The following is a 144,179-nucleotide window of genomic DNA, read 5'->3' on the forward strand; positions in this document are numbered from 1 at the left end:
AAAGCAACACTCGCACGTCGTGTATTTTCACGTTCGTTGGCTCAATGAGAGCTTCAAATTCGCGGTCTGCCGGCCACCTGGACCGACTTCTCACGGTTTCCGAATTGGCATTCTGCTACCATGTGGGGCCGTCGAAGGTTAATTCCCGCCCGCCAGTACCTGTCTGCTTGCTTGCGTCTGTTCAGCAAGTGGTGTGGCCCGCCTTTGGACCTTTGGTCTTCAAGCAGCATCAAATGGGGGTTTAGAATAAAGAAAGGTCGAGAAGCGGGAGTGAAGCAGTGTAAAAGATGGGAAAAACGACGGTTTATCGCCGTCAGGGTCTGTCGTATGAAGCGGACCACGTGCACCCGAGCATTGTATATTCAGGGTTTTTAATACATTGTTTGTATGGGGAGTTTGCCGGAACCGCGGCGATCTGTCGTAAGAAGTGGGTCACCGTACATCCAGGGGACGTATCAGCGGGGTTCACTGTACAAATATCTGTGTTCCAGTGTGGATAGAGCTTCTGAATTATAGCTACAAAAAAAAAAAAAATTGGCGCAGCTTGCACTGGTGGTACAAGGCAGGAGAAACAGCATAGCTTGTGGCCCCCCTCGCTTCGTCGGAGTCCCAGCTGTTGCACCTCACGTATTTCTGAGCTTGCTGCTGAAAGTTCTCTGTCACTGCAGGGTCGGATTGTTTTGCTTGCAAACTTTCACATCTCTCCCAACGTGGACCGCTTTAGCACATGCTAGAACCAGAGGCAACCGGCTCCGCGAACTTGGCGCCTGTGCTTCTCACTTGAGGAGAGAATGCACGTGAACTGGTGAGGAGAAGAGCATGCGAGAGATCACACCACGAATGCTGGGCAGAGCGTTCTCGGAGGTCGAGCAGTGCCGACGCGTGTGATGTGATAGTTAGGCGAGGCTTGGCTCTGCCTACTTGACTGGGCGGAGGTTGTGCTGGGTGGCGCGCACCAGTTTTTTTTTTTTTCTTGGCATTTCTTTTTGTGAACGCCAACAAACAAAGCTCAAGCTTAAACAACTCTGCTGTTAAAAAAAGAAAAACTCAAGCAGTGAAGACTTAACACATCTCACTGTTGACATATGACATTGAATATATGAAAATTGTACGAAAAAATTGAATGAGAGATTGCGATAAGATGGTAGAGCAGTGGAACAAAAATTTGGCTTACATTACCTTGGGGAAATTTTACACGAGTAGAATTCCACTTCGGCTAACATACACCAGAGTCAAAAAACGAAAATAAGAAAATTGGATAACAAACTGAAAATGTAACGTTTGCGCGCAGGCTATCTTTCCTTTTGTGTTCTTTTCTTGCTGGCGATGTATAACACCCCTGATAAGTATTTCTGGCTACATGCTCTGTGCAGACGGACTCGATGGACGCCCTGCTGGACAGCTGTGTGCTGTCAGCGCTGCGGTCCAAGCTGCCCCTGCCCCTACTAGCCAGCAGCTTGTACAGCGGCCATGTTCTCCCCCGTTGTCCACCCGGCCGGCGTCTCGACATCCGCCGCACCTCCTACAAGAAGCTGTCCACCTACCTGTCACACCTGCAGGCCGTGAGTCGCCTCGCCGTCTGTTCCCCTCTTCACAGTGTCGCGGCACCTGACGCTACAAACGGAAATTTCAACCTCCTGTTTGTGAAAAAGTGAAGGGAGCTCACACTAATGCGTTAGACTTGAAAGTAGCACAGCTGTACACAGCGTTTGCGGCCGTCATGACGGTTCGAGTCCATGATTGCAGCCGATTGGCTTCTCCTTCGCTGCCGCAACAACAATTACTCCATCATTGTTGCTATAAGTGTGAGCTTCCTCCATATTTTTGAAGTGATAATTATTAGACGTCACCTTGGAGGGGCGTACGCTACGATGCGTCTCTCCCGTTCCGCACAGGTGTTGCCACGATTACAACGAACGCTGGAGGTTTTTTTTCTTTATCTTTTTTTCTTTTGGTCAGTCTTGGCCAATTGCCCTAAGTGGGTATGCTTGGCTTGCAAACGTGCACAAGGGACTCTGGGCGGTAGCCACGAGACACGCGCACACAATTGCTAAATAGTTTTGCTGTTAAAATGTGTGGTGAAAGGTTGTCTGAGTTCCTTCGGTGAGAAAGTATTGGGTGTGCTAACAGTTGAAACTAAACTTGCGAGAACTTTTCAATTGGCATGTGAAATGTTTTGCTCGTCCAGTCAGCAGGTATTGTCTTCTGTGGTTGCGTAATTCTTATATTTTGCTTTTCTGCGTTTTGCCATGTCTTGCTATACAGTAATGCATTTCTGTGTGAAACCGGACGCTAGCTTTTGGCTGTCGATTTGAATATTTGTTGTATTGTTTCCCAGATGTGTTCAATAAGGTAACTAAAAATAAAGGTAAATAAATAAGAAAAATCTTTCCAGGCATAAAAGTTTACGGAGTACTGACACTACAGTTCAGTTTCTAAAAACTGATTTTATTTGGTTTGTGAAAAGGCCAAGGCACTTTTTTACACTTACAAGAGTCAAACAAAGATTGGAGACAAAAACTGATGTTGTTGCTGTGGTCCCAAGGTAGTGTGCTTTCAAATGGGCCTGCTGCAATGTGGATGGCATAGTGACGTAGAATGTTTCAAGAGATGAAGAAGTGAGAAAACTTTTCAAGAGAGATGTACATTCGGGTGGTGACGTTGGTCCAGCAATGCAGCTTGGGAAATAATATGCAGGCAGTTCTAAAGAGTTAAGGCCACGCTTGCAGGACACTGCACTCCAGTTTAATGTGGTAAACTGCGTCAGGGTAGAAGGTATGTTCCCGAGTGTTTGAAGCCGTAAAAATAACAATTTGTCATCCATGTAAAACCCTTTTCAGAGTGCACGTTCAGTGCCTATAAAATCTCTTCTCCTAGCATTGCATAGTTGCGTTATTCAAAAGAGCAGAACGGCCTGCGGCTAGTGTGGCTGCATTGCCATTCTATCAGCGGTGCTAAAAGCACCGCGATTGGGGAGAAAACGACATTGATTTCTTTGCTTTGAGCTACAGTGCAGCGCTAAGGAACATCCGGGGCTTTTGGCACCAGACCGCAGAGCATGAATGGGAGGGGAAATGCCCATTGCGGTGGGTGCGGGCAAGTGAACAGATAATGTCACAACGAAAAGTAGTGTGAACTACGATGTTTCGCGGCTGCGACGGCAAGGAAGGTAATAGCGGCACGTAGCAGGTGAGTTGGTAGTGGCCACAATTCACTCTGTGACTGCGCAACGATATGCCGATCGCGGCATCTACGCAATTTCTTCTCCCACAGCAGTTGCCACCGGCTGAACGTGCGCCAAGTGTTTGTGACATTATCCGGCCACCCTGCGATGCGCAGTTTCGCCTCCCGTCTCGTTCCAACTCCGTGCACCAGACAACGCCGGGAAACTCTCTGGCAGTGCGATTCACTTCGCAGTTTTGTGTTTCCGGGGCACTCCTTTGATTTGTCTCTTAGGGGAAAGTCATTCGGAGGTTTAAATAAGGGTTGCTGTTTGTGCGGAAAATACGGGGTAGGCACAAATGCGTGTGTCCCCATCACTGTTGCCTCCACCTCCCTCTTCGTAGGAAGGCGTGCTGACCCTGAAGGAGCTGAGCCCCGGCGTCCAGAGCATCGCGACGGTGCGCAGGGAGCACCCGCGGCTGCGGAGCGTCGCCCCCATGGAGCTGCCGCCGCCACCCGAGCCGACGGAAGACTCCGCAGCCCGATACCAGTTCCCAACCATCCGGGAGCTGCGGACCGTCACTGCGGCCGTGCTCCCAATCTTCCCGGGCCGCAAGTGAGAGGGAACTCCACTCTAACTTACCCCACAATGTTGTCACACAGCATGGTGAAAGCTCAGTTCAGCCAAGCGAGTTTGCTAAACATGGGAGTCCCTGTTGAAGTGTAGCACTGTTTCCATTTCCTAAAATGTGTGCGGGGGGGGGGGATTGATTGATGAATGATTTTATTCGAAAGAGGAGGACTGGATGTTGCTGGTGCGGGAAGAGGGGTGATAGGGAAGAAGGTAGGCACTTACTATATCACGCTCGCCAGGCCGCTGGCAATGCGCAACTGTGCTAATGTAACTAAGTGTTGAGGGTGTTCAAGTATGTCCCTATCAGGGGTGAGACAGCTGCGCATATTGCGCCTTTCTGATACAGTTCCATTTTCCTGCGCCAAGCTGCTCCAAAAGCACGAAAATGGCGAAAATTGCGCCAAACTGCTCCAGAAGAGCCTCAACGGCACGGATTTTGATGCTCATGTCAGTTTGAGCGGGGACAAAAGCCTCCCACATCTCGGTCACCGCTTTTATCGTCAGTCAATCGCAAACACAGAAATGGCACAAATAGAAAGACTGAAACGAAGCAAGCGATAGCGTCTAAAACTTGATTCGCTTTCCGTCCGGGTTCGCGGAAACGGCCTTCTCGATTAGGCATCGCTGTGGCAACAAACATGGCCGCCGCCTGATCTGGCTGCTACCAACGCGCTCAGTGCGTATCGCCGATATTTTCCCTGGTTTATTTTACGCTATCAGCTGAGTTCCAGTCTATTCATTCTATCTGTTGTGGCTCTGAACAGTGACGTTAACGTTAGGATATGGTTTGAGATTGGTGCCAGATTACGGGAAGTTGGGCGGCTAGAAAAAAAGTTCATTGAAATGTGGGGCCTACGACTTCGGCGTGGTTTGTCCTTGAGTGCGAAACGCGGTGTGCGCGTCTATAATCGGGTTCGTGAAGTGAATTTTTTGGCTTGTTGTGCTGTTGTAAAATGTTGAGGTGTTGCTGTGCTTCGAAGCGCGATCGCGAGCTTCGGGGATGGAACGGTTGACACGAAAGTTGCGGGCTGTGCTGCGGCGCTGCGATGTTCAGGCAGCGCCCAATAGCTGCAAGACTACACGGTTGCCATAGAACGCGACTATAACACTTGATGTATGCAAAGTGAAATTTAATGCGAAAATCTAGGTGGCTAAACATTAACGCTACTCAAATGACCATAGGGTGAACATGCGCCCCGGGGACTGAAACGGGTAGGCTGGTTGGGCTATGCGACCGTTAGCTCTAAGCTGCTCAACTGTTGCCGTGACTACAGTCGTTCGTACAACACAGCCTGGGATTACAAAAATAATAATTTTAGCATTAAAACAGAAAAAAAAAAAAAACGCCACAATTGCGGAGCCCTTAAATCTAATAAGAGTTTTAGCAGTCCGTCTGTTCCGTCGTGTACGTAGTTACCGTGCTCACCGGGACTCGTCTGGGCATTTGGGCATTCGTAGCCGTAGGGGGATTAGTTGCCCGCGTCTCCTCGCCCTTTCGCGCGTGCAGGCGCAGACCGGTCCGGTAAACCCGGTAACAAAGTAACTAACATAACAGACGGACTGCTAAAACTCTCTAATGTTAAAGGCAGTTTTGTTGTCAGTGTTGCGTGCAGGTGCAACACAATATCACCAGTTAGGAAAAAGGTAGTGCAGTTAGTACTTTGTGATACTTTTAAAAACTCTTTCAGGTAAGGCTGTTTGAGCGTTCTGTGTATTCAAAACTGATTGAAATGTGCACTTGACCCTGCAAATTGCTGAAATAATGATTTTTTAAGCTCACAAGACGATGTATTAAATGTCCCTAACTGCTCCAAATCAAGATTCTTCTGCTCCAAAATCGAAATTTTGCTGCTCCGAAAACTGCTCCCAAATCTGTTTGGGCTGCCTCACCCCTGCCCTATGAACAGCTTCAATGTCAGGATGTTGAAAAACACTACGCCTGTGTCGATGCCGATGAAAACCGGAGCATTCGCAGCCGTGGCAACCACTTTTCTGATGGCGGCGAAAAGCAAAACCGCCCCTGTGTATGAGATTTCGGTGCACGTTAAAGATCCCCAGGTGGTCAAAATTAATCCAAAGCTCTCCCCTACAGCGCGCCTCGTCGCATTTGTTGCGTCGGAGCATTAAACCCCACAATCAATCAATCAAAAGCAGAGCAGTGCAAATAAGATGTTGCATATTGGCTTAACATTTGTTGTCACTTTTTTGTCATCCTTTTTACCCCCTTTTGCGCATATTCATGCACATGAGCTGTTATGGCAGGGCTGCGCACGTTCGCTTCAGTCGCTTGGCTGGTCACGCAGAAATCTGCATCTGCTGCCCAGTCAGTTCCAAAGTGCTTTGTATCTACCGCAGGTTGATACGTGTAAATTGTTTGGCTGCATGCTCCGTTCTTACTTCAGCAGACGAAACTTTCTTCGAAGATTGTTGGGTTAGAAGTGGGTAACTTCAGCACAACAAAAGGCTCTGCTTCTGAAGGGTTGCCTTATAGGGAACGTGAGATTTGGTACCCAGAACTTTTTTCCCTGGTTTGAGTCGGTCCTGATGCATGGTGAAATTGCTCGGGCATTATTCTTTGCGTCTGGCATGTTTGCTCAGACTGGGCGCCTTGTCAAGGTCTATGGTCTATGCATTTTGGAAAGGAAAAGGAACACATGCTTTGTGAGGGGAGGTGGCTGCAACGGTTCGCACTCTGTGGAAGAAAAAGGGAGGGCAGAGCTTGTCTCCGATTTCGTTTTTTGTGGAGTGTGAGAGGTGGGGGGTTTAGTACCGTATTTTTGCGCGTATAACCCGCCCCTGCATATAATCTGCACCCCCATTTTCAGCCCACGGGAAAAGAAAAAAAAATCCTCGTGTATTGCCGGCACATTTGATACAGGAAAGGCTGCACCAAAGCTACTGCTCAAGCCATGCATCACATACTGTGTGGACAGAAAAAGCGTATATTTAGCAAGTAGAACACACTGACTGCAAGGTGAAAGTCACAATTCACCCAGTGTCACTGCTCTCGCTAGAGCTATCACTTCAGCCGCAGTCCTCACTGTTGTTTTTGATCCTTGTCCTTGTATGTTTTGCGCAGTCGCTGCCATGGAAGGCTTAGTCAGTGTTACTGAGTAGGAGCTTCACGGCACAATGCGCATCGCCGTGAAGCTGCACTAAATAAAAAATCCCGCGTACGTACTATCCGCACCCCTACTTTGCCAGTGAAATATTCGCATCTTTAGTGTGGGTTATACGTGCGAAAATAGGGTATTCTTATTAGCAACATTTGCACAAGATGTTTGAATGTGGATCAACTATAGATATATGTCATTCACACGCAATAAACACTGGATCCTTTTAAACTCCAACCATGATTTCTGGCAGCTTCACGGAGAAACTTTCATTCTTGTCATGTTACATTAAAGGAGCACGGCTGAAACTGTCTTCCTTCACAATAAGTGTGACTGTAGTTCATAAAGCCACAAGGATGTTGTCAGGCTTGTTCCACACACTGTTTTTTTATGTATTTCTCTTTTTTTCTGCAGTGGAAGTTTTGTAACATCCGTGCAACCCTGCACTTCGAAATCTCTGAAGGCGGATAACGTCTAAAAAGTCAACTCTTTGATCATAAGGTCAAATAAATTCAGTCTTGTGCAACTGTGAATCATCATCATCATTGTCGTCGTCATCATCATTGTCATCACCAGCCTATCTACGCGCACTGCAGGGCAAAGGCCTCTCCCATTATTCTCCAATTACCCCGGTCATGTGCCAACTGTGACCAATTTATCCCTGCAAACTTCTTGATCTCATCTGCCCATCTAAATTTCTGCCGCCCCCTGCAACGCTTGCCTTCTCTAGGGATCCACTCTGTTACCGTTAATGACCAACAGTTATCTTGCCTTTGCATTACATGCCCTGCCCACATCCATTTCTTTTTCTTAATTTCTACTAGTATGTCCTTAACACGTGTTTGTTCCCTGACCCACTCCGCTCTCTTCTTGTCCCTTAACTCTTTTGCTACCGCCGGAATATTGACTAATTTTAGGGGTCCAAGAAAACATTTTTTTTCCTGCTAAAAAATTGGTTAGGCACTAATTGCATGAGCACAAAATGCAGATTATTTAACGGCATTTCCAATAATGCCAGTTTTTTAAAGGTTTTTATATATCATAGTTGTAAAAAAAAATCAAAACCAAAATTTTTGTCAAGTTGAAAAAAACGATAAAAAAGGAGTTGTGTATATCAAACCACCGGTAGTAGAAAAAAATTAGAATTTACATTTTGTAGGAAAACATTTCAAAAACACGCCCTAGAAAAAATGTCGACTTGCGCGGAACAGTTTGTCAGATAAAAAAAAAAATGTTAGCATGCACAGTGCTCGTGTCATGCGGTGAAGCCCAACCTCCAATTCAAAATGTGCAATTTCGGGTGGTTTCTTGGAATAAACCTGGCGGTTTGTCATTATCAGAGGCACCAATTTGCCCCCACATTACGTAAAAACATCTTGTCAATGGCTGACTTTGCATTTACAGCGAGCACAATATTTGGGACAAGCACGCGATGCGGAAAAAAACATGCATGAAGTTGAAAACGGAACGCCGTGGCTGATGCTTGTTGTCGTTCACGGTCAGTTATCTTTCGAAACATAAAGCGAGCTTTATTATCATCTTCTTACTCGCAATTGTAGCCTTGCTCGCAAAAATGAGGTACGATGAACTAGAATCGTGCCCTGTGATCTTTGGCCGAGTAGCAGTTGCGCGCTGAAAAAGATCAGCACAACGAGCCTCCTCTATTGCAGCGCCACCTAACATTTTTCAAATGAAACAGTACAAAAACTTATCGGAGACTCCGTCCGAATAGACAGTTCAACTAAGCAGCAACATTAGACACCCGGATATACCCTCGCATGGAAACGAAACTGGAAGGCGAACAGCTGGCAGTGTAAGGCCTGTTTTGAAGCGCTGTCCTCGGCAGAACAGATATCTGGCGACTGGGTGTGACCTTTTGACTTGCATCTGAAGTTCTTATCGCAGAAATCGGGTTAGGGTGGGGGGAAATCAGGAGCGCCGTGCTTTGTTCGAGGATCAGTCGCGGACGCTTCAGGCGCCATGGCAGGTAGCCTTGAAGTTGGGTAACTGCGTAGTAGTGCTAAATATGAATTTCGCGATGCAGTAACGAAACCGAAACTGTTGTAAACTGTTTGCGAATGGTCCTGGGGTAAGTAGAACTACCACAGTACTTAGAATAACGTGCGCAAAGGCAATAAAACTGCCTAAAATCATAAAGTAGCTTTGCAACCAGGCAGTGCTTGACATTTTCAGCCGATTTCTGGGATTATTACTGTCAGAGAGCGAACCTGACGATTGAAAATCGTTTGCTAGTTCCCCATTCACGCCCTGATAGCAAAAAACAAGCGCTGGTGCAGAGTAATTGCGAGTTGCACGCATTCTTCGTTGGTAGCCGTGACGCGCGATGACCACGCCCCTTTTCCACACCCAGGTGATTCAAAAGCGTGTCAAAAATCACGTTTTCATTGCAAAAATGAAAACAAAACTGATTTTGAAAGGCCATTTTCTGATCTTACTCCAAACAGCTTTACTTGTTCGAGAAATGCTTGGAACGCTATGAAAAGGCACTTCCAAAAGTATCGATCAAATTGATCGATTTTGATAGGCGCGGTAGCGAAAGAGTTAATGTTACACCTATCATTTTCCGCTCCATTGCCCTCTGAATCGTCCTCATTTAAGTTGAACCCTCCTAGTGAGCATCCAAGTTTCTACCCCGTAGGTGAGTCCCGGTAAGATGCAGCTGTCATTCACTTTCTTCTTCAGGGACAATGGTAGGCTGCTATTCATTATCTGAGAATGCCTTGCCATATGCACCCCACCCCATTCTGATCCTTCTAATTATCTCTGCCTCATGGTTGTGATCTGGGGTCACAACTTGGCCTAAGTAGATATATTCGCTTACCACTTCCACTGCCTCGCCAGCTATCTCAAACCGCTGTGCTGTCCCTAGGTTATTGATCATTACTTTCGTTTTCTGCACATTAATTTTCAGGCCCACGGTTCTACTCTGTTCGTTCAGTGCGGAAAGCATGCTTTGCAATTCGTCCCCCGAGTTACTTAGCAAGGCAACGTCATCAGCAAATCTGAGGTTACTGAGGTATTCTGCATTAACCCTTACTCCCACCTGTTCCCAATCCAACGTTCTGAATACTTCTTGTAAACATGCTGTGAATAACATTGGAGAGATTGTGTCTCCTTGTCTGACACCCTTCCTTATAGGTATTTTACTGATCTCCTTATGGAGGATGATGGTAGCTGTGGACCCATTGTATATATCCTCTAGTATTCTTACATAATGCTCATCTACCCCCTGGTTCCGTAATGCCTGAATGACTGCTCGGGTTTCGACAGAGTCAAATGCTTTCTCATAATCTATGAAGGCTATATATAGGGGTTCAGTATACTCAGTGCACTTCTCTATCACCTGATTGATCGTGTGAATATGGTCCATTGTTGAATAACCTTTACGGAACCCTGCTTGTTCTTTGGGTTGACTGAAATCTAAGGTTGCAGAAATTCTGTTAGCGATTACCTTGGTAAGTACCTTGTAGACGACTGACAGTAAGCTGATCGGCCTGTAATTTTTCAAGTCCTTCATGTCACCTTTCTTATGGATTAGGATGATGTTTGCGTTCTTCCAAGTTTCTGGTACACTTGCGGTCATTAGGCATTGCGTATACAGGTTTGCCAGTTTTAGATGCAGAGCATCTGATTCACTCGCCTTGTCCCTCCGGCGTCGTCGTTGTCGTCGTCGGCGTTGTCCACCCCTCCCCCATTCTCCTCGCCGCGCCAGCTGCGCTCTCCGCCGCTCACCCCCTCTCCTCTCCGATAGTGAACACTCTCTCGCGAGGGGCATTGGATTGAATTGGATTGACTTGGCTTGGATTGGATTGGATTAAAGTGGATTGTATTGGATTGTGTTGCGTCATAGCCGCGGCACGTTGCGTCATAGCCGCGGCAGACGCGCTGGGGCCGGCGCATGTGCAGTACTCTCTCTTCCGCGGTTTCCTCTCCTTCGGGCGCGCTGCGCATATAACCGGTGTGCCGTTCTCCGGCGAAGCAACATCCACGCTTGGCTCGAACACCTAGAGTCCAAGCCGCTTTACAAGTACGCCAACGTCGTCATCGACTGGGACCGGCTTACGCAGTCCCCTCAACGTTATGCGCGCTGTAAAACACGGTCCCTTCGCCGCTCCGCCTATGCGTCGCATCTACACAGGGGTTCCCGCGAGGGGAGGTGGGAGTTTTTTCAAGTACAATTTCTCCGTCATCCTTCAAGAGGTCTGTTGTTACCTGATCCTCACCAGGTGCTTTGCCCCCTTTCATTTCTTGGGTGTCTTTTTGTTTGTGATTGTTGTGTCCAGCCCTTGGTTACTTTGAGTAAAGGGTTTTGCAGCTGGATTGGGCCATTTAATTCGCATTTATCAGTGCGCAAGCAGGCATGCACAAATTTTATATTTGAGGTTTGATGGAGCAGCATAACAAGTATAGTTAGCATAACAGACACTGTTTAGGAAATGAATTTATCCCTGTTTCAGAAAATGTGTTTTGGTGTCGGTTGCTGTTTCATGCTGCATCCATTTTGCTACTCTAAGGCAAGCTGCTCTAAAAATTTCGCGATACATAAGGCAAAAAATGAATTTCGTTCATTGATTGAATGATTGATTCATTCATTGAATAATGAATGATTGAACAAATGAACGAATGAATGAATGAATGAATGAATGAGTAAATGGATGAATGAATGAATGAATACTGAATCCAGAATGAATACTGAATGAATGAATGAATAGATTACTGCTTTGTTTCTCCATAGCACTCTTTTTGGCTGACACGAAATTCTGTTTTGCTGCTCCAAAATGATTTGGGCCAATCACGTCTCTGCTTTATTACTGTTTCCCGGCAGCAAAGGTCGAGCCTTGGGCTTGGACGAGGTACGAGCCGCGATCCGGGGCTACGTCAAGGAAAACGAACTCCAGGACCCTGAGGACAAGAGGCGAGTGCATTTATGAGCATGGGGGGAAAGCGTACGTGCAAAGCGGCCACTGAGTATTGGTTGAGCAGAGGGTGTCGTCGGTTGCAAGCACTCACCTCCTAGTCACTAATGTTGGGGGTTTAGGGGGAGGCCGATTGATTGTTTTCTGTGTACATTTTGGAAAGAAATGGTGACTGGCAGCGAGGATAGGACGGCCTGGCTATTGCGAACCAGATGGTCACAAGTGCAGTCGCTGCGCAAGCTCCATTATGAAGGTCCTCTGTGCATTGCTGCCCATTCGTGCTCAATTTTAAGCCACTCGAACATTTTTTTTTTTTCAAACTACCACAGCAATTCTACGAATTGCCCCTGCATTTTTGGGTTGGAAAGAGACGTCCAAAGGAACGGTGTAGCTTCTTTCTAAGGGCTTTGTGAACACCTTCACCTCAGGCTCTATTGAGTGTCCTAACAGTGGCTTGCTTTGCGTTTCTTGGGGCTGGACAAATAGCTGCAATGTTTTAACAATCAACTGAGAGAACTCCTGATTATTTTATTTTTGGCCAGCAAGTTGAAGTTCTAAGGAGTGCTTTACTGGGAAGCTATACCTGCCTTTTCGGGTCTATGAGAGGTCCTAGTTTGGCTGACTCTATAAATTTGAAGGGGAGATGTAAGGAGGTCAACCGGAACCTGTTTGGCTACGTGACACTAGTGCAGGGAAACGAAGGTAACTGGAAAACTAGACGCAAAAACAAGGGTCGAGGCGTGCACTTACCGTGCAACGCAGAATATAGGTCGAGCCGGACGGTAGGTCTTACCTTGTACAGTTGAAAAATGCAAAAAAAATATTTCGGTACACATCATTTTGAGGCTATAACTTGTTTCATCTCAGATTACCTGTTAGGGCTGTCTGAAATTGAAATGTCGTCAGACGACTGCTTCTCACTGGCTGTTGCCCACACAGCAAGTCGTCCTTGTTGCAGTCCAGGGAATTGATTTATGCAGCACTTCTTAGCATGTTTGCTGTGCCTTGCTTTCTTGTGGTCCCGTTTTACTCGCGACGTGACCCATCAGTGGGCCATTCGGCATATCTCCCAGGTGCGGCGTGACCCACCTGCGGGTCACGTGCCTATGCCTGTTCCATTTGCTCCAAAAGAGGTGGTGCTGGTACCTTTCTTGCGGGCGTTTGGCGCATTTATTTGAAAGATCCAAAGCTGTAAGATACAATGCTACAAAGAGCTGTATGAGATACAAAGATGCAAAGCTGAAAGATGGAAGGTACAAACACAACAGAGAAATAGGGCACCATTCCGCTTCTTGAGACCAGTGGCGCCACCCCATGTTCAATACAATAAATATATATATGTTTCAGCCTTAAACTGCGGGCTCATCAAAGCGGAACATAAGAGGAAAGGTAAACAAATGAAACTTTTCGTCGTTGCATGGCACCCAGTTACAGTCGGCGCGCACACAGGATAGTACTAAAGAGTTGTCCAATGGCTGTCAAGGACAGAGGCTTGAATTGATGCTATTTGCATGTAACTAGAGCCACCAAATACAGTCGAACCCCGCAATAACGAAACCGCCGGGGAAAGCAAGAAAGTTCGCTTTTGCAGGGATTTCGTTGCCGCGAGAATGAAACATAAACGAGCGGAAAATTGGCCGAAAACCAAAAATTTATTTCCTATAGTCGGTTATATTACTTCGTGAGCCTTACCTTCCAAACGCATCCAAAACATTCCGTGGGTTCACCTGTGCACGTTTTCCGCCCTAGCCCTCGGCACCAAGTACGTCCGATCATGCAAGTGGAGCCCAGCTTCTTGTGTTTACGAACTTTGCCAGACAGAGCGGCACCTCGTTGCACCAATACTGTTTACAAAACTTAGTGAGCACCGCTTTCTAGACGTCCAGATAGGTCACAGCTGTCACTGTTTTGTTTTGCGCACGTGCGCCATTGAAAACTGGTGGGATCCTTGCTTTTCAAAATAGTTGAGCTAGTTGCAGGCGTTTCCAAACTCGTCGGCGCTATTCTCCCTTGGGCCACTGACTTGGGCAATGATGGCTGCCTTATCTCGTAGCGATAAAAACCTCCACTTTTGGGCTGGCGAAGGCATCTTACTGAGAGCAAATATGCCAATCGCCACACACAAACAACAAACGCACGCGCTCTGTTCAGCGGTAGTGGGCTAGCGTAGCCCAAGCCAAAGCCGCGACTTGAGTCACCATGTGTCGCCCCCTGGTGGTGCCGCTGCTAGGCTGCCTCCACGGCCGCCGGCTGCGCGGTCTTTTGTAAACAAATATGGCGGCTGCCATGCAAACGTGCTGTAGCTGAAGCTTACGCAATTTGAGTGCAAAAATATGCACTTGAGCACTTTTTGGATACAGTTACCCTCCAACGGGTAGGTAAAATGCCGACCAAACTTGCACCGAATTTCGTTAACGCGGGATCAGTTTCCAAAAACGTTTCGTTGCTGCGAGATATAAAATACATGGGCGTCTATGGACGTTCGCCGGGGATGCGAAAATATTTCGTTGCCGCGGGAATTTCGTACCAGCGGGATTTCGTTATCGCGGGTTTTGACTGTATGCTATCTAGTGGTGCTATACTCGGTTACAACTCAAGAACGGCACCACCTCATGTAGTGTATCACTCCGCCAAAGCGCCGGACCCGTGACGTCAGTGCGCGCGCGTTTCGAAAGGAGTTTGCAATGAGTGCGTGATATCGTCTGCCTTGTCTCACGCAGTTCGTTTGTCGTCACTGGAGTAGTTTATAAGCATATTAAGTTCAAAAAATCACGGGAACGGCTCACGCTATGTTCGAAATATTCCCAGTAACGCCCTACTTGCGCCACGCGGAGAAACATCTGGCTACGGTGATAAGGCATAGCAGCAACTTCCGGTGCCGTTCTTAAGTTGTCACCGAGTATACATGCCACTACGCACTATCTCTCCTGTCAGCCTTTGGCAAATTTCTTACAACCTGGCACTGTACAACTGCTTCTGGCTGCGAGATTTATTAAAGTGGAGCTTTCTGTGCCTCACTGACGGCGACTGTCCCGTCACCAAAGCGCACTGTAGGAAAGCCACCTTCACGCAATGGGTTTCACAAAACGATGATTATGATAGGCGAAGCCATACGTGCCAACTCTCCTGATTTGCGCGGGAGACTCCCAATTTTTTACCTGTCCTCCCGATTCTACGAGAACGGTTATATAAATCTTCCGAAAAGGTGGCCCAACCGCCCCGCAAAAAAACACGTCAAGCAGGTCCACCACATTGTAATTGCAATCATGAGGCAGGCGAAGTCAGCGGAGGTCGTATCCAAGCCATATGAGTTGTGAGGGCGTGAAGGCCTTTCTTTATACAGCTCCATTGAAAACATTGCGTTGTCAAAGCCGAAGAAGAAGAAGCATGTGTAGTTTTTCTTAAGGTCTTATGCTACAGAATTTCTCTGTTTTGTGTGTTTCCAGAAAGGCGAGTACTTTGGATTTTGTACCACTTGTGCAAGCGACATGAGCACAAGTCTTTCTTTCTGTCTTTCTTAAGAGAAAGAAAGCACTGGCAGCATCACGATTGGTCCGAGAGTCCCGTGTCCTTTAAAAAGTTCAGCAGTGCACGGAACATGTTCTCACTACTGGAAGGCGAACAGTCCACGAACAACAGGTTCAAAGGTGTGCACAAATGCAGTCTCGTGTTTCCCGTACGACACTGTAAACTCGGTTCGAGTCACGGATGTTGCAGACATTCTGGATGGAACGTTCGCTTCGTGTGCGAGCCACCGCAACAGTTAGGGTCGCCGCCGGCAAAGGGTTGGCTTGGAGTGCACCTGGAAAGTTGTAGTGACAGGCAGAAACAGCCCCCGTTGTGCTGGCCGTAAATGCGGAAAGCGAGCACGTTCAAACCGGCCATGATTAAATAAACTGTAAGAGTATTTCACTACTGAGATACAAATACAAGTGTATTTCAATACTGAAATACAGATACTCACTTGCATCTCTAGAATAACTGACCATATGTAGGGGAAATCCTCAATGTGGAGTAAGTTTCTGCGGAGGAAAATTTGACGTCCAGCTCAACGCAGCCACGGCTACAAAAGAAAGCTGCACAGCTTTCTCAGAAACTTTGCAGTTGAAGAAAAATTCGTCTTGGTATCGCAATACTACCCAGCCCTAGTGTTTTCGAACATCGAAATTACTCGAAAATTTTTTTGAAATGTTTGTCTAATTCGATTCGAAGCCTAATGGAATTTTGCGTCATTTACATTATTATTCGAAAATTTCAAATATTTGCACACCCCCAAAAATGACCACATCAAGAAAAATTTAACTGCATCCGAGGTGCTTCTTTCAGTGATCTGTTACAGTATGCTTAATTAATTTTTTGCTATTAATTATAGTTAATGAACGAACCTTTCACAGTTTGGTGTGCATGGACCCCCGGCTGAGCGACGCTGCGGCCTGCTCGTCTGACCGGCTGAGCTGGGAGGAGCTCTTCAAGCGGGTCATGTCCCGGATGCAGCCCGCGCACGAGGTGACGGCCGTGGGCGGCGCGCCGGTCGTCCACCGCGGTGCCCTGCCACCCATCTCGTTCACGGTGGCCCAGAGGACGGGCAACAAGAAGGTGACACTCATCGAGGGCCTCGAGGCGTACGGCATCGACCCCTCGCGCCTCGCCCATGAGGTGACTGCTTCTCTCTCTCCCCCTCCATCTCTCTCTCTCTCTCTCTCTCTCTCTCTCTCTCTCTCTCTCTCTCTCTCTCTCTCTCTCTCTCTCTCTCTCTCTCTCTCTCTCTCTCTCTCTCTCTCTCTCTCTCTCTCTCTCTCCCTCCCTCTCTCTCTCTCCCCCCCTCTCTCTCTCTCTCTCTCTCTCTCTCTCTCTCTCTCCCTCCCTCTCTCTCTCTCTCTCCCTCCCTCTCTCTCTCTCTCCCTCCCTCTCTCTCTCTCTCACACACACTCACGCACACACCCACCCACCGTCCCACCCTCCATTGAATTCACTGAGGAAAACTTGGAAGTGTGAATTCTTTTTTTCGTTGTGACACTAACTTGAGCGCCTGCAATGCGAAACTGGACGCAGTCGAGCTGTGTCCAGTGGGGACTTTCAGGGATTCCTCCCTCGCTGTAGAAATATATGTGAGAAATGAAACCTGGATTGCCTCTCAAGGAGTCCGTGGTTAGTCTGGGACTTGTAATCAAAGAGCGTCAGTGCTGCAAAGTTCATTCAGTGGCATTGCAAGTGCACTGCTGATGGCTGCACCAGTAAGCAGCTTTTTGACGAACCTATCGGGGTTACGACCGACTACACTTCCCAAAAGTGCTTCCCTGTTTCCTTCGTAATCTGTGAGTTTGGGCTGGTCGCATCATTGCACTTGTTCGCTTGACTGTTGAAGCAGTCTGCACAGCCTGAAGCTTGCACAAGCAGCATTGTAGGATAAAATGTGCCAATTCGCAAACAGAACAACTGGTGGATTTGTAATGCGACATATGCAAGGGGTTCACAGGAAGCGAAGTGCTTGAGGCACTTTTGGGAACTGTGGGTCTACCATTAAAGTCTCGCTGTTTCTAGTCATGACACACATCTTGCACGTGTCAGAACTGGGCGTTTCTGAAGTACTGCGACAAGATTCGCACAGGTCCTTGAAAACCTTGAAAACCCTTGAATTTAGAAGTGTAAATTTCAAGGCCTGGAAAGTCCTGGAATTTTTAAAGGGTCCTTGAAAACCCTTGATTTTTCTGGAGATAACCAATGGCCCTGTCTTTTCACAAAAATTTAAGGTGTTCGTCGTGAATTTTAGGCGTTACAAATGTAAAGAAACATTGTAACAATCAAGTTTCAGTGTATTGCGTGAAATTACGAGTTGTGGATTCTCATTATTACGAGGCAACATTGGGAGCAGCACTCCTCAATAGAATTCATGTCACAATACAATCTCGTGAAAGCCGGCTTCTGTTCTCTATCTTGCATGTTCCATCTAGTCTGTGGACGGCCTTTCATTGCATGTTTGCTGTGCCTCATACGCTCCATCTGCGTTTGCTTTTACGTGCAAATGGTAGACGTGTACATATAGTGCATCCTGCGTTGCAGCAACACTTGCTGAGTTAATTTCAGCTGATACTCTTGCTGACAAAGCAGGAGATGCAGGCAACATTAACTAAGTTTTGAAATCAAGCAGCCTCCGCAAAACACCAAGAAAAAAGAAAAACCTCTAAATATAAACTATGAAAAAAAAAAAAAAAGATGGGGGAGCATTCATGAACCCATAGCACCTATCTAAATGTGCATTAATATTCTTAGGTATTAGGCAATATCAAAATTTTGCATTTTGTTGAAAAAGTTATAAAATAATCCCAGATAAAACACAAGATGGGGACCTTGAAAATGTGTTTTCTGGTCCTTGAAAGTCCTTGAAAACCCTTGAATTTTTGCTGTTGAAGCCCGTAGGAACCCTGTGCGGATATATCTGGGTATTTGTTCACTTTGTGTGGAGTTACGTCTCAAGAAATTAGGACATTCGATATATGCTTTTGCTCGAGGGATTTGTGGTTATTTCACTTTTGTGTAGCTTTTTGAACCGAGAAGAACTTTCATTATGCGAGGGCCATGGTGTTGCTGTCGTTGGACCTGATTAGAAGCTATTACTGCAGGCTACCTTATTTAGGGAGTTTTCCAGCCGGTGTTAGCGTATCTAGCCTGAAAGTCTCCAGCATGGCGTCAGGTTGAATGGCCTGCACTGCACTCTGTCGCAGGTTCAAGTGGGCGTGGCTGCCAGCGTGTCGGTCAGCCCCTTGGCCAATGGGAAGCAGCAGCTGCTTGTCCAAGGAAACCAGGTACTGTGACGGGATTGGTGGATTGCAAACTGTTGGTGATTCGTTTACCTTGAAGAAGGGGGAGCTGAAAAAGTTGTTGGAAGGCCCAGGGATAGCATGCTAGCATCACATGTCACCCTGCTTGAGAGAACATGTAGCGGGGACTCGAATTGGGGATGAAATATGCTTTGCGAATGTTTAGCGTTTGATTTGACGTTCGCAACGTTTTCTTTTATATTGCAGGGTGCGCACAGGTCCTTGAAAACCTTGAATACCCTTGAATTCCAGAAGTCTGTTTTCAAGGCCCTTGAAAACCTTGAATTTTTTACAAGTCCTTGAAAAGTCTTGAATTTCTTGAATTCTAGATTTAATTTAGTAATTGTCATCAAGAAAACGGACTTTGTTGCTGAACTTTTGTTCTTGTTTAATCATTCTGAACCGCAGTCAAGAAAACACCGGTTTTTATACCTCTGTAGCCGATTCTGTTAGGCAGCTGGCAACACTGAAGACAACGAGCCGTTTCCATCCCCATCGCTATCGCATCGCTACCTCGCCATCACTCGCTGAGTCATACGGCCGCGTCCGTGCGCTAGTATTCGTCTAATCGTGATTTCAGCGCTTTTTGAACGTGGCTTCTTCGGTTCAGTGAAAGTGATGTGTTGATATGTGAGACAATGCCCGGGAAAAGCAAGTTTCAGACTACGTGGCTCCACCATGACGACTACAAGCAGTGGATTGCACCGGACACAACAAGTCCGCATCGGGCTAAGTGCAAGCTTTGCTGCAAAACCTTTGATGTGACTGCCATGGGTGAATCGGCTTTGAAAAGCCACATGAAAAGTGCCAAGCATATTGCTGCAGTGAATATAACGCAAGGTCGCGTGTTGGACAGCCATCTCACTGCTGTCGCGAGAGAGACAGGGCAGTCCGCTACCACGGCTCCGTTGCCATCACCAAGCCTAAACGACGCTTGCAAAACGCACGAGCTTGTTACTGACGCTGAAATTATTTGGACTCTGAAAGTCGTCACATCCCACATGTCGTACCGGATGTCATCGCAAGCAGGGGAGTTATTTCAGCGCATGTTCCCGGACAGTGAAGTGGCAAAGGCGTTTTCGTGTGGTGAAAAGAAATGCGCCTATGTGACATGTCATGGTCTGAGGCCTTTCTTTCTCTCAGCTTTGCAGCGAGAGATAGAACAGTGTGAAGTTTTTGTGGTACTTTTCGATGAGTCGGCAAATGACTGTCTCCAAAGCAAGCAAATGGATGTGCACGTGAGGTGTTGGGACTCCGCTCAGAAAGTGATGACGAGGTATTATACCTCCGTTTTTCTGGGGCATTCTACAGCTGATGACATCCAGGAGAAGTTGCTGAGTGCCCTTGAGCCATTGCCCCTTGCAAAAGTTCTTCAGATATCTATGGATGGTCCAAATGTTAATCTGAAGTTCTTTAGGCACATCCAAGTGCACTTGCAACAAAATTACCAGGTTCAATGTGTGGACTTAGGCACTTGCGGGCTTCACACAGTGCACAACGCTTACAGGGCAGGAGTTTCAGCAACTAAATGGGGACTTGATTGCCTGTTGTCTAGTCTGAATGCACTTTTTGAAGATGCCCCAGCACGGAGAGAGGACTTTTCTGCAGTCACCGGCCAGCACACTTTTCCTCTCAAGTTTGTCGCCCACCGGTGGTTAGAGAATGTCCCTGTAATTGAGCGAGCGTTGTTGGTGTGGTCTGACATCAACAAGTACATTGAGGCTGCTAGAAAAAAAGCTGTCAACCTGCCTAAATGTGCCTCGTTTAACAACTTGTTGGAGTTCAGCTGTGATGCTTTGCTCCCAGCAAAGTTGAATTTTGCATTGTGTGTGGCAAATGCACTGAAGCCTTTTTTGGTAGAGTACCAGACAGACAAAGCAATGGCCTTTTTCCTCGCAAGGGATTTAGAGACTGTTCTAAGGAAGCTGTTCACAAAGTTTCTGAAATGTTCAGTCCTGTCTGCCAAAGGAATCGTGGGCCTGCTGAAGGTCGACCTTGAGAATGCTGAGAACCATATTCCACTAGAAAAGGTGGATATAGGCTACAAGGCAGAGCAAATCATCAAGAATTCTCATGCAAGCGCAAAGGATGTGTTTCAGTTCCGGATGGAATGTAAACAGTTCTTGATCTATGCCACAAAGAAGGTTCTAGAGAGAAGCCCCCTGAAGTTTGCATTTGTTAGGGGCCTTTCTTCACTGGACCCAAGACAGATGTGTACAAAGCCAGACGAATGCCTTCCTCTTTTCAGAAAAGTGTTGGATACCCTCATCACTGTGGGTAGAATGGCTGACCACGTTCGAGACACAGTGTTGGCTGAGTACACGGAGCTCCTGCATGAGCAAAAACATAAACTTAGACAATTTGACAAGGGCACTGATAGGCTGGATGAATTCTATCCTGACCTCTTGAAGTTCAATTCAACCTACTCGGAGTTGTGGAGCATTGTGAAACTTCTGCTTGTCCTCAGTCACGGCCAAGCAACAGTTGAACGTGGATTCAGTGTGAACCGGCAGGTGTGCGTAGAGAACTTGAAGGAGCTTTCATACGTGTCGCAACGGGTTGTGTGTGATGCGGTTGAGAAGGCAGGTGGTGTCCTACAAATTCCAATCACTAAGGAACTGAGGATTGCTGTGTCGGCAGCTAGGCAGAGGTACGGAGCATACCTGGAAGCCCAGAAAAAGCAGGACCTTGATGCTTCAAAGCAGAGGAAAAAGCACTGCATAGAGGAAGAGCTTGACGCAATGAAAAGAAAGAAACAAAAGCTGGAAGCCACAATTGATGACCTCGTGGCTTCTGCAGATGCCTATGCGGAAAAAGCAGAGGCAGAAAATGATGTGACACACATTGTCAAGTCAAATAGCCTCAGGAAGACGGCAAAGGACAAGACAGCTGAGCTTCACTCGATCAAGGTCCAAATTCAGCAAAAGCGACTGGAGCTCCCCTGAAGAGGGTGGCTAGGAGGAGCTGCTTAATTTTTTTTTGCTTTGTGCAGTTAATGCTATTTGGGGCAATAGAACAATTTTCTATTGTGTGTGACATGAACAAATCTGCATTGTGATATATGATAAACCTATTCTTATTTTTTCTGTTCAGTGCAAGCAAATTTGCATTGTTAGATTTTTTTCTTTGTGCAATAAATATGTCGGGCCTTTTGAAAGCCTTGTCTGCAGATCTTTGATGTAAAAAAATCAAAATAACCTCGCGCAGAGGGCCTTGAAAAATCCTCCCACAGGGGCTTGAAAGTCCTTGAAAACCCTTGAATTTTTCTCTTCGAAACCTGTACGAACCCTGTATTGTTACGTTGTGGCAGGACAATTATGAGGCGATCATGGTGGATGGTAAAGTGATTGGTTTACAGGGAGATGTGATTGACGTATTTACAATATGGGCATGGCGGCCACGACAGAGCCGGCGAAGGCTGGACGTCAGCCACTCCCTCTTCGTCGTTAATAGTCAGCCATAGCGCCATGGGGAATTGTTCACATATATCCCCTGACAATATGATTTGATGTGCGGTTTGAAAACTACAATAAAATCTCGATGATACAAATCTCGTGGGACCGCGAAAAATATTCGTATCATCCGAAATTCGTATGAACCAACACAGACCAATAAATTGAGCCCTAAGAAAAGTTTTCGTTTATTTCTTTTCTTACTTTCACGTGGAGAAATCTGTGACGTTGTTCTGCTTTTTTTTAACCTCCATGTCACCGAGCGGTCCTTTCTGAACCTTTGTCTCCTCTCTTGCGGTGCCCAAGCTCACTACACGCTGTATGGAGCGTTTTTGCACCTGATTCGTGCACGTCGGCGTTGCGCGTGCGATATTTTCATGCCCGCATCAGCGATTCTGCGACCGCGGCCACCTGTGAATGATGCGCGACGCGCGTGGCAGTGGGAGGAGCCTGACGACTTGTGCCAATGGGGAGGCGTGCGCCTCATGGCGGCAGTTTCGAAGCGCGCAAGACAGCCAGCTGGCTCTGCCGGAGATGCTTAGGTTTAGCACGCTGGCAGATATTTCATGAGCGCTTTCACTAGTGGCGTGGATCATGTTTTAGAGCACCATTTTCGTCCACATTATTAGCTCATTTACTGCACAGGAAACTTTGTGTGTGCTTTGAGCGGCATTTTAAAGAGCGGTTAGAAGCAGCCGCTTGAGTGCCCGCACCACTTCGCGACCGAAGTCGCCGCCATTGTTGCTGCGGCCGGCCACGCCCCGCACAGCGTGTAGGTGGTTTCGCAGCAGCGTCAGCGCGCCTGTGGAGTGTGCGGCGCGTTCCCGCAAGCAGAAAAGAGTAGCCCGGCCGTTCCCGAAGAAAGGGTGCCAAAGAGGGGAGAGAGAGCCCGTACATCACCGTCGCTTGCTCGCTTGGCAGTCGGGCGCCTCGCCGGCTCGTTCGTATCATCCGCCAGGCCGCGCAGGTCTGTTTGTAAGAGCCGAAATTTTTCACATTGCAAACAATGCAATTTTGCTGGGACTTATCAGAAATTCGTATCATCCCGAAATTCGTGTCACCTGGAATCGTATCATCGAGATTTTACTGCATCGCTTGGGCTTTCAAGCACCTTCGATATACAGACTGTTCTGGAGTGAGAATGCGCTGATCGATGCAACGTGCCCAGAATGCTGTTGCGTGGTTGCAGCTCTGCACTTTGTGTTTATTGGTATTCACTAACAGCAAAGTAAATTCTGTAGAATCACATCTAGCTCAGGGTGCGAGTCACTTTCTTGGGTTGCTGCAAGGGCTGCTGCTTGCCTAGGATTCCCGTAGCCTGACGTGTGTGTCTTGCAGGTGGCATTCTTGGAGCGGCTACTGACGGGGTCGTCGTATGGCGTGCCGCGCAAGTACCTCAAGGGCCTTGAACACGCCGCAGTAAAGAAGAAAGGTGGTGGGCGAAAGTAGGCCTTTCCCGTTGTTCTTCAGTCGCCCTGCGTTGCGGCACCTTTAACCCAGGAGAAAAGAAGTTGGAAGGATGGGACCGCTCAACTGCTGGAGTGGGTGATGTGGACTGACTTTGATGACCGATGCAAGGACAGGTGGCATCACTGGGACTTATGCACTGTGACCCCCATGACGGGGGGCAAGGCGATAAAGTTTGCATGTGTGCATTTTGACTCCACTGCCTGTGTGTTTGCTGGTTTCTTTCGAAGAAGGCTGCCACCTTGTTTGTGTGGCCCAGTCATGATGGTGATGGTCGGCTCACGCTGACTCTCTCAAGTTGGAGCTTTTGTAAGAGAGGGGGTAGAGAGTCTGATGAAGAGCTGCAAAAAAAATGTTGGAGTAATGCCTCTTATGGAGGCATTGGTTGCAACACAGAATGTGAACACTGGTGCGTGAATTGCCCAAGGGTGATTCTTGTGTCGCAAGTTTAACGCTTAAGTCCTGGATAACTTGTGGCCAATCCCCTCATCTCGCCCGCAGTAAGGAAGGACAATGTTTAACGCTAAAGACATAGGGTGCTCCGGCAGAAAATCAAATTAGTGCAGCCTGGATGCAGGAAATTGGAGAGTTCAAAGAGCTGTTAGTGTGCACACTACCAGTGCAATAGGAACCAACCCCTGCAGTGAATCCAGATCCACTTTGTTCAAGGTGAGTGTACCATTAAAATGGACAACTTTGAATTTTCAAAACAAATTGGAGGCAAGATGGCGGGAAAAGGTTGGGGGGGGGGTTATCATGTCCAACCATTTGGATGGTGAGGGAGATTAGATCTAAAAAATGTTCCAGCTGAAATATATTCAGGATAACCTATTCAGTGCAATGCTTACATGACAGTCTGTGCAATGTAAACTTATCTGGTTTCTTTCCCTTGTGGCCAGTTGTGCTCAAACTTCCATCCAGTGCCAATACACTTATGTTGGCTACTATATCATAGATGTTGCCTTTGGACGACATGAACATATCTGTTCAGGAGTCCCCGTGTACAGGTGTTCTTCCTTCTTGAGTGTGAAAAAGACCTTCTTGACCGTTGAAATCAGGCAGACTCATGTCCATGGTGTGCCGTGAAAATTCACCAGGAATAATTTCTGGACTACCTGGGTAGAAAGAATGACTTGAACGAACTTGGCCATGGTGACTGCAGTGTGGCTGCATTATCCTCTCTTAAAATGAATTAACCTAAAACTCGCCCACATGACACTCCTTCTGGTATTAACAAGCAGTATTCTGCACTCAAATATAGTGTGGTTTTCCCCCTTGATTGCAAATACACTGGGGGTCTTAATTTGCCGTCTCGGACCTACTGCGAGTCCGCAGGTAGTCCAAAGGTTCTTTGTGCCTTAGGTATATCCGGGTTGCCTCTTGGGTAGTGAGTGGGTGAAAGTCTGTTATTAAAGGGCAACTGCACTCAAATTTCACCTCGACCAAAGTTATTTTTAATATGTAGTAAGTAGCATCAAATCAGCTGGGACATGAGTAGTAGCCCCGTGAAATGCCTCGTTAATCAGTCGGAAGCGTTTGCAAAAGCTCCGCCGCAGACCGCGCTGCACCTGCCGGCAGATCGCGTAAACGGCCATGACGCGCCTGTGACACTCCAGCCGGCCGAGGCTTCTTCCTCTGGCCAGCCACGCAGCTGGAGGACCGGTCGGGCTCTGCTGCGCACGCTTCACCCATTTGCTGCCCCGTGCGCGTGTAGAGCTTGCGCACGGGCTTGCTCCCGAGCTGCTGGCCGTCCGGCTGCTCGCTGGACGGCTGCAACATCACTCACTTCAATGGGCGCGCTCTCCTCGATCTCGGTTTCAAAATCGCCGATTTTTGCTGATCGCTTGCGCGCGTATTTCGGTTGTCGTATTTTGCATCTTGCTTTCTTTTTCAGCAGACTATATGGCAACAGTGTTTTCCAGAAGTCGAAATTTTGAGTGCAGTTGGCCTTTAACACAAGGAGGGCCCAGGGACTGGAAGGGGGAGATGAGGGGGAAAAGAGGAAGGGAGAGGGCGTCAGGAGGCGATGTTCGCTTGAAGATCCTGGAGAGGAATAATCAGTTCCTGAACGCAGAGATAGGGGTTCCAGGCACCGCGGCTAGACGACCTCTGCGAGGCCACTATCGAGAGCTAAGCGCCCAAGGGCAACAAGGAAATTGGGGTCACTGAGTGTCGCAGGGGATATCTCGTTTGGATTGGGTAGGGCATTCAGTAGAACAGGGCGAAAGGATTGGCAAGCAGAGCAGCGCCAAATAAAATGTGTCAGATGTGCTAGTGTAGCTGTATGACAATGTGGGCAGTAGGGCGGAGGGTCCCCAGTCGGATGACTCCATTCGCGTGTGATGTTGGGGTCAATATATGAAGCGTTCGCACGAACTTCGTCAACAGAGTTTTGGCATAGCGGCTAGCGTATATACCGGTGGCGGATACCGGGACCCCATTGCGCATGCGCTGTTACGAATCGGCCAGCAACACGTGTTTTTCCGCATCAGCGACCACGTGGGAATCAACCATGTGCGCCCACGTGTCGGTGAATCGTACTTCGAGTCTCGCCATGCCGGGTCAATCACCTCGCTTTGCAACGTGCTTCCGGCAGCTGCCAGCGCCACACCCTTCAGGCACCTGCCTTGACCTACCCGGCTTAGACGTTTCGCTATCAGCGCGATCAGAGTTGATAGCGCGACCCCGGCACCTTTCAAGGACACTCTCCCCCCTCTCTCGGACGCCACAAGGGGCGAAGATGACTCGCGATCTTGGAAAGACTGTGCGTGTGTGTGTCTATGATTTCGTGGCGTGTTACTCTTGGGGGCGTTTTTTGGGTATAAAAGAAGCAGCACAAACGCTGATATTCATTCCTGTCTGAGCAGCGAATCCATGCGGTCGCTCTGCTCCTGTCCTGTATTGTAACCTCGCCCGTCAGGGCATTGTATGTTTTTTTAGCTTCGGCTCACCTCTCGCTATGAAGTAAACAGTTACGTTCGCCTATCAGCTCTGGACCCCTTCCCGGCTTCAGTCGTCCGCTCGGTCGCAACAACTGGTTGGCAGCGGTCGGATGACAACTTCATGACACCTGGAGCCAGCGGTGCGAGACCCAACACCACGGACGTCAAGGCGGCTTCGGACTTCGCAGAATTCACGGCGGTCAAGGGTGAGTGCGGGACTTTTCTTCACTGAGTTTTACCAGGCTTCTGAGGATAGCTGGTAGGGCGTGTGTTTTTGTCGCGTGGGTTATTCGCACAAAACAATTTTGGGAGCAGTGGGAAAGCAGTACTCTAGACCGGCCATGAATTTGAAAGCGTTGAAAAAACCGCAGTTGTTGGAGCTTGCAAAAGAGTTGCGCTTGGATGTTACAGACGCGCTGAGAAAGCCAGAGCTGATAGAGGCTATACTCGCTGTTGGGGCTGACGATGACGAGCTGTCCGAGTGCATTGAGCTGATCAATGACAGGGAGACCGCTAAACGTCAGGCTGCAGAGGCTGAGCGCCAGCGTGAGGAACGCGAGGAAAAAAAGCGCGAACAGGAACGCGAGGAAAGAAAGCGTGAACAGGAACGCGAGGAGAAAAAGCGAGAACAGGAGCTCGAGAGGCAGAAACAGGAACAACAGGAGGAAAAGAGACGAGAGCATGAGAGACTCCTGCTCGAGCAGGAGGAAAGAAAGCGACAGCATGAGCTGGAAATGAAGCGTCTGGACGTCGAGGCGTCTCGACCAAGACGTCAGAGTGGCAGCAGCGTGCAGTCTGCGGCGACTGAGCGACCTACGTTGCGAATGTGTGACCTAATGCGACCCTACAAGGTAGGAGAAGACATCGGTCTTTTTTTGGTCAACTTCGAGCGTACGTGTGAGAGGGCCCAGTTTAGCCGAGACTCATGGCCGCAAAAGCTGCTTACGCTTTTGCCAGGTGAGGCATCCGACGTGATGGCCCGCTTGCCAAAGGAGGAGGCGGAGGACTACCAGAAAGTCAAGGCAAGCCTCCTACGTAAGTACAGGCTGTCAGCAGAGGCGTTTCGCCAGAAGTTCCGTGAAGCCGAGAAAGCTAGAGGCGAGTCGTACTCGGAGTTCGCCTACAAGCTTAAGGCAAATATGGAAGAGTGGCTCAAAGAGGCAGAAGCTTTCGGAGAGCACGACAAAGTAGTTGAGTGCTTCGGTCTTGAGCAGTTTTACCGCCGACTACCGGAGAACCTCAGACTCTGGGTGCAAGATAGGCCAGGGGTAAAAACTGTGGATCAGGCAGCTCAGCTAGCCGACGAGTTTGTCGCACGTCGAGGTGCGCAGGGGCCGAATTAAGACGGCCAAAAAGAGTTCAGGCCGAGGCCTGATAAGTCAGGGCCGAAAGGCAGAGCTCCCCGGGAAGACGGAGGAGCAAGGGAAGTCGTTCTCGTGGATAGAGAAACTGGCCACGATAACGAAGAGAGAGCAGCAGACGCTGATGAGCAGCGCAGAAAGAGAGCTTTCGAAGCGCGCAGACAGGCTGCGTGTTACAACTGCGGCGAGACGGGACATTTCGCTGCCAGTTGTAAGAAAGGAAAACTAGTCTTTCACGTACTACATCAGAGTGAGGACAGCAGGCAGTTTTTAGAGCCGTACGTACGGGAGCTAGTCGTCAATGGTAAACCGTGCCGAGTTCTTCGTGACTCCGCGGCGACGGTAGACATGGTCCACCCTTCGTACGTTGAACCGGATCAGTTAACAGGGCAGTGTGTTTGGGTGAAGCCAGCCGTAGGTGCACGAAACGTGCGTCTGCCGATTGCTAAGGTCAGCATCGGAGGTCCGTTTGGTGAACTTGTGACGCAGGCAGCAGTATCCCCACAACTACTTCCGGAGTACAAGTACCTATTCTCAAACAGGTCGGATCAGCTGTTAAGGGAAAAGGGGTACAATTTTGAGAAACTGCCGACGACAGAACCAGCTGGGCTCGCTGCGAAGAGCTCGAGTAACGTTAGGGTCGCCACCTCTGTGAGGAATGGCGAAACTCAGACAGAAAGCGATGATTGGGCATTTCCAGAGGCTCGCGATGGAGGGCAGCGTAAGTACACTGTGTGTAAAGCCCCTACGCTGAGCGGAGATGTTTCTTCGCCATGTTCAAAGTGCGCTGGATCACGGGAGGCCTTGAAAACGGCTGTCGACCCAAATGCGCGCAGTTCGCGGGCAACTGAGCCGTCTTTTGAGACAGGGCAGCCTAGTTGTAGTGTAGTTCCAGCAGTGAGAAAGGAGAACGGAAACACGCTTCGGTCTTCGCGTGCCGAGGTTGTTGCTGAAAGCGCGAGTGGCGACGAGGTAGTGACTGTAGGGAACTACAAGGTGTCTAAAGAGCTCGTCGTGCCAGTTTCACTCCCAGCTGATGCTCCCGTGGATAGGCCATCATCGGTTGAACTAGTTAAGGTTCCGGTGTCGCCTGTGGCTGCACCGAAGTCTGGAACCGACCAGCCTAGAGGAGTGAACGTAAACGCGTTCCGAGGTTCGTTTGCCAAACGCGTTCGTAAAAAGGCGAGCAACGAGGAGGTAGCAAAAACTTCAGCGCGTAATTGTGACGCGTGTTTCAGTGCGAGCAAAGCTGTGAGCTCGCATCGCGTCGAGGGAACGCCGCCTAGAAGCAGTGCACGCCTAACGTATGAACGGGGGAAACTCCCGCTCGCTCGACCTTTGTCGAACAAAACGACCGGTGTCATTTCACGCGGTCGCAGCAGCGTTGAGAGAACGACTGCAACTAAAGTGCGGTACAGAAAGGGAAAGGCTCAAGGCATTGACGAGAGCTCAAATCGCAGCTCTCGGCGCGAGAAGTGGCCTGTTGACGCCTGACTTTCTCAAATTTCTTTGTTTTTCCTGAAGCAGGTTTCGCCTTTTCGATTAAGTTTTTTTTTTGTGTGGGACATTTCCAATCGCGCGAAATGTCACCTTTCAGGTTTGTGCACTTGTCTCAAGTACTGCTGGGCTAAAATGTAACTAGTGTAGTTAGTTATTAGCGTATTTTTTTCGCATCTAAAAGCCTGGTAGATCTTCAGTGTGGATTTGTCTTCGCGCTTGCCGGCGATGCGGTTGTGCCTTGCTGTGTTGTTCTGTTGCTTTCCTGACCAAGCCAGAGACGTTCTTGGGGAGCCACTTCTCGTCCAGTGATCGGCCCTGTGAAGCTCCAGCAAGGTGTCGTACAGCCCAGGCCTGGAGTCGAGCGTCTGATGAGCACTTCCCTGCGAAAGCATCCCTCCGGACAACGGTTGAAGACCCTTATCCATCGGGATCTCGGACCCCCGGCGGAGAAGCTGTTACGAATCGGCCAGCAACACGTGTTTTTCCGCATCAGCGACCACGTGGGAATCAACCATGTGCGCCCACGTGTCGGTGAATCGTACTTCGTGTCTCGCCATGCCGGGTCAATCACCTCGCTTTGCAACGTGCTTCCGGCAGCTGCCAGCGCCACACCCTTCAGGCACCTGCCTTGACCTACCCGGCTTAGACGTTTCGCTGTCAGCGCGATCAGAGTTGATAGCGCGACCCCGGCACCTTTCAAGGACACTCTCCCCCCTCTCTCGGACGCCACAAGGGGCGAAGATGACTCGCGATCTTGGAAAGACTGTGCGTGTGTGTGTCTATGATTTCGTGGCGTGTTACTCTTGGGGGCGTTTTTTGGGTATAAAAGAAGCAGCACAAACGCTGATATTCATTCCTGTCTGAGCAGCGAATCCATGCGGTCGCTCTGCTCCTGTCCTGTATTGTAACCTCGCCCGTCAGGGCATTGTATGTTTTTTTAGCTTCGGCTCACCTAGCGCTATGAAGTAAACAGTTACGTTACCCTACTGCTCTGGACTTCTTCACGGCTGCAACACCGGCTGGCCGCTCGCATCATACACGCTACCCATCGTATGTTGGAGGCCACGGAGAAAGGATCGGGTGCCCCCGCCCGGTCGCAACAGCGCGCACAAGCACGGCGGTGGGCTCCGGAATGAATGCGCGCATGCCCAGTCGGGTCCCGGTATCCGCCGCCGGTAGCGTAGCGTACGCTATAGCCGCTATGCCAAAAATTTCTATTGACGAAGTCAAGCAGGACGAATTAGTGAGGGGGCGTTATGGAGGGAACGTAAAGGAGTGGCATCCGCAAGGCAGTTGTGGCTAGCCTGTCGAGCGCGATCCAGCTGTTGCCTGGAGAGTAGGGGAGCAGGGTCGACTCTTCTGCGCTGCTTTGCGGGCAGCCTGGTTGCCGGAACCCTGACCCACGTGTCCCGGTATCCACGCAACACAGGTCCGCGGTGAGTCCGAGCCACACTGCGTACGAACTGCGTAATTATAGTTTGGTGCGACCTTTTATAGTTTGGTGCGAAAATTTGGTGCGACCTTTTTTTTTTTTTTTGCACTAAAAATTTGAAGCAACAAATAATGTGAAAAAATTGGGCACACGTTTTTAGTCGGGTTAGTAGGAAGATCCTGAGCAGCTGTGGTACGAGCTGCCCCAGGTGTGTTCCAAGCAGACAGGCAGGGTCCCACCGCGAGTCGGGGACCCGCTGAGATAATAGCTCAGTTGCGCCAGAACATGCATCCGGTGCATCACGAGGGCAGGCGAAGGGCTGATCAGGCTACGCAGAAAAGACTGCAAGGCAGGCAGGGCGTGACATACGCGGACGCAGCCGAATACGAGCGCAGCAAATAAATGCCTCGTGCTGCAGCTAGCGTGAGGCATTTGGCCCTGAGGCAGTCGCCATTGCGCTGGCTTTCATGAGTATTGTTAATTATTGACTCAAAATCTCCAATCAGAATCGCAAATTTTGATACGGGCGGGATCTCAGCTGCATCAGTGCACAATCCGTCGGCCAGCCTCCGGCGGAGTAGGTTTCGCTAACCTGAACGGCTGGTTTGCGAGGAAACAAAACGGGGGCCGGAACCCCTACACGGCGACAAGCTGTGCACTTTTCAGAATATTCTCAACCATTACAAGCTGGGATGTAAGACTGACCCGAGAGCAGGCTAGAACTTAAAAAAAAAAGTGCAAACCGGGGTGTATTTGAATTTGCAATTGCTGAGCAAATGGCATCCCGATCCCCTCGGTGTCAGCACGTCATGGAATAGTGAAGTTCGTCCATATGGCGTGGACATTACCTTGCTTTAACGAGCCAGATAGAGAATCCTGGGAGTCCTTGCTACTGAACCAGGAACAAGGGGCTCAACGTCAAGTCATCGATGGTCTCGCCCTGTCGCCACGTCCCAGGGAGTCCCGGCTGATGGTTAGGGAGGTTGATTGCGGCCCGGTCCAGGCAGAAGCGGCCCGTCATCTAATTGACGGCTGCAAATCAAGTTACTTTTCTCTCTCTCTTTCTCTTCGGGTGATTTTTTCTTTGTTCGTTTGTTTAATTGTTCCGAAAGCCATCATTAGATGCAAGAATTCCCATACACCACAATGCACTTCTTTAAACACAGACTTTATGGCTCATGTTTATGTTACGAAATTGTGGGAAATTGGTGAGCGTAGCTAGATGACATTGGAAAAATCCCAATTCTGGCTTATGGGGAGAGATATGCACCTTCAAAGCTTTCCCTTGTCGCTCGCGGGGATTAATTACGCCAACGTGTGCCTGTAAAGGGTACTTCACTGCGATAAGGATCACAATGAGAAATAGCCAACTTTCAAAATTGCTGCAACACAGCTAATAACCACATGGAGTGATTTTGCAAGCGAAACGGGGCGCGAAGTGACGAGCAACGAACTACTTTTTGCTGCGCCGGAAATCGCTCGTTGCTTCGCTCGCTTCTGACTCACCAGAAAACATAGCTCATTGCCAGGAAGTGGTCCGAGCGACTAGAGCCGTAAGGGGCGCAACTTCCTGCTTAGGAAGAGAACGAGAGGAAGCGGCGAGCGGCAGCACAGGGCATCCTAGAAACGTACAACACTGTTTACTGAGATACGTTTATTTCCAGTTTTTTTGGCGAATTCACACATAAAAGACCTTGCGGACGTGTGCACTTTGATAGTCCTATAGATGGTATTCACTGACAAGCTTAGCTGTCAATTTTTTTGCTTGGCAACACGAAACTGCCACACACATGGCCGAAGCTAGCGCCACGGAATAGGTGCGGCTTGTGCCACTGCGCCTGTACGCCGCAGAAGAAAAAACACCAGTGTGCGTCGTCTGCCCCTGTTTCAACCCGATTCTCAAAGATGGTGTCAACAAACACGTTATTAATCGCACCCTCATTGGAGTCGAGGCATTACTTTGCGTTCGGTGGGGTAGAGTTTGGAACGCCCAACACACATCATGTGCTTACCGCCACCCCGTGGAGCCCGACGTAACCAGTGACGGCGCACTCACATGGTTGCCTGCATGCGTGCCTTGCCAGTGAATACAACCTATATTGGGCAAAATGCGGCAATATTGGGATCGCCGTCGCTCGTGCAATCGCTTTCATGTGGCTGCCTCAGTAAGCGATTGGGACGAATGATTATGGATCCAATTGCTCGTAGGGTTGCCACCTTTCCCCCCAAAAAAACTGGCCCTTCGGGGGGGGGGGGGGGTGTCGAGGTATGAAGAGTGTTTAATTTTTGTTGAAAAAACACACCATGGTTTTGACCTGCACTGCCATTTATTATCGTGTTTTCTTAGAGAGACATCAGCATAACGTTTGTACTGAAAGGGATTGAGAGCTTGGTTATTGCTCGGTATGTGCTTCACTGCAAACTAATCGCAATTGCTGACCGCGGCGGCAGCATTTCGTTGCTTTGTTCTTCCCTTAGGTCCCCCTCCATCTCAGGCAGCGCGCTCGCACACGTATTTTCTCTGCTCGCGTGTCTTTGCGCAGCTTGTCGACACATATTTATCGTCTTAGTTGCTGAATTGACGCTTATAAAACGCCAAAAGGAACATAATCACGGCGCAAGGGCCAAAAAACCGGCCAACGACGGCCGGCAACCGGCCCACTGTTTAAAAAACCGGCCGGTCCGGTCCAAAACCCTAGTCGCTCGTAAAAATCGGCTTTATGTGGTTACCACTTTAAGGCTTCTTCTACTACGAGCAATTGTATCCGGGAAGTGCTCCAATTAATTAATTGGACTTGCGCAAAACAAACGGGGACGTGGAAGGAACACAAGGACGAGCGCTCGTCCTTGTGTTCCTTCCACGTCCCCGTTTGTTTTTCGCAAGTCCAATCATGAATCGTTTCCAACTAGGCCGGCTTGCTGTGATGCTTCAAGTGCTCCAAAGCAGCTCCGTATTTCATTTGCCCACAGATGAGTTAATATGAAGGCGATGCAGTTTTACCTGCCCAGGAGCTGCATAGAACTGCTATGGAAAGGCAAATAAGAGAGACTAATAACGTTGGATTCCAATGACAGATCTGGAGCACCTTAACAGCACCGTTTTTGTTCCATTTGGAGCAAGCACGTTCCAATGGCAGATCGGGAGCAACCAAGTCTTCTTTCAATGGCAGAGGCATTTGCGCCGACGCAGGCAGATACACGCACACTTTTTTTATAAGGCAGTTCTTGCACTCTCGCTGTCCTCAAGCAGCCATCCTCGTGGAACCTCAGGCTTGCTGTGAAGCCCTGGCTGGATTTAAGAGGCCTTGTCAATGTGGCAACGAAATGTGTCTAAATGTTCATTTCCTTTTCGAATGTCTTAAAGTCCCACAGATTCCTTCCGCTTTCCTCTTCCAGGATACGCCCATTATATTGGTCTTTGCAACGTAGGTACATTAGCATATCATCATCATCAACAACAGCTAGCCTGTCTACGGTGGGATAAAGGCCTCTCCCATCGATCTCAAACTGCTCCTTTACTGCACCGCTTGCGTTCATTCTTATTTCGTCCCCTGATTGAGTTACTGGCCTCAACTTCTAGTTGCGTCTCTTGGCATCCACTCGGCATCCACTCGACCGGTGGTCCACCGCTTGTCGTTTCGTCTAGCTACATGTTCTTTTTCTTTATTTCAGCCATATCTCAACTCTAGTTTCTCTGATACAGGACGCTCGTTTCCTCTTCCTATCAAGCTTCTTTCCATGGCCCCTAGAGCCGATCTAAGTTTGCTTTCAAGTCGTTTAGTGAGGCGCCAAGTTTCTCCTCCACATGTCATCAAAGGCAGGATGCATTGGTTGAGTATTCTTCTTTTGAGTGTCAGGGGTAGCTTACTTTTCATAATTTGGGAGTGCTTTCCGAGTGCTCTCCAACCCATACCTATTCTGCGCCGGATTTCTGTCTCGTGGTTGGGGTCAGCACCACCCATCTGTCTGAGGTAGTTATATTCTATTACTTGCTCTAGCGCTTCATCTCCTAAGCTGAAGTGGACGTTTTTGGCATGCTCATTCCTCATTACTTTAGATTTGTTCATATTCATTTTTAGCCACGCGCTTTATGATTGTAGTTCCTCAAGCATTGTTTGCAGGTGTTCTGCAGTCTCACTCAGCAATACCATATCGTCCGCAAACCTCAAATGGCTCAAGCATTCCCCGTTTATCCTTAGCCCTATGTTTCACCAGTTAAGACTCCTAAATATCCCCTCTAGACACGCTTTGAATAGTTTTGGCGAGTCAATATCTCCCTGTCGTACACCCTTTCTGATTGGAAAATTTTCGCTTTTTCTTGTGAAAAATTATCCTACCCATACATCCCTTATATATGTCACTTAGAGTTTTATGCAGGTCTCCTTTATTCCTTGGTTTTTCAATCCTGCGGGATTGAATGACAACAGGTGTTTATAGCAATCGTACCAGGGTTTTGTGCAGGAGTGTGCCGTGGGAAGCCTGTAAAGAATACTTCGCTGCAAGCTAGTGCTTGATGAGGGAAAGCCAACTTCATGAAGGAAGGACTTGTGGGACCGAGTCTCAAACAAAAGCAAACGACACGGACAAAAAGTAGTCGGTGGTGTTATTCTTTATCAGAACAATAGATCATATTGTAAGCTAAAACAAGTTTTGCGAAAACATTCTTCAAGAACAAGTTGTGCAATAAAAAAAAACTCCCACCTCCCCTCGCGGGAACCCCTGTGTAGATGCGACGCATAGGCGGAGCGGCGAAGGGACCGCGTTTTATAGCGCGCATAACGTTGAGGGGACTGCGTAAGCCGGTCCCAGTCGATGACGACGTTGGCGTACTTGTAAAGCGGCGTGGACTCTATGTGTTTGAGCCAAGCGTGGATGTTGCTTCGCCGGAGAACGGCACACCGGTTGTATGCGCAGCGCGCCCGAAGGAGAGGAAACCGCGGAAGAGAGAGTACTGCACATGCGCCGGCCCCAGCGCGTCGGCCGCGGCTATGACGCAACGTGGCGCGGCTATGACGCAACACAATCTACTTTAATTCAATCCAAGCCAAGCCAACCCAACCCAACCCAATCGAATCCAATCCAATGCCCCTCGCGAGAGAGTGTTCGCTATCGGAGAGGAGAGGGGGTGAGCGGCGGAGACCGCAGCTGGCGCGGCGAGGAGAATGGGGGAGGGGTGGACAACGCCGACGACGACGACGCCGGAGGGACAAGGTGAGTGAATCAGATGCTCTGCATCTAAAAATCAAGTAAAAAATTACCCCACCTTCCCGCGAGGGGAACCCTGTGGAGATGCGACGCAGCCTTGTCTTCAGTGGTGCTAACATTCCTGTTATCACAGTGATCGGTGCTTGTTACGGTTGCGCGGGCGATAGCAGAATTGTTAGGCTCCATTCAACGCATCGATGGAAATCGGAACGCCGGTGCTGGAACGACCGCGGCTATGACGCAACACAATCTACTTTAATCCAATCCAATCCAAGCCAAGCCAAGCCAACCCAATTCAACCCAACCCAACCCCATTCAATCGAATCCAATCCAATGCCCCTCGCGAGAGAGTGTTCGCTATCGGAGAGGAGAGGGGGTGAGCGGCGGAGCGCAGCTCGCGCGGCGAGGAGAATGGGGGAGGGGCGTGGACGGACAACAACAACGCCGTATGGAGGGACAAGGCGAGTGAATGAGATGCAGTCGCATCTAAAAAGTTTCTTTTGATACGGATTAACTTATAACACCTGGGGATCTTCAACATGCACTGAAATCTAGACAAGGGTATTTTTTCACCACATCAGAAAAATGTCCACCGCATCCAGGATCGTGTTAGCATCCTTGTGCTGACATTGATTGCATCTGATTGCGTCTGTACGGGCGCCTTAGATGAAAATTTCAGCAACGGTATAAAAAAAAATTGAAAGCATCTTTAGAAATATGCTTTGTCGAATGATCAGCTGTGTACCTAGAAAGTCTTGAGTAAAACCCCTCTATGGCATAGCGCTCATTAAAAGCAGTCTCGAGGAAGTACGACCAAGCAAGACCGCACAATTGTCGCTATAGACACCGCATTGTACCCAACAAGGAATTTTTCCGAGATTACCTTTCTGCGACAAGACGCAGAGTTTTTTCTGACATCTGCCAAACACCGGTACCTCCGCCACTTTCAGGATGCTTGGAGCCGAGACTGCATTCTGCCATTTCGGGCATGGCGGTCTCATCAATGACAGTGCGAATGATACGCACACTTAACCTGCGTTTGGAAGTTGTGGGAAGTTGCGGAGACGGCAGAGTCAAAGTAGACAACAGTGGTGGCCATGCTTGCACACATGGAAGTAGTGTGCTGGGTGCGAGCTGAGATGTGAACTTGAGCAGTAGCTGCCCAATGCCCTGCCACTTTGGGTGATCGCGGTGGTGAGGGAATGAAGCACTGAGTGGAGCAGCGAATTAACCGTTTGCAGAGGAAAAATATTCGGGCAGAATAACGAGTTCAGCTGATGGAAGACCAAGTGGTGGATACCATTCAGAGAGGCCTTTCGGCTTGGTGTGGGCAACAAACAGTTAAGAGCACTTCTTTTCCAACGACTAATGATTGGTCAATTTCCTGGTTGGGTATACGCCATTCACAAGGTAATATCATCATCATCATCATCCTCACCCTTCAACGAAGGACATGCAGCTGCCTGCATTTCCGCTCTTGTTCAGTCCCTAATTCCTCGCTTCCGAGGCATAATGCTACATATATCATTGACTGCAGGGCACTGCATAACAATCACCTCGCAACGATGATAAAGTCTTAGTTTTCGACTTTCTATGTCTTGTTCCCAGACATTCCCTCGGTCTAAGCTGAGTCATCCATTGTTGTACTTCGATAAATGTAGTGTGAAACAGATGTATCAAGCTGTGTCCATGGATAGATGGAAATTTACTGAAGCTGTCGTGTGTGACCCCCGATGCCGTGTCTAGCTCAAGGTATGATTTACAGTTAATACATGATAAGCCACGTCTGGGGTAGGGTCGACAGGGCACTTCGATATGCACAGCTGTGGAGCAGTTGATGGATTCGCTATTTTCCGGATTTCATCTCTGATGGCGCTGAACTGGGGTGCTTTGTGAACGTAAGGTCTTGCGTGGTTCCAGATTCAAGTGCTAGCCAGCAAGCATTCATAAAAGTATACAGTCAAGCTAATATGTACTCATTTTTTGACGCGGTTGTAAACCACATATATCTGCTAGATCTAATGGAAGGGTGTGCATTTGCGTAGAAGCCAAAGAATCGCGAATGTTTTTAAGTGTACGTAGAAAGGTACACAGAAATAAGGGCCAGGAGCCAGGAACGCCAATGAAGGCAAAGGGGAAAGAATTCATTTACTCTTCGTGTTTAAGTTCGTTGAATTTTTGAAATGAATGAAATAGCAGAAAACATGCTCCCCGGGTGGTGCCCGAGACCACGACCTTCAGAACAACGGTTTGATGTACCAACTAGCTATAGGCTACCGGGGAGGATCTGCTCCCTGGTAGCATTTCGGTACGTTTTGACAAGTATTCTGCAGCAGGGGAAAAAAGATATGGAGCACAGTGCCTTAAAATACTGGTGCTCATTTTTGCTGGCACTTCATTAAAAAAATTGGTTAACTCTTCAATTATGCTTTGAAAATGTAGCGTGCTTGCGGCATAGTGCCAATTGTATCGATGACAACTAGTCTCTCTATTGAATTCTGGCTTTAGATAGAGCTTGACATTTCTTGCATCACTAATCAAGCAACTATAATTACGGCAGATTTCACGGTTTACCTTTGAGCAGGTTCTATTCCACATCCATATTAGATTGTAAGGCGAGAGCCCTAGATGTCTACGTTTCGTAAAATGCGTGTGGTACGAAAGATCATCGTGAGGTACACATAACTGTCAAAAAAGCTGAAGTTGAGTGAGAGGAGGAGCGTGAGCCCGGCCGGGATGGCGCACAAGAAAAACGCGCGAGCCGGGGAGCCCAGGGTCGCGTGCGAGGAAAGGGAAAACGCAGTGCGAGATGAGTGTCGGGGGAGTGTGCGTGTTGGGAAAGGAAAACAGCTTTGTCAAAGGAGGGTGAACCGCTGCCACACGTGCAATACCTTGAGCCGTCTTGACGGGTGAAGGTACCGACAAGGGTGACCAGGATGTCCTCGATGATAGCGAGCGGAGCGAGCTTCGGACGGGGCTGGCCAGGGGGCCGGTCAAGTGCTGATGGGTGCAGCCAAAAAGTTCAACAGAAAATTCAACAGCACATCAACAAAAGGTCCAACTTATAGGCTTGCACCTTCACAATCTCAGGAGGTTGTAAGCATGAATTTTAACAGCGAAGCTGTTTGAGCTTGAGTTACAGTCCATGCCTGGCGTCGCTCAAAACTTCGCGCAGCGTGCGCGGGGAAGTGGCGAAAAGGCAAGAGGCGGCGAGCAGGTGTGGGGAGTGCGTGTCGCGACGCAGACGTTGGGGTGGCAAGGCGCGTGTCGGGGACTCGCTGCGCCAAGTGAATGCGTGCAGGTGTTCTAGTTGAGCATGCCCTCGGCGGCATTAGTGTCCAATCCACTAATAAGATGGACCGACCTAAGAAAAGCCAAGTTAAAGCAAGAAAAGACCACTAAATTCCCTGTTTCCTCAGCTTTCGTATCTCAATTGCGAAGGTGGCCGTTTTTTTTCTTTCGGGAGCAAGAAAACCTGCTCTGTATGAAAAGTTTCTCTTTGGAGCATGCTCTATGTCAAACTTTTCTTTTTGGAGCAAAAAAAAAGTGCTCCGATGTGACCAGTGAAACTTGCCGTTAGAAACTTAATACAAGAAGTTTGAAAATGATACATAGCGTTGTTAGCTTGTGTCTACAAAGACAGTTAGAAATTCGGCGACATAAGTGAGGAATGCAAGTCTTTTTTTATTTCAAGAAGCCATCACAGGTGGTGTTGAGATCTTCATACCACAGTGGCAGTGACTGAAGCTTTAGTTTCTCACCAACCCAGCTGTTTCGCGCTCTGTGAGGAACTCATGCTAGCAGAGGAATCTCCCTGCCCTCTTCATCCAACCCCATTGGCCAACCGCCCAGTTCAGTCGCCCTTCGAAGCTTGCTGTGCAACTCCCATGTCTCCAGACTGTCCGACAGGAACATCACAGCACACTACACTGTAGAATGGTTTACACCCTTAAGGGAGTCATTTTCAGAGTCTATAACTGACACCCTCACACCAGAGCAAAAAAGAGAAAAGCACCTTTGAAAGAGTGTTTCATTATTTGTAACCCCGTTTCACCCCGGAGTAAAAACGCGAGAGTGCACTTTTTTAAAGGGTGCTTAATTGCACCCATTGAAAGGGTGTTTTTCTTGCTTTTCTGATAGGGTGTTACTCGTAGACAAGAAGGGTGTAAGTCATTTTACAGTGTAGCGACCTGTTGATCTCTCCACACTTCCGGCGAGCGTCTAACTGGCACGACGGATGCGCACCCTCCTCCGCGGCCGCGCCTCCCACTCCATGGAAGCGCAGAAGGGACACTGGTCCATGGAGACCCCGTAGAGCTCGCAGCTCGTGTGTCGCCAACGTCCCTCGGGGTCGGGGTAGGCGTTCTCCGGGCGACCCTGGTCCGTGATCTCGGGGCCCCCGCGGCACACGGGGATGTCGTGAAGGACCGACAGGAGGTCGGTCAGCTCGGCAACGGTGGTCGGCGTTTCGGCAAGCTCGAGGATGTGTGGCATGGAGCGGCCCTTGATGATCACCTGCAGCGTCTCTTGGTCGTGGCGGTCTTCGATGATGAGGCACTTGGTCATCACGGGCGTGGCATTGTCAACCGCCAGTCCGTAGCCGGAGCAGACGATGCGCTTGCCCTCTCTCGTGTCGACCTGTAGAAAAAAAAATCAAAGCCAGTTTTTAAAGAGAAATGCGGTTAAAACGCCAAGCTATCTCCTTACAACCTGAGTAAAAGTCCAAAATCCCTTTGACTGTGTCAGAATGGCCCCATCAGGTAGTAAAACTAGCCCAGAAATCCGTACCCATCAGGTAGACGTCGGCTTCATTACATGAGAAACCCAGGTAGCGTTTTTTTTTCTGAGGCGCTTGATGTGCCCTTAGGGAAATCCATGGCGTGAGTTGGCTTTTCTGCGACGCGTTTTGGGCGTAGCAATTTCGACTTTGGACTTTGAAGACGTTGGCTTTGAACCAGAGGAAGCTTTTCGTTTACCTTCTTTTACTTCACCCACTAAACATCATCGTTTGAGAAATTCGGCTTCCCTTCAGAGCTTTTGAGGACAACGTCGCCATCAGTGAGGCGGCACAAGAAGCTTCGCTTGAAAAAGAGAGCCGCATTGATGCGCGGTCGTTTGGAAAATGGATCTCAACAGCCAATGACCTGTGTTATAGTGCAACAATGCTAACTTGGGTGGCACATTTTGTGGGGCTTTCTTGACCTAACTAGAGCATAAGTTTCGTGGTGTAGTGCGTCGCAACAGAAGCGCTGAAAAAAAGACACTTGTGCCACTCGGGACAGTTGAGATGACTGATACTTGCAACCGCTGCGTTGTCTAATTGAGCTGGCAGAAGTGTCGGCGACTGTTTTCGGACAATGCTTTGGAATAAAGTGCGTGTGGATTTTGGAATAAAGTGCGTGTGAGTGGGCAGGAGAGAGCAGCAGCCATGCGGACCTGCCAAAACTTGTTTTGCCTCTCGATGCAGGTGTTATCGATGTGCGTCGCCGGTGAACCACCGCCACTGCATGTCGCGTCATCAGACCCTTGGTGCCGTTCGAGCGTGCGCAGTCTAGCGGTGCAGCCGGAACAACGTTGCCCAGCCACATCGACCGAAAGCCCTTGGAATTTTGCCTCGTCCCCAGTGGTTCCAACATCGGCATCGTCTTTGACATCACCAGATATGTCGCCTATAAAAAGCGGACCTTCATCGTTCTTCGTCAGTGGGCAGGAGAGAGCAGCAGCCATGCGGACCTGCCAAAACTTGTTTTGCCTCTCGATGCAGGTCAGTCCCAGCCCTGCCCTGCATTGTAAGCGATCCAGCAATACTTGCTTGCTGCTCTTTTCCTGCCCCACCACAGTGTTTAGCATTGTTTGTGACTGTGTGCATGTCACGAGGCTTTTGTTGTTGGGGGGGGGGGGGATGTAGAAATGAACCCCGGGCCTCAGAAGGAGGATAAGGGCTCAAATGAGCTTCTTTCTTTGATGAAATCTATTAATGTTAAAATAGACCAAAATCACGAGGAAGTACTCTCAGAACTTAATGCAGTGAAAGAAATTCAGGTAAATCTACAGAAGCAGATGGCCGATATAAATGACAGGTTGTCAGCTGTTGAAGAAAAACTGGCAGCTTCTGAAAACTGTGCCGAGATTGAAATCGCACGTGCGGTAACTGAAGTTGTATATATAGATAAAGAAACCACCGGCATTCATAACCGTTTGGATGAATTTGAAGATAGATCAAGGCGCGATAACTTGATATTTTATGGGTTCGCTGACGAGCAGAAGGAAACGTGGGCTGCTTCTGAGAAGAAAGTTCGCGACATAATTTCCTCTGCGCTCAAAATCGAACTGTCGAACGAAGCCATATCTCGTGCCCACAGGCTAGGAAAGTTTTTTCCAAATTGATGCCGTCCAATAATAGCAAAGTTCAACAGTTCTAAAGTAAAAAGCGAAATTTTTGTCTCGAAATCTCAACTGAAAACAGCAGGTATCACTGTAAGCGAGGACTTCTGCATTTCTACTCGCACTGCACGCAAGAAACTTATCGAGTTCGGGAAAGCTAGCGGTGAACAATTTTCTGTGCGTTATAACAAACTAATAATCAAAAAGAAATCTTATATGTACCTGCCAGCATCTGACAGTGTCTGCGAAATTGAGTCCGGAACTGGTGCTGAAGAACCATCTTTTCATCCTTCCGGAACTGGTGCTGAAGAACCATCTTTTCATCCTCCCAACACGTCTCAATCTTCAACATAGGCCAGGCAGGGGGGTAGTGGTGCAGACGTCGAACTATCGGTTGTGTTCACAAACATTCGTAGTGTGTTAAAAAATCGGGAATCCCTAAGCGCAGTAATTGATTCGTGCTCAGCATATGTTATTGTATTAACGGAAACATGGTTATCTAATAAAATAAGGGACAGCGAAATTCTTGAATGTAAGAAGAAATATAAGTTTTACCGCTGTGACCGAGACGTTAGATCGGGAGGCGGTGTTCTAATAGCAGTCGACTCAAGTATAGCATCATCATCGGTTCAGGTACTCAGCAATATTGATATCACATGGGTAACATTGGCGCTCAAGGATCGTAAAATCGTAATCGGAGCGTGCTATAGAGCCCCATCCAGTGACCATTCCTTTGTTAACAACCTTCATGATGTTGTAAACCTCATTTCCGTCCGCTTCCCTAAGTCACCGATTTTTCTCTTAGGCGACTTCAACTATCCCAGCATAACTTGGACGGTTGATGGCCCCGTTTCCGACATTAGAGCTTCCGAACCACAGCTATTTGTTGATTTTTGTTCTGAATTCCACTTCACTCAAATGGTCACTCAACCCACCAGGTGTACTGCACATTCCGCTAACACTCTCGATCTTGTTCTGACATCGTCTCCTGACGCGGTCACCTCTATGTCAGTTTTACCGCGAATCAGTGATCACTCACTGATCCAGTTTAGTTTAACTTTTCCAGTGTCACGCTTAAAAAAGCGTGTAAAGTACATCCGTGATTACGCAAAAGCAGACTACGACTCGATTAACGCGGAATTATCGTTCGTCGTTGACGAATTCTTGGAACATTTCACAAATCACTCTGTAGAGGAACATTGGAATAATTTCAAAGCAAAAGTACGTCAATTAACAGATAAGTATGTTCCCATGCGCACGATAAAAAATAATCGAGCACCCTGGTACAATAGGACACTATCTAAACTCGCCAACAAGAAAAAACGAATGTTTCGCGTTGCCAAGCGTACACACCAGCCGGAACGATGGCGAGCTTATCGCCGCGCCAACTCGAATTACATTCGTGTTGTGCATGAAGCTAAAGATTTCTTCTTTAAACGAACATTACCGTCGATGCTCCGTACTAATCCGCGCCAATTTTGGCGTGTTATGGGAGGGGAAAAGGAGGACGATATCACTATCAGTCCTGTTGATGGCGACACCTTGCCTGCTTCTGACTGTTGTTCTGCTTTTAATGATTTTTTTCGAAATCCTTCTCAGTTAGCGATTGTTCTGCTGATGCAAATGTTAGTGATTCTAAGTTTTGTTCAATGCCTCCTATTGTTATTGACCCAGTTGGTGTTTCTAGAGTGATTGATACCTTAAAGCTGTCTTCTGCTTCCGGTGTCGATAATATCAATTCAAAGTTTCTCAAAAACACCAAAATGTGTTCATCAATTATCTTGACTAAAATTTTTCAACAATCTCTCGAACGTGGCATTCTTCCAAGAGATTGGAAAATCGGAAAGGCGATTCCGGTTCATAAATCCGGTTCTAAGCAACACATCAATAACTACCAACCTATTTCTCTAACTTGCATCTCATGTAAAATCCTTGAACACATTATATCATCTCAAATTGCGGCACACTTGGACGGTCATTCCTTTTTCCACAGATCACAACATGGCTTCCGCAAACATTATTCGTGCGAAACTCAGCTAGCATGCTTTACTCATTCCCTCCATAGCATTCTTGATCGTGGCGCTGCAGTTGACTGCATATTTCTTGACTTCAGCAAAGCGTTCGACAAGGTATCACATAAGCTTTTGCTTCTGAAGTTAAGTAAGCTAAACCTTGATACTAGTGTACTTGCCTGGTTGCGTTGTTTTCTTACTAACCGCTTTCAATTTGTAACCGTTAATCATTTCGACTCTTCTTTGTCCCCAGTTCTTTCGGGAGTTCCACAGGGGTTGGTCCTTGGTCCGCTCCTTTTCCTAATTTATATTAACGACCTCCCATCTCGTGTGCATTCTTCTATTAACCTCTTCGCTGATGACTGTGTCATTTATCGTGAAATAAGAAACGCTAACGATTATCTAGCACTTCAGTCAGACCTAAACGCTGTATCTTCATGGTGCAGCGAATGTGTGATGACATTGAACATTAATAAATGCAAAGTAATGCATGTATCACGCACCAATGCACCTTCCTCAACCTATACCCTACAGAAACATACTCTTGACGTCGTAAGCTCTTACAAGTACCTAGGAGTCGATATTTCAAATAATCTTTCATGGGATCCACACGTTACGTATGTATCAAACAATGCTAACCGCTTATTAGGGTACTTGAAGCGCAACTTTTCGTCAATTTCTTCAAGCCTAAAGCTACAACTCTATAAAACACTTATTCGCCCAAAGCTAGAGTATGCGGCCTCAATATGGGACCCAGCCCACGAATTTCTAGTTACCAGGGCAGAAGCAATCCAGAACCGCTCGGCTCGTTTCATACTGTCGAACTATCATCGCACTGCTAGTGTGTCTTCTATGAAATCAATATTGTTTCTGCCTAACCTGTCGTTGCGCCGCAAGATGCTTCGATTATCTTTGTTTCACAAAATTTATTTCCACGCGCATCTTCGCGATTTTCTTTTATCTGCCCCGTCTTACATATCACGCCGCGTCGATCATCGCTACAAAGTTGCGCCGTTCTCCTGCAAAACAAACGCATTTTATCATTCATTTTTACCCCGCACGGTGAGTGAATGGAATCGCCTTCCTGAACCGCTAGTGTCAATACATGATAACAAGCTATTCAAAGCTGCCCTTCTTGCGCATTTTTCTGATGTTTCATAGGTCTGATTTTCATGTTTAAAACGGTAATATTTTCTTGATTGTTTTGGACATGGTCTTATGTCCGCATCATATGCTGTGCTACTTGTTTATTGTACAATTTTCCCCACTCCCCTCTGTAATATCCCCAGTGACCTTGAGGGTATTTGAAAATAAATAAATAAATAAATAAATAAATAAATAAATCTCGGACATCCCAAGGGGCGCAAACCATAACTGAGGTATCCAATTAAGGCCGAGTGTGCATGCGTATGCAATAATGGAATCACAGATGGAGAATACTGCCGCTTGAAAACTTGTTTTTACCGCGAAAAACACCAGGCCAGAAATGCGGCGCAAAAATTCTGGCTCTTAAATCTCAACTGGCTGGCGCGTTTCACAGCACGTGCCTCACAAATAAAAAAAAAATGTAAGAAAAGGTAGTGCACCGCGAGCTTCAGAAATAAAATGCAAAGAAAAATTAAACCCAGTTCCACCCAGTGTGAAATCTGCTGAAACAGCGAGTTGTGGTTTTGTGTCGGCTCGAACGCCAACGGGCGCTCGGCCGAGAACAGCAGAGCTATCGCAGCGCAAATTCTACGGTCGGTTCGCTCAAAGGCATTGGCAGCAAAACGCAAGCGGTGGGAGGCTCCCTCCCCTCTCTTTCCTCTAGCGTAAGGGAGAGGAAGCCGCCCCTGCGGGACCACTGCACCCAGAAGCGCCAACTACGGGGGGGCAGTGGGGCTCATGCCCCCTCCGGACAGCTTTACGGGGGGGCAGAGCCCCCCCCGGCCCCGGCTGAGGATTTTTTTTAAGGGCTTGGCTCGGCTCTGCGCCCGTCGACATCGGACTGTTGGCCGTCCTGTCTGCCAACTATTGTTTACAATAGGGGTTGGGATCTTGAAAGATATTTCCGTCCCCCGATGGGCAGGGGGAAACGCAGGGCCGTGTCGCTTTTCTTCACGGCGAGTTAGACGTGCTCAGTGTGTGGAATTGTTGACAACAATGTAGCCCTGCGGTTGGCTATGGTGGCTAGAAGGGTGGTCCTTCTAGCCACCATAGCTTGGCTTCAGCAGCACGCCAGCAAAGCGACATTTTGTCGGGAGCATAGGTCGGCGCACTCACTCGTGAGTACACTCATTTGTACTCATTCGTACTCAATCTCACGAGTGAGTACGATGATGAGTGAGTACACACCCAGATTAAAAAAGTGAGTATGATGACGATTGAGTACAGGGGTAAGTCCACTACTCGTGAGTACAGAACTCATGCTTGCACTCGCGAGTACAGCAGTGCAAACAAGTTCTATCACAAAGTCAAGTCTGGACGCACGTGTACGAGTTTCAGACATTCCGGTGGCGCTGTGCTGCTTAACTCTCAAGGATGGTAAAATCAGGCAACGAAAACTGCACCTCCCTCCTTTGCCTGTCCTTGTTTGGTGCTGTTAGCGTTTTTCGATGGTCGCTCGCTAAGGGGTCGCGGTGAAAAGGGAAAAACGAGGGGGTTAGGTCCCGGTTGGAAGCGTGGCCATAGTTGCTCTGTTTCTACGGCACCTGTTGATTGGAGCAGTTATCTTTGTTTACAAATTCGCGGCCTGGGACCGCGTAGCTGCTTCGTTCGGCTTGCTTCATTCAAATTGTTTTAGGGGAAGGGGTGGGGGCTGCTCACAATGCATCCACTACGCGCACTGAAGTCGCTTTTTTCCGGTCTTAAGCAGTTTCCATAGATGCATGTCATGCTCTGGAGTCGTTTCGTGAGCGGAACCGCTAATTTAAACAGTCGCTGTTAGTTTACGTGAGAGAGAGAGAGAGAAAAAGTTTATTGAAAAGCAGGGACGGGGTAGGGGAGAAAAAGAGTTAGGAGCTGTGGGCGGCCATCCTATTCCGGTAGGCCGCGTGCCGCGGCTGCCATCCTCACCCGAGAGATGCAGGGCCTCCTGGTCTTCGAGCTGGCAGCTCTGCAACGCGCACTCCCACTGCTCAAGGGTAGGGGATCTGGGTGGTGGAGGGTTGCTGGGGCACGTCCAGACGAGATGAGCTGTGGTGTTAGGCTCATCGCATTGGGGGCAGTTGAGTGGGTAGTTAGTAGGGGATATGTGGTGGAGATGGAGGTGATTGTAATAAGTGTTGGTTTGAAGTCGGCGCCAAATGCAGGCGTCAGCGGTAGAAAGGGAAGGGTGGGGAGGGAGATAGGTGCGTCGGGTTGCTCTGTAGTGGTAGAGGATGTCGGTGTATGTTTGGGAGAGGGGCGCAAGGGAGTTTGTAATACTGGCTGCATTGTTGCCTTCTTCTGGGAATGCCCGGTGAAGGAGAGCTCGGGCGGTGGCGTGTGCCACCTCGTTCCCAGGGAGGGAAGTGTGGCTGGGTGTCCACACTATGCGGGCATGAGGGAGGGTGGGGCATTAAGAAAGGATGGCCAGGGTAAGAGCCGAGACTCGTCGGAGTGCAAAACGACGGCAGGCAGCTTGTGAATCAGACAGTATCGTTATGCTGGGACTCATGGCTTGGGTCATTGCGAGGGCAATGGCTGCTTCTTCGGCCGTGGTAGTAGACGCTGTGCAGACAGTTGCCGAGGTGAGGAAGGCATTGTCGAAGCGGGCAACAGTGGCGACGTGAGCTGGTCGTTGAGGATAGGGAGAGGCGTCCGTATAGAGGGTGGTCGGGTCGCTGCCGTATTTTCTGATGAGGAGGCGTGTACGATGCTGACGATGGCCGGCGTTGTATGTAGGGTGCATATGACGCGGAATGGGGAGGACATGGATGTTGCGTCGCATTGATGGAGGTATGCGCTGTGGCGAGTCCGGAGTTTGTACCACCTTCCGGCCTAGCGTTTTGAGCAGATGACGACCGGCGGGTGTGAGTTGTAGGTGCTGTAGTTGGTTTTGGAGATGGGCCTCAATAATTTCCGAGAGGGTGTTATGTAGACCCAGTTTCAATAAGTGGTCGGTAGAAGTGAAGGTAGGCAGGCTGAGGGCTGTCTTATAAGATTTGCGTATTAGGACATCAATCTTTGCATGTTCTTGTGGTTTTAAGGTAAGATAGGGTGCCCCGTAGGTGATGCGGCTGATCAGCATTGCTTGAATGATGCGGCAGTTATCTGTTTCCTTGAGTCCGTGTCGGCGAGAGCATATTCGTTGAATTAGGTGTGTAAGTTGGGAGACTGTCTGTATAAGTTTGGGGAGGTACGCGGCCCCGGTGGACTCCTAGGATGCGGAGGGTCTTGACGGTGGGGATTGCTTGCCTGTTAAGAATGAGTGAGGGGTCGGGGGTAGGGTTTGGTGGGTGGCCCCGGGTTCGTGCTCGGAGGACGAGTAAGGCGGATTTTGATGGGGCGCAGCAGAGACCACAGGTTTGGAGATATTGGAGCGTAGTGTCGACTGCCTGTTGAAGACTGTCTTGCTGTTGTCCGGGGGAGCCTGTGTTGGACCATATGGTGAGGTCGTCTGCATATAAGGCGTGCGACACGTGGGGGATTTGTTCAAGTACTGTCGGGAGTCCCATGAGCGCTATATTGAAAAGTAGGGGTGAGACAACCGAGCCTTGGGGAGTGCCCTTTGCCGGTGTGTGAAAGGTTTACGTGATTCACGTCAAATTGACTGCATGGTTTGTGTCAACCACATGGTTTTATTAGGCTCCAGTTTTGAAACTTTTTGCTCAGGTTTGGTAGGACTATGTCCTCGTGGTGTCCATTTACCAGTGAGCATATAACCCCACCATGCAGGTTGTGGGTTGTTAATCGGACATCATAATGACCAGTCGAACGCGTGTGACGCCTTGTTTCGCCCCGCATATTTTGTCGAACACCAGGGCATCTTGCTGCTGGAGGAGTGTTTTGCTTTCGAATGGCAACCCGATGCGCTGCTTCTCATTTATGCCACCGTGTAATGATGAAGCTGACGACGACGGTGAATTTCGGTGGTTGTTCTTTCCCTACCTTCATATGCTGTTTACTGGCGGGGCGACCACTGCTCGCTAGCAACTTGTGCCGAGTTTAAGGTCGCTCTGTGGAAGGCCTCGTGATAGGGCCCGAACGCACCAACACGAGAATACAGTGACGTCAGTGGAAGCTATCACGCCTCCGAAAAGCCTGTCTGCAAACTTTGTTTTCGAGGTCACAAAGCACGCCAGAGCAGTTGGACAGGGCTGTAACGGCTGCCAAGCACCGGCACCAACTGGGTGCACTGCGGCCGTCGACGCGAGTGATACCCGCTCCAAGCCTCCAAAACACATACATATACACTGTTGGGACTGGGCCATCCCAGCTCAGTCACTACTGTTGCGACGTTGCCCTGCCCAGTCCGTTATCGACGCGGCGCAGACCATAGCGACGAAGTAGCCTAGCTAACGGTTATTTGAAGCAGCATTTATATACATTATATACAAAGGTAGCAAGAGCGTAACATGGCTAAGACAAGCGCGATAGCACTTTTCAACTAAGGGCCTTCGATGAGATGCCGCCGCACCACCGCTGCTTCCGGGCTGGTTTTATACCCCCAGGGTTCCGTTGCAGCCGCGTGCAGTTCCAATGCCTCTAGTCGGAGCTATCACTGGCCGCATTATGAATCTGTCGAATGGAGGCGAAGCGATTGCGTCAGCCGAGCCGCCATGACCGGGAAAGGGAAGGCGACTCTGCGGCGGCTTGCTGCGTTTCTGCGGGGATTAGTTCGTCCCAGGCATGATTTGGTCCAGCCGTCGCGGATGGAAAAGCGAGAGCAGACTCGGCGGCGCCTTTCCCGCCAAGTCGCGGCACGTCCGACGCGGGCGGTTTGACCTAGGCGCGAATCAACCCCGCCATCGGCACGTCGCCAGGAGCAGCGAATTTGTGTCGGGCGCTTTGGCACAACACACACACGGATACAAAAATGAGTGGTCAAAGTCAGACCCGTTTCAGGGGCTCTTAAATGAACATAGCAGCACGTAGCGCCCCTGTCGTGTCCCTTTCTCGTGTCCCTTTCTTTTTACCCCCGAACTGCCCATTAAAAGAAAAACAAATCGGCTTGTTTTTTTGTGCTGATGGTCCAGTCATGCAATATTTTTGAATAAATGTGACCAGTAAAACACGCATTCAAAGAAATTTCTACTGGATGCGTCAAACTGCTGAAGTTCACGTTTCATAGATTTGCGGGACGTCTTATTTGGGGACACCTCGTAGTTAGCCGACACAATGTAAAAGGCCCTCAATGCTGCAGGTCCCCTTATCATGATGATGATGATGATGATGATTAGTGGTAGCCTCTTTGTATCGGGGTGATGACGCGTCATCTCACAGGGACCCCCTCCCCCACCGCTTCCTCCCCCCCCTCCCTTCGCCGCTTCGAGGCGCACTCAAGGTCTGCCCCCCCCGGAAAAATAAGAAGTCTACGCCACTGACTGCACCCTCTATCGGTGGGTCTGGGAGCCACCCAAGCAACCACCGGACGTCCGTCGGCAGGCCACCGTACGTCCATTCCGGCTCCAGCGGACGTCCGTATGACGCCTGTTTTAGCGCCGATGGACGTACCATGTACGTGCGAGGGACGTCCGGATTTAAAACTTCCATACATCCCGTCGGAAGTCCGAAATCGCATGTATTTTGGATGTTCAGTAAAAATTTCCAGAATCGCATAACGAGAAGTTCCTACAATGAATACTGCAGTGCACGAGGCCAACACACTACCGGGCAGACAGGCATACATGAACACAGTGAACTTGCTTCACATGATTCGTTAGCTGTTCTCCATTCTTATATATCCTTTTCCAAACAGATAACCGGTGGAGACTGTGAGTTGCTTCAAAAAAGTAAAAAAAAATGTCTTGATTACAGAAATGTGCAGATGAAACTTGCAATATACAAGTCAGGGTGTTGACGTACGAAATCTTTTTAATTGAAAAGCAAAGTAGCTTTTTCGTTTTTGCTTTTACATTCAGTTTAAGCCGGTATTTGATGCTTCGTAGTAACTTTGTACGTCCATTGGAGGAGGTCATTCGGACTTGTACATCCGTGTCTGGATGTCCCCTGTGCGTCCGAAACTGTACATCCAAACATGGACGTACAGTGGCCGTCCAAGCTGGGCATTGGATGTTCGGCTGCATTTCGGACGTCCAACGGACGTCCGCGGTTGCTTGGGCAGTTTCTGGGATGAGAGGCCGACGGAGGTGAGACCGCTGCACCCTCTATCGGTGAATCTGGTATTACGACTCAGCCCGCCGCTGGGCTTTGCTTCAACACTCCTCGGCTGTGCGGCGAAGCCTCCACTACGTGCGCCTTTCATCGGGGACTGAAACAGGGATGCCCTTTGAGCCCAATACTGTTCATGCTTTACATGGCAGGGTTAGAAAAGAAACTGGAAGAAAGTCAAGTAGGGTTTAGTCTAACCCATATGCTGCAAGGCGAAGTGGTACAACAGCATATTCCGGGAATGTTATACGCAGACGACATTGTTCTTTTAGCTGATAACCAAAGCGATATGCAGCGGCTAATAAATATTAGCGGCCAGGAAGCCACCGACCTCGGGTTAGATTTCAGTGCAGAAAAATCAGGAATGGTTTTCAATGACGCTACCACTGATGTAGTGTCTATCCAGGAAGGCGAATTACCTAGAGTGAAGGAATATAAATATTTGGGAGTGTGGATAAACGAAGGGGATAACTACTTAAGAACTCACGAGGTGCAACTTAAGGTTAAGGGAAAGCGAACGCAGATATAATGAAGCTTAGAACTCTGTGGGGGTATAACAGATATGAAGTAGTAAGAAGAATGTGGAAAGGAGTAATGGTTCCGGGTCTCACGTTTGCGAATGCTGTACTCTGCTTAAAATCAGACGTCCTATCAGGCCTGGAAGTAAACCAGAGAACGGTGGGACGTTTGGCCTTAGGCGCGCATGGAAAAACAAGTAACAAAGCAGTTCAGGGAGATATGGGCGGGGCGTCGTTTGAAGTTAGAGAAGCACAGAGTAAAATATGCTTTGAGATGAGGTCGAGAGCAATGGATCAACGAAAATGGGCAGCTAAGGTTTTTAGGTACCTATACTTGAAAAGCGTGGACACACAGTGGTTAAGAAAGACTAGAAGGCTAACGATGAAATACGGAAAGAACAGCGGAGAATCCAAAACAGCCAAGGTAACCAAAAAAGAGGCAAGGCAGATTGAAACGGATAAATGGAGGGAGAAAATGGAAGCTAAAACGTCGTTAGAAATGTACAGGGCTGAGATCAGAAAGGAAAATTTCTACGATAATTCCCAGGGCAGTGCTTTGCTTTTTGAGGCTAGAGCAGGTTGCCTGCGAACTAAGAGTTTTGTGGGGAAGTATTCACAAAATGATGGGGCATGCGTGGTCTGCGGAAAAGAAACAAAAATTATGCGGCACAGTGTTAGAATGTGAGGGTATCCATCCAAATCTACATGAAGGGAATATTCGGCTTCCAGAAGCCCTAGGATTTAAGGGTATCACAGAGGAAGTTAACTTCAAGGTTGTCGAGGGGACGAAAAGAAGATTAGAATGCTGGTGGACGAAAAGCAGAGAGGGGAATATTGCCTAGGACAGTTAAGACCTGTAACAGGAAAAAAAAGGTATTTTGTGCCTGATAAGCTTTTTGTGCCTGCCCTAGGCAGCGCTAGTATTAAACCAAGAGTGTCAAACATGCATATTAGTCTTTTTTGGTAAGATGACATGTCATCACCTCGCTACAAAGGGGAAACCAATAGTAATCATCATCATCGCCATTCAAGCAGGCCATTCTGTCGGTGACTCACGCTTGCAGCCGACAATTCAAACGCATCGCCACACGCCTGGATCGGTGGCGCCTCGTTATCGGCGTGATTAAGCTTCGGTGGCGTGCCGACGCAACACGCCGAGACTTGCCCAAGGACACGGAAGCCCCGCGTCCGCTGCGGAGACCTCTCTCCCCTCTCTCGGACTCCGCGTGCTCCGCTTACCGACTAATAAACGAACTCTGGAAAGAGTGTTGTGTATGTTTCTGCCGTTAGTGTCGGGTGCACAATCTAGAGGGAACGCTTGTTTTGACCGTTGGCGCTTTGGGTATAAATAGCCCCCCCCCCCAAGCGCTATAGTTAATTCTTGTTTGAGCAGTGAATCAATGCTGTCACTCTGCTCGAGTCATGTACTGTAACCTCGCCCGACGGGGCATTGTTCTTTGGCTTCGGCTCACCTCTCGCTATGAAGTAAACAGTTACGTTTTGCCTACAGCTTCTGGACTTCTTCACGGCTGCAACATTGGCTGGCCGCTCGCTTCAAACCACGCTACCACACGTACATCGGAGGCGACGGAGCTCGGGTCGGGTCGGCCTTCCCGTACGCAACAACGGGTTGTCAGCTGTGGGATGACAACTTTGCAACAACTGGTTGGCAGCGGTCGGATGGCAACTTCGTAACACCTGGAGCCAGCGGTGCGAGATCCAACACCACGGACGTCGAGGCGGCTTCGGACTTTGCAGAATTCCCGGCGGTCAAGGGTGAGTACGGGACTTTTCTTCACCGAGTTTTACCAGGCTTCTGAGGATAGCTGGTAGGGCGTGAGTTTTTGTCGCGTGGGTTATTCGCGCAAAACATTTTTGGAGCAGTGGGAAAGCAGTACTCTAGACCGACCATTAATTTGAAGGCGTTGAAAAAACCGCAGTTGTTAAAGCTTGAAAAAGAGTTGCGCTTGGATGTTTCGGACGCGCTGAGAAAACCAGAGCTGATACAGACCATACTGGCTGTTGGGGCTGATGATGAGCTGTCGGAATGCATTGAGCGGATCAATGGCAGGGAGACCGCGAAACGTCAGGCTGCAGAGGCAGAGGCTGAGCGCCAGCGTGAGGAACGCGAGGAGAAAAAGCGAGAACAGTAGTTTGAGAGGCAGAAACAGGAACGCGAGGAAATAAAACAACAGGAGGAAAAGAGAAGAGCGCACGAGAGACTCCTACTCGAGCAGGAGGAAAGAAAGCGACAGCATGAGCTGGAAATGAAGCGTCTAGAGATCGAGGCATCTCGATCTAGGCGTGAGTGTGACAGCAGCGCGCCATGGCGTGCAGACTGCGGCGACTGAGCGACCTACGTTACGAATGAGTGACCTAATGCGACCCTACAAGGTAGGAGAAGACATCGGTCTTTTTTTGGTCAACTTCGAGCGTACGTGCGAGAGGGCCCAGTTTAGCCTAGACTCATGGCCGCAAAAGCTGCTTACGCTTTTGCCAGGTGAGGCATCCGACGTGATGGCCCGCTTGCCAAAGGAGGAGGCGGAGGACTACGAGAAAGTCAAGTCGAGCCTCCTGCGTAAATACAGGCTGTCAGCAGAGGCGTTTCGCCAGAAGTTCCGTGAAGCCGAGAAAGCTAAGGGCGAGTCGTACTCGGAGTTCGCCTATAAGCTGAGGGCTAACATGGAAGAGTGGTTCAAAGAGGCAAAGGCTTTCGGAGAGCACGACAAGGTAGTTGAGTGCTTCGGTCTGGAGCAGTTTTACCGCCGTATACCAGAAAACCTGAGACTTTGGGTGCAAGACAGGCCAGGGGTAAATACTGTGGATCAGGCAGTTCAGCTAGCCGACGAGTTCGTCGCACGTCGAGGTGCGCAGGGTCCAAAAGACGGCCAAAAAGAGTTCAGGCCGAGGCCTAATAAGTCAGGGCCGAAAGGCAGAGCTACCCAGGAAGAGGGTGGAGCTCGCAAAGTCGTTTTAGTGGATAGTGAAACTGGCCGCGAAAACGAAAAGAGCGTAGACGCTGAGGAGCAGCGCAGAAAGAAAGCTTTTGAAGCGCGCAGACAGGCTGCGTGTTACAACTGCGGCGAGACGGGACATTTCGCCGCGGGTTGCAAGAAGGGAAAACTCGTCTTTCACGTGCTAGATCGGAGTGAGGACAGCAGGCAGTTTCTGGAGCCGTACGCACGTGAGCTAGTGGTCAACGGTAAAGCATGCCGAGCTCTTCGCGACTCCGCGGCGACGGTAGACATGATCCACCCTTCGTACGTTGAACCGGATCAGCTGACGGGACAGAGTGTTTGGGTGAAGCAGGCCGTAGCGGCAGGAAACGTGCGCCTGCGATTGCTAAGGTCAGCATCGGAGGTCCGTTTGGTGAACTTGTCACGCAGGCGGAAGTATCCCCACAACTTCTTCCGGAATACAGGTACCTATTCTCGAACAGGTCGGATCAGCTGTTACGCGAAAAGGGGTACAATTTCTAGAAACTGCCGTGGAAAGAATCAGCTGGGCTCGCTGCAAAAGGCTCAAGTAAGATTAGTGTCGCCACCTCTGAGAGGAATGGCGAGACTCAGACAGATAGCGAGGGTGGTGCATTTCCGGAGGTTCACGACAGAGGGCAGCGTAAGTCCACTGTGTAAGGACCCTACAGTGAGCCCTCCCTGTTCTGTGAGTGAGCGGAGATGTTTTAGCATCGTGTTCGGAGTGCTCATGTTCACGGGAGGCCTTGAAAACCGCTACTGACCCGAACGCGCGCAGTTCAGAGGCTAACGAGGTTCCGCGGGAAAGCCAAAACCGTGACGTTAGCGAAAGGAGGCAACACGAGTCCGTTGAAACGAAAGGTGTTTCTCCGGACGCGAGTTCAGAACCGAGCTACGCTGGGGCAGAGCCGGCAGTCGAGACAATGGAGGGTTTTCACGGTGCAGCTAAGCTTAACGACGACGCCATAAAGCGAGTCGCTAGCGTTCCACCTTCAACTCAGATACTCGATGTCGAGCAACGGCCAGCCAAGCTTGTAGCCATTCCGGTGTCGCCTGGGGTTGAGCCGTCTGTTGAGACCAGGCCGCCCGTACATAGCTTGGCCTTGACAGCCGGAAACAAGAGCGAAAACACCCTCTGGTGTTCGCTTACAGACAGTGTCGCAAAAAAGTGCGGCAAGGGCTCCCATGCGCGCCTTCCGAGTTGCAGCGCCGCGCGCACGATTTACGCCGGGTCTCAGCGGACCTCGAAGAGGCCGAGAACGAAAGCGCACGCCTTGCTCGAGCGGTGTAAATTAGAGCAGTGTCCTCCGCGCGCTCGAGATACGTCTCGGAAGAAGGCCGATGTCCTCTCGACCGGTCGCAGCACCGGTCGACCGGTCGACCGGTCACCCGCAAGCAGGCCATCACAGACTGGAATAAATACAGAACGGAGCTGGACGCCCTGATCATCGGACAGGCCCAGGAAGAGGAGGATGGAGACATCGAGAAGTGGACGCGAGCCTTGAACGCGGCCGCGAAAACAGCCACCAAGGAAATCGAGGTCGACGAAGAGACCCCGCAGCTGGACAGCCGCCTCGCGCACTTGCTGGAGGCGAGGAACTCGCTGAAGGCTCGATGGCGGAGGCAACGCCACAACAGAAGGCTCCGCAAAAGAATAGCACTGTTAAACATCGAAATCGAGAAGCACAGCGCGGTGCTCTGCCGGCAGCAGTGGCAGGCGGTCTGTCAGGAAGCGGACGGCCAGATCCATAAGAGCAGGACCTGGCATCTGCTCCGGCACCTCCTTGAAGAAGGCAAAACGAAAGGGGCCCAACATCACACCCTCGCACGGACGCTGCACAAAGCGAAAAGGGAGCTCGGCGAGGCCGAGGTCCGCCGGCGCATAAACGACCAGTACCTCCCGTCCACCCCGCCGACCCCCCTCCCGAGTTACGCGGGCGAGGCCAATGCCAAGCTCGACGCCGACATCGAGGAATGGGAGGTGCGGGCAGTCATCCAAACGATAAACAGCAAGTCCGCCCCAGGGCCGGACGGGGTTACCAACAAAGCGCTACGCAACCTGAGCGATGCGGCGATAAAATCGCTGACGGGGTACTACAACCAGTGCTGGCGAACCGGCAAGCTCCCGGCCAGCTGGAAGGAGGCAAAGACGGTCCTGATCCCGAAGCCGGGAAAGGAACCGAGCATAGACAACCTGCGGCCGATATCCCTGACGTCCTGCGTGGGGAAGGTGCTGGAGCACGTCCTGCTCAACAGGTGGCAGACATACCTCGAAGAGGAAGGCCTGTACCCGGACACCATGCTGGGCTTCAGGGCCAAGTTAAGCACCCAGGACGCAATGTTGCTGCTCAAGAACGAAGTCATCGACCGGCCGGCCGGTTCCATGGACAACCGGGCGGTGCTCAGCCTAGATCTGAAAGGGGCGTTTGACAACGTCCGACACTCAGCCATCCTGGACCAGGTCTCGCGCCTCAACATGGGGGAGAGGTCGTTCGCGTACATTCGCGACTTCCTCTCGGGCCGCACCGCGAGGATCGTTGCCGGTGACATGGAGCTGCCAAAGAAGAACCTGGGGAGCACGGGGACGCCACAGGGCGCCGTGATCTCGCCGACGCTGTTTAACATCGTAATGATCGGGGTCGCCCAGCGCCTCCAGGGCGTCCCGAAAGTCGGACACACCATATACGCGGACGACATCACGCTGTGGGTGTCCGGCGGCAGTGACGGCGAGATCGAGGCGTCCCTGCAAGAGGCCATCGACGCAGTCGAAGATCACCTAAAAGACACGGGTCTGACGTGCTCCCCGACCAAGTCGGAGCTGCTGGTACTAACACCAAAGAGAAGAGGAAGCCACAAGAGAGGAGAAGAAAGAAACAATAACATCCACCTGAAGACGCGGGACGGGACGGCCATTCCGAGGGTGAAGACGCTGCGAGTCCTCGGACTACACATCGACGCCCACGGACACAACGGCTTCACCGTTGCCAAGTTGGAATCAAAAGTCGCAATGGCCTTGAGGTTGATCAAAAGAGTGGCGTCCAGACACGGAGGCATGAGAGAGGCGAATCTCCTCAGGCTGGTCCAGTCGTTCGCCGTCAGCCACGTTGCATATGTAGCTGCATTCCACAATTGGACGGTGGCGGAGCGAGGGAAAGTGGACGCTCTGCTACGCAAAGCTTATAAGACGGCCCTGGGCCTATACGCACATACCAACACAGAAAGGCTTCTCGAACTGGGGGTGCACAACACCCTCAGCGAGATAGCCGAGGCCCAGGGCACCGCGCAGATCGCGAGGCTTACGCAGACGAGAACTGGTAGGGCTATTCTACGTAGGGTAGGCTACCGGTCGGAATTAACGCGAGAAGGCGAAAGCGAGAGCGGCGGGTGCGGCGGCGGGAGCGGTGGCGGTGGTCGCGGTGGTGGAGGCGGGGGGTGGCCGGCGAGCCGGCCGCCGATGCCGAAGCCGGCGCGGTCGCTGCCGCGCGGGCTGCTCGCCCTCATGCACGTTCCGCCGCTGCCGAAGCACATGGACCCAGAAGAGAACCGAGAGCGGCGAGCGGCCAGAGCGAAAGCCCTGACGGACGTGCACGCGGCGGACACCAACGCCTTCTACGTGGACGCGGCGGAATACCCAGGCCGCCGGGGCACGTACGCCGTGGCCGTGATTGCAGCGACCTCCGGGAAGCTGTGCTCGGCGGGCAGCGTCAGGGCCCGGGACTCAACGCAAGCGGAGGAGCTGGCGATCGCGCTGGCCCTAGTGGACCCACGGTGCGCGACAGTGATCAGTGACTCGCGAAACGCGATACTGAGCTACGCTCGGAACTCGGTGTCGGAGTGCGCGAACAGGGTGTGCGGGGCCCTGCCCCGACGGACGCTACCGGTGGTCCTCAAGTGGTTCCCGGCACACGTGGGACCGGTGGGGACCGGGACCAACCGCAACGAGGAGGCGGACCGAGCGGCGCGCGTGCTAACGAGACACGATGGCGCCGCCGTCGCTGGTGCGGCCGCTGCCGCGGCTGCTGCTGCTGCGCCCGCGGAGGGTGCGGCGGCGGCTCGGGCGGCGGCTGCGGCCGAGGCGAGTCTGCCCCCTCCTCCTACTCCATCGAACGCGGAAGAGTACTACAGGGAAGAAGAGGAGGCAACCCCGGTCAGCTCCTACAAGGATGTGCTTGCGTGGTACAGAGAGACTAGGCGCGCCTTCCCGCCGCCACACCGTAAACTCACAAGGAGGGAAGGGGTGCTCGTGCGACAGCTCCAAACGCGGGCGATATGGACGCCCGTGGTCGCCAAGCACGTGTGCCCCGAACTATACCCAACAGACGAGTGTGCGCTGTGCGGGAGCGCTCGTGCGACCATGCAGCACATGCTGTGGGGTTGCCTCAATCAACCACAGACAACAACAACGGAGGAGGACGATGATCCGCTCCCACCAAGCGTGAGGGACGCGGTCACCAGCGTCAACTACGAACTCCAAAAGATGGCTGCCGAGCTCGCGCTCGCGGCCATCGAACGCCAGCGGCCGAAAGTGCGACTTTCCGCCACCCCTTGCACGGGGTCCGGCGAGTAGCGCCAGTAGGTAACCCACCGGGTTTACGCAGGCCTGAATAAATGTTGTTTCTCTCTCTCTCTCCCTCTCGCACACCACGCCAACCGTGCTTTGTATTCCAACTGTCTTGGTGGTCATGCTTGCTTGCTTAAGATGCAGTGTACCAGAAGTTCCTTAGCAGTGGCATTGGCTGCCTGTCGCTCCTCTTGTTTTGCACCAGTATTAGCATTTCATTGCCGTCATCTCCATTCCATCCTATTTTGCCGCCTACTCAATCACACTGCATTACATGCGCACGAGCGGTGATGGGATGCGCAGAGAAGTCAGACGACAGGTGCGTCAGGCAGAGGCGGCGGTGCGAATGCAGCACCACCGCAGCCAGGACGGCTTGACGTCACCCGTCTCCACACACGCTCTGTCAGTCTAGTGCATATACGGATACACGTCAAGGTCAGACGCATCCCCAAATATACTTTATAACGTAACAAAAATAAGCGGCACCCTTGTACCGTTTGTAACTAATAGTACTGGGCTCATTTTACATAGCCGATAAGCGTTTACTGGCGTGATCTTGCAGCAGTTAACCTGCACCCCCGTTCCGATGATTCTGGGGTTTGACGCACAACTGGGCTACGAGGCGCGCCATCACTCCAGACTAATTTACACCACCTGGGGATCTTGAACGTGCGCCGAAATCTCGACACCAGCCTTCACTCTTTACAAAAAAAAAAACTCGTAAAATGGTAGTAACGGCTGTATTTACTAACTCCTTACGAAATTTACTATCCCCAGAACGGTACGTAGGTCCTGCCACTAAGTGTGGAACCGTAACTAGTCTAGACCGTGCACTTAGTAACTGCTGCTTGTTTGATACCAACATTCACTGACTAACAAAATTCTATGAATTATTGAACGTAATAACTACAGCACTTTTCCAACTCCAAATCACGATTAAAAAGTTTTTGCAAATCTGCATGCTGATATACTCACATTAAAACGCATAATGCTAAAATTATCGCTAAAATATTTGATTTTTGCGACCAAACCAACAAACCTATCAAATGACTTTCCGCTGCTGGGTAGGAAAGCAAGAAGAGCCGATGTATTTTTAAGGTAACTAAGTTATACTCGCTCTCCTCGTGCATTCATTCTTGCTCAATTAATTTGTTGGTTGTCTAAGTGTGATATATGCACTGTTGAATGTGTCTATGTCGCGCTGCATGCTCAGCCGATCCACATTGCTACGCGTAGATTATGCATGGCCAGTTAGTAAAATCAACTAAGTACCAAGTTTATACTGGGACAAGTAACTGGTTAGTGCCCTGTAAGTGCCAGTTTATACTGGGACAAGTAACTGGTTAGTGCTCTGTAAGTGCCACGACCTTTTTTAAGGGTGAGGGCCTCCCGACAGCGGAAAAACAGCCACCGCGGCTGGGATCTAACCCGCGTCCTTGGGCTCACCAGCGCAACGTTTCGGCCACTGAGCCACCGCGCGGGTGAGGTACAGTAAGTGCTTCGACTGCAGGAGCACTATGTGATTAGCGCTATTTTGAAGCCATAACGCCGGCCCATGTGGGACTCTCTCCAGCACTCGCACGTGTACCGCACTGCAAAGAGAATAAAGCTCTCCCGCCCCGCGCCTCACGCCATGCCGTTGACGTCATGCGCGTGGTGCCGGGCAAGCATTCCTTTCAACATGGTGTCAGAAGCGGGATGTGCTGACCGCTGCTCTCCGCCTGAACGACACGTCAGCACACCCAACCAACCCTCGTTCTGAAGCCGCTTCTGCCTCGTCTACGGGCCTTCCCTCGACTACAGACATGCCTCCTTCGCGGGCGACTCATCCTCGATGGCCAACCAGAACGGCAGCGCTGCCTCGTTCCAGATCACGGCACCTGACCCGTTCACCTTCTCACCGTCAGACTGGCCTCAATGAAAGAGAAGTTTCCTCCGCTACCGGGCTGCGTCACAGCTCAGCGATCGACCCAAAGAATGGCAGGTGGATGCACTGGTCTACCTCATGGGACCCCAGGCAGAGGAGATCTTTAATACCTTCAAGCTGACCACTGACGAGCAGAAGAACTTCGACGCAGTGCTTAAAGGCTTCGAGGACTACTTCATACCTAGGGGAAACATCATCTACGAACGGGCGAAATTCAACACCCGAGTCCAGCTCGATGGTGAGTCCATCGAAGATTTCGCAACAGCCCTACACGCACTAGCAGATTCTTGTAACTACGGGGAGCTCTGCGAAAAGAGTTAATTCGAGACAGACTAGTCGTGGGCCTCAAGAACCATAAACTGTCGCAAACTCTGCAGCTTGACCCCAGCCTAGACCTAATGAAGGCTTTAACCATCGCTCGTCAGAATAAAGCAGTCCAACAGAAGCAGGCAGAACTCTTATCGGGCACGCCAAAGGAAGCAGTCAACCTCGACGCTCTGAAAGTACGGCGGAGTAGACCCGCTAAAGACCCAGTTGCAACACCACCCCCAACCACACACCACCCGAGGGGCTTCAAGAAATCATGCGGCTGGTGTGGCAAAGAGCGTCACACGAGGGCCATCTGTCCGGCCAAAGACTGCGTCTGCCAGAAGTGCGGGGAAAAGGGCCATTTCTCAACCGTCTGCCGCTCAGCAAATGCTCTTCGGAACATCGAGCAGGAGCCAGGTTTCCTGGGACTCATGGCGACGACGGCTTCATCCAAGTGGGAAGTCTCTCCCCACGTCGAGTCACAGACCCTGGTCTTCAAAATCGACACGGGAGCGGACGAGACTGTTATCCCGGAGCGACAATTCCGACAGCTCTTCAAGCACGTCGTTCTGACTAACCCCGACCGGATGCTTCAGGGTCCAGATGGAAAGACTCTGCGCATCTCGGGACTGGCAAGGCTTCATTTCAAGCTCAACGGCCGAGAAAGCGTGGAAAACGTCTACATCTTACCTGGTCTGCGCACAGCCCTACTTGGCAAACCAGCCATCACCAACTTTGGTTTGTTCCCGTCTGTGAACACTGTTTTGGATTTAAACGTCGAAAGGGACTTTCCCGACGTCTTCCAAGGGCTCGGAAAGCTACAACTGGAGTATGACTTCGTGCTCCAACCTGACGCAACTCCGTTTGCCCTGACGTCTCCAAAACGGGTACCACTTCCCCTCCACGAAAAAACCAGGTCAGAGCTACAACGAATGAAGGAAGTTTGCGTAATTACTCCTGTCACGCAACCACCAGCATGGTGCGCGTCAATGGTCGTCGTACTCAAGCCTTCGGGGGGCACTCCGCATTTGTGTAGACTACACGGAACTAAACAGGTCTGTACTCCGCGAGTGGCATCCGATCCCAGCTGTTAAGCACACCATTGGCATGCATCGAGGAGCCGCATGGTTCTCGAAAATCGACGCAAACTCGGGTTTTTGGTAGATCCCGCTGACTGAGAGAAGAAAATTGATCACGACCTTTATAACGCCCTTTGGTCGTTTTTGCTTCAATCGTCTACCCTTCGGCATCTGCTCTGCTCCTGAACACTTCCAACGACGCATGAGTGACATTCTGCAAGGCCTCCATGGGGTCGCCTGTCACATGGCCGACATTCTCATTTAAGGTTCGACCAAGCAGGAACACGATGAGCGACTCCAAAGTACTCTCGAGCGTATTCGACGCGCCGGTGTACCGCTAAACAAGGGAAAATGTCAGTTTGGCGTCACGAAAATCTCGTACTTAGGGTACGTCATCGAGAACAACCATGTTCGACCTGATGAGAGAAAACTCAAAGCCATCACAGAAATGCCTAGGCCAACTTCCAAGACTGAACTTCGACGGCTATTGGGCATGTCGACTTACCTCGGTCGTTTCGTACCGAACATGGCCGAACTTCTCCAGCCCCTGTCCAGCATGCTGTCTTCAAAGCAGGAGTTCGCCTGGGAGGCCGCACAAGAGGATGCATTCAGCAAATGGAAGAAACTGCTCTAATCAAGCCCAGTTCTAGCCGTGTACAACAACGACAGGCCGACGAAGATCACAGCGGATCCGTCGTCCTACGGTCTCGGCGCCGTATTGCGCCAAAAGCAAGAGAACGGCCACCTCACTGTTATCGCCTATGCCTCTCGAGTACTTACGGAAAGAGAACGTCGATACCCTCAGATTGAAAAGGAAGGTCTCTCTCTCGTCTGGGCATGCGAGAAGTTCCATGACTACGTCTTCGGGATGAAGTTTTGCCTTGAGACCGACCACAAGCCCCTAGTTGCGCTTTTTGGCTCAAAACCCATCGACGACTTAACGCCTCGTCTACAGAGGATGCGGATGCGCTTAATGCGTTACGCATACGAGGTCGTTTACGTCCCCGGTAAAGAACTGACCGAAGCTGATGCCCTATCGAGGTCTCCCGTAAGCCACGGCGAGACGAATGAGCTCGAGAGATTGAAGGACACGTGGGTCAGCTGTTATCTAGGCTCCCAGTTCCACCACCTTCCTTAGACGAATTGAAACTGGAGCAACAACGCGACGAACTTTACCGCCAGCTCCGCGCATTCACGCAGAAGGGTTGGCCGAGCCGTCGCGACCTCAAACAATACCTTAAGGAATTCTGGCCGCATAAGGGACAGCATCACCGAAGCCGACGACATCCTGATGCGTGGCTTTCGGATAGTCGTGCCCAAAAAAGCTACAGGAGTCTGCTCTCCGCGTGCTGCACGAAGGCCATTTCGGCATCGACAAGTGCAGTTCGAGAGCTAGAAATGCTGTCTGGTGGCCTAAGATTGACACCGACATCGAGAATCTTGTCAAGTCCTGCCGGACCTGCCTCCAGCACAGGCCTAACCGGAAGATGCCGCTCTAGCCGGCAGAATTTCCCGACAGGCCTTGGCAGCGAGTCGGCGTCGACCTCTTCTTCATTGGAGGGGCATGGTGGCTAATCGTCACTGACTACTACTCGAGGTATCCCGAGTTGGCCAAACTCAAGTCTGACTGCGAGGGCAGTGGTAACTCACTGCAAGTCAGTTTTTGCAAGGCATGGAATCCCCGAAGTGGTCGTCAGTGACAACGGTCCACAAGCCAAGTCTGACTGCGAGGGCAGTGGTAACTCACTGCAAGTCAGTTTTTGCAAGGCATGGAATCCCCGAAGTGGTCGTCAGTGACAACGGTCCACAATTTTCAAGGGGACCTGACTCAGCGTTTGCAGCCTTCGCCAAAGAATACGGTTTTAAACACGTGACATCGAGTTCCCGGCACCCTCAAACCAACGCGCTCGCGGAAGCTGCCGTAAAAGTGATCAAGGGCTCCCTCGAGAAGACGGGCAATGCCTACAAAATGCCTTTGGTGTACAGGACGAGCCCGCTCAAGAACGGGCACTCTCCCGCTGAGCTCCTAATGGGTACTCCGCACTACTTTGCCAGCTTCTGCGGACAGCCTAGTCCCCTGCCTCCCGGACAGAGACAGGCTGAGGGCATACGAGGCTGAAAGCAGGAAAAAGCAACAGCGCCACTTCGACATCCGGCATGGGGCACGAGACCTTCCGGACTTGGACCCCGATACTGACGTATGGATCGTGGACCTTAAAAAAATTGGCACGGTCAAAGAGCAAGCGGAGGAGCCGAGGTCCTACTGGGTCGACACGGAGTATGGATCTGTTCGCCGCAACAGAACTCACCTGGTCGCAATGCCTCAGCGTGCCAGCGAGTTGCAGCAACAAGAGACAGTCCCGCGGAACCCATTGTGCACAAGCAGTGACCATTGTCACAGCAAGAGTGGCCAGTGCATAATTCCGCCATCGCGGTTTGAACCGTGACCTTTTTAGAGAGGGGAGGATGTGGGACACTCTCTGCACTCGCACGTGTACCGCACTGCAAAGAGAATAAAGCTCTCCCGCCCCGCGCCTCGCGCCATGCCCTTGACGTCATGCGCATGGTGCCGGGAAAGCATTCCTTCCAACAGCCCATTGTGGAGTTAGTATAAAGGTAGTGTCTATTATCCCGGCACTGACCGTGAGAATTACCGTCAGAAAAATCTCAGCGGCAGTCGCCTCTTACTGGCTAACCACGCTACGCCGAGATTCTATGGGATAAATATTCCCTAAACAGCCGCGTTCGCGGCTGCCCCTGGAGCGCTGTGGTATAGTGCTTGGTTTTAAACAAAAAAGCTCAGGTTCGAATACGACATAGAGATGTATTTTTTTAGCTTTAAGAATTTTTCGGTCATCGGGACTTTGCTAATAATTTTTTTTACTCTGGTTCTTACTATATGAAGAGATCGACGCACAGGACTTCTAGAATGGGTTGAATTACGTTTAATATGGGTTGTGTTCTGTGTCGTTGGGCTGGGTCAGATTAGGTTTGTTGCAGTTGGGCTGAATTTGGGTAGGTTACGACGCGTTCGGTTAGGTTACGCTAGGTTCGGTGAGGTTATGTTACGTTAGGTTACGTTGGGACGCAATATTAGTCAGCGAATTCTAGGCCAGCCAGCGTTTATGGAAACTGCCGTGAGAATTTCCCGGAGGTAATTCTCACGGCTGCCGTGAGATTAGACGCAGCTTAGTATAAACCCTTCACAGTGTCACCCTACGCGGGCGTACGCTTACCGAGTAGAATGTCCACGCGGGGGGCAGAGTCAATGCCCTGGGGTTGTGCAGCAACTGCTCAATCAAGCCGGGCGGCGACAGCTCGGGATCTTCGAACCGAATGGCCGTCGGCGAGGCGGTCCACGGCGCCTTGTCCGAAACGCCGCTCCACGGATCGGGCATCTGCAGGAGTGGAAGGAATATGTACCGCTATTGCACAATGACCAACGGACGAGCCGTTTGAGAAGACGGGGGAAACAGAATTGACCTCATCCTCGCTGGACATGGCCGGCTGTGCTTCCTCTGCTGCGTCTTCTTCTTCTCAACGTTCATAGACTGCGCATCAGAGAAGGGCATTGGCCTGAGAACGAATAAATAAATAACGCTCAGGGAGGGCCGATTTAAATTGCTCCTAAGAGTATAGGAAGAAGAAGGAAAATAAAGAAAACGATGTTGACATGGCGGAATCAATATTATTTGCTCCAAGATTAGCCTCTCGTTTAAGTTTTTGCCACAGCTAGAGAGGTTGTGTCCGCCGCCTATTTGACGGGCCGGCTACTCGACTAGCGTTATGGCTAGGATTCCTGTGATCTCGCGACTTTTTCTTTTAATATCTCGACTCAATCCCCTGTTTTTTGATGCCGTTAAAGAAAGGCCATTCCAGAATTTTGCATTTCCAAAGGGCAATCTCGCAAGTGGGCATGTTCCATTTTCGAGGTTGCCAGCCTACAACAACACATCCATGGCAAATTCGAGCGAGCAAGACGGTCACGGAAGTGTACGTCGAAAAACAAAGTAGACGAACAAAGGGGAAAAGAGCAGCCAAAAGAAGCGACAGAAAGTAAGGGTGAAAAGAAAATTCCAATTCAGCTAGGCATTGGTAGTTTTTTTTCCAATTATTTTAAAAGCGTAAATATTACGTCTACATCCTGATCTCTTTATATGGTAGAGGGCGGACGCGGCGGGTCTCCACCAAACGACTGTTAATTTTCAGGACTAAAGTTCGAATTCTTGAGGCACGATTTTTGCTGCAGTGCGCATGTAGGGACACAGCTATTATCATCAGCATCATGACAGCGTCCACTATCATCGTCAGCAAGGCCCGCACTCACCATGGACGATGGCAACGCGAGGGAGGTGCTCACGGCGAAATAGAACTACGGCTCCCTGCGGGAGCTTTGTAGAGGGACTCTATAAACAGAACGGGCCACGCCAAGCCCACCACCTTACCTGAATCACGGAACACCATACCTCGCGGCTCGGAGCTGAGTTGGTGAAATAAGGTTCATTTTCTCTCACACGCGCTGTGGCATACACAGGGCGCGCCGTCATCAATGAAACTAGCTCTCAGCGTAGGAGACCATGACCGAGCCAGCAGCGGTGACCCGAACACCGCCAACGGGGAGCTCTTTCTCGGCCCTCGACCGTTGTACCAGCGCAATCGTATAGCCTGGTTTGTCCACATTGAACTTTTGACAATTAGAAGTCGCAATGGTGCTGAGGCAAAATGTCACTGTAATAGCCGCTTGAGTAGCCCCCCCCCCCCTAGACAGCACACAAGCGACAGGAAAAGAAGCGACTATGCATGCCTTAAAGGGGCAATGTCACAAAAATTTTGCAACTTGTTTTTTTTTTGTTGCGATAAGTAGCTAGTGACCTACTTATCACCTGTAGAAGCCTCATTTGCTTCAGCGTGCGACGGTTGTTTAATTAGAGGCATTTTCAATGCGGCCAGTCGCAGTTTCGGTTTCAGCGGGTGCCGCGAAACGATGGATTTTGTGTGAACAAAGCTGACCACGTGACCGTCGGAGGGATATCACACAGCAGAGCTGCCGTAGCACTGTCGAATCCGCATCGCCGGCAGTTTCTGCGGATGCCCCCACGTACTGATCTCGTGAGCCGCTTAATTAGAAAGCGACCGTGGACGTGAAGCAGGCGCTGCGAGACGCTCGAGAGAGTGGGTGGCAAGACGCGCGCTGGGAGCAGCCGGCCGGTCTGCCTACAGGTCCGCCTACAGATGTGTTCGGCTGAGCACTGCGGCGGTTCGATTGCCGCTCTCGTAAGCGAAGCAGATGACAATTTTTAATGCAACCCGCCATCGCATCATTAATTCCTTTTTCATATAAGCTGTCACTTGGGTACAGTTTCGTGCAGCGGTAACAAGCTATCACTCGAGCTACCTGCGCCGGCCTGGGCCACTTCGCGGCCGTGGCCGCCGCCTGCACAGCAACCGCGCGGCTCGCTCAGTGGGCTTTTCGTGTCTCCGGCGCGTTTTCGCGCCCAATGTAAATAAAAAGTAATAGAGACAGAGTGCCTGGAATCGCTGTAGAACTTTGGTCGCGGCCAGCTGCCCGATGAGCTGACGAAATCACAGCGCCTCCGCCGCCAACGATCGGGTCGTTCGTTCACGAGAGCAGAAGCTCCGCCCTCCGGCCCTCCGATTGGAGCGGCGAGCCGGGCGAGCCGGCGAAAAACGTCGGCAGTGCGGAAGCGGCAAACACAAACTCGTGACGTGTTTGGACGTTGTTTGTTTACAAAATATCCTCGGGATGTCGATTGCGCGTAGTCTTCTGCTGGCTGCTCGATTGCGTTTCGCACACCTTAAAATTGACTTTAAATATGTTCTAGGCTGTATTCGCCGCTGATATTTTGCAGATGATGTATATGTGTTCACAGAAATCTATCTCCGAAATTATCTCGCCTTCAAAATTTTGTGTCAGTACCCCTTTAATACGTACATAAATATAGCGTAATAAAAACAAACAATGAAATAATAAATACTACAAAGATATATAAATGTACCTACATACACTTTTTCAATAAACACATACACACATGGAGGCACAATCAGCTCTGCATCATTTCGCCACGCAGGCCGGGTGCCCCACCTGAGATTTGGACCTGGGCTGGTTAGTTCTACTGAAAAACAGCGTAAAAGCGATGACAGAAAAAAAGAAAAAAGGGCGGGACCCGAGTTTTCCTTTTCTGTCGCTACTCGCTTTTGCGCTGCTCTCTAGTTGCCCATTATGAACCATAACCAGCCCACTTCAGAACATAGCTATAGTTGGTTGTGTTGAAAAAAGAAAAACTGGCCTCGCACCTGCTTACTTCTCTGCAGATGACGCCGACAGACGACAGCGTTTCATCCGCCCCTGTTACGCAAAGCTCTGTCCTCTCCCCCTATCTATTCTTCACTCTATTATACCCTCTGTTGCAAATAAATGAGATGGGCGCAGGCAGAGGGCGATAGCTGGGGTGAAGAAGACGAAGCTGCGCCCACTGCCTCGCTCAGAGTTGGGTCCCTGGCCATACGGACATCAGGGGCAACGAGCAAGCGGACCATTTAGCTAATCTCGCCGTCACAGCTCCCATTCAATTCGGAATTCCTAATCTGGCTCTATTTGCATCTGCGAGACTAAGACGATATTGGCATTTAGACGCCACCCGTTCCGATTCGCTTTTATCATTTGAAGAGTTTCAACATTTAAAGTTCGGGTGGAATGTTCATTTTTGTGGCTCTCGGCAATGCGAGGTGACCTTCACCGAGCTGCGCTGCAGGGTTCCAAGGGTTAATTTCTATCTGTTCAGATCAGAACTTTCACCTACAGAACTATGTGTGCGGTGCCAGGTCCCCGAAACAATCGAACATTTTTTTCTCGACTGTCGCCGTTTCTCAACAGCTAGACAACTGTTTTTGAAGGAGCCGATTGAGCGGTTCAGGTTGACTTTATCGATAACACTTATATTATCTATTAGCGCATCAAAGCTGGGGTTTGCAAGAAGGGATATATATAATTGCATTCAAAATTTTCTTTCTGCCTCAGGTCGTTTGAATTGCTAAACGGTGCTGATTAATGGGTAATTCGGGTTTCATTCTTAACTAAGTTTCCTTTTACACCCTCTTTCCGGAAATAAGTATTTCGAAGTCCTCACGTTTTTAACCAGTTTAGCCCTGGCCAATCCCCCCTTGTGGGTACGTGCCAAAATATTTGAGGTCATCATCATCATCATCACCATCGCCTTACGAGAACGGGTGTCTAAGTCAGCCTTCCCTCTTGGATCCTCCACATGCTGGTGCCGAAAACTCGCCCTGGCTCCCGGTTCCTTCCTTCATGCAGCACGAACGCCGAGTTCGGGGGTCTCTGCGCGCCGCCATCACGAAGGCGATCGCCGCGCTTGACGCTCTCCTCGAGGATCCCGCTGTTCCTGAGACCCAAATTCAGGGCTACGTCACCCTACTTACTGAGAAGCAGACAGAGCTGCGCGCCCTGGACGCCAAGATCCAGGCTCAACTCTCGGACGAGGCCTTTCAGGCGGACTACGCCACAGCATGGGACTACGAGCACAGCATTTGCGAAATTCGGGCCCGAGTGCACACCGCCCGATCATCGCCTTCTGCCGACTCCGGTCCCTCGAGCTCCGCTGCTGGTGGACATACGCAAGATCGAAGGGTGAGCGAATCCACGGCTCCTCCCGCCGTGCCAGTTCCCCGCGTCGCCCTCCCCAAGCTGCAGATTGCACCGTTCTCTGGGGACCGTCGCGATTGGCAGGGATTCTGGGTACAATTCGACGCCACCATCCATGCAAACCAACACTTGACGAAAATCGATAAGTTCAAGTACCTCCGCTCGTACATGACCGGCCCCGCTAAGACCGCGATTGAGGGCATCAGGCTTGCGGAGGATGGATACGACGCTGCGATCAAGATCCTTAAAGACCGTTTTGGCCGCAGAGACCTATTGATGGCGGATCATGTCGATGCCCTCCTCGCCATAACTCCGGTGAAGACCTCTGCGGACGTCGCGGGGCTGCGGCGCTTGCATGACATCGGCTTTCGCCTAAACGCTTTGGAGGCACTAGGCATCGCGCCCGACCGGTACGCCGTCATAATCCACCGGGTCCTGCTGAAGGCGTTGCCGCATGACATCGCTCTGCTTTACCGGCAACGGATGAAGGAATCAGCCGCGAATGAGGTGACCGGTGATGCCAAGCAAGTTCAAGAAATGTTGAATTTTCTCCGTATTAAAGTGGAAATCCACCGTTAGCCGCAGCGCTATATGTGGAGTCATCGCCGCCTCCTTGTCGTGACTGTTGCCCTCTTTGTGACGGGCGAGGCCATGGGATCGCGCGATGCACCGCGAATGTGCCACCAGAAGAGAAGCGACGGCGACTGCAAGCAGGGTGACATTGCTTCCGGTGCGGCAAACAGAATCACATTGCACGTGCTTGCCAGACTGCTAGAACGTTGTCCTGCAGCCGCTGTTCACGCCGGCTTCTAACGTCACTGTGCGACGTGGCTCAGCCAGGTTCCGCGCACGCTACCAGGTCTGCCCACTCGGCTGGTCAAGGGGGCCCGCCCACAGTACCCAAACCGTCCCACGCGGCATCGTCGGTGGTTACAGCGTCAACTAGAACCACACGGCCCACTCCAGTCTACCTGCAGACTTGCCGCGCATGGGCGACGGGTCCCAACGGTCAGCTTCTGGTGAGGGTTCTGCTAGACACGGGCAGCCAGCGGACGTTCGTTCGGCGGGACGTTTCGCGCGCTCTGGGCTGCTCCGTTGAAGGCGTTGAGGACCTCAAGCTGGTCACATTCGGCAAGAGCCACCATGTAGCAGCTGAGAAGTATCCTCGCGTGTCAGTCACGGTGGCCAGCCAGAACGGCAAGCAGGTGGCCATCGACGCCCTGGAGGTCCCAAGTATCTGCGTCGTTACGAGTCCCCCAATCACCGATGACACGCTTAGACTAATGCACGACCATGGTCTTTTCGCCGCTGACACTTCGCCCGCGTCGGCTTACATGGACGACCACATCAGCATCCTAATTGGGTCAGATTTTTACTGGCAAGTTACCTCGGGGAACATTTCACGGCTGACTCCGCAGCTGACCGCCGTCGAAACACTGTTCGGCTGGACTCTCCAGGGTGCACACTCCGACGAAACTGGCGGTACTTCGGGATTATCTAGTGCTTTATTCCTGGCCCTCATGGAGCCCTCGCTGGATGACGCAGCGGCAGATAACGAGTTATCGTCACTGTGGCGACCAAGGAGGTTAAAAAAAATTGCAATTTTTTTAACCTCCTTACCAAGGAGGTTTGAGTGGAAGGGGCGCCCGTAAAGTGAAGCCGCCGCGACGCCATATTGCTAGGGGAAAAGACGCGTAGTTGTTGCAGCGCGCGTTCCTTGCGTGCACGAAAAAGTGTTGTAGATTCGTGTGCGCGCCATGTAACGAGATCAAAACAAGTATGGTTGGTTCGTGCGTGGCTTACGGTTGTACAAACAGTGTAACCCGGCCCCGGGAGTCGCATTGCGACGTAACTTGCTCGCGTGCAAGTTGATTCCAAACTGCGGTCATGCTTGTTGCATTGTGTCGCGTAGTATGCGCCTTCAATGTTTAATTTCTTTGCTGCTGGGCTTCCGACAGATGTTGAGTCACTGTCCTTTGTCAGTGTCTTTTGTTTGCCATTTGATAGTATGTTTTAGCAGTTTAATTGACCTCTGGTATCATAAGTCTGTCTTCTTTAAAAAAATAAACACTTTGTTTCCAAAAATACAAATTGGTTCATCTTTTTTCGGTAGTTCATGTCACTGGCAATGTAACCTCATGGTGTGATTTACCAGAAAGATTGTTGGTTCTTTTCTTGCAGTTTATTTGTGTGTTAGGTTGGGCAGCAGCAATGAACGTAATAGCATTGGTTGCCATCATACACTCATGAAAGTTTTCTGTATCGGTTTTTTGTCACTCCATTATGTCTATTATCACAATAATTCTGGGTGTTTCCTGTTGTTTTTCGGAAAATGCTGCATTTTCTGGTCATGACTGCTGTTTTTCACATTACAGTTGTAACTCTATTACTTTTTGTTTTTTTTTGTTCTTAGAACTTTCACAATCAATTTCTGCATTTGAACAGTTTAGAATAAAGAAGATAAACAAGTTCTTATGTATTTTTTACTTTGTGGCAGCTGCATATCCGAGCCATAAGGTGAAAAAAACAATGGCCCTGTATTCGGAGATCTGACTGATAGAAATCAATACGGAGACGTCGGACATGGCTCGCAGTGTTGAATTAGAGCATGAGAATCCATTACGTAATTTAAAAACGCTGGGAAAGCCGGCAAATACTGCTGCAAAGCAATCGGCATCTGGTTTCTTTCCCCGAGCAAGATGGCCGCCGGCGGCTTCAGCCGAGCCCATTGGTTGGTATAGGTGACTTCCACTCCAGCAATTTTTTTAACCTTCTTACCTCCTTGGTGGCGACTGGATGCTGTCGGGATCAAAGAAAGACCTGATGTGTCAGAGCTGGACCGCGCGGCCGTAGAGCAATTCGAGAGTGAAGTTAGGAAGATTGGCGCGCGGTACGAGGTTCCACTCATGATCCAGGAGCCGGGGCTGGACGCCAGCGCTGACAACTATAGACTCGCAGAACAGCGGTTGCGTATGCAGATGCGGCGCTTTCGTGGTCAGCCTGAGCTGCTGTCCCAGTACGACAACGCAATCCCGACGTATTTCAACGACGGCCATGCCGAACGAGTTCCCGAGCATGACGGCGACCAACGCTCGACAACCAGGTTCTACATGCCGCATCACGGTGTGGTTCGTCGGGACGCCGTCACAACCAAGCTCAGGGTGGTTTTTGATGCCTCGTCACATGTTTCGGGGCAACCTTCGCTGAACAGCATCCTCTGTAAGGGGCCCAAGTTGGATGCGGACCTGCTAAGGCTTATTTTTAAATTCAGGTGTTATCCCGTGGTCATGGTCGCAGATATAAAGAAGGCCTACCTCCAGATGATTGTTCGGGAACAGGACAGGGACGCGCTACGTTTTTTGTGGGTCGAGCGTCTTCCTACACCGAAGGAGCCCTTTCCTCCAGTAGTGAAGTGGCGAATGACACGGGTTCCTTTTGGTGCGAGATCGAGTCCCTTTTTGCGCTCGCCGCAACTTTGCACCATCATCTGCGAGTCTCACAAAAGTTTCCGGACACCGCCGCCATTTTGCGAGAGTCTTTCTATGTCGATGACCTCATCATTGGCATGAACAACGTCGACCGAGCTGATCAGATATATTCGGAAGCAAGGGCTGTAATGGCCGAAGCCGGAATGGAGCTCCGAAAATGGGCTTCCAACATCTCGTCCCTGCGGGACTTGTTCATAAGAGGTAAGCTCGCATTGGAGGATGAAGGTGGCGACGCTACCACAATGAAAGTTCACTGGGTGTGCTGGAACCGCATTGACGACACGCTGCTCATCAGCACAGGAAACGTGGCAGCGTTTATCAACCCCAAGCCCACCACCAAGCGAACCCTGCTACAAACATTTGCAAGAATCTACGATCCGCTAGGCTTCTTGGCACCATTCACGGTCCGGGCAAAGGTTATATTTCAAGATTTATGGAAGCTGCGGCACCCATGGGACAGTTCTCTACGACGTGAGCAACTCACCGCCTGGAACGCATGGTGCTCCGAACTATCCGAGCTGCAACAGCTTTGTTTGCCACGAAATGTATCAGACGACCAAGGTTACCCGGAGCAGTCCATCCAAATCCACTTCTTCGCGGGCGCTAGCCCGCGAGCACATGTCACAGCTGTCTACGTCCGCCGACGCTCCGCGCATGGTGACCCGTTTAAGGCAAATCTGCTGATCAGCAAAGGTCGTGTGGCCCCTATCAAGGCGACGACGTTGCATCGCCTCGAGCTCCTTGCCTTCCTCATCGCAGCGCGCCTTTACGACTACCTAATGCGAGTTCCTGGCCTATCAGCCACACGTGCGTTCTTCTGGTCGGACGCGCAGATTGCTCTGCACTGGATATGCCGGGAACCGAGCCGATGGCCACCCTTCGTCCGGAATCGCGTCGAATAGATCCAGCGCCTGACCAAGGGATGCAGATGGGGGCATTGAAGCAGCAAGGACAATCCTGCCGACCTCATCACACTCGGAATAAGTGCAACAGTCCTCAGAACCTCAGAGCTTTGGTGGCATGAACCGTCATGGATCGCCCACCCAGAAAATCTGTGGCCATTGAACCAGTCCCAGGAAGTCGCTGACTTCGTCGACCCGTCACCAGCCTTGGCGCCATCTTGCCCGGTGGGGTCTTCGCCACCGGAACCGATATGCCAAATTTCAGATTACAGCCGCTACTCACGGCTACTTAGAGTGACGGCCTGGGTTCAACGCTTCGTAAACAACGCTTTACCGCAACGTCCAACGATGACCGGGCCACTGGTTGCTAACGAAGTCCGAGAAGCTGAACTGTACTGGATTCTCCAGGTACAGCAGGAAGCATTCCCCCAAGACCGGGAAGCTCTATAGAACAGCCAGATTGGTGTGGAGACTTCCCGACTGCTTCGTCTACAGCCCTTTGTGGACTCCGCTGGCGTTATCCGCGTGGGGGGACGACTACACTGCTTACAATCTCCTTTCGAAGTGCGACATCCGATCATCTGCCCGGAAAGGACGATTTAACCCGGCTGCTTATTCTGGCAACCCACGGGCGCCTGTTGCACGCTGGAACAGAAGCCACGCTCACAGAGATCCGCCAGCGCTATTGGGTCATTCGAGGACGCCAGACAGTGAAGAAAGCCCTCCACCAGTGCTTGCCGTGCCGAAGGCGCAGGCTGACACTGGAGACAGCACCGAAGGCACCATTACCACGTGACCGCATAACGGAAACAAGCCCGTTCTCTATTGTGGGCGTCGACTTCTGCGGTCCTCTGTACTGCCGTACCAACGACCCTTCCAAAGTCAAAGCATACGTCGCCGTATTGCCGTGCGGCGTCACGCGGGCTCTACACCTGGAATTGACGACGGGGATGACAGCGTCAAGTTTCTTGCTCGCCTTCAGGCGCTTCATTGGTCGCCGCAGAATACCTGCCACGGTATACTCCGATAACACCCTCGCTTTTAAACACTGTGCGAAGTCCTTCCACTCCCTCACCGACGCCACACTCCAAGATTTCTGCAGCGGACAGCGCATTGTTTGGAAATTCAACGTAGAGAAGGCACAGTGGTGGGGCGGTTGGTGGGAACGAGTGATTTGGATAACAAAAGAGAGGCTGAGACGTACCCTTGGACGCAACTCCCTGACAGCTGAGGAACTGGCCACCCCGTTGTGTGAAGTGGAGGCGGTTATCAACAGCCGGCCCTTTACGCACCTGACCACGGATGCCGACGGACCTCATCCCATAACACCCGCTCACTTCTGGCTCGGCAAGCCGAACACGTGCCTCCCCCAGAACCTCGGGCCATTCGAGCCATCGTCTACAAGCTCCAAGTTGACACGCCGCTGGAGGCACCGACAGAACATCACAAAGCGCCTATGGCAAAGATGGCGGAATGAATACCTGCTGCTTCTGCGGTCCGCTCACGAAGCGCCCTCACATCCGTTACACAAACTCGCAGTCGGAGACGTGGTTGTAGTACACGATGAAGGATACGCCCCAACGTTTTGGAGACTCGGCCGTGTGGCCAAGTTGCTACCCGGACGCGACGGAATCGCTCGCACCTGTGTACTCCGCCTGTCAACTGGTCAAGAAATCAGGCGGCCCATTCAACGGCTTTACTTCCTTGAAGCCAACCCTTAGACTTCTTGGTGGACCGGGGAGTGTGTAGAAAATAAAGGTGGAATGGGCGGTTGAGACAAGCGAAGGCAGATCAGAAGAAGATCGGCCGCGCTCGCGTACTCGAGCTTGAGTGTTCCGTGACCACCACGAGAACAGGGTCTGGGTCCTGCTTTCCTTGCTTGATCCGCCACATGCTGGTGCCGTGAAACCCGGGATTCGAGGCACGAGTGGAGCTGACTTTGGAAGCGCAGCGGCTGCGAGGCTCGCGAGGCCTGCAACCTTCGCGCCACTTGTTCCGGGAGGCCTTGCCCTCGACCGCTGCCCATCATGGCTCCTGCCCAAGCCGACCCTCGTTTTTCTACGCCACCCCTTCCATTGGAACGCCCCAAGCTGCGCCGCAGGCTCCGACAAGAGAAAATCGCAGGGCTCATTACGGCAATAGACGCCCTTCTCCAGGACCCGGCTCCGCACGTGACCGATCTATAACCGCCAACATTTACCACTTCCACGACACGCCGAGCGAGATACGGGCCCTCGACGCTGCAATTCAAGGAAACCTGACCGGCGACAAGCTGGAGGAAGACATTGCCGCATCCCAGCATTTTGACGACAAAATGCGCTCCTGTCAAACGCGCGAGCTGCTCCACCCGCTTGGCAAAGCCGTTGTGAATTCAGCCGCTGGAGGCTACGTCCGAACCACCTGGAGGAGTGACAATGGAGCGCATGGGTGTTGCCAACGTACCGCAAAACACCCACTTTGTCTCTCTTCCGACGGTTTAGCCAGAGACGCGCCAACAACAGCCCGAGCACACCATGCATGACGAACACGCAGCCAACATAAGTTCGTTCATTTGGATGGCGCCTGGTGACTCAGCTGTCAACGCCACTCACGGTGAGACTCCTGTAACGAAGCCGTGCACAATGAAAGCAGAGGACCTCACCCAGCGTCAATTGACTGTCCCGATCTGCCCTCAAAGTACCATCCTCGCCGTCTTCCCCGACAGTGAGAGCATGCTGCTTTCGAGCGACAGGAATGAGGCGCAGGGTGACGATAAGGCAGACGCGTTCCTGCCGTCCTCTTCTACAACCGATGGCCGTGCCTTCGCACCTTCTCGTGAGGCATATCCGCGTCCGCACGAGATCAAGGAGCTCAGTGATTATGGCGAGAGCGAGCACAGCGGGCCTCCTTGCCAGCCCAAGATATTGTCGTCTGGTGATACCACCCGCAGTATGCACCTAGATGACGCTCCTAAAGGAAAGAAAACCGCCCGTTTGAAGTCGCGACGGAAGGAATTGAATCGACGCCCACCTACCCGAACGAAGCTGAGGAGCCACGCCTTGCGTCACGTCATGGATAACCACGACAGCATCCCAGCTAGATGCCGGATATTTCACCGAGTCTACAGATGCTTGGCCAAATAAAGTAATTCGAAAGTTTTGAAGCTCCGGTCCACATCCCGCTTCTGAATCTGGCGCCTCCCCCGACCATGTCCAATACGGCACAGCGCGGAATCACCGTCAGTAAAACTAGACAGCTTGACAACCAGAGGTGGCAGCCATACCAACTCCACGAATTATGCTAGGCTTCTTCTGTTTGCCCCAGCTACAGTCGTTTGCTCGCCGACCAAGCAGTGCACCTTCTGGAACGGGCTCGTTATCAAGAATCACATAAAGGCACCCAAACTTATCGGATTTTTTTACGACCCCGGCGGCTACCCCAAGACCTGTGGTGCGAAGCGCGCGATCCTGATGCACAGGGAACCACACCAACTGGGGGACGCAGCATCAGATGAGAATAACCACTTCAAGCACCTCCCGCACCAACAGTACAACATAATCCTGATCCGTGGGACAATATTCAGTCGCCCCATACGAAGGGTCAGCTTGAAGGCCAGTCCTTGGCTGTCTGGCCCGGGGGGGGGGATGGGGGGGGGGGGGGGGAGTGTGTTGTTAATAAATGAGATGGGCGCAGGCAGAGGGCGATAGCTGGGGTGAAGAAGACGAAGCTGCGCCCACTGCCTCGCTCAGAGTATGTTCCATCGCCTTACGATGACGGGTGTCTGGGTCGGCCTTCCCTCTTGGATCCTCCACACCCTCCCCTTCGTCTCTCTCCCCTCCCATCACCACCTTTCCCCTCCCTCCTACACATCCTCACCCCTACCTATCGCGCTCCTCATCCTCGCATGCCCATCCCCCTTGTTCGTTCCCTATCTCCAACCATCGTCCTCACCCCATTCCCCGATCTTCTCCTTTCCTTCTATCCTTTATGGCCACCATCTTTTCTCTCCTCATGCATACCCCTAACCCGCGTCCTCTACTTCCCTTATCAGCCTAGGTGTTTGCGTCGACTGCAGGACAAAGCCTCTCCCAACGATCTACAACTGCATCAACCGTCAGTTCGTCCAGTCCAACCTTCACCCCCAAGTTTTCTCAGTTCATCCCTCCATCGACCTTTGGTGTTTCCCTATATCGTTTGCCATCTCTTGGTCACCATTTGGTGACCAAGGGATGACCGACCTCACCCACTCTCCATCGTTTTCCCTCACAGGCTTCTTTGCCCTCCCTACTTCCCTACCTGTCTCCATTTTCTCGCACGCCTTCCCTCATACCCTCTCCCTCATCCTATATCCCCCTCTTCCTCCTCCCCCTATTTTGGACTTACCCATTCTCACTCCGCCTCACCGTTCCCCTCCCACCGCTACACTTCCTAGCTCCTAGCTGCTACTGGCATGGTGGTCTGTGCAAGCAGGCAGTTTACACCATACGTGGCACGCCCGCGGAACAACACTGAGTCTTGCTCAACCATGGCGGCGTTACATGGGCGAAGGCGTTCAAGAACCAACCTCCGGCATATCGGGGTGGATGAGCGACTTGCGGTGCCGTTGCCTCCGTTCCGAACGACGAAGAGCCAAGAACAAAACTTAACTATGACACAGGTAGCAGCATACTGGTGTGCTTACAGCATGACAATTCGAACGGGCAGAAAAACGTTCTTCACGAAGGCCCATCACGCACTGCCCCCTCGTTGAGACAGAGGGCCTATTTATAATCTCCAATGCAACTGTCAAATACAGCCTCGGCAGGTTAGAGTCGAAAACACAAGCAAAAGCAGTCTCGCCCAGTTAGGCGATATGTCAGACGCCGTCAACGGCCACTCCGGCATGCGTCTGCAAGCTCAAGAGGGTTTTTTGGCCACAGCGTATTCTTGAAGTCGCATGAGAGCCAAGTCACAGCAGCTCGATGGAACCTCATTTCCATAGAGCGGCCGTGGTCAAGTGGTCTTCCTCTCCCATCACTAACTCGCGCCAGTCGCACTGTGCGGTGTCGAAGCCCGTGCGCCGCGTCAACACGCACACACACACAGTCTATTCGTAATCCTCCAAAACAACGCGTTCAGCGCGCTCCAGACAGTCGGATCCGAATTCTGGGGTTCTCCCAGTGCACGATTCAGGATTGTGGACTTGCCTGCCTCCCCTCATACGCAGAATTTCTAACACCTTCGGAGGGACGTCCCAAAGCATCGCCCGTGGGCTGGTGCACACCATCTTTGTGAATAAAGCTCTCCGAGTCATCACAGCACTACTCCGGAACACGAAAGATACATGCATGCGCTCACAAAGAAGAGGCGCAATCTTACGACTGTGGACGGCGAAGATCTACCATCAGGTGTCCATACAATCGAGAAGCGTGTTCCCTCTAGTGGGAGGATGTTATACTAACTGCCGAGCACAGACTGAAACTCCCGCTCGAACGCGCCGCCAACGAAGCGCGGTAATACGGACAACACCCGCAATACTCGGATCGTATAATCTGCCAGATTGCGCGACGATACTCCAGATATGCGCAGCTTCGGCGACCATACCCGAGGCAAGCACAGCGGCCACGGCTGCTGTCGCCGACCGTGCCGGAGAGCAGCGTATTCCGACCACATCCCTACAGATGCCGACAGTGACAGTGCTGAGATCGAGCTTCGCACCATTCACGGGGAGGTTCTGCTAGCCAGAGCCGGCCTCACAGCCTTCGGCGCCCTGCACGGAATGCTGCCCCCAAATGGCCATCAAACTCATTTGTACAGCGGAGCAGGCTATGGCTAGGATCCAGCAGATCGTACGAAACTCCACGCCTCCGACAACACAGCGATGTAGACAAGAATCGCACGCTAACGTAGCGCCACACTGCGGCGCCCACTCAAATACCTGGGATCTCAAAAACTCTGCGCCACATCTTCAGGGCGTGGAATAACTCGTACAAATAACACAAACGCCCTAGGCCTTCATATATTTATATAAAACGGCTCATAAGTTTCCTGCGAAAATGTTTCTCAGCGCTGCCCTCTTATTTACAGGTGAAGCCAACTTTGAGGTAACCGGTGTAAGCTATTTGTGAGATGGCTTTCCCACATCGAGGGCTGCACAGCGAAGCATGTCCTTCTACGGAGAGGGTATGGACACAAAAAAGCAGCTCCAACTATTGTTTTAATGGAGCTATCCCGAAACCGATTACACTTGAACCTCGTTATAACGAGCACTGATATAGATAATTATCGGCTATAGCGAACTAAATACAGACTTTGGTTGGTCGCGCTTTATTTCAAGGAAACTTATCATTTTTAAAGAAACTGAAACAGTGAGAGCCGCGCAGTATCGGATATAACGACGAAATATTTAACCAGGAGGCTGATAAGCTAATTGGAACCCCCCCCCCCCCCCCCCCCGTAGTCCCAAGCTGCAGAAGTGTAAAGGCTCTTTTGTTCGTGGACACTGTGGAAAACTTCATCCTGCTCAGTGCTGTGAGTATCCACCAGACGAAGATCACATCCTTCATCAAATAAATAAGGACGCAGTCCTGTTTTGTCAAGTGAACTCTGTTGTGTTGTGGTTCACGCACTCATGCTCCGGTTCATTAAGGTCGAAATGCAACAAGGAGAAAGGCAAGGGTTACCTTGTGTATACTGGGTTTGAAGCCTGAAAAAACGCCTTTTTGTATCAAGTATTTTGGCGCGTGCCAGATTGTGGACTTGTTATAGTCGATTTTTACCTCTACTGTTATAACAAATATCGGTTATAGCGAACTAATTTGCTGTCCCGACACTACCTGCTACAGACGCGCCGCCTGCTACCCGCCGCTCGACCGGCAGACTGCCCCGACGACTTTAAGGGGGGAAACGCGTTGTTCGGCGGTCGTCGGTTGCTCTTTTCTTCTGCAAGGCGACAGCTGTTCAGCTTGTCACAGCGTACTTTTCTCTTGTTCGTTACTCCCTTCGCATTCTCGCGCTTCGGACATCCGGATTGGACTGCAGGAACACCTAGGCTTGCAAGAAATGTAAGATAGACAGGCCTTGTTGTACTTTGGCCGGGTGGCGGAATCGGGTCTCTCTCTCTCTCTCACACACACACACACGCACACACACACACACACACACACACAGAGAGAGAGAGAGAGAGAGAGAGAGAGAGAGAGAGAGAGAGAGAGAGAGAGAGAGAGAGAGAGAGAGAGACAGACAGACAGACAGACAGACAGACAGACAGACCGACAGACAGACAGACAGACAGACAGACAGACAGGCCAAAATTTATGGGTTGAAGTAGCCCAAGAAAGACTATCGTCCTTAATAAAAAAATGCTTTTCCTGCGAGGTCTGGAACCGTGCAGGTCAGACTAAGGGGCTGGCGTTCCTCGACCCCGAGTCGGTGCACACGGAAGGCTTACCGAGCTCGTGGGGACTCCGTCCCCCGCCCAAGCTCTGGACAGCCTAGCCTGTCCCATGCGCGTTCCATTATATGATCGAGCAATACAGCCTGGTTTGTCGACATCGCCTGGCTCCGAGCGCATCACAGGAACCTCCCGGTGAGATGCGAACCCTCGGCGGTGTCCCCGCGACGCCGCGGCGGGGATCGCAGCTTTGGTTCTCGTGTTTTAGCTTGCTGTCTGGGTAATACGGGCCCATTTGTAGCCGCGAACCCCGTATTCTGGCACTCAACGGCCTCCGTGCCCACAACTTGACGACACTGCACGAATTTGGCGAACCACTACCCACCTAACCATGGGCAAAAGTCTAGCGGGGTGAAGTGATCGTAGTCAATATCAGCTCATTCTGCTCAAGTAATGACAGATCGTCCGAGGTTTGCAAGACAGATCAGGTTAGTTTAGCCTAATGCGAAAATTCGGCTTTTTCTTGAACATAGACCTTTCTGTTACATTTTTTCAAAGTTTCACCACATGCCAGTAATATTTCTGTCTTTCTTTTCTTTGAAAAACAGCCCCGTTTAGAAATGTGCGTAGGAGAGACAGCTGAGCAAGGAATTGCCATAAGAAAGTTTTTCTTCACTCTGTTTGCAAGATGTGAGGGAGGAGATGTTGATCCCTGACGAGGGATGCCTTCCACGGAGCAAAGAAAATAACATCAGCCTCTGCTCGACATCTCTCTCTTGAAATAAAACCAACCAGAGGTTTAAAAGAATAATGACAGCTAGACCCGGAAAATGCAACCTAGAGCTCTCTTTCCGCAGTAGCCAGACTATTGCACGAAATTTTCTCCATATCCATGCGTACAGCAGCAACAACACTAGAAATAAAACCACTCTTTATTAAAAATAAAGATCACTTCTATCTTGTGAATCACTCTTTTCTTCCTTTTCAGGCCGATAACTTCGTGACAAGGCACCCTTTCAACACAAGTTCTGTTCTGAAAACTTGTTAAGGTGCCGGAAAATGTCGGAAGGCAGAAGTTATGCTTGAGGCATGTAGGATTGCGAATATGAAAGCCACGTCCCCCAGTTTCCTCGTTTCTATGGAGACCAATTTCCCCTTCACACCCTTGCTTTAGATGTGAAGTTGTGGGTGAATGTTCCTCGGTATAGGCACGGATCAGGGGCATACACAGAGGGGGGGGGTTTGGGGGTTCGAACCCCTCCCGAATTCTTTTCCAGGCAGCACGTAAGGAATCCTTACTATTGCTTTAAGCAAAACTACCCCCTTCCCAAAATCCATACCCCCCCCCCCCTTGAAAAAAAATTTCTGGCTACGGCCCTGGGCGGGATAATCATGATACATCTGATCATCCACTTGACGATCATGCGAGGGGTGGCCGGGTGTGGAACCGATGGCTCGTGCGTCGCAGCAACACCGGCGTGCGCCTATGGAATCAGCTCAGCTCTGGGGCGATTGGTGACGCTGCGCCGGAGCCGCTTGATAAATATACGTGCGTCACATTATGTGTATACCGTGTGTGTGTCATTGAAGCAGCGGTAAGCATGATAATCAAGCTAATCCTAGACAGCCAGGAAAGCTAAGAATAACCAGCTGAACCTTAGCTCACGCTACGTATATCCTGGCATAGCCGAGCTAAGCCATTGCTAATTTTTTTTTGATGGACGGAAGACAGGGACGGAGCCGGGTGGAGAGGATGCGGAGGTAGGGGTCATCCAGTGAATATAGGCACCCCCTTCTCGCTGGCGCCCTGGGCGACCGCCCTGGTCGCCCACCCCTAAGACTGGCACTGCTGCTATACTCGGTGACAACTTAAGAACATCACCGGAAGTTGCCGCTGTCCCTTATCACCGTAGCCGGATGTTTCTCCGCGCGGCGCAAGTAGGGCGCTACTGGGAATATTTTGAACATGGCGTGAGCCGTTTCCGTGATTTTTTGGACTTAATATGCTTACAAACGACTCCAGTGATGACAAACAAACTGCGTGAGGCAAGGCAGACGATATCACGCATTCACAGCAATCACCTTTCAAAACGCGCGCGCACTGACGTCACGGGTCAGGCGCTTTGGCGGAGTGATAAACTACATGAGGTGGTGCCGTTCTTGAGTTGTAACCGAGTATTGGCGGTGAGCGCGAACACAGGCGGCGCTGCGAAACGTGCCTCCGTGACGTCAGCTTAGGGATTCTCGCATTTGTCGTCTGCTTCACTCAGGATCGCTCTCCCTGCTGTTTCTTTGCGCTCGGTCAACGTCTGATGCTTGTCCGCACCAGAATTGGCGTGTGGGTAACGTTTTATCATAATAATAGGCTTAAAATCGCATACACTAGCTCATGGTGTCAATTAAAGATAGTTTTGGATACCGCTACGGGAGAAACATTGCTGGCGCCACCCCATTCCTTGCGAAGCCGGTCCTGTGCGGAGCGCGAAGAGTCGGAGCTAGGCGTCAGCTTCTCATGTAAGCATTCGAACAAAAGGAACAGTCAGCTGCTAATAACCGACAACAGCGAAAATGGAAGACCAAAACAAATTCTAGGCCTTCAGGGCTGTCGGATTTGGCAGAAGGCATCACGATTCTCGGTAATCATATGTAAGGTAAAACAGTTTTTGCAACCTTGCCGAACGCTCGAACGCGTTTTGTCACATCACTTTACGTTGGCAAGGCATGAAAGTTTGCCGACATGCACTATAGACTGCAAAAACTGTAGGTTGAGTTCCAAATAACCCAGTGTGTATATACGCGCGTGCTGATTCTATACCAGGCATCTAACCAGTATGGAGGTCTATTGAGCAAACCGAGTCACGCTTCGTTAAATTTATAGTAACACATATATGTTTGTTAAGACCTGGAGGGATATTTCGGAACATTTTGCACAGCCATATCTTCCCGATATTCGGATATGCGTTATAGGAAAACTGTACTCAAGAGGAGGAGGAGGAGTAGTAAGGGGAGGAGGGGAAAACTTTGTTCAACAATTAAATTGATCTGGTTAGTGGGCCGGGTCCTCAGTCCAGGACAAGAGAGTAAAAGTAATTTTCTTCAAATCATAGAACGCCATCCCGAGTAGAATAGGATTTGTTCTTCGCGCCTGGAAGGGTTGAAAAGCAATAAAGAGCTACATGGAATTCTTCTTCGGTTTCGAGTCTTGTAATATATGCAGGTATACTATTTATTACGTTAGTTAGCTATTATATCATGCCTTCAACACCGTAATCATGTCATCATTGTTCGAGTTGAGAGTAAGTTCGTTATGATAACGATATAATTACGATAGGAATTCGGAGCACAAAAGCCGCCTTCGAGTACTGTGGACCACGTTGTTTAGGGCGCGATCGCGGTGGCGTAGCACAAACCTTCTCATTGTATTTGCATCTGAATAAACAAAGCACGCTGCGGATATGCACCTTCTTGCACGCAGCCGTAATGAAAGCCAATTTGTGAAGAAGGGAATGTATGCCATACAAAATGAAGGAAATATCCATACGACCTTTGTGAGGCTCCCAAACATCCCGAAACCTCCTAATAAGGAGTTGGTGACGGCGCAGAAAAATTAATGCGTTGGGCAGAAAAAAAAAGCAAGAAACATTAATCCGATACAAGGCAACAGCGAATGAAACAGAAGAAAGCCGCTTTATTTCCTGCTGTGCGATGAGCGTGTAGAGGCCGCTGCTTGGTACGTAGTATCAGACTGTTGAGTCTTCATACTCATAGGAGCATCTCAAAAATACTGCAGGGAAGCCTACGCATGTTGAATACTTATCGAGAAGCTCTGATTGATGATCCTCGCGAATAAGCAAGAAAGGACGAGTTACACACGATCTTCTGACCGATACTCTGAAGAAAGTTGTTCTCTATCTCTTCGTGTGTTGCAAACTTGTGGAGGATACAGCTTCAAATTATTCAGATGCGTCAGAAGCTGGCAAAATAACTGAGTCGCTATAAATACGCTTTTTAACGCACTACAGCAACGAAGCGGGCGATTTCTAGCCCAGGCACTGTTGCCCCTCACAAGCGGAGTGTAGCAGACGACAGCGGCGCGAATCCCTAAGCCGACGTCAGAGCCAAGGGGCGCCACTCAAACATCTCACCGCCAATAGCTCTACGGCATGTAGCATGTATGTAACCCTGATGGCACGGAACGCCCACCGACGCAGGGAGTACTTGTCTGCAGCGCAGCCAGAGCCCCATCGCGAGTCATAAGAGAGTTTTAGCACTCCGTATGTTCCGGGTTGTACGTAGTTACCGTGTTGACCGGGACACGTCTGGGCACTTGGGCATTCGTCGCGGTAGGGGGGATTAGTTCCGCGGGCCGGCTTTCGACATGCCCGTTCATTCATCACGGGTGCGCCTCCTCGCCCTTCCGCGCGCGCAGGCGCAGTCGGGTCCCGGTAAACACGGTAACTACGTAAACGACAGTTGCGTAGTTACCGTAGTTACCCCCCTACCGCGACGAATGCCCAGTGCCCAGACATGTCCCGGTCAACACGGTAGCCACGGACAACACGGAACATACGGAGTGCTAAAACTCTCTATTAAGCGCCCTTCATAAACATTGCGGCCCAGAGCCATCCCCTCACTAAAGCTTCATGTCTGTCTGTCTGCCTCGATCTCGCCCATTGCTGTGTTGTTGTTGTTGTTGTTGTTGTTGCGCCTTTAGACACATGGCACATACCCAATCAGGGGATCGGCCCATCAACAGAGGATTGTTAAAATTAATGGAATTCTTATCTAATCACGAGACGCTTAGGAAAGGTAATTTAGACCGGTTGGAAAAAGTTTTGAAAAAAAAAGCCTGAAAGATCCAAGCGAGGGTGACCAATCGCAATCATAAAGAGAATCATTTTGAATTTTGAATGTAGCGCAGGAGGGCAGAGCATACATCCCGGCGACAGAACCCCGTTTCGGATGCCCCGAACGATAGTATAGCCGGCACTGTTAGGGATATCCCGAAACTGTAAAGCGGCACCTGCAGGGACTGACGTCTCAGTCGGGAAAAACGTCGGTATGTCAAAAGGTAGTGTTCGACAGACTCGTCTTTGTTGCAACATAGCTGCACAGAGCTGTTGGCGCCAGACGAGACCTGTGTAAGTACCTATTTAACTGGGGTACTCGACAACGTAAGGCTGTAATAACCACCTCTAAGTTGCGTGAAGGGCACCATTCAGGTTTACATGAGAATTTAAGATGATTAAAATCTCTTAATGATAATAAAACCGATTCTTGCTGTTCTTGGAGTTTCAGCATCCTACAGTACCTAGCTGCTGTTATTAAAGGTGTCGGCTCTACGACGTCTACTACAGGCCCAGAAAGTGCTATCCTTGCTAGAGAGTGCAGTCTCGTTGAATGTGATCCCCGCATGACCAGGAACCCAAAGAAAGTTAATTTCGGTGAAGTGAAGTGGCAAGAGTGACCGAAACGTCCGCAGAAGGGGAGTGTCTTTAGGGGAAGAAAGGGCTAAGCATACAGAAAAAGAAACAGAAATTATCGTTGGAGATGTAATTGATACATCCAGCTTTCGTAGCGCCAGGACAACTGCCAGGAATTCTGTGAAGAATATCGGGATAAAATCAACCAGACGAACCGAAAAGGACCAGTTAAGGGAAAGGGAAAATATTCCTATACCGGATTTTTCTTCTCGTTGAGAGGCGTCTGTATATATTATAGTAGCTGGCTGCATGGAGGCCAAATAATCTCCGAGAAGACAATTCAGCAGCCGGGCTGGTAAAAGTTTAGCATTTTTGGGGAAAATGTTCCGGAAATTGATAGAAAGAGGAGAACTCCTGTCAGTATATGGAATAACCTGATTTATTGCTACACCCAACGGAGAAAGGAGCTCTGTACCAAAGTGCTTTGTGGACATAAGGATATGAGCCATTGGTGCACCAGAAACGCACCTGGTTCAGCAATAAAGATAAACTGCTCCCTGTTCACCTCAGAGCTATAAGCTCTCAGAAAAGTTTCAACAGTCAGTATCCGGAACCTATTAAGCAGAGGAGGAACGCGCGCTTCCAAGTAAACTACTGCATTTGCTGCATTCTTAGGCAACGCTAAGTAGCAGCGAAGAGCCTGGCGCTCCAGAATAACCAGACGATGAAGCTTATACGCGGCGCACCCAGCGAATAACACGCACCCAAACTCTAAAATGGGGATAACGTACATTCTGTATATCAGAAGAAGGGTTTCTCTGCGCATGCCCTTCTTTCTATGACTGAGACGTCTCAACATTCCAACAGCACGTGCACCTTTGGCCTCAATGAGGGCTATACGTGGGGTCCAGTCAAGTTCACTGGTGTAAATAATCCCAAGGTACTTTAAAGAAGGAACCTGGGGAATTATGCACTGTCGGTAACTGACAGTAATGTTAACAGGGCCTGAGATCGGAAAAACTAATAAGGAACATCTGTTCACATTCACAGAGAGACAAATACTGTCCAACCAGGAGGCAATAATGTTCAGATATGACTGCAATAATTGGTAAAGAGATTGAATGTCAGGTGCTGATGCAAAAAACGCAATATCGCCGGCATATACATATGTAGAGACACCAGAAAACACCGGAATAGCGCTTACAAGAATGTTAAAAAGAACAGGGGAAAGGACCGCCCCTTGCGGTACGTCCCTAGACTGTGGCCGCTGTGAGGAAGTAACATTAACTTTTACACAACTTAACTGCCTGTCTTTCAGAAATTCACAAATCCAAGCTATAATGTACCTTGGGGAAGTTTAAGACTTGTAACCGGGACAATAACACAGGGTATTCGACGCTATCAAAAGCTTTTGCTACATCTAGGGTAAGTAGAGCCGAAAACTGGTTAGTGCGACGGGCTAGTTTAATCCGGCTTTCAAGGTCCATATGCGCACTCCAAATCGAACACCCAGGGCGGAAACCTAGTTTGTCTCGGGCTAAAGATTCTAGAACTGGACACCAATTGCATTATGCGCTGCTGCAAAATCCGCTAGATTAATTTAACCACGTTAGATGTCAACGCAATAGGCCTGACGTTTTCAATCAAGAGGCCCTGACCAGCATTCTTAAAGGGACACTGAAGTGAATTGTAAACATTGCGGGATTACTAGCGCAAATTGTAGTCAGGAGTCCATAGGCCATGTTTCGACCACTCCGAGCGCGTTTACGCGAATTTATTTAGTAGAAAAATCAATTCGAAAATTCTGTTCTCCTCTCTGAACCCTCGCCCATTTTCTGTGGCGTTTTCGTGTGACGTCAGCAGGAGATGAGCTGGCAATTGGCTGCGCTACTGCACGGCTCGCCGACCTTCCGCGACCGAGTCAGTCGGCCCAACGTTTAGTCCGCCGGCCGCCGACGGGTAGTCGCAATTCGCTCGATCAGTTGAAACTAAACCACAACACATTTGTGAATAGAAGAATGTGCCTTTCTTTACTTTGTTTGTTTGTACACTGTATCAAGCTCCGAGTACGGGTCGCTCCACAAAAGCGCTGCACAAGTGCACATGCGACGCTTCGCTGACTTTAGGATATATAGTAGGAAAATCTAATGCCACTTGAAGGCGGGAGAAGAGTCAGCGAAGTCAATATAGGTACTAAGGAAATAAAATCAACTGAAACTTTTACCGAACAGCGCAAAACTAGAGAGCCGGAAGCACTTTTTTGTGCTGGGTGAACAAGCACCGCGGTCAGCAGCACGACCACACATTTGCGAACGCTTTTCCATCTAAGAAATGCAATTGCTAGACGTGAGATATTGTGGAAGTTTGGGGGACGCTTACTGCAGGAGCGCTATACAACAAATAGTCACCTAAAGTACTTGAAATGCTAAAACTAAATAAAAGTGTAAACTGGTTATACATTACATACCTTATATATCCCACTTCGGCAAGGCTCGCTCTGGCCGAGTGGCCTAAAGCGTTAGAATATTTGTTTTGCAAGTCGCAAGTTCGAATCCCCGAGGGGGCATGCTTTTTTTTTTGTAAGTTGATTTTTTCGTTTGCGGCCGATGTTTTCTAACCTGAGTTCACCATTTTTGGGCCGTAACGTTCAGTGCTCCACGAGCGAGTTCGCAGAACGCGCGCAGACTGACACTGACGCGCTAGTCAGTTCTCGTTGGCGTGCTGTTGTCACAAGCACTGACGGCTTGCGGGCAGCACAGGCCAGAATCAGCACACCCTTGGCCTGGTGCGAACACGCTTTTTACGATACGGGCATGAGTGAGGCAAGCTCCGAATATGCGGGAAAATCGCATGGCATTTGAGCGTCTGCGGTGACGCGGAGGGCGTTCATGCATGCGTAGGCCTCGGCTAGTGATTTCTGCGATGCCGAGCCGTCCTGGGAGGCTTATCTTAGGCATATTACAGCCGACAACATGGCAGAAGCGCGGTACGACGATTACTGAGATATCGAGAATGTCAATCCAACGATGCCGTCGGATGTCAAGCATGTTGTTTAACAGAACCGAAACTTGTTTGAATGCTAACCTTGGAATCGTCCAATCACGGTGCTCCCTCCTCCCGACGTCAAGCCTTTATGCGGCCGCCACAGACCGCGCATGGTAGTTTTTCTTCTTTCCCGCTTTATAAAATAATTACCGGCTTATCAACCGGATAAACGATGAAAAGTGTGCTAATTTGAGCCAGTCTACGCAGTGCTAGCAAAAACGGGACCTTGACAAATTCACTTTAGTGTCCCTTTAAGTACAGGAAGTATTTTGGCGAGACGCCAGACATCGGGGATCCATGCATGTCTAATTGAATAATTACCATGTTAAGTAAATGATTGGGAGCCTCGTCAAATAATAATTTCAGCATTTCAGTTGTAACGCCATCTGGACCAGGAGCTGCAGCAGCCAATTTAGTCATGACGTCAGCGAGCTCTGAGAGTGTTACCTCTATGAAGTCGTCTACCACGTCTGGCGGAGTAAAGGACATCGCTAAGGAAGATGAAGAACGAGCTTGAAGCCCATCAGCTATCGACTCTAGGGACTCTGAGAGTTCACCTGGAGATAGCACCACAGAGTCTGTATTATCAGGAGAGGGTACTGCTTTCCGCGATCGAAGAAAGCGAAAAAGCGCAAACTTATTGTTAGGCTTGGAGAGACACAGATCGATCTGTGTCATAAATTTGTTTAGCATTAGAAACAGCGCGTTTGAATACCGGTGAAAAATATTCGTAGTTGCACCAGTTAAGCGGGGATAGGTACTGGCAAAGTTTCTTCCAGGCCGCCTTTCTACATCTAAAGCTGCGCGAACATTCTTCGTCCCACCAGAGACTAGGCAATACTGACTTCTTCGACATCACTTAAAATAATGACGACTGAGCTGAAGTGGAAAGGGCGGAACAAAAGTCTGTCGCACATTCAGCTTCGTTTTGTGTGACCAGAGAGGGCAGGGACTCCTTCAGAGAGATTTTAAACCTTTTATAGTTAACAAAAGATCGGTCCGGGCGCTTAATTAAACGGATGGGACACCCGATGTCAAAAACTATTGGGATGTGGTCACTACTCGACCCGCCATCAACGGCAGACCAAGAAGGCACTGAAACACCTCGAGAAGATATAGTTAAATCCAAAACAGATTGCGTTTGTTCCTTATGGTAGGTTGGAGAATCCGAATTTATGCATTTTAAGTTGTTATCTGTAATCCAATCCAACAAGCGATTACCGCAAGAATCCGTCCGGAAGCCCCAAGTAACGTGGTGGGAATTAGTCTCCCGCAAAGACAAAGGGAGGTACAGCCGAAGCAATAGCCAAATCTAGTGGTTCGGAATCAACGACGCCACTAGGAAAGTAAACGTTGGCCAATGAGAAGGGGAGGCAACCAGGTAGCTTTAATTCCAGCACTAAAATTTCACACAGTCTGGGCGTTGAAGTTGGAAGGACACCATCGCGTTGTGAGCAAACTTTGTTGATATCAAACTTAACAGACCGCCACCTCGGGTTGGCCTGTCTAGTCGAAACGTGCGGTAATTATAAAGTCCAATTTTTTGGTTGCTACTAAGCCAGGTTTCCTGTAGCAAAATTACGTCTGGGGAAAATTGGGAGCACAAACAAAGTAAATCCGCAAAGCCTGCCTAAACAGAGCGACAATTCCACTGAATAACTTTTAGAACCCCTATGATTCAGAGAGACCGGCTGCAGCAACTGCAGCCTCTAATATCTGATCCTTGGGCTTTGAAACAAATATACCTTTCTTGGATTTTGCTTTTGGCTGCACTTCCAGTGTTTCGGTACTAGGCGATCCGGAACGTTTACTAGACTGATGAACAGCTGTTCATCAGTCTAGTAAAGTAAAGACTCCATAGGCCAAGCCTGAAGCTCCATGTCCGAGTCTGAAGAGGGCGAAAGGGGGGGGGGGGGGGGCAAATACTCTGTAGCGGCCGTAGGACCACGAACAAACGAAGTACCAGCCTCAGCGTAAGTAAGATGTTCCGGTCCACACACAGAAGTAGCGAGAGTAGACGAGACTTTAACAGAATCCGAGGCAAGATTAGCTACTGAGAGCAGCGGACCTTCAGGGGCGGTGGAAACTTGCTGGATCACTTGGGGAGAGGAGGTACACAAAAGGGGAGCGGGATGCAAATATGGCGCCAGCTGAGTCACCACTGTTCGAGACACGCACCCGATTATGGTGGAAGTTAAGTGGGCGATTACTGAAGAGACACCCTTCTCAACAGCCGCTGCTACAACGGAAGCAAAAGCTGGGTCAGCGAGGGAAGGCTGTTGGAGCTTGGCAACGGCTTTTTCCGCCGCTGCAACAATGGTACTCACCACGGCTGCATCAGCGAGTGATGGAGAGTGTTTGGCCGTAACTCCAGCGTAACCTTTCTTTGACAATGGTAACAGCATTCCCGCGCGAGCAGCGACGCTTAGCCATGACCTCGACAACTTGGGCTTCATGAGCTCTAGCAGGGCAATTAGAATAGTCAGCTGGGTGTGCCGCTCCACACAAACAACATTTGGCATCTTGGGCAGTGCATAGCTCGACAGAATGGCTCTCACCGCATGCGCGACACCGGGGAGACGATTTGCATGCCTTGGATGTGTGGCCAAAAGGCCAACAGCTGTGGCACTGAAGAGGCCGGGGAGAGAGAGGTTCCACACGGTAAATGAGTGGCCATGCGGACATGCGGTCCCAACAAAAGTAGCGATTACAGATTCTGTTGGCACCCCGTTTTTTCTCTACAACACGGCTGCAACGGTAAACTGAGGTGACTCCCGCTACCGAAAACTGCTCTAGTACCTCCTAAGGTGTCATCTGAACATCAACACCTCGAACGATGCCCTTCACGCAAGCAAGATGAGGGGGGACAAATGTACTCACCTGAACAGAGGCAAACATTGTACATTTCAAGAGGTCAGCGACACAGGTCTCGTCTGACGATCGGCACAAGACGCCCCTTTTGCCAAACGGGCAAACCTTCGTAATGTGCTCGAACTTCTCAGTAGCCGCTCGAAGTGCCGCCTGTACAGCCCGCGGGTTTTTCAGCCCGATGAATCCGCCACTTACTGGCACCAGGGCGACGGGGATGCTGCCCACCCCACTGCGCTTTAGGGCTTCCAATTGCACGTCCTGCGAACGAATAGAGGCCGCCCAGGGGGAACTCCCCCGGCCAGGAGACTCAAAAGACATCCAGGCGCGGAAAACAGCAACCTGGAAGAAAAGAAAAGACTAAAAGAATGACGGGAAACAACCGCTAATCCGCCTGAAGGTTGGCCGATCACCTGAACCAGGAAAGCGAAAAACCAAGCAGCTTAGAAGCAAGCGACCACGCTGACAGACACGTCAGTCTCTGCTGTGCGCGTTTTGTCTTCCTCTCTCTATCCCATCCCATCTCATCCCATCATCATCATCATCATCATCATCATCATCATCATCATCAGCCTATCTACGCACACTGCAGGGCAAAGGCATCTCCCATTATTCTCCAGTTACCCTGGTCCTGCGCTAACTGCGACCAATTTATCTCCGCGAACTTCTTGATCTCATCTGCCCATCCAACTTTCTGCCGCCCCCTGCAACGCTTGCCTTTTGTAGGGATCCACTCTGTTACCCTTAATGACCAACGGTTATCTTGCCTTCGCATTACATGCCCTGCCCACGTCCATTTCTTCTTCTTAATCTCTACTAATATGCCACGCGTTTGTTCCCTGACCCACTCCGCTCTCTTCTTGTCCCTTAATGTTACACCTACCATCTTCCGCTCCATTGCCCGCTGAGTCGTTCTCAATTTAAGTTGAACCCTCTTAGTGAGCCTCCAAGTTTCTGCCCCGTAGGTGAGTACCGGTAAGATGCAGCTGTCATACACTGTCCTCTTCAGGGACAATGGTAGGCTGCCATTAATTATCTGAGAATGTCTGCCGTATGCACTCCGCCCCATTATTATCCTTCTAATGATCTCTGCCTCATGGTTGGGATCCTTCAATCACCCATCCCTTACTCCTTCCTTCTTCCCCCATATTTTCTGCGGTGCACGTGGAGGGGAGTGTCGGAGAGCATCTCCGACACTCCCCTTCACGTGCACCGCCCGCTGCACTTTTACCGCCCTCTTTCACCTCACCTCCCCTCTCTATCCCACTCTCCCTCCCCCTTCCCCACCCTCCCCTCGCCAATCACCCACCAATACTAAAATTTCTCGCCGATTTGAGTGACAGGCAGCTCACCAAAATTTTCGCGTCTAGGTCGATCAAGAAAGACCACCATCTGAAGACAAAATACAACTGTTTAATTTGAAAGAACTAAGCTTAAGGACCTCATTCATCTCTATTAGACCGGCCACAAAAGACGCTTTTTAAGCGAGAAAACGCAAGTAGTATCGAAGAACTGAAATTTCGCGCTAGTGTGACGTGTAATGGGCAGGAGTGTGCCAGCACTAACCACATAATTTTCAGCGTGTTAACTGCGCGTTAGCATTAAAGTGATGCCATCAAACAAAACTATAGGGGCCCCACTACAATCGCCCAGTCACGTGTCTTAGCGATGGGTTGGTTCAGCGTCCGTCAAGCGCACAAACAAGATTCTGTGACATCATAGAAAAGTTGCCAGAAAGTGGGTGGCCGCGAGTCGCCACTGCTTCATATGTTTTCTATAATATCCCCATATTTGTTCGAAGTTTGCGCTGAAACTGCCATAGTTGTTATCGGCGCAACGCAGTCTTAGCAATAAACCAAACTTGTATTTTGTCTTCTTTAAAGCATGTCGCTAAGACGAGGACGAAGGAAGTGCTGTCGTAGCCACCATTAGTATTGACAAACGCGGGCGCATTTGCACCACCACGCGACAGCCTTGCTCCGGGAAGAATAGAGGCTCTACCTTCCTGAACCAGGTGAAATCCGCTACGACGCCCTCAACTGAAGGCCTTCGTCATGGCGCACTGCGGCAGTACCCATGCTAGCCGTCACGCTGTTCTAGGCTCTGCTGTCACGGCACCCAACCTCTGATATGGTCCCAGGGTCCATACATGATACCTCTGCCCAGCGCGCCGTAACTCCGTGCAGGCTGATGATGATGATGAGTGTCACGCCATGACACCGCTATTTTCTCGTTTCTCGTACACGCAGCGCCAGTGCAAAGTCGACTATGTGCATTGCGACAAACCGCGCTCTCCATGCCCCCCCATGAGACTGCTGTCACAGTCTACGTTCAAGAGTCTCACGGAGCAGCACAGCTGCAATTCGAACCAGGTGATGACGCATGGCCTCGAAGATCACGGTGGAGTAAAGACCATGGTGCACTCGGTGGCATCGGCAAGGCATTTAGCCTATTTCTGGCAACATATATAGGTTTCCTTCACCACAGAACTATTCTCTCGCCGAACCTCTGAAGAATTCCCGCCATACAATCTGTCGTGTTCCACGTTCAAGCAGCTCGCCCAAACACTGACCTTTCTAAATTTGTTGGCTGATGATGATGATTATTTCTATTGGTTTCCCCTTTGTATCGGGGTGATGATATGTCATCCTACCAAAAAGGACTAATATACCTATGTTTTACACTCTTGGTTTAATACTAGCGCTGCTTAGGGCAGGCACAAAAAGCTTATTAGTCACAAAATACTACCGTAAAGGCTTCGCCTGCTCTCCTAACCTCGCTAAGCCCTTTTACATCCCATTTAATGCCCTCTAATTCCTCGAACAACACCTCGAGACTCGCTTCGCTAGATAAGGTTCACGCGTTAAGCGTTGCCAGGTTCAGATTCCATTGGCGGCCTGTCCGGATCCAGGGATTCTTAGCACCCTCTGCTGCGTCACAGGTCTGACCGCCGCCGTGGTCAGTTGCTTTGCAGCCGCTGGTGACTGAGGGCCGTGGGTTAATTGGCGTATTCATGGGAGGTTGTGGCCGTTACTACACCAGGGTGGCCAATCCTGCTCTGGTGAGGGAGTGCATTGCCGGCAATGGTCGCCGGGGTGGGCCGCACCCCAAGCCCCCTTGGGCAATTTCATCAGTACGCGGATTTTTTTTTTAATCCGGTGGGAATTGTCCGGCACCGGGATTCGAACCCCTGAAAAATGGTGCTGAAAGATGGGCACGTCTTAGGTTACCGGGGTCTAGAGGACAGAAGAGAACTGGGAGTGGGATTTCTAGCCAATAAAAGCATATCTGGCAACATAGAAGAATACTATAGCATTAACGAAAGGGCAGCAGGTCTTGTAATTAGGCTCAATACAAGCTCAAGGTGGTGCAGGGCTACGCGCCCACATCCAGCCACGACGACCAAGCAGTGGAACGCTTCTATGAAGATGTGGAATCGGCAATGGCTAAAGTAAAAACACAGTATACCGTAGTTATGGGGGACTTCAATGCTAAATTAGGCAAGAATCAGGCTGGAGACAAGGCAGTTGGGAACTATGGTCTGGGCTGTAGAAATAGCAGGGGGGACCTACTAGTTGAGTTTGCAGAACGGAATAACCTACGCATAATGAATACCTTCTTCTGTAAACGGGAGAGACGGAAGTGGACCTTCAGGAGCCCGAATGGGGAGCACACAAATGAAATAGACTTCATATTATGCGATAACCCTGGCGTCGTGCAGGATGTGGAAGTGCTCGGAAGGGTAAGGTGTAGTGACCACCGTATGGTAAGATCTCGAATTAGGCTAGATTTAAAGGAGGGACCGCAACAAGCTAGTACGAAAGAAGCCGATAAATGAGCTAACAGTAAGGCGTAAAGTAGAAGAATTCAGGATCGCGCTGCAGAACCGATATTCCGCCCTTAACGAGGAAGCCGAGCTTACGACACAGGAAGCCAGCGACAACCTTACACGCATTATCACGGAGTGTGCAGTAGAAGTCGGGGGCACTATGGCTAGACAGGATACTGGTAAACCTTCACAGGAGACGAAAGATCTAATCAGGAAACGGCAAACCATGAGAATCTCTACCGCAGCTGACAGAATAGAACTAGCCGAGCTCTCGAAGTTAATCAATAAGCGTAAGACAGCTGACATACGGAAGTATAATATGGAGAGGATAAAATATGCTGTAAAGAACGGAGGCAGCCTGAAAGCAGTAAAGAGACGTCTTGGCGTGGGGAAAAATCAGATGTATGCACTTAAAGATAAGCAAGGCAATGTCATCACAAATAGGGATAAAATAGTCACAGTGGCCGGGACATCCAGAATAATGCCGAACGAGACAGTAGTCCAGAGGAGATAGACATCCCACCAGTAACGACCGAAGAAGTAAGGAAGGCTTTGAAAGAAATGAAAGGGGGCAAAGCACCTGGTGAGGATCAGATAACAGCAGACCTCTTGAAGGATGGCGGCGAAATCGTACTTCAAAAACTGGCGAACCTGTATACGCAATGCCTAATGACCGCAATGGTACCGGAATCTTAGAAGAACGCGAACATCATCCTAATCCATAAGAAAGGCGACATGAAGCACTTGAAAAACTACAGGCCGATCAGCTTACTGTCAGTCGTCTACAAGGCACTTACCAAGGTAATCGCTAAGAGAATTTCTGCAACCTTAGATTTCAGTCAACCTAAAGAACAAGCAGGATTCCGTAAAGGTTATTCAACCATGGACCATATTCACACGATCAATCAGGTGATAGAGAAGTGCGCTGAGTATACTGAACCCCTATATATAGCCTTCATAGATTATGAGAAAGCATTTGACTCTGTCGAAATCCGAGCAGTCATTCAGGCATTACGGAACCAGGGGGTAGATGAGCATTATGTAAGAATAATAGAGGATATCTACAATGGGTCCACAGCTACCATCATCCTCCATAAGGAGAGTAGTAAAATACCTATAAGGAAGGGTGTCAGACAAGGAGACACAATCTCTCCAATGTTATTCATAGCATGTTTACAAGAAGTATTCAGAACGTTGGATTGGGAACAGGTGGGAGAAAGGGTTAATGGATTTGCTCAGTAACCTCAGATTTGCTGATGGCATTGCCTTGCTAAGTAACTCGGGGGACGAATTGCAAAGCATGCTTTCCGCACTGAACGAACAGAGTAAAACCGTGGGCCTGAAAATTAATATGCAGAAAACTAAAGTAATGATCAATAACCTCGGGACAGCACAGCGGTTTGGGATAGGTGGCGAGGCAGTGGAAGTGGTAAGCGAATATATCTACTTAGGCCAAGTTGTGACCCCAGATCCCAACCATGAGGCAGAGATAATTAGAAGGATCAGAATGGGGTGGGGTGCATATGGCAGGCATTCTCAGATAATGAATAGCAGCCTACCATTGTCGCTGAAGAAGAAAGTGTATGACAGCTGCATCTTACTGGTACTCACCTACGGGGCAGAAACTTGGAGGCTCACTAAGAGGGTTCAACTTAAATTGAGAACGACTCAGCGGGCAATGGAGCGGAAAATGATAGGTGTAACATTAAGGGACAAGAAGAGAGCGGAGTGGGTCAGGGAACAAACACGTGTTAAGGACATATTAGTAGAGATTAAGAAGAAGAAATGGACGTGGGCAGGGCATGTAATGCGAAGGCAAGATAACCGCTGGTTATTAAGGGCAACAGAGTGGATCCCTAGAGAAGGCAAGCGTTGCAGGGGGAAGCAGAAAGTTAGATGGGCAGATGAGATTAAGAAGTTTGCGGGGATAAATTGGTCACAGTTGGCACAGGACCGAGGTAATTGGAGAATAATGGGAGAGGACTTTGCCTTGCAGTGGGCGTAGATAGGCTGATGATGATGATGATGATGATGATGACTTTTTTTTCTGTTACAGCTGGTAACTGTCGTAGGCAATATTCCCCTCTCTGCTTTTCGTCCACCAGCATTCTAATCTTCTTTTCGTCCCCTCGACAGTCTTGAAGTTAACTTCCTCTGTGATACCCTTAAATCCTAGCGCTTCTGGAAGCCGAATATTTCCTTCATGTAGATTTGGATGGATACCCTCACATTCTAACACTATGTGCCGCAGAGTTTCTGTTTCTTTCCCCCAGACCACGCATACCCCATCATTTTGTGAATACTTCCCCACAAAGCTTTTAGTTCGCAGGCAACCTGCTCTAGCCTCAAAAAGCAAAGCGCTGCCTTGTGAATTATCGTAGAAAATTTCCTTTCTGATGTTCAATTTCTTGGCCCTGTACATCTCTAACGACGCTTTAGCTTCCATTTTTTCCCTCCATTTATTTGTTTCAATCTGCCTTGCCTCTTTTTTCGTTACCTTGGCTGTTTTGGATTCTCCGCTGTTCTTTCCGTATTTCATCGTTAGCCTTCTAGTCTTTTTTAACCACTGTGTGTCCACGCTTTTCAAGTATAGGTACCTAAAAACCTTAGTTGCCCACCTTCGTTGATCCATTGCTCTCAACCTCATCTCAAAACATATTTTACTCGGTGCTTCTCGAACTCCAAACGACGCCCAGCCGATATCTCCCTGTACTGCTTCGTTAGTTGTTTTTCCATACGCGCCTAAGGTCAAACAGCCTACCGTTCTCTGGTTCACTTCAAAGCCTGATAGAACGTCTGATTTTAAGCAGAGTACAGCATTCGCAAACGTGAGACCCGGAACCATTATTCCTTACCCCATTCCTCTTACGACTTCATATTTGTTATACCCCCCCAGCGCTATATGCTTCATTATAGCTGCATTTCGCTTTCCCTTAACGCTAAGTTGCTCCTCGTGAGTTCTTAAGTAGTTATCCCCTTCGTTTATCTACACTCCCAAATATTTATATTCCTTCACTCTAGGTAATTCGCCTTGCTGGATAGACACTACGTCGGTGGTAGCGTCATTGAAAACCATTATTCCTGATTTTTATGCACTGAAATTTAACCCGAGGTCAGTGGCTTCCTGGCCGCAAATATTTATTAGCTGCTGCATATCGGTTTGGTTATCAGCTAAAAGAACAATGTCGTCTGCGTATAACATTCCCGGAATATGCTATTGTACCACTTCGCCTTGCAGCATATGGGTTAGGCTAAACCCTACTTGACTTTCTTCCAGTTTCTTTTCTAACCCTACCATGTAAAGCATAAACAGTATTGAGCTCAAAGGGCATCCCTGTTTCAGTCCCCGATGGATGTTGATCTGCTGGGCGCATTTCTGTCCTTCCCATGTAAGGTGCACTCTATTGTCTTTATAGATTGCCATAAGGAACTGTATTATCTCGTCATCTAATCCCTGGAGTTTCAGCATCCTCCACAGCCGTTCTCTGTTTACGTTGTCACATGCCCCTTTAATGTCGAAGAACGTAATCCATAATGGTCTATTCTGTGCTTTCGCAATTTCAATGCATTGCGTTACCACGAACAAATTGTCATCCAGTCGCCTGTCTTGTCTAAATCCATTCTGCAGTTCCCCAAGTATTTCATTTTCTTCCATCCATGCTTGAACTTCTGATTTTATCGCCTGCATTACGAATCTATATTTATTTATTTATTTATTTATTTATAAAAACCTCACATGCTCCGGGTGGAGCATCGGGTAAGGGGGCATACAAAAAAGAGGAACTTGGGGCATATAGCCAACACATTCTAAAAGGGAAATATAAACAAGATGAACAGGACATCATTATATATTTTTAATGAAAAGGTACCCTCAAAAATTCATAAACACTCAAATCAAAAGAAAAATTCAAGGAATGTGTAAACAGAGATAGAAAGCATGGTTATCGAGTATGTGGGAAGCACACATGTGAAGTAAAAAGATTAGAAAAAATGCGCATTTAGTTGTTCACGAAATTTGTCATGGTCTGTTATAGAAGCGATAGAGTCCGGAAGTTCATTCCAATGAGATATGGCGCGAGGTAGAGCCGATGAATTGAATGCAAGTGTTTCCCCATAGATACGCTTAAAGCTGAATTGATTGTGTAAACGTGACGAGACGCGTGAAGGGGGTTCGAGGGGGAGCGGGGATGGGTTATCACTATGGGCGTATTTGTGAAACAAACACAAAAGAGCGACCATGCGACGAACTTGTAGCGGTTGTAATGAAAGGTCCATTTTAATCTGTGTGATACTTGAATTGACTGATTGATTGTAGGGGTTAACGCGCCGACGCAACGCAGACGATGAGGCGCGCCGTAGTGGAGGGCTCTGGATTAATTTTGACCACCTGGGGATCTTTAACGTGCGCCGAAATCTCGTACACACGGGCGTTTTCGCTTTTCGCCTCCATCAGAAAAGCGGCCGCCGCGGCCGGGAATCGAACCCGCGACCTCGTGCTCAGCAGCGCAACGCCTTAGCCACTGAGCCACCGCGGCGGGTATACTTGAATTGCGACTATAGTTCCGAGAAATAAAACGGGCGGTTCTGTTTTGGATGGACTCGACCAGATTAATTAAGTAGCTTTGATGAGGTGACCATATAGATGAGGCGAATTCTAGCTGCGGGCGGACGAATGCGAAGTAGGACAATTTGCGCATGGCTGGTGGCGCGTTACGCAGGTTACGACGCAGGTGTCCCAAAGTTTACAACTATACACCACTGACGTTACTGTGAGTGGTCTGTATGAATCAATACTGGCTTTGTCTCCTCTGCCTTTATATATTAAATCCATCCTACTTTCTAGCCAGTCCTCTGGTATTTGTTTGGCTTCTATCACCCTATCTATTGCCCTCATAAACGATTTTTTACTTTTAGGTCCAAGTAGGTTTATCAGTTGCATTGGTATTCCGTCCGGGCCCACTGCTGTCTGGGGGGAAACCTTTTGCTCTGCTTTTTTCCAATCAAGGTTTCTCAAACTTATTTCCCTTTCCGAAGTTTTCTGCGGCGCTGATGTTATTGGTGCAGGCTTCCCTATCACTATTGCCCTAAACTTCTCACTAATCACTCGATGAATGTGCGCCAACGCGTGCTCTCCTTCTAAATATTTCCTTTCCTCGTCAATCAGGAATTTTTGATGGCTATCGTTTTTTGAGCTTGGTTCCAAAACTTCTTGGATGCGCTTTCGTCCTTCTTCCGTATTTCTGCCATCCACTGTTCGCTTTTCTGCTTGATCTTTGCTTACACCATTTTCTGCACTTCTAGTTTTTTACCACGGTACATATCCCACTTCTCCTTCACTACCTCCGGTTCCATACCAGTTCTTTTTGCTTCCCTATGTTCTCTCGACGCCTTTCTTCGCTGGTCAATAGCCTCATTTATTTCCTTATTCCACCAGCGTCTCGGCTTTCTCTTCCCTTTCCATCGGTTTCGTTGCTTTGCTTCATTCATCTTACCCTTTATGAACGCAATCATTTCGTCGTAATCCTAATTTTTGCCTGGGTATTTATTGATTTCATCCTCCACTTTATCAGCGATGATCTTTAACTGCTCATTGTTCAAATTAGTTCCTCCTATTGTACCTACTTCTACATTTGTCCAGGTTGCGCCTCCAAAGTGCAAGCTAAGTCGCTTGTGGTCGCTTCCCAAGCTGTCTGTTCCATTTTCATCTCTCCTCATTTCTCTCAACCTTTCGTATACTGTCTCGGACACTAAACTGTAGTCTATGCTGGACTGTCTGTTATCCCGCTTTCCCACGTTATTTGTCCGTCACACTTGCTTTCCGTGTTTACTATTACAAGCCGGTTTTCCTGACGTAGATCTATCACTAGAGAACCGTTGTGGTCTGTGTATCCATCCAAACCTTCTATATGGGCATTCATATCTCCAACTAAGATTATTTCGCCCGAATCTTTGAACTCGTTTATATCTCTTCTCAAACAGTTTACCATTTCCTCATTTTCCTCCCTAGCCCTACTTCCGGCCCACAGACACACAACTCCTAACCATGTATTTTTCCCCTCTATGGTGCCGCTAACCCATAGATGCTCTTTACAGCTTTCATGCACTCTCTGCCAGTCGGTCCCTTGTTTAATGAGCATGCCAACGCCTCCCCCTTTCTTCATTCCTGTGGTCCTGTTGCAACCTTCCCAAACATAATTGCCTATGACCGGTGGGGTTTCTAGGTCTCGGAGGTGAGTCTCGGCTAAAGCGTACACGTCTATTCCTTCCCGTTCAAGCTCGTTTTGAATTTCCACCCACTTGTCAGGCTTTCTGCCTCTCTCCATATTTAAGTAGCTGATTAAATATTTATTGGATTTGTTTTTCCCTTTCCGTTTACGGGGTCTATTTTTGTCTTTTACAAAATTGTTCGCTCCATTGTTTCCACTTAAATCGCTTCTGTCAACTTTCTGAGTTACGTCTGTAGGTTCTCCATTTGGCTCTAGGCCTGGCTGTCTCCCAACGTTGAGTGTGCATGTGTCCCCTGCTTCCCTTATGTCTCCTAGTTTGCCTTCCTTAGCTGCGCGGGTCCCCCTAAAAAAGCTACCGCTCTTCCACCTAAGCGCCAACCCACCTTGTTTCCTAGCCTGGGGCTGAAGTGAATCCCGTCCCACTGGAAAGCTTGCCTATGCCCAATGCTGCCCACTACCCTGTTCACGTCTATCACTTCAAGCGCAAGTTCCCTGCCGCGCCTCACGATCTCGCTGTTAGCAGCGAGTACTGCCCGTTCGGTGTGCACGCCCTGCTTCATCACCTCCGGCACGGTGCAGACTGCAATGAGCACATTTGGGGCCGTCGCCCGCAGGTCCTTTACCCCCTTCGCTATCTCCTGGCCAAGTTTTTCCTCCTCTCCCTTTAGAACATCGTTAAGCTCCGCGGCAATCACCACAAGGTTTCTAGCTTTACTAGACAAGGCCAGCTGCCCCTTCGCTGCAGTCATCACCGTCTGCATCGTTTGACCGGGGAAGCACCCCACCTTCACACGCTTATCCCCCTTTACCCTTTCCACTATGGCAGCGCTGCTCCTCTTCATGTTAGAGTCTCCCGCAATGATTACCACGCTATCATCTGCCACGTGCCGCTCTTTACTGGTACCCGGCTTATCGACTGGTTTTGCTGGCCTATCTTGCAGCACGTGGCACTATTTCATACTCCCCCTATTTCATACGTCGTGTGTGAGCTGTTGTCGATGTAACTTCTCACATTGTTCCGTGCAGTCGTTTGTACTAGCACTCAATTATCCGCAGCGCGACCAACACGCCCGTTATTCGCTGCTGAGCCCAGGGTCGCGGGTTCGATTCTCGACCGCGGTGGTCTTTTCTCTGACGGCGGCGAAAGCGAAAGCGACTGTGTCAAGATATCGGCGCACATTTGAAGATCCCCAGGTGGGCAAAATTAATCCGCTGCCCTTCACTACAGCGCGCGCCTCATAGCACAGCTGTAGCTTTGGCGCTTTAAGCAACCCAAAATCAGAAAAAAAAAAAAACAGAAGCTGCAAGCCGTCACATCGGCTGTCTTGCACGAGGCTGCCGCATACTGAACCCCAGGCCAGGTATTCCATGGCCGAAAGAACCACCGCGCCACGGTGTCGTTGTGAAGCATTTTTAGGGGCGAAGCTCCTTAAGTCATGGGTCTGTCCATCCCTTGTGTCTCGTGGTACGTGACCGCCGCATGCTTTCGGAGATGTCGCAAAGTGGGCCGCGTTGCACGCGCAAGAACCGGCTGCAACCGGCAGCGCAAACTCGGCACCGGGAGCGCGAGCTTGTCTGTGTTCGCCAACGGAGGCGCGAGCGCACGTGCACTGCGAGGGGGAGATCACGCAAGAGATCACGCCACGAACGCAGGCAGTCGTTCTCGGAGATCGAACGAGACGCAAGGACCTTTGCTCGTTTCCTCTCGTCTTGTTCGGGCACAAGTTCGCCCTAAATAAAAGTTCTTTCTTTACCGTTGTGTCCCATCCTACGTGACAAATTGTGGTGGAGGTGCGGGGTAGTCCTCGATGGCGCGGGGTTTTTCACCAGGTCTGGGCCTGGGAGCATTGACTCCGAAAATAAAAGTTGATTTGTACAATGTACGCACACAGTCTTACGTCTTTCTTAATGATGTAATGGGCGAACTTTCACGGGAGAGTTACGGTTACCGATGATCTACCCCTCTCGAGCTTCGCCCCACTTATCATTCATTCCGTGGATATGGCGTGATTTTTTTTTTTTCGCTAGCACACCGGGTACCTGGCCCTGTCCCGCATTCTGCTGACGACATGGACCCTCACAGGCCACACGAAGCTCACGCGGGCGCGTCGACCATGGGGAGCATGGAATTGCTGACCCAAACAAGCACAGAAGATACCAGCGGTACGTTAGGCCTAGCGACGAGTACGGCATTGTAGAGCCGCCGCCGCCGCCGCCGCAACGCGTCGAACCGGTTCGTCCCTCTTACGACCCGCACGACGGGCACTGACCGGAAGGCAAGTCTGACACCTCTTCTACAAAATTCGGTGCCATTTAAAACCGCACCAGAATGCGAATAAGTGCCCGTCTGTATCGGTGGCGGTAGCGGCCGCCGAGAACGCCGATAGGCCTATTTTACCCCGAAAGCGCCATGTGTGAGCGCAGTGAACGCTGTCTGACCGTCTGACGCCGTTAGCGGAGCGAGAAAACTCTTCGCTGCAAAGCCAGGCAAAGCCGAGAATGGCCGAGATAGGCTTACCGAACGCCACCTTTCGGGAGAGTGCCGACGACGGGAGAGCTCTGACTGCACGATAGAAGCAAAAGCGCCGCGACGTTACAGCGTTGCCCACGCAGCACGTAGTCAACGTAATCGCGGCGCTACACTGGGCTCTTCGATTTCCAGTCCCGGACTCACCGAGGACTGCCCGAGGCACAATCTGGCGTTTGTTTTTTATAACGTACGGCGTGGAAAGTCTCGGACTACCCGAGTACGAAACTGTAAATCGAAGAACACGTCTCTCGCCGGCGCCAACAACTGGCTCAGCGCTAGGACTAGGGCTATTCAGAGCGAGTCCAAAACTGTAAATCGAAGAACACGTCTCTCGCAGGCGCCAATAACTGTCTCAGCGCCTTGTGTTCATCGTAAAAAAAATAATTCAAAAATTAAAAGAAAGTTTCCATAGGTGGTGGCTTAGATTGCCCATGGAAGAATGCCTTTTTAGCAATGCATTCGTGCTAACAGGTGAAGCCGACTTTAAGAAAATTGGTGAAAGCGTGGTTTCTGTAATCACGATTTACAACATTGCGTTTGCACAGTGAATTGTGGTCAGGTACAGAGGGAGTGCGGTTACAGCCGCACTTTATACCCTTTCCGTCGCCACCTCCTCTTTCCACCCTGACACGCTCGCTACGGCGGCTACCTGTGCGGTGCTCATGCGCTGTGATTGGCGTAGCTGCCCTGTAATTAAACGTGATTGCCTCTACCCACCAATCGTGTGTGTCCTTAGTCTGTGATGTAAAGATCAGACACTGTCCTTGTAATTAAATATAACAAATCCTCTAAACCCCAACATAGCAAATCCAACAGGAATGCTAGCTTCGCTGTACTTCCCCCCTTCAGAGGTTAGAAGGGCTCTGATTTTTGCATATATTCCTACGCCGTGGAAAGTTTCAGACTGCTCTCGGACTTTTAATAAACCCAACTTGTATTTTGTCTTCATGGCTCCTTTAAGGTTACGGAAAATAGCTGCAGCTATCCGGAAATTCTACGACGTTGGATTGCTCAAACAACTAAGTAACAACTGGAGGAAGAATTTTATTCTGGCAGGTGTCATTGATAACTATCAGTCGTAGTTTTAATAAATATGGCACGACGTCGCCGCTCTTGGTCCATATTCCAGCCGTATCACAAAGCTACCGTAGAACGGGCAGCGTCTTGTTCGTCTACTAGGAGAAAGCTGTAGTCCTTCCATGCTAAATTAAGCTGGTTTAGCACTCATGTTTGGTGTCGTTGTTATGATATGTATTTATTAAACTTAGTTACAATCCGTGTCTTGACCGTGGCGATGAGCAAGGTCAAGGCACGGCCAAGGTCAAGGTCAAGGCATTCGCGGGTGCTTGCTCGTGCTTCATTTTCCTTCCTCCGGTCGTGCCGCGTGTGGCTTGAACAGAGGGCCTGAAGGAGTGCTGCATCGTCTGAGCCTCAACGTGGCTTTACCCCTGCCACACGGCAAATCTAATGTCATTCAAAATAAAGGACATTAGCTGTAAATGACATTCGGTTCGGCCGTGCGGTTCTGTCTACACGACCAAACAAATGTCATTTGATTGTGATCGCGGTGACAATTAGCGAGCTCGCAAAACCGCAAAATTATTTTTTGAAGCCCATCAAGAATGTCTTCACACATAACATTTTTTTAAAAAAGCGTAACAAAGGATTATTTTTTAAATAAAAATAAGAAAATCACCGGTTCAGGTGACATCACTAGACATCACAAGCCGAGACAAGTCCTCAGAAAATCTGTATTAGGGTAGCGCGCACGGCGGACGAGATTTTCTGTTTTTTGTTAGTACTTTTGTGCCTTTCCTTATTTGAACAACGCGAAGAGGAAAATGTAAGTTTACTGGCAATTTTCAGAAACAAAATTCTTTGGTTTATTATTGAATTTTCTTGTCTATTGACGCGCCACTGCTGTCGAGGCTACTCATTTGGCCGAACTGAGCTCCCAAACCTTATTTAGCCGCTAAATGTCATTCGCCTCAAATGACATTCGGTGTTCTCGTGTGGCGCCGAATTAATGACACCCAGAGTGGGGACCCCACCCCACCCAGCGACCCCACCCAGAGTGGGGACCAGTCCCCACTCTGGGCGCGTGTTTTTCTTTCTTTCTTTCTCACGTAATAATAAAAAAATAATGTAACGTAACTAACGGTAAAAATAGTCTAACCATTCCCCTATGCCTCCTTTGGCGTTGTAGACTGCCGGCATTTCTTTATGTATATGTATATGTATATATATATATATATATATATATATATATATATATATACAGAGAGATAGGTCAGCAGTCTACAACGCCAAAGGAGGCATAGGGGTGTGGTTAGGCTCTTTTCTTTATCACTACGGTTAATTAAGTAAACTTTTTTTTTAATTATACAGAAGAAAGAAAGAAAGAAAAACACGCGCCCAGAGTGGGGACCGAACCCACGCCTTTCGATTACATGTCGAATGCCTTACCAATTCGGCTACCTGGGCGACTGTGTTCTCCTTCACTTTCTCGGCTATTTATATTTACTAGAAGCGTATCTGACGCTTGAGGGTGGTAGCCAGCGCCACTCTGACTACACGGGGAGAAGGGGACCTTCTTTTTAACCCCCGGGGCGTGACTCGAACGTCTACAGCCTGTCATGAGTGGATTATATATATATATATCAGTGTGTCGTGTCGAGTCAGTAGTATTAACTCTATGAGTGTGTCGAACCGAAAAAATGCAGGTTCGGTTACGGTTCTGGTTCAGGCGGAATCATTTCGTTCCGGTTCAGTTCCGGTTCGACAAAATCACAAACCGGACCGGTTCGCCAACCAGTTCGATGAGTTGGATTATCACTCAAATTAGAAAAAAACATTTAGTAGTTTAAAACAAGGGTCAAGTCAGAATACAAAGAAAAATTCAAAATGCTGTTGTTCTCCAGGGGCAGTGGCGCAATTTTAAAGCAAACTTTAAACTATTACGAGATATTAGAAAAACAGACGAAGTGGCGACGATTTACCATTTACTTTCTCGCCCAGATTTATGTTGTCCTAGCGACTATTCATAAAGCCACCGCCAAGAGATATGACAGTGGGCTATATTTTCTGCCCTTTCTTTTTTTTTTTTTTTGTTGAAATCGCAATCGTCGCTATAGAATCGCCCGTCACGCCAACCTTGAAGCCTTAAATTTAGGTCTGCGTACTCGCGCGTTCAAATACCAACGCTTAATGCCAATGGCGCACATTTTTTTATATTTGTAACAAAACAGAAAAATCCTACAACAGGCACATAAATACGACCAATAAATTAGGTTATTTGGTCCCCCTGAATAATTTTTTACCTATCACCTATTGGAATGTGTTAGCCACACTTTTGTTAAAAGTGAGCTTTATAGTTAAAACTCAGTCACTGCATGATTGCTCTGTCCACTGCAATTCCTTTTGCGATAGCTATACCGGATGTGTGCATTACAATCAGTATGTATTCGAACCGTCTGACCCCCGGCCATCGTTCCGTGTGCTACATTGCGGAATCTTGTAACAGATTATGCTGTTACAAAATGAAAGGGAAACTTGACGCGCGGAACATGAGATGGGACGTTTTTGGGTAGACGCTCTTAATTCGTCCACAGCAGAGCTCAGTGGCGTAGCGAGCCCTCCGCTATCAGTGCTGGCATCTTTGGTCACCATTAAAGAGCTCTCTCTCTCTCTCTCTCTCTCTCTCTCTCTCTCTCTCTCTCTCTCTCTCTCTCTCTCTCTCTCTCTCTCTCTCTCTCTCTCTCTCTATCTCTCTCTTTCTCTGTCTCCTCCTATCTCTCTCTCTCTATCTCTCTCCTCCTATCTCTCTCACTTTATCTCTCTTTTTCTTTCTCTCTCGCTCTCTCTTTCTCTGTCTCCTCCTAGTTCTCTCTCTCTCTTTATCTCTCTCCTCCTATCTCTTTCACTTTATCTCTTTTTCTTTCTCTCTCTCGCGCTCTCTCTTTCTCTGTCTCCTCCTATCTCTCTCTCACTTTATCTCTCTTTCTCTCTCGCGCGCGCGCTCTCTCTTTCTCTGTCTCTCTCTTTTTCTCTCTATCTCTCTCTTCTTCTCTCCCTATTTCTCTCGTTCTCTCCTCCTATCTTTATATCTCCATTTATCTCTCTCTCTTTCTCTCGCGCGCGTTAAAGTGGCCATGAAGCAGCGTTGCCAGATGGTGAAGTTCGGCACCAGATTTTGGAAATCTGGTGAAATTTGGGGTCGCCTGGTGTTGATGTCCCGGAATGGCTACACCAGATGATATCTGGTGAAAACCGGTGAAACATTTTGTGACGTGGCTTGTCACCTAAACTATTCAAATTTACGCCGTTTTGTTAGTGGTTTGATTTGCATCCCGTAGCTGCCGCTACATTCTTGCCCACATCTACACGGTCGCACTAGGAGGCGACCATCGGGGGGACAATTTCCAGCGCGCATTTCAGGGATGGAGACTCTCTCTCTTTCTCTCGCATGCTATTCGCGCATACGTGAGTTAAAGGAGTGGGAGAGAAAAAACTAAATAACGTGACCTGTAAGTAGAGTGAACTAGAATACTTGTATTCTAGTTCACTCTACTGTAAGGAAGCGTGATGCATGATGCCTTTTTTTTTTTTGCATAAGGAGCGCGCGATAGAGAAACAGAACCACGTGACCTGGGACGATGCCTGGGAGTGGGAGGATAGGTTTTGTGTGGTTTTGTGCGACGTGAGGTTTGTTATTGTTTTGTTCCTGTCCGCTGTTTCCCCGTTTCGGGCATCGTATTTGTGCGTGGCGGTCAATGAGAAGCTGGCGCTCTATCACATGTAGTAGTTAAGCTTTCATGCCGCTTCTAGCTGCTTGCTTTCCGCGCAGTTTTTGCTCGCATACGGTGTTGGTTATATTGCTCCCATCTGTTCCTAGCTATGCGTTCGGATCGGTGCTTTGCGCATGGATGGACGCTCTCACATGTGGTGATTGTGTAGATCTAGAAAGCAAATACCTTTTTGGCTGACTAGCGTGGGGCAGGCATGGACGGGGCCGTGGGGTCGGCAAACTGAAGGCTACCGCTTTGCAAGCTCTGCCGTAAATCACTCAAGCCCCATCGTGGAACGCTGCCACGACACGCCTAAGGAGCGCAACACAAGAATCATTGTAGTAGTAAACTCGGGTAATTGTTCTATCCGTTGATGTTTTTCCGTGTTCTTAATAATTATCAGTGGTGAATGTTCTTGGTGTCAACGGATATTTTATGTCAGTGTGACTATGAATTACCTGTTATGTAACTGGATTTCATGCTTAGCAATTTTTTCCTGAAATCTTGACTTCAAAACCATTCATGAACCGAACTTTGTCATTGTGTGTTTGTACTTCGTTCTTGTGCGTTTTTTTTTTTTTTGCTTACTTCTGAACAAAAAATGTGTGTATAATTTATGGTATAGGTGTCTTTAAAGTGTCGAAGCTTTCAATGTTAAGAACTGTATTGTAGTACGTGTGTTTGGACTCCTTTCTTATGCGTTTATTATTTTATCGAGAAAATGGTTTAATTTAGGCTGTAAGAGGCCAGTGAAAATGAAAAAAGAAAACAGTAAGAAGACGCGATTTGCTGCCGATGATTAAAAATAAGTGAAGTAGCCGGAAATACGTCATATCTGACATTTTTTTATTGGTGGTGAAATCTGGTGAAATTTTGGCAGGAAGCTGGTGTCGAAGCCTCTTTTCAATCTGGCATCGCTGCCGTGAAGACAAAATATAAGTTTGGTTCATTAGAAAGACTGCTTTGTCCGGACAACAATGACTCCAGTTTTATCGCAAACTTCGAAGAAATAATCGAGGTAATAAAGAAAATTTATGAAGCCGTGGCCATTTTTCTATGACGTCACAGAATCTTGTTTGTGCGATTGGCAGCCGCCGGTACGAAGCCACCGCCAAGAAACATGATTGGGCGATTGGACTGGGCCCCTGCTTCACCGTATCACTTGAATACTAATATGCAGTTAGCACGCTGATAAGAGTGGTTTTAGCGCGGTCCCGTATTACGTCACTCCTGTCTGTAATACGTCACTGTGGCGCGAAATTTGAAAGCTTTTAAAGGGACAAACAACCGATTTTTGTGGAGTACGTGTCCTTCACTTTTATACACTAGGGTAATCGCAAGGAATTTCTAAATAAACAGACGGAAATAATATTAATTTTTCACTGAAATTTCCGATGTCTGAAAGGTGGCGACATGTAGTATCCAAACGTGACACTACCTTGCGCGTCCCAACCGATGGTCCCAACAATTCCGTCGACTTCAACGCGCGTGATTCGAAAACCGCATGAAGGAATAGGAAAAACTGCACATTATTGTCGTTTTATCCGGGGAGAGGTTTTTAGATACCACCCTTAATCTCACGTGCAGTTACAAGTTTAAAAGTATGTTGCAGCACGGCTCGCTGCCATAGTTGCCAGCACTCATTTTTTGGAGGGACACGCACGACGATTTCGAAAGTTCTATAAGGTGCTGTCAGCAAAATCGTTTTGGGTTAAGGTGTTTTAAGTGACGTTCTTTGACTGGATCAAAGAAAATATACTCGACAAAAGTCGGTTGTCTGTCCCTTTAGTCTTTCATTTTTTTGGTGAAAAACTGTCTTTCGTTGCTGTAATAAATCTGAGAGAGCTACCAAAGACTAGCTCATTCAAATTGAACGAAGTTGTATGTTGTCGGTCTGATGCTCGAGCTAGCGGCCAGATGGCGAGCGAAATTGCAGAATCGCGAATGGGGCACCGCTAGGGTCGATTCTCAACGTCAGTATTACCGAGATGCTTTATGAGCGGACGCAATCAAATCAAAATGGCGGAAAAGCGCGATGTCACTGTCACGTGAACAGATGATGGGGTGGTCTTTACCAGCTCGGAGCAATGGACACAGGGAAGCCGTTGACGTGTTTAACACAGGCAAAGCACTCCATGTTTAAACTACACACAAACGATAAACACTCAAACCTCTACAATCCCAAAATACAACTCACATGCAAACCCCTAACTTAACAGCTCAATATACAATTCAAATCAAAACTCAAAAGTCTCTACAATAAAGTTCCACACAATTTGTCCGACTCAACTTATTCTATCACCCTCTAGGTGATCTCTCTAAACCACAACTCCCTAATTGTGTCCTAGGACTGCGTCCGTATTGGACTGGCCTACCCCGGTCGTCGGCGCTGACATGTCGCACCCTTGCGTGGCCGTGACTCGGTGGTAGCCTTCCTCGTCTCGCTTCTTCGGTGCCGGCGTTCGATGCGCGCGGTCACTCCTTGGGCGGCGTGGGCTCCGCGCGTCCTGACGTTTCCTCTGCGGCTACCCCCTGGTAGCCGCTCTCGCTGGGGGTTCTTGATGCCGGCGTTCGACGCGCGCGGTCATCCCTTCCGCGGCGTGCTTGCTCGGTGGCTACCCCCTGGTAGCCGCTGGAGGTTTCAGGTAGGCTTGGCACGAACGTCGCCTTTCGGGGCCGTCGAGACGAACGTCGACGGAGCGTGGACGCTGGCCGCTGGTGCCCGACCGATGCCGCTGGGGCCACGAAGACACAGGTTCGTGGTGCACCTAGGATGACGGTGCCGATGCGAAGTCGGCCCGCTCCCGCCCAGGCTCGGATGGCGTGGTCGATGGCCTGGCCAACGTTATTCTATAAACGTTGGGCCTGGCCGCGTCCCCCTGGCTCGTTCGTTGAAGCGCACGTGCTCGCGGCCGCCTCCTGGTTTCTTGCCTCTCCCCTTCTCTTTGTGCGCACCGCTTTTATATCTTCTGGGCTCTCTCGCGGTGCACTCCCATTGGCTCTTCGCCTCCTCCCTGTCCTTATATGGCCATCTCGCCACTTGTCACCTGCGTGGCCTTCCCTGATTGGCCGACCAGTGCGCCGCCACCTTTGCCCATGATTCCTCGGTGCGTCGGCGCTGGCGCTTGCTGATTGGCGCTCTCCTGGCGCGCACTTCAAATGGCCGTTTCTTAGTTCTTTTTCCTCGCTTTTTTCGGGGGGTTTCATGCATCCCCTCTCGGGGGTGCCCTTGACACATGACAGTCACAATAGGACGCCAAAAAGCCGCAGTTGTGGACGAGCACACCTAGTCACCGACAAGAAATTCCCCCCGAAATAAGCCAGATCGATCGTACGGTTGCGAACAAAGGGCGTTCAAGAGGCAGCAACACAGAATGACACTAATATCCCTGCGCAATCACGTCGTTGCTCAAATTTCACGTACACCGATTAGCTTGCAGACCTCACTTCGCGCTGCTGTGGCGTCCCTTGAAACCCAGCAACCCAGCAGCTGTGGCTGCTACCCGCCTGAGCGCAACTACGACACGGCGCTCCTTCTACACCGGCAGCAGCTCGTGGCTGATGGTGAACTCGCATTCTGAGATAGCGACGAATAGCGCACCGAAAACACAGCTGCCACAAGCGCCGCCCTGCAGCATCAAGCATATCCTAAGATTTATTGACACTAAGTGCAACCATGCTAGTGCGAACTAGAACACAAAGTAAGGTGGCGAGGGTGCGGCGTCGGCTCTAGGCACTGCATTCAGCCGCGGAGAGGGGGAAATGGCGCAGCAGCAGCGGTAACAGGAGGAGGGGGAGGTACCATGGCGTCGAATGCGACACAGCCGCTCCCTTTGCCAATCACGTGGACGCCGCCGGCCGGCAAGACGCAGCAGTTTCGCGCACTCCTATGGACTGCACCCCGGCCAATCGTGAGGTTGTCCGCGTGCTCATACCCGCCCGTACACACAGCGCACCCCGAAACGACTTGTGTATGGCGCATCTCGGCAACCTTCCGGAAAGCCATAGACAATTCTTGCAGGGTTTACACGCGTGCGGGAAGAAGACATGTGACCCACCATGTGTCGATTCTCAATAGTAAAACCACCCGCCACGGTGGCTCAGTAGCTAAGGCGTTCTGCTGCTGAGCACGAGGACGCGGGTTCAATTCCCGGCCGCGGCGGTCGCTTTCCTGATGGAGGCGAAAAGCAAAAACGCCCGTGTGTTCGCGATTTCAGCGCACGTTAAAGATCCCCAGGTGGTCAAAATTAATCCGGACCCCTGCACAACGGCGCACCTCATCGCCTGCGTTGCGTCGGCGCGTTGAACCCTACAATCAATCAATCAATCAATAGTAAAACCGATGCTAAGAACTTGCCGACCGCCCAATTTATTTGTATTCTTTTTCCATGGTCCTTTTCCCCAGGAAAATAAAAAATAAACTGGGGAGTAAAACCCGCTCCAGCAAAGCTATTAAAAATAAACAAACAGGGGTAACAAACCAAACAAGCTTTTTGCCGAAGAAGCCAGTTAATGAAAAACACACCCACAACCTCCTGGACCGGCCGGGATGTCTGCCCAGGAGCTTCTTACAGCTCAAGGAGCCCGTCCTCGTCACAATGTCGAAGCAATCCAGGGTCATCGTAGCCGTATACGAAGAGCTTTCGACATGCTGCCGCACGACGCCTCCATGACGAGCTCGCACAGCTGGCCTCAAGATGAGACAGCACGACTTAAGTACGCCTTCCTCGAGGAACGCAGCTTCCAGGTGCAAGTGGGGAAAGATAGCAGTGTCAGGCATACCAACATAGTGTATCCCGCAAGGGTTAGTAATCTCGTCAAGCCTTTTTGCCTGGTGGTGGTGGTGGGGGTGGTTGTGTGGGATCAGGCGGGGTTAGCCTGGCTGGATATGCCAGCAGTTGCTCCGCCCAAGCTCCTCCTAAGTATAGTTTATACCACAAGCTACGCGCAGCACTGTGGAGGGTATACATTGTTGTCAACAGTACGCCCACTGAGGGTGCCTAACGCACCATGAGGGGGGGGGGGGGGGTCCTGAAAGGACATTTCCCTCTCCCCTCACGGCAGGGGGAACCGCAAGGCCCCGGCGCCTTTTGTCGCTTCCTTCGCGGTGAGTTTGGTGCCGTGAGAGGGTGGGCTGTTGACAACAATGTAGCCTCCACAATGCTGCACATAGCTTGTGGTATGAACTATAGTCTATGTTATAAGTCCTTTCATCACGAGTTCGCCAGTTCCGTCTCCTGAAGAAAGCTTAGTAGAAGGCGCGACACGGCACTGCGCAGCATCAAATGACTCCTTGGGAAGACGATGTGGGCCAGAGTGCTGTGTGGGGCTGCCAACTTTCGAATCTCTGAAAGCATTGCAGTCCGCTCGACATCATGCTCTAATGCACGCACAGTGCGAGAGCTCGTATACTCGCGAGCAATCAACTCGCGCACGTCTTACCTGACAGCCACTGTCACCGTCAACCGTATACCTACTTAACAACGTGTGGGTTCGATCTAGTTGGTAATCCATAGTGCAAATTTAAAGCGCAAAAAATTTAGACAGAAGATGAACGAGACAAGGACAAGCGCTACTTCCAACTGAAAATTTTATTTACAAAAGAACATATATATACGAAATGGTGAAAAAAAAAATACAGAAAACAAACCAGTGTATGTGCGCATTGTTCTAAACTAGAGTATGTGCGCACTGCACAGGCGCGTGCACGTTCCTTATGTCATGGGCGTACCCAGGAAGGCCAGTTCTTTCGCTGATAAAGATACGGAGGTCGTGCTCACACAATCTTCGCCACCACGATGTATCTCAGCCGCCTCCACAATCTCCCGTGTGCGCTGATCTGGATCTCGAAAGACAAGCGTACATTCATTCAATCGAGGCGAACACTTGCAGTTCTGGCAATGACTGGCGAGGTTCCCGTCTGTGCCTTTTTCCGCTCGATTGGCGCTTGTCCTTGTCTCGTTCATCTTCTGTCTGAATTTTTTGCGCAAATTTAAATTCGCACTACGTATAGCTACGTAATTCCCTCCTTGTTGCCATTCGACGCGTCCTACGTGACACGCAGTTGATATCAGGCGCGTAGCCAGGATTTTTGTTCGGGGGGGGCTAAGGTTGTTCTCCGACCCCCCCCCCCCCTAAAGGAGAAAAAGTGCGGTAGTTTGCAAGCGCCCTTGAAGGCTATGAAGATAAAATACATGTTTGGTTCATTAAAAAGTCTGCCTTGTCCCGACAACAATGATACCAGTTTTATCGCAAACTTCAAAGGAATATTCGATATATTAAAAAAACGTTTGAAGCAATGGCGAATCCCCGCCCACTTTCCGGCGGAGATTTCACTATGACAGTTCAGGATCTAGTTTGTACGATTGGCGCCCAACGACTTAAGTCTCCGCCAAGGAAAATGATTGCGCGATTGTAGAGGGGCCTCCATTGATCTTATCATTTGAATTCTAACGTGCAGTTAACACACTCATAACTACGTTTTAGTGCACGCCTATATATATATACCACTCCTGCCGATATCACTTCACTGCAGCGCTAAATTTGAAGATTTTCGACATTTATTGCATTGCTTTGGTTGAAAAAACGCCTGTGATTGGAATGGAGCTGTGCGAGTTACCAAAGGCTAGTTGCTATTCAATTGAACAAGGTTCTATTTTGTCTTTAAAAGGCCCTTTAAGGTTCTCTCATAATATTGGTGTTTATTATGATTGTATTTGTGCCAGCTGAAGTTGTAAACTGGGCGGAAATCCGCAGACCGCGTGATACAAATCTCTGCCCGTGATACGGGACGTACAGTGGGGTCCACTGTTAAAGGGAAACGGCGAGCGCGTGGATGCTGCGCTCCGCGAAGCGCCGTCGCCGAGAAGTGGCGAGAATCGGAGACAGCCGGCACATGCGCACTGGCCGCACGAGGTTGGAGAAGCCGCTCTGTCGTCTGCTACGGCGCTCCGCAGCGGCGCTCAGCTTGCAGCAGCTGAGGGATTTCGCACTCGAAGCATGTATGTGAGCGGCCGGCCCAAGCGCCGTAGCAGACGACACAGCGGCTTCTCCCGCCTCGTGCGGCCACTGCGCATGTGCCGGCTGTCTTCGATTCTCGCCACTTCTCGGCGACGGCGCTTCGCGGAGCGCAGTATCCAAGCGCTCGCCGTTTCCCTTTAACAGTGGACCCCACTGTACAGTGCGCGTCAGGCTTGTCTAGGGCAAGTGAGCGCGTGGCTTGGGAGCGTGAGGGCGACATCTGCTGATAGCGGCTGGGTTAGAGATAGCTTGCCATTGCGCGTGCGCCGATCTCGGACAGGGTCAGGCTGGTCTTCGTTTCGCATGTGCCGCTCGAATTTGCAGACGCCACCACCCTCGAGGGCACATTGTCCTTCACAGTGACAGCCGGGAGCGTTGACAGGCCAGATAGACGCGTCGTTCGACGCGGTGTAATAACCCATCAGGCGGTTACGCAATGCTAGAAAACGACCTCCGCTAATCTTCTGAATCTCATGTTTAGCAAACGAAAAGCACGCAACAAGAAAGCACTGCAGCGCTTTCCGTCAAAACTTTGTGCGATTAAGTAACGGCTGCACTGATAATGCATGGCGTCAAATTACGCGCTTACCCTGTGTCACCGCCTACGATTGGCACTTCAGAATAAAAGCGCCCCTTGTAGGGCGGGGCGTCTAAGTTTGAGAGGCCCATGCTATAAGACGACTGACCCGAGCCTGTCCGAGATCCACGCACGCGCAATGGCAAGCTATCTCCAATCCAGCCACTATCAACAGATGTCGCCAGCATGCTCGGAAACCGCGCGCCCGCTTGCCCTAGACAAGCCTGACGCGCACTGTACAGCCGGTAAAAGGCTTGTCTATAACACAGCTTTCGCACTCTCAGCCCTATCCTGCCCCGCCAGAGCGGGATTTGAATAAAACTACTGCGGAATTCTGAAGTTTTAGGCCTTCGCTTTTGCATCCGACATGTTTGGAACGAGAATGTTTCGGCAGTTTTCGGATGTAGCTGGTTTAAGTCGAAATCGCTGTTATAGACAAGCGTTTTACCGACTGTACATTGCACGCACGGGAACCTTGTGCAGGCATTGCATTAAACGGCCATAGTTTCATGCAATTACTTGCTCTATTTCAACGTGTGGAGTATGATGAGTGTGACATCCGCAATAAAATGACGTAGGCCGTAAGAATTAGATTTTTTATTTAGTTGTTTTTGTTCTTAATGCAAAACAAAATGTTTTGCATTCAACGCCCGTACAGTAGCGGCCAGTGTAAGGCCAATGGAGCTCATTCTGTGCAGTATACATGGAATCTATGCGCTTGCGTTATGTGTAGCGCAGGTCTCATCTTTAAAAAAACGAGAGGCTATGAATTATGCATACAAGAAGCGTTATATATCTAGCAATAATTTTAACAAATGTCAACCCTAAACACACAGACATCACGCGCAATAACAGCGCAGTTAAGGGCGAAAATTACACGAACATGGCAGGATTAGTCCACACGCAAAGCGGAATAATTCAGCCATCGGTATTTGTTAAGTCATGCCAGTTTAAATTTGCGCTTCTGTTTTGAGTCTCAACGCAGTCCATTTCGTAGCTGCTATCAGGTCTCCGGGCGGACATGAGAAGCTTGTGCTTTGTTACATAATGGATCTGGTTTGTCTGCTGTAATGAGTTTGGTGTTCTCAAATAGTTGCATTATTACCTGTCAATTTTTCAATGCTTCGTGCATAAATGCCGTATAGTCTGCCTGAAGGCGCGTACTATCCAGTAACTTTCCTGGAGCAGCCACCCCATTTAGTCACCACTCCCAGATGAGGTAGAGCAAGTCACTGCAAAGTTCACTATTCGATGCTGTATCGAACTTTATATTTAGCAAGAAAAAATAGTTACGCGCGCAAAGACGACGATGTATGAATATACTTGGCGGTTAGGCATGTGCAATCTGAGCAAAATATTGCTGTTTTGAATTTGTCGTGAGATCTGAGGAAAGAGTTATAATGCGGTCCTACCATTTTGGTTTCAAACTTTAATGAAAGGACATACTTTTGTAGCTGACGCGTGCACTGTCATTTTTCAGCGGAGTACACACGGCCGGTTTTAAAGATAAACGATAAAAAAGTATCAGTGCGTGAGCATGAGCGGCTCTGGAATGTATAGGGCGCACAGGAGTTTTGCAGTTTTCGTTAGAGACGCAGGAAATGGAAATTATGTTGGGAATCTCCTTGGTCCACCAGAAAATGGAGGATAGGGCAGCTGTGCAGAGCCAGCATAACATTCAGGCATGGTGCGATGCCCGAAACAAGTCAGCATTTTGTTTTCCGGAGTGCACCAAGAAAACATGCGTATTGGCATGGCCCCGCATACAGAAAGCCCAAAGTCTACCAGGCTTCAGCATGAAGCGGACAGTAATGACACAGTTAAACTATTTCCTTGGTTGACAGCGACCGTCATGTTGAAACTGAAGCATGGTTTCAGGCTACGACAGGATAGATTGGCTAAAATTGCTAAGTTGTTTACCGCGATAATTCCTCGGTAATTTCGGTTACTTAAGAAATGCTGACGATTGCTCAAAATGTCCTTCATGCAACATTTTAGAATGTATACGTAGCAGTTGGGGATTCAGGAAGAAAGACAACAGCGCGCACCCGTATGTAGGAGGGCGGGGGTGGAGGGGAGGATGAGGGCGGAGGTGTGCTGGTGCTCTTGAGAGGGCCTGCGGTCTGTAGCCCGTTTATTTAATTAGGAAATTCTGTTGTCTTGCACGACCGATCGAGCATTGAAAGAACGATACTCCTGCATCCACAGAACTTCAAAGAAGGCCAGGAAGAGTTAAAGGAAAATTCTACCAGAAAGGCACGTTCGTTTCTTCGCCACCAGTACGAAGGTCCTTCACACCACATGTGGGCCTGCCCCTCTGACCCCACCCCACCATAACTTTCCCTGACCACTGGACGGAGGCCCTGGGCCGCTCGGAGCGCCCACTGGTCACCCGAGCAAAAGCCGTGGTGGCGGCCCTTCGGGCAGCCATGGCGGCCCCTTAGGCCAGTGGCGTCAATAAAAGTTTTTATCTCTCACTTGCGCTGTGCACGCTGCTATGGATTTAAAATTGGGTGTAGCATTGGATGCACGCGTAGATATGAAACGCGGTAACAAAAGTCCCGATAACGCGCACACAATGCGACAGCGGCTACATCACATGGAGTTTCGTCCTAGTAAAAGCAAACTATTAAAACTGCAGCCAAAACAAATATATTTATCACTCTTCATGTACTCATACTAACGCCGTCCCGATACACTCTGAGTAACTCTCTCCAACTTCGTGCATAATAAAATGTTTAGGCGTTTACAGGGGTTGAATGTACGTTTTCCCTCATTAAAAATTACCTATCCGCTTCACCGTGGGCGCTTTCAACGACCAATTCAAACGCAAATACTGCATTCGAAATAAAACGAGATACACATTTCTAGCTCGCAGACGCAGGGTACTGTGGCATCGTGTAAATATAAGGAAATGATTATTTAAATATCAAAGAATGCATAACTGATCTGCACTACACCACTTAACGTACAATGCAACCTCCATCGCCAAAAGACATCAGTGATCATGCAAGGATTAATCACTGGAAGAAAATGACTTACAATTCGAGGCCTCTTTTGGGGGTTGGCACTTGGAACATTAGCTTCTCAAAACCAGGGGCGCTCCTATCCTCGCGGCATATTGCCGTTGTGTTTCAGGCCCCTGAATATACACTGCTCTGGGTAGCCGCCGTCCAGGGAAAAAGCGGCCGTGAACGCAATAGAGGGGCTTTAGTTGTGATCAATGTAGAATATGGCCATCTGATCGTTGTTACTGTCGCGATGCCGTCTGCCTGTGGCAGGGCTGGTAACCGTCGTGCCTTCACATTTAGGATAAAGTCTGGGACTAGCTCGGGGAGCCCCAGCGCGCCTTTTTTGTCGACCCGCTGTTCTCCAGTTTCCTAGGTTAGGGGAGAATACCGCCGAACAAAGCTGCCTAATCGCAGGGGTGAAATTGATTGTCGCAACATCGCCGTCGGAAGGGGACACTCAGTGCAAGCAATTTTGAGCCCACTCCAACAATACCCTCCCGGGCTCGACAGAAACGTGAAAAAGGAAGAATGAAGGGCTGACGCGAGGAAGAGGGGCATACCTTGCTTTGTGTCTCATTCGCAAAGGCCCTCTGCCCGCGCACGACATTCATCCAGCTAAACTGCATGTTTCATTCATTACGTAGCCCCATGGCATTCTTCAGTTACCTTGCACGAGTCTTGAATGTGTGCCCACTGCCGCTTGATCTCCCCCTTTCTAGGAGATGGAGCAGCCGTGGTCAGCCACCGCCGCTTGCACGTTGTTCTGCTTAATATACAAAGATCGACTGTTCCCTTTCGGGCCTGCATCGTACCAGTCTTCAACCATCAATGGCCGGCGTTAATCTCCTCTGCTGAGAACGACTCAGCCGGCGAATTATTCTGTGTTGCCACATGCCTCGCACAAAGGGACACAACGCATGCCTTTGGCGTCCCGTGCGTTGAGCTTACCCGAAGGCGTCGTGGCTTTCGGGGCTGCCCCCTCCGCGATCATCCCTCAGCGGTTCGCACCCCTCAGGCGCATCGTTTTGTCACGGCCGGACTCGACTCCCTTTCAGCAGCGCGGAAAAAAAGTCGAGTCCGGCCGTGGTTTTGTGTAAACACCCTTGGGTAGGGCAGACATTGAGTCGTGAATGCTTCTATTAGTGGCACTTTCGAAGGATATGCAGCTTTGTTCACATGCGACGTATCAGGCATACAGGCAGCACGGCGACGGCCGGAAAAATTTCGGGGGGGGCTGAAGCCCGGTCAGCCCCCCCCCTGGCTACGCCACTGGTTGATATGGCGCTCATTCGCTTGTTTCAACGCGGAAAGTCATCATCACCAGCCTCTCGCACATGCGCCAGGTGTTAGGGCGGACCTGGGGCGTTCGTACTTGAGCTGTCCGTACCACGGCACACGAATCACAGCCAGGTAATCACGCTCTCAGGTCCCAGGACAACGGCATTGCGCGCATTTGCCTACCCGGAACAAACTCTGCCATTCAAGCACCCGACTGGAAGCCGTATGACTGGCTCTGAAGGCATTCCTCTGCGACCCAGAGGCCCTACTGCAGTGAGACAGGCTGCGCTAGGCTCGCCGGCCCCTATTGCCGCATATTCACACCGGAAGGTCTCCAACACTGCTCTTGGTACAGCGCTTAATTCACGCGATATAGAAACTTCCGGCCCCCACCTCCGATCCCAATGGTCGTGTCGGCTCATACTCTCTCTACAACGACATGGTACTCCTTATCCATGGCTGATTTCTCATTAAACGGTGGTCTCACACGTTCAACGTATAGCTCGCTACGGCCTACCAAGTAGTTCGAGCCGCACACTTCCCCTGCGTATCGCCGAAGGTCTATAGTGAGCCCCTCTCGAGGCCGATAACTCAGTCCCCAACAATATGAACTCAACCTGTCCCTCTACTCACATGATCCTTTGTGAAGAAAGCTCTCACAACTCACCTGATCGCGAGTGCCGTGCGCATACATGCAGACAAGCACCTTGGGTAGGAAAGTTTGACATCCACCTCAATGCAGCCGTACGGCAGCTTTCTCAGAAGCTTCGCAGTCGAAGAAAAATTCATCCTGGTCCAGGATTCGAACCCGGGACCAGCGCTTAACCGGAGCAGTCGCTCTACTCTACCAACTGAGCTAACTAGAAGGGTAGCCGTTTGCAGCGCGAGAGCGAATTGATAAACTCGAAGTAAAGGATAAGTGTTAATCGACCAGATTTAGGGTAAATACCCAATGTGGAGTAAGTTAGGAGTAAGTGAGAAGTAAGTTAGGAGTAGGCGGAGTAAGTTAGGAGTAGGTGGGGTAAGTTACTCCACCTACTCCTGACTTACTCCTAACTTACTCCACTTTGGGGATTTCCCCTAAATTTGGTCGATTAAGACTTGTCCTTCACTTCTAGTGTCCTTCACTTCAGACAACACTGGGCTTCCACGATTATCAGTCCTGGACCCTCCACGGACTTCCCGGGACGGGCTCAATTTTCTTGCGCATTTCTACGGGCCGCCCAGTACCAGGCCAGTCCTCGGACTGCACGCGAACTATCCAGGACTGGTCATTCGAGTGTGACACGGGGGTCGGACAGTGTGCCGCACTCCGCGCCAGAGGTTTTAGTATATCACACCGCAGCCGGCGGATAGGCCTTGTTTCCTCTAGGAAGATGATAAGGTGACGGAGGGCTTCCCGACAAATGATGGCGGGGCGCTCGGGGAAAAGGAGGGCCTCCGGGCTTGTGCTGAGGTGCCCTAGGTGCTGGTATAGGCAGTTTGCAAGTCGGTCCTTGGGCAAGCGTGACGGCGGATGGAGCACGGCGGGTGCTCCATGCGTCTCCAGTTCAGCTCAGTCGGCATATGCGGGTTACTCACGCCTCTCTGGATTTTCGGCTCTAGGTTGAGACAAAATTGAACAGACTGCGAAATAATGTCACAGCAGTTTTTTTTTTTTCTTTTTCATGGACGATAGTCATGGGCTGAAAAGTGGACTGTAATCATCTGATTCAGCGACCCGCTGTATGTGAGAAGTTTATTGGTTTTACTGCGTGTACAGAGTTCATTTGTTGCTTTCATTGTCTTTTCCCATACCTCCCATATTCATTCCTTTCTCTTTCTGTCCCCAGTACCCTCCCCCCAGAGGGAAGTAGCCAGCCCAAGATCGATTTCTCAGCCCGACCTCTTCCCCTTTTCAATAAACATTTACTCTCTTTCTCCCTGTGCCCTTGCTGGTATAGACGGGCCGCTGTCGCAGCAGTTCAGCCGCAGTAGGAGGACCGAGTGAACCTGCTCTCTGCTAACGCGGGCGGGCATTGGGAGAGGAGGTCGTACCCCCTGCACTATACTGCGGGTGCGTTCGTAAACAGCGATAGGTACGCTGTTATACAATTGCGGTTGGGGTAGAGCTTTCCGAAAAAAAACTCCCACCTCTCCTCGCGCGAACCCCTGTGTAGATGCGACGCATAGGGGGTTCACGTTGCAGCGTTGGACAGCGGAGGAACGGCGCTGGAACGATGGAGCGGAGCGGCGCAGGCACCGCGTTTTATAGCGCGCATAACGGTGAGGGGACGCGCCGGCGCCAGTGCGTCTGCCGCGGCTATGACGCAACACAATCCACTTTAATACAATCCAAGCCAAGCCACGCCAATCCATTCGAATCCAATCCAATGCCCCTCGCGGGAGAGTGTTCGCTATCGGAGAGGAGAGGGTGTGAGCGGCGGAGAGCGCAGTAGAGTCACTAGATAAGGTTATTTAGTGATTTAGTGACACTGAACCTTATTTAGTGACACTAAGCGCAGCTCGCGCAGCGAGGAGAATGGGGGAGGGGCGGACGCCGACAACAACGCCTACGACGCCGGATGCAGGGACAAGGCGAGTGAATGAGATGCAGTCGCATCTAAAAAGATTGACCGAACCATTATTGTGTTGGTGGATTACCCAGCGAAGTTTTCACAAAACAAAACTCGATTTACCGGGACGCAACTCCATAGGAGTGCGCGGAAATGCTGCGTGTTGCCGGCCTGTGTGTTGTCGAGGGCACTGGCGGCGGAGGCGGCTGTGTCGCGTTCGACGCCACACTCTCGTCCTTCGCCTGAATTTCTGGTGCTGCTACGCCGAGCCCTCCCACTGTCCGCGGCTCTAATGCGGTACCTAGCACCGACGCCGCACTCTCTCCTATTCTCCCTCACCCAGGAAGATGCCGCGCCCCCTCTCCCTACCCGGGTTTCTGTTCGCGGACATTTAACGGCTCGGCTGCCGCCCCAGGAACGCATACGGGAAATGCATATACGGGGGATGCAGGCAAACAGCTTCGCTATAAAGGAATAGGGTTTTGACCTGCCGTAGCTACACCTCGGTTGTAAGGCTCTCGCAGTGGAGGGATCCGGGTTAATTTCGATCGCCGGGGCATCCTTAACAAAATCTAGACACACGGGCATTGTCGATGTTCGCCTCCATAGGAAAAACGTATATATCCCTGTCTGCAAGGCAAAACATTTTTTTATAACACACATCGTGTGTTTTCTCGGTGCTCATCACGCCTTGTGCTAATAGAAATGAAGCCGAGTTTCCAGTTTAAAAATGGCGGCCTACTCTGATTGAAAAGATTCGCTGTAATTCGTCCATACTGGGTAAACTGCAGGAGGGTTGCAAGCTGGGGTTGGAAAGACATTCTTGGATAAAACCAGCGCGAACTCAAAGACTAAGGAAGTGCAGGAAGGAAGACCAAGGAAGACGAACTCGCCTTTGTCTGAGTTCGCGCTGGTTTTATCCAAGAATACTGGGTAAATCTGGCGGCGTAGCCACAGATTATGCGTTTAATTTCACACTATGAGTTTTAATTTAAAACGAAGATTCTATCGCATGCATGCCAAAGTGAGCTTCTACTTCCAAAGAAGCAATAACTGCGCCAATTGTTAGCAAAACCGACTGAAATACGTACCGGTGCAATGTGGGCTTGAGAATGCTGCAGGTCCGGCACAGTCGGAAGAGCGTTTAGGAACTCGGAAAAAGGCGGGCATTCAACGAACGTCTGCTGTTTTCCGGCGGGATGTCTGCTGCGACGCCGCATCGGCTCCATTGTCGCGCTGCCAATCTTTAACGTCGCTGACCACCCGTTTGGTATCAAGAACTACTCTTTTTTTTTTACTCCTAACGCGGCCCAAACACCTCGTGTTGCCTAAACATAAACACGATGGCCTCTATAAGATACTTTATGGCTTATCGTCGATTGAACCTTCTTCAATGAGGCCCGACGAAATCAAACGTATAGCTACTTTAACGGGTAGCAGCACGGTCAGCAATTATAGATGATTCTTTGAGTCAGAGAACCCACAATGCACTCTAACGTCGCTTTGAAGAAATTCTTTTCATCACTTAGCAGTTGCTTTAAACGACTATCTTTTCACCTGCCGTTTACCTCCTAATTGCGCTCGTTATTCAATTCTCTTGCTTTATAGCGGCGCGTCTAAGTCGTTAAAATCATAACCCGCGGTGTATAGAAGAGGAGAGGTTCGAGATGAAAAACTCCACTTCTTTGCGGATAGCTTCTTCTGTATATAGCAGTGAGCAGAGATTGCACTTCTACGTGATGTTTATTTGTCTATGGCGAGCTAAGCACGCACTCTAATGGAGATGGGGGCGAGTCACAAATATCTACGTCCGATTGTTCTGTAGTTATTTCTTGTCTTCCGTACCGACCTTAGCATGGCTCTGTGGATCAAAAACCGTGGTTCGCGGTTTGCCTTTTTCTGACGAAAGCGTTCTTCACGACGTTTTGAGCCAGGCAGTTGCTAGTCATTTACTTACAATTCGAGCGCTACAGAAGATACTTGATGTATTTGCCGAACTCAACACTTCATACGCTAATCGTGGATTTTTATTAAAAACCGTCCGCTTTGCCGACACTGGTGACTCATAATATCACGGCACTTGCTTAAGCTTAGTAACGGTACAATTAATGTGATAGTAACTTTATATTCTGGAGCATAAGTTATTTGTACAACAGGGCTTAGCTGTCTAATATTTTTCCCTATCTACGTTATGTTTGCAGACCTTGAAATTCAGTCTACCTAGGGTAAACATATGCCGTTATTCTAAAATCTCAAGAAATTTTATTGATGTGCTGGCATTTTGCTTTGTAGACGAGAATGCGATTGGTGGTGCGCTGTTTTGATTTGCCAGGGGCCTGTGTAAACCTCTGTATAACCTGTGGATTTCAGTCTGATGCGTACATGACTCACTTTGTTTTCTAACATTTAGTAAAACTCGCCTGTCCTAAACACCTTACTGCCTGTTTATGCCAAATTAGGGACCTTCGGCCTCATTGGGTGTCCACCGGCACATCTTTGGCCATGGCATGGCAATGATGCCAGTTGTCAATCTTCAACAAGCACAATTTCTAGTTCTTGCTTAGTCTCCAAGGTGTGCTTCACACACGGAACCCATTTGTATCCACCTCGACGGCCATACTATGCGGCCCAGCCCCTGACTTCCAATTTTAGGCCTTATCCAGGCCAGCACACGTAATGATCAAACTTTATTGAAGCTCTCAAAGGCGTTTCACCTAGTCTCCAACATGCTTCGACGCATTCCTAACCGCTGCCAGGGCATGAAGGAGAAAGATCTCATTCGACTGGTTCAAGCTCTCTTAATTTCACGAGTAACGTTACATGTCCCACCTTACCATCCCTCACCAAAAGTGGCAGGGAAACTATTGATCGACTGATCCACAAAGCTTTTAAACTACCCATGAACACATCAACGGCCCGTCTCCTACAACTTGGCCTCCACAACACAGTGTTCGAGCTTATCGAAGGTCACCTATCAAGCCAACGTCTCCGTTTAACATAAACGCCTGCAGGCCTAGCCTTCCTAAACAGTCTCCGTATCTCACGCCCGCAATCCACTGCCTCTGAGCCCCACCCTGACCATTAGAAAAGTCACATCCTGGTTCGCCTTTTACCCAAAATTATGCACCGTGACCTCCATCCCGGCCGCCTACAAGCCCTAAGCCAAGCGCATGAGAATATTTATGGAAAAATAACAAGTGTCGCCTATACGCATGCCGATACCTACCCTAATGGTCCACACAAAGTAGCCACAGTCACCCCAAAGGGTGTCCTCATCACTTGTGCATCGATCAAGACATCGTCAACCTGGGTTGCTATAGAGTTAGCCATCGCCCTAGCCCTCATACATGCGAAGCACGCGATCATCATCACGGATTCTCAAGCTGCCTGCAAGAAGCTTCTTAGGCGGGAGGGTGGTCCCTTCTACTTTAAGGTTCCTTTCGCCACATCAACCCCACCGGACAGTCAACATCCTCCGGACTTGCCATTCCTCACTGACGGGCAACAACTTTGCTCATCAGCAAGCCCCCTCTCTCTCCAGGCTACCGAGGAGACCACATCGTCCGTCCCTCTCGTCACCTATCAAGACATAATGCCTGTGATGAGGTGTCTGCAGCGATCCCAAAGCGGCCAATCTACTGAATAGTATGGACGGGACAGACGACGAGAAGGAGGAAGAAGACGGAGGCGCGCGAAGGATCGAGGAACGGGAAAAAACGAGGCCTCCTAAAAAGCATGGCTGAAACTGCGCGCGTAGGTTCAGAGTTCGAGCACCTCCGGTTCTCTTGGAAGTGCTGGTTTAGCCAATCACGCGAATGCGAAGTTAGCCTAACTAACTTTCGCTGTGGCGTACCAAATTTAAAATATTATTTGCACCGCTGTGATCTGGCCCCTTCACCCCTTTGTGTATTTTGCAATGAATTAGAGACTATAGAACATTTTCCCCTCTTCTGCCGACGGTTCACCTCCAATACGAAAAAGATATCTGGAAAGCCCTTTTAATCAATTGGCCCACTGTTCCTCTAATATTATCATTCGGGGCGATAGTACTGGGTTTTTGCCGCGGGGATCTTTTCCGCGCTGTACATTCATTCATCTTTGAATCACGCCGTCTACCGTGCTAGCCGCTAATTCAAGATGCCGGGCTCCTCTTCAAGATGGCGGGCCCGTACGCCGTCCTGTACGGCCTGTACGCCGTATACCGTGCTAGCCGCTAATTCAAGATGGCGGGCCTGTATCCTTTGCCTTCCCGCTCACTGCCTCTCCTTCTCTGCCGAATCTTCTTTCTTTATTTTTTTACGTACTTTCCACGACTGTCCTTCGGCCCATCCTTTCCTTATTCATTTGTGTTGATTTTGTAGTTGGTGTGCCCTATCTGTTACCGCACCTCATTTTCTGGCAGTTTACTTATTATCTTTTTATTCTCGTTTATACTCACCTTTTTCCTGTGTTTATTCACTTTACTTCTTTTAATCAAAATTCCAGTTTTTCCTCTTCTCTCAGTTAGCACCCATTTCCTGGCCAATCCCCCTGAGTGGGTACGAGCCATTTTTTTTGGTACCAACCAACCAACGAGGCGGCTCGATCCCGTGTGCTCGACCTCCGGGCCGGCGAGTGGGCCTGGCGCACCCCTCGTTCCTGAGTTCTCGGACCTCCGGGCCGGCGAGTGAGCCCGGCGTACCCCCCATGCCCGTTCCCAGGGAGCACGCCGACAGCCCCGACGCCGTGTGCGCTTCGCGGCGTAGGCCCGAGGAGCACCACCGCATCAACGGTCTCGCCCGGTCACCCGACTCCAGAGGCACCCGCGCCTGGACCGGGGTGGGGTGAGACGCCGGCGGGACGTTTCCTGTAAACTTTCGTGACTGCAACTGTCCGCGTGTTGTGTGAGGTTATCGCAAGTGTGTTGTTCCGGTGGGTGTTGCGTGATCGTAAATACATGTGTGGGTGATGGATGTCAGAACGGGTCGTTAGGTCTGGTGTGAGGTGCTGACTGGACCTCTGACCCTTACAATGCCATATTACCGGTCCTACAGACAGCATTTTCCTCCCCCTGACCCCGCACTCTTCAAGGAAGAAGAATCGCTGCTCCACAGAATAAAAACTAATACCTTTCCTCACCCAGCTCACCTGAATCGTGTGAGTCCAAGTGAATACTTCGCTGAATGCCAGTTCTGTTCACAACCCGGAACTCTGCAATTATAATACAGTGTAAACTTCCTCCTCCCCGACACCTTCCTTTCACAGACGTACCTACCTGGACACAGCAACTTATGCATGCTCTTGATAAGCATACCAAGGTTATTGCCACGAACGAGGTCACTCCTCACATAGATGCACACCTGTCACACTGTTGGGAAGCCCGCGCTTCTCTCCTGAAGCGGTGGACTCGCTGCAAAACAAACCGCAGACTCCGCGCCCGAATCAATCGACTTAACGAACACATTCAAGAATACTCTCAAACAACCGCCACAGGGAGCACCGGAATACCATGTGTGATGAACTTCATAACACCCTGAGCACTAGCAAGACGTGGCGTATACTCAAAAGCTTTAATAAATCCCGATTCCACAAAGATTATGACCATCCAGAAGAACGATCGCCTCACCTATCAACACAAAGAACCAGCCACTCTACTGGCCACCATGAAGAAACTTTATATCCCATCTTTGTGTCAACCTCGGTATTCTGAATATAATGGCTCTCCAAACCCCGAACTTCATGAGGAATTCACCCTGGATGAGCTTCACATCGCCCTCCGTATGTGCAGAGGCAGCAAATCTCCTGGTCCCGACTCGGTAACTACCGCCCTACTTCGGAATATCTCAGATGCTGACCAACACCGTCTCTTTCATGAAATCAACCTCGTTTGGACAGGACAAATACCACTCTGTAACTTATGGAAGAAGGGCCACATGATCCCGAGCGAAGGCTTTCTGCTCACCTCATGGATTCCCGGACCAGGGAACCACTCCCACTTCAAAAAGCTAAAATGAGCGTTTTCTCTCTGTATCATTAATGTACTTCTCGAATGGCTTAATGCTGCACTGTTTCATGCTTTCCAAGGCGAAGCTTTCTTCGGCTCTTCTCCCACTTTCCAGAAGCTGCTGCTGTTTTCTTGCCGGGCGCGTCGCAGGGTTTTATCTCGTACCATATGCTCTCCCCCTCCCCCCCCCCCTCACCCCGCATCACTACCGCGTCAGAGGGAGCGGTCGGGACAACGACTTCAGGGGGGGGGGGGGGGGTTCAATTTTAAAGCAAAGCTTTACTACTTTCGTCTAGACACACCTCGAAACGCATCGCGTGATTTGCCTGGCCCGCTGTTGGTGCCTGCGGGCGCCGGGTCCCTGCGGCCGAGGCATCCAACCACCCCCGCAGCCTCCCATGCATGCGGCGCTGGGTCGTTTCGGGCAGCGTGACTCGTCTCGCGCCCGACGAAGAGGAACGGTGCATTCGCCATGAATGAACGCCGCGTTCGCCCGGCCTCCTTCTGTGAGCGTTGCACGGAACCGAACGGCTTTGAGACGTGGTCGACGGCAATACAGCTAAATCAAAGGTTAACCAAGCGAAACCAAGATTCATCCAGACTAAGTCAAGCTTTTGCTTTGCATATCTAAGGTTAGCGGAGCTAAGCCGCAGCCACTTTTCGTTTTGTTTCAGGTTGAAATTTATTCAGAAAAATACAAAAAATATGTGTACATTGGGTACAGTATACAGAAGGAGGTCCCAAGGTTGACAAACAGCAGGCGACACATCCTACAGTTTATCGTACCGTGCATCACGTTTGCGCTTGGAGCTGCTGGCGCATTCGCCAGGGGGGTTAAGACGTTGGACGTTTCTCGTGACGTCTCCTATTTCTTCACGCACCCGCCACTGCTCACCGTTCTGGAACATCAACAACTACGCCAAGCACAAAAGCATTCTAAAAAATTAAGGAAGCTCACAACGCGTAAGACTTGAAGGTAGCGAAGCTGGACGTAACAATAGCGTGTTTCCTCTTTTTCGCGTCACGGCGTTGTTTAAAGGGCCCCTGAGATGGGGGTTTTTGGGGGGTCGATGGTATCGGAGCGCAACGGCTATTTCTTGAACTAATCGTGACGTGTTTGTGCGCTCTTGATTTAATCCATTTTTTAGGAGCGTAAAAACACTAGAAAGCTACAAAAAACATCTTTTGTATGTGTGTGCTTTTACACAGTCACACATATTCGTTTTATACCGCAACGTAAAGCACTTACACACCGGGCCAAACCGGGCTTGACGCTCCTGCGTTCTCGGCGGAAGGATACAGTGAGCGCAGGAGCAACGACGCTTGCAGCCAGCGTGAACGCTCAGCGCTCCGTGTCTGGTGTTAGAGTATCATCAGTTTTCTTTGCATTTGCTTTCTTGGACGCTGTACCCGAAAGGATTCTTTGCTCATCTGTGTTTCGAGCGTAGCCTCAACGTTGTTTCAGAGGTGGTAACGAACGGCGCGCCAAGGGAGCGCCGCGCCGACGACGAAGGCGGAGCGCCGCACGCAGCGCTTGGACGACGCCGGGCACTGCTCGTGATTACGAGGCGCACGCTCAAGTGCGCTCACGCGGGCTGAATAAATCAGTTCAAGCCCAAACGCTGTCGCAGCTGATTCTCTGCGGTGGTCGCGACAAGGGCAAGAGCATGCTCATCCCGTAACGACAACTGCCAAAGAGTTTCATTTCATTGAGTTTCATTTCATTGCTTCCCATCAAGTCATGATCGCAGGAAAGTGTGGTTTGCTGCACCGGCCTTCTGAATGAACCTGTTGCCTAGTGTCCTTAGCGCGCTTTACCGTTTACCGTGTTAAATGAAGCAAGAGTAGCCGTTTGCCGCTGAAAACGAAAGGATTGCACTCTGCGGTTTCTGCATTCCGGCTTACCGGCTCTGCCGAGTAGCGACATCTGGCGAATTTGTCTCAAAGCAAATGACACAAACGTTTGTTGCCCAGAACTGTTCGCTTACGCTTGAAATGGCTTGAATCTTGGACGTCTTAGATTGAACTCTCACAATACAATAATTTTTTTTAAAAAAAGAGCCGTATACTTCTACTGTAGAGCTTAAAAAATTGAAAACATGACGTTGACGCCGCCATCTAATGGGAACACTTAGGACCAAGTTTTGCATTAACCAGAATTCACGCTACCGCTAAATATTTCGATATAAAATGAGTAAGATATATTGTAATGATTCCGCAGTTACCTATATTACCTTGCCCAAGACGATTTTGAAAGCATAAAAGAGCTATGCTAGTTCATAAAGTCATCTGAACCATTGGAAGCGTGGGAAGCTGGAGTAGGGGCGGAAATTTTGCTCGCTCATTCTAAAAAAAATTGTCATTTATCGTGCTCCTGATCATCATTTAGCAAGAATGTAGTAAACAACATCAACTAAGATTGCTTGCATGAAGCGCCGAGCACAGCGCATTTGCTGTGCCGTAAAGTTCCGGAAGAACGCCCACCCAAATTTAAGTACAGTAATATATCAAGTGAAAAATACGAGATGGGCGAAATTTCGGGTCAAGCGCGGAAAGGACGAATAAGTGACCGCATCTACACATGAAGAGATGATTCGGGTTTGTTTTGTTCACTCATCGGCGCTAAAGCCATGGATTTTACAGGGTGGGCGCGCGTCTTTCAGTAAATTGAATATTTCACCCGTAAAAGGGGGTGGGCGATGTTTCGGGGGAGGGCATTCACTCGGAACTTTCCGGTAATCTAATCAAAACGCGAGCGTACATTTCACCGGCGCAGGGGGCTCGCTACTACAGTCGGTAGAAATTCTATAGCCTCTGTATCGCTATGTAGCGACGCTAAAAATAAGTTACCGTTCACGGAAACTCTCGCGCATGCAAGGTCGACTTCCGCAATCACCAGTATCTCCTGCTCAAAGTCCGTAAAGACTGAAAAGGTAGCTTAAAAAAAAAAAAAAAAGGACGTCGTCGTCCCATGTCGACCCACTCGCTGAAGTAACCATGGTAACGACGACGCTCTAAACCAAACCGCCGCCGTCAAAAATCGCGGACATTCCGGCGGCCAACCATGAAATGAGTGCTTCGCCTCGGACGAGGTCGGACTATGTCGTCATCGCAAGCCGCCGAGCCAACAAATAGTTCTGTCTCGTCGGGGTAATAACTTTTGTTAGCGTGAGCGAATATGTTTACTATTTTTGGACTTGTTTCTACAAGAACTATAGAGTAGTTTTCTGACACAAACAAAAACACTTTGAAATCCATCTCAGGCCCCCTTTAAGCGTCGCCGCTGTGCGAGAGACCACAGCTGGATGTTTGTTCTACTCCATGTGCAGCTTTCCCGCTCATGGCAGTCCTTTCAACAGTGATTACTCTGTAGTTATTTAACAAAATGTAAAGTTCTTTCGCGCAGCCAATATTGGGGGTGAAAACTTGCTTTGTCCACAGTTTCAAGTCTCGCACGTTGCGCGACTAGGTTGCTGAGCCATGGAAAGTATCCCATAGAAATGCATGGATAGTAAGATTTAACAGCGAATTACACACAAAATCTTTAGACTCCTGTGAAGTTCTTTTAGTGTTTTCATCTTCACGTTGACGTCTTGCTTTATGCCAAATATCACTTTCCTGGAGTAGATTCGCTAGGTTCCTGAGAGGTCGGAATTTTGAGCGAGAAAGCTGCGTATGCTATCGCACACGGCTTTGCGCGTCGCGCGCACTTATCTCTGCGGCGGCGGCGGCGTCCTCGTCTTCCTCCGCCAGGTGGGGGAACGGGTCCCTCGCGCTTAGAGTTCCTGATATGCTCCCGTAGGGAGCATATACAGGAACTCTACTCGCGCTTCTTCATTCCCTTCTCACCTATCTCTCCCTGCCATCGGGCGCTGCTCCAATCCGGGCGCTTGCGGAAGGGGTTTGGTTTAACCTCTAGCTCTCAAGGTCAAAGCTAGTCACCCCGCAAAGACTGCCCGAGGCAGCGTACTGTAGCTTTCGCTGCAAAAACGACGCGCGCAAGCTCGTTCAAACCGAGGTGTGCCCCGATGAAAGCTTCGCGTCACATCGATTCCCAGATATATGCGTGTGAGTTCTCTTCATTGTGCGTGTTGTCTTGCGCTAATAACCATACACTTTAAGATTACAATCAACACTTCCAGAAACGAGTTCCTACTAAGGAGGCACGTTCTTGGTTAGGCGAATCGTTCTTTGACGTGTCCAGTGTGTTGTATTCCACTGCTGACATAAACTGATTGTAGGCGGGATTGCACTCCCCATGGCACTCTTCACAGAGGGCATTACCCCAGTGGCTGCTAATCCGCCCCTGTCTCTAATAATAAGCAGTGTTCCTCTCCTGATCGTGCACTCTCTTTACCGAACACATTGCAATGTATCTCTCTGCCTCACCGTCCACTCATTCACCACTGCATACCTACAAAAACAAACATACTTAAAAACACGCTTGCAAACGCAAGCATGCTCGCACTCCTGGGCGAAATACAATGGCATATGTTTCCCTTCTGAACCGTCCGTTCCCCCCGCACTGCACGCCTTTCATGCTAAGCGATGATCCAGATGTTCCTCCGGTCAAAAAACAATTGCGTGCCTCGCCGCTCACCGACCACTGTCTCTGGTCGTCCGTTGCGAATGGGACAGTGGCGCACCTACCCTGTCATTGCACTTACACCTATCTATCAGTGCTACACTGCCCGGCTCTCCACCCCCTTTGCTCACGCTTGTCGGGATCCAGCTCCTCATAGCTTTCAGTTATGACTATGGTCCCCATTCCACTGTCCACTTATCTACCACAGAGGACACTGGGATGTGTCTGCTGCATGAGCCACTCATTTACTGTCTCCAACGCCAAGCAGAAAAAGAGCGGTCCTTACAAAGGGAGAGGAATTGGCTGCAGTCCGGTTATCCATGATACTGCGTGTTATCTTTACCAGGACAGCAACCATTTTCGTGCTTTGCACAGAGGACAAGAGCGCGTCTCTCTAACTCAAAGTATGTTCTTTCACCACTGCGTATCAAGCTGAATAGCGCTCCTGATTCCGCTCTTCAAAGATCAATCTCCCAATATACCGTCTTCAATGATACGATTCGACTCCTGATCTCTCCTCACAGACAATGCTATGTACCCGCCGCGGTGGCTCAGTGGCTAAGGCGTTGCGTTGCTGAGCACGAGGACGCGGGCTCGATTCCCGGCCGCGGCGGCCGCTTTTCTGATGGAGGCGGAAAGCAGAACCGCCCGTGTGTACGATATTTCGGCGCCCGTTAAAGATCCCCAGGCGGTCAAAATTATTCCCGAGCCCTCTACTATATACGGCGCGCCTCATCGCCTGCGTTGCGCCGGCGCGTTAAAGCCCACAATCAATCAATCAAATCAAGGCAATGCTGTGTCCGCGCTACTGCTCACTCATTCACATCGGACTCAGATTGTGGCAATGGGTCGAGACTTGAGCTCATGCAATCCTCTACACACGGCTGTCGTGTCGACAGCGCCGATGCGCGAGTCAGGCGAGACACAAAGGTAACCGACGCAAACCTCCGCGGGGTTTATTTCCAAAAACACCCAAAACTCCCGTCTTCCACGTCTTCGATGGGTCCCTCGTTGCTTCAGCAGCAAGGGTCGTTCAACTCCGGCGCTTGCGGTGGACGCTGGTCCGTGCAGGCTAAAAGGGAAGAGCCGACCAGTATCTCTCACCCGCTCCGGTGCATTTCTCAAGCTTTCCGTTCCCGCTCGCCGAAGAGGCGGTGCCATCTCATGGGGCCCAACCCAACCTAGCGTCACTAAAAGTAGCTTACTTAGTACGTGGCTCTAACCCAACCCAACCCATGCAACCCCGTGGTCGTCGCCGAAGAGCCACGTGGTCGCGCCAGAGCGCCCCAGGCGCATCGTCTGCTAGCCGGGATTCCACGATTCCCACAAATTATAACCAGGGGCGGTATTCTCGAGTTTTGTCCCTTTTGCGTCCCTTTCAAAAGTGTCCCTGTTGGCAAGCCCTGATTGGCTAAAAGCAAACAACCGGAAGTGACGTAACGCAAACGCGGCAAACCTACTGCCAACGCTCACTGCTTAACCGGAAGTACGTCACGAGGAAGGGGCGCAAAAGGGACGTTTTTAAAAGGGACAGTTACGAGAATACCGCCCCAGGATCGGGCTCCAGATCATTCCCCTTACAGGGCCAATAGCGTGTCGCTCTACTCGACTTTCTGCTACCCGCCGCGGTGGCTTAGTGGCTAGGGCGTTGCGCTGCTGAGCACTTGGTCGCGGGCTCGATTCCCTGCCGCGGCGGCCGCTTTTCTGATTCAGGCGAAAAGCAAAAACGCCCGTGTGTATGAGATAATTCGGCGCACGATAAAAGATCCCCAGGTGGTCAAAATTAATCCGGAGCCCCCCACTACGGCGCGCCGCATCGCCTGGGTTGCCCCGGCGCGTTAAACCCCACAATCAATCAAATCAATCGACTTTCTGCTCACACAGCACTGCCTCTTATGCTAAGAAGGATCGCGCTTCTAATAGTGCTGCTCAGGAAAGGTGTCACTGCGCGTACGTCATCCGCACACTTTCTCATGCCAGGCGGAATCGCGCTCCCGATCGTGTTGTCGCATAGGACATGGTCTAGCTGTCCCTGTACTACAACGTTCACTGTTACGATTCAGAGCGAAGTGCTTCACCGTTGCCCTGTGTGCGCGTGATGCGCCGGTCAGGTTTTGTGCTTGCAGGGGAAGTTACGTGTGCGGTGGTGAAGCCAGCTCATCAAACACGTTTCGACAAACCAGAGACTGCCTGCGGCGGGCGCGTTCAAGCAAGCCTTCTGCAAACGGCGGCCGTGCGTTGGACCTTCCCCTTTCCCCTCCCTCTCTCCGGCGCAGTGTGCGGCGGCTTAGCGGGTAATACATTGCTTTGTGTATCTGTACTTTTAGCGCGCAGAACTTTAACGGCCGCTACCGTAATTTGGCGGCGGCGACGGCTTGTAACCGAGCGAGCGAAGACAAAGAAAACGGCGGGGGAAAGTGTGGCGAAAGTGTGAGGGGGAGGGCGGCACGCGCTGCTATGGCGTTATTTCTCTCACTGCCTCCCCCTCACACTTTTGCCATGAGTCGCCGCCGAGAAGCGCCCTCACCCTCACACTTTCGCCAGGCGCTGCTCCTCCGTTCGCGGCTCATCCGAACCACGTGACATTTGCGCGGGAGGTTCAAACACGATTTGCAACGACATGCTAGGCGGCGGCGGCGCGCTGTGAGATAACGGCAGAGTAACGCACGCTGCCGTGCGTTCGCTGCAGATCACGCGATCACTTCCCAAGACGCCACAAGTATGCACCGTGCCCGAGGAGACTGCACTTCGTGCTGAGCACGAATTTCGCATTACAGAGTATAGCAGCCGTCAGTACTATTTGGAGCCGTGAGCACGCCGAACGCCCTTTGACCATTAAGAATTCTGGTTAACAACGCTCGTTCCTCGCGAGTCAGTCAGTCCGTCCTGCGCCACCGTGAAGAACGTTTCTCTGCTCGTTCGAGTTGTCATGCATGTTGTAAGCACGCCAGGGTGCTGTTTCCTGTATCATCGCTGTTCTCTTATCGCCATGCATTATAAGTCAAGTTTTGCTCTTGGCTCCTCGTTTTTCGAAACGGAGGCAACTCCCCTGCAAGCCGCTCGCCCACCCCGCGCACGCTACCTCTGGATGACTAAGGTCGGTATTTGGACGGCTTTTGTCTCGTGCTTAGCCTGATCGCACTCCTGGATCGTTCTACTCAAAGATGATAATGCACTAGTTTCGCTACTGCCCGAAGTTTTCCGCTCTCTCATTCCAGACAGGATCGTGCTCTTGGTCGTCCCACTGATCGGGCGACAACGGCCGGCTTGTCTTTTACTCTTTCCGCTCATCCACCACGACTGGATGAGGCTCTAGCTGACAGAAGACTACGGCATGTTTACTCGTCTGCTAGGTCATCCGCCACTTTCTGACCACGAAGGACAATAAAACTGCTTTATCACTTACGAAGGACAATGAAACTGCTCTATCACTGTTTTATGCTACGCAGGGTCACTCTGCTAATTGTGCTCTTCACCGAGTACTATCGCGTGTTATCGACTGCATTCTCTGCTCAACTACTTCTCATGCTAAGTAATTGGTTAACGCTCCCGATTGATCCCCCGAGAGGGGAAGAAATGAAGGATATTTCCTAATCGTATCGTATTTCTGAAGGCCGTATTTCCTTATTGCGAACGCCATCTCGGTCCTGACAGTAACGCTCCACTTAAAAAACAATTTCACGTACTCTTTGCGCTTCTTCGCTCTTTTAAAGCGAAGCTTGCAGCCTCAGTGGTGTCGTCTGTAGTCCACCCAAAACGCTCCGCAGGAGAGCGTTTTCTCTCACGATGATGATGATCGTGGGTGAGGGGAAGGAAAATTAAACGCTTCCTGCATGTGGTCGGAACTAGTGTCACTAAACCTTATTTAGTGACACTAGTCGGAACCGGACCCATTTGTCCCTTGGCATTGTGAAGCCGCGACGTCTATGGGATTGCGCCATCCCGGCATGGTCGAAGCAGCTTGGATTTGGAGAGGGGATTCTACCGACGACGATTGACGCTGCAGTGGAAGCCGTGAAATGTCCGATCAGTAAAGCCTAACGGCGCCACAATTCATGGCATGGGGCCGCACGTGGAAACTTGGCTCACGATTACGATACTCCCTGACGCGAATTTTGCGCGCAGGGCAAACCGCAGTCCTGTGGGTGACGGTGCGTATACCTGCTGCGTCTCACGAAGTGATCGCCGCATCAGCGAACGCACGAAGGCACGTGATATACTCCGGCGTTGTCTCGTATCGCGTCGCCGCGGGGGACCATGTCTCGCACCATTCGCGATACGCGCGCTTTCCTGGATCGCTCCATCTTCGGTGGCCCCTTCGTTCTCTCGGTTACCTCGTACAGCGTGCCGCCGCCGGAGATCCACGGTTCCGCTTGTCTGTCAACAGTAATATGCTTCCGATGGACAAAGTTACTTGCTCCTATGTTTTTAAATACGTCGAGTGCTTCCATGTCGGCATACCGCTCACACTTTTGTCATTTTTTCTGCTCAGCTTTCCAGCTCGTTCCATCTCGTCTATCTTCGTTCGCCCGGCTACAACGAGGGGCGACGGCGCAGTGAAGCCACAGGAGCGGGCGCTTAAGTGCAGCGCGCTAAAAAGAAATACCGAGCGTCCCTGTTTCGAGAGGGCCCTGCGCGCTGAGCGGCCCCCTTAGCGGCCATCCCCAGGTCGGCCTGCTTCTGGATAGTGAGCTCCTGGCTCTCCGGGGAGCCCAGCTACTGGATCTGCTGCGACGTCGGCACAGGCATCAGGCCGGGCTCCTTGCTGCCACCGCGATCATCCCGTACGGTCGGATGGATCAAAGTAGGAAGAGAGCTGAAGCATCACCTCCTATCCGAGCGCAAGTCCTGCAAGGCACTAGAAGACGGTGCCAGGCAGGGGTTTATCTAGAATTTCGATTTTTTTTTTCTTTGGGAGCTTCGGAATCCTCTTTGGAGGTTGTCGGGGGCTGTTGGGGGTGCGTGTATAAACCCCTGGCGCCAGGGAACTCATTCACCGCACATTTCCGTCACTACCGTTGCACAACACAACACTCCTGCCCAAAAATTTTTCCAGAATTTCGATTGGGGGGGGGGGGGGTCGAAATCTTCCGGGGGTGTATAAACCCCTGGTCCGAGAACTGCCGCGCCGTGGGGGGTAAACAACGTTAGTGCACGCGTTCTGGGGATCACGCATACCGAAAAGGCCAGTACCTCCGAACGACGCTAGGCCACCTTCCCGAGAAGACGCCGGCTGCTCGGCCCTTGAGATTAATTGGGGCCATTGAGATGAGATGCCATTGTGAAATCGTTTTGGGTGCCAGAATGTGGTGTTCGCCGATATAGATGGACAGTATTACCCGGCTAGCAAGCTAGGACACAAGAACCAAAGCCGAAATCCCCACCACAAGGCGCCATGAGGACGCCGCAGAGGGTTCTTTCGACTCACCAGGAGGTGCCCATGATCAACACCACCACCATGATGCACTCGGCGCCAGCTGGCGATGTCGATAAACCAGGCTTCATTGCTCGGTCATAATATATGTATGGAACATGCACTGGACAGGGTGTCCCGAGCTTGGGTGGGAGAGGGAGTCTCCATGAGCTCGGCAAACCGTCCGTGGCCGCCGACTAGGTTCGTCTCCTGTGGGGAGACTTGCCTCGTCTCGGGCTCAAGGATACGTTCCTTTGCCCGACCAGTGCGGTCCCATAGCCCCGCAGAAAATCCTTCACGTACCGGAGCAATCCCGCTTTCCGACATAACTACGGTTGGTAGAGGAGTCTCCAGCAGGGAAGCCGGCTGCTAGGGGGCCGGTGCTCCGTGCGCCGTGATCGCCGATGGAGAAGCAGGAAAAGCGCGCTCGCTTTGTTGCCGAGGTGGCATGCCCGTGTCGGCGGCGCCAGGCTATAGCTGCCCCAATGGCGCTGCACGGCCGGCATGAGGGCCCACGTTGTCCCCACAGTGTAGAACACGTTAAGCTATCGAGTAACGTTGGCTGGTGTCGACCGGCAACAGCGAGGGCGGAAGGAGGAAGCTGGGCGCCAGCCGACCTCTCACTCCGTTCGGTGGGGGTGGGACTTGTTGAAGCCGCGGACTTGCCCTTGACGCCCGACTCTGTGCTTGCGGCGGAACCGTGCTGAGACTCATTCCGCCGCCGTCCACGTTATTCGGGGACTCGACCCGGACAAACCACGCACCGGTGGCGAGCAGGGCTCGAGCACTGCACTACAGCATGGAGGGGCCCTTGCAAAGGAACCTCCTCCCCCCAGCGCACTGGGGCTGTCTGTTTCCGAAATTGGCTCGGCCTCAGCAGCCGCTAACAGTATTGCTGCTGAAGAGCTTGCTGGGGCTCTCGCTGGGCGCCGCGGAAAAACTGGATAATGCCAGGCTCGCACCCGGAGCACCTGGGAATCCCGACGGAGTCGACGGGTTGGAGGACGAACCAGGAGGCTTGAAACCAGTTTGTATTGAATCCATAAATTAAGTCGCTACTGCGCAAAAAGGGAGCGGAAGCTAATAAGATGACTGGAAGAGCGCTCGTCTTGTCATCGTTCTCCTTCGTGCTGCAATCACATCAAGGGGCCATCAAGACAAAATACAAATTTGGTTCATTTGAGAAAGAAAACTATTTAAAGCGGCCCACGTCCGGGCTGCCAAAAATGGGGTTCTGGTGCGCCGGGAAATACGCGCTTTCTCCCAATAACTGTGGCAAAAACTTTATCGCAAACTTCGAACAAATAGAGATAAAAAAAAAAAACACATGCGAAGCAGTAGCAGCTTCCCAGCCACTTCCCGGAAACTTTTCTATGATGCAACAGAATCTTGTTTGTGCGAATGACGGCCGCCAAACTAACCCATGGCTGAGGCACACGACTGGACGATTGTAATGGGGTCGCTTGATTGCATCACCTGAATGATAATGTGCAGTTACCACGGTTAATGTTGTTCCAAACGCTAGTCCATATGACATCACTCCTGCTGACAACCTCCAGACATCAACACACCAATTGTATCGCGAAAGTTGAATATTTTTTGATACTTGTATTTCTAGGGTTAAAAAACATATTTCTCTGCTGGAACGGAGCTGAGTGAGGTACTGAAGCCTAGTTCTTTCAAATTACACTAAGCTGTATTTTGTCCTCATTGCCTAGGTAGTGGTACAACAGCGCGTGCTACGTTTGATTTCTTAACTTTGAGTGTATTACGCATGAGGAAAAAGAACAGTTCAAGGACAAGGAGAGGCATAGAGAAGAGCCTGGGACAACAACTGGTCATTTTATTTGCAAGGACACAGTACAGTTGATTGGTGAACAAAGGGAGGTTAAGATTCAATTCAAGCAAGCTATCATCTTATTGTGACATCATGTAACTGCTCGCATACCAATTCCAGATTTTCTCAAAGGCACGTACTTGCGAACGGTTTAATATGTAGCCATCTGCGGCACATATCAAAAGAACGTGGGTTTCTATTGCACAGTTGTTTCAGCTCAAAGACGGAAAGGTGTGGAAGAGCAGGTATCCGATGCAGAAGTTGAGCTAACGTCCTTTGTGATGCTTGTGGAAAAACGATCGTACTTGGATGGACCTTACACATCCATGCTTCCACAAGCCACTTGCCATTTTTTCAGAGGAAGCATCTTGTCTCGCGCACCTAATGTTGCAGAGAGTGGCTGCTGCTAATATGCATGTCAACATCCAGCTTGCTATTGCATTGCTCACAGACCCTGTAATCAGTGTACCTATTCCAAGCAATTTTGTAAAAAAAAAAGGCACATTTGCGTGTTAATGTGTTGTTTGTGCATATTGTACAGTAATATATATACAAAACAAGGTATTCCTGGACGCCAATTGAAAACAGGAAAAAATTTTTCGACCTCCGTGAAAAAGAACATAACATTCTTTTTCACATGGGTAAAAACGCTTTTTTTCTATTTTCAACCGGCATCCAGGAATACCTTGTTTTGTGTGTGTGTGTGTG

The 144,179-nt window shown here is 50.1% G+C and overlaps 3 protein-coding genes across 4 annotated transcripts in view; 2 read left to right on the plus strand and 1 right to left on the minus strand.

The window, feature by feature from the left end:
• LOC144162284 (eukaryotic translation initiation factor 2D-like) overlaps window positions 1-23,783 on the plus strand; it is a 35,563-nt gene extending 11,780 nt beyond the window's left edge. Inside the window, exons 5-10 of the mRNA XM_077692762.1 lie at window positions 1,374-1,562; window positions 3,567-3,778; window positions 11,756-11,845; window positions 16,241-16,502; window positions 18,569-18,649; window positions 23,455-23,783. Of these exons, the coding sequence (XP_077548888.1) occupies window positions 1,374-1,562; window positions 3,567-3,778; window positions 11,756-11,845; window positions 16,241-16,502; window positions 18,569-18,649; window positions 23,455-23,565 (945 nt within the window). The 3' untranslated portion in view covers window positions 23,566-23,783. The remainder of the gene's footprint in view (window positions 1-1,373; window positions 1,563-3,566; window positions 3,779-11,755; window positions 11,846-16,240; window positions 16,503-18,568; window positions 18,650-23,454) is intronic.
• LOC144162283 (uncharacterized) lies at window positions 18,847-21,970 on the plus strand. The gene has a single exon (XM_077692761.1). The coding sequence runs from the start codon at window positions 19,303-19,305 to the stop codon at window positions 21,607-21,609; it is 2,307 nt and encodes a 768-aa protein (XP_077548887.1). The 5' UTR covers window positions 18,847-19,302; the 3' UTR covers window positions 21,610-21,970.
• Window positions 23,784-39,725: 15,942 nt separating the features above from the next.
• LOC144161839 (uncharacterized) lies at window positions 39,726-106,682 on the minus strand. Of its 2 annotated transcripts, none has more exons than XM_077692429.1 (3): window positions 106,414-106,682; window positions 66,318-66,479; window positions 39,726-40,661 (listed from the first exon to the last, which is right to left on the minus strand). In XM_077692429.1, exons 2-3 carry the CDS (start codon window positions 66,477-66,479, stop codon window positions 40,245-40,247), a joined length of 579 nt encoding a protein of 192 aa, XP_077548555.1. In that variant the 5' UTR covers window positions 106,414-106,682; the 3' UTR covers window positions 39,726-40,244. The 2 variants fall into 2 exon arrangements, with proteins under 2 accessions (XP_077548555.1, XP_077548554.1); XM_077692428.1 differs by lacking the exon at window positions 106,414-106,682 and adding an exon at window positions 66,565-66,690.
• Between the last annotated feature and the right edge of the window lie 37,497 nt (window positions 106,683-144,179).

The sequence above is a fragment of the Haemaphysalis longicornis genome, unplaced genomic scaffold (genome assembly GCF_048455015.1).
Source record: "Haemaphysalis longicornis isolate Haplotype H1 unplaced genomic scaffold, Haemaphysalis longicornis Haplotype H1 scaffold_12, whole genome shotgun sequence".
In the NCBI taxonomy this organism is placed as follows: Eukaryota; Metazoa; Arthropoda; class Arachnida; order Ixodida; family Ixodidae; genus Haemaphysalis; species Haemaphysalis longicornis.

Coding starts and splice junctions, on each gene's coding strand:
- LOC144162283 (XM_077692761.1), top strand. CDS start 19,303: ATGCCCGGGAAAAGCAAGTTTCAGACTACGTGGCTCCACCATGACGAC.
- LOC144161839 (XM_077692428.1), bottom strand. Junction 40,662..66,317: donor CCGCGTGGACATTCTACTCG/GTAAGCGTACGC, acceptor TTTTTTCTACAG/GTCGACACGAGAGAGGGCAA.